At 39.5% G+C, this 144,179-nt stretch overlaps 7 protein-coding genes, 1 long non-coding RNA gene and 4 pseudogenes across 16 annotated transcripts; 3 read left to right on the top strand and 9 right to left on the bottom strand.

Annotated features, from left to right (window-relative positions):
* Window positions 1-9,380: 9,380 nt before the first annotated feature.
* LOC143887316 (dehydration-responsive element-binding protein 1A-like) lies at window positions 9,381-10,045 on the bottom strand. Its single transcript, XM_077391424.1, has one exon. The coding sequence runs from the start codon at window positions 9,934-9,936 to the stop codon at window positions 9,436-9,438; it is 501 nt and encodes a 166-aa protein (XP_077247539.1). The 5' UTR covers window positions 9,937-10,045; the 3' UTR covers window positions 9,381-9,435.
* Window positions 10,046-16,563: 6,518 nt separating this feature from the next.
* LOC143888790 (dehydration-responsive element-binding protein 1B pseudogene) lies at window positions 16,564-17,217 on the bottom strand (annotated as a pseudogene).
* A 10,324-nt stretch (window positions 17,218-27,541) lies between these two features.
* LOC143887315 (dehydration-responsive element-binding protein 1B pseudogene) lies at window positions 27,542-28,364 on the bottom strand (annotated as a pseudogene).
* A 3,728-nt stretch (window positions 28,365-32,092) lies between these two features.
* On the bottom strand, window positions 32,093-42,762 carry LOC143888154 (dehydration-responsive element-binding protein 1B pseudogene; annotated as a pseudogene). Of its 2 annotated transcripts, none has more exons than XR_013254490.1 (2): window positions 42,679-42,762; window positions 32,093-32,900 (listed from the first exon to the last, which is right to left on the bottom strand). The product of XR_013254490.1 is annotated as a dehydration-responsive element-binding protein 1B pseudogene, transcript variant X2 (transcript). The 2 variants fall into 2 exon arrangements; XR_013254489.1 differs by having other exon boundaries at window positions 32,093-32,952; window positions 42,725-42,753.
* A 12,986-nt stretch (window positions 42,763-55,748) lies between these two features.
* LOC143887314 (ethylene-responsive transcription factor ERF027-like) lies at window positions 55,749-56,746 on the bottom strand. Its single transcript, XM_077391422.1, has one exon. The coding sequence runs from the start codon at window positions 56,721-56,723 to the stop codon at window positions 56,010-56,012; it is 714 nt and encodes a 237-aa protein (XP_077247537.1). The 5' UTR covers window positions 56,724-56,746; the 3' UTR covers window positions 55,749-56,009.
* Window positions 56,747-66,260: 9,514 nt separating this feature from the next.
* Window positions 66,261-70,240, top strand: LOC143888153 (uncharacterized). The gene is made up of 2 exons (XR_013254488.1): window positions 66,261-66,982; window positions 69,864-70,240. It is a non-coding gene; the product is annotated as an uncharacterized LOC143888153 (long non-coding RNA).
* A 1,725-nt stretch (window positions 70,241-71,965) lies between these two features.
* On the top strand, window positions 71,966-74,042 carry LOC143887313 (uncharacterized). The gene is made up of 5 exons (XM_077391421.1): window positions 71,966-72,855; window positions 72,934-73,017; window positions 73,102-73,344; window positions 73,429-73,523; window positions 73,622-74,042. Exons 1-5 carry the CDS (start codon window positions 72,778-72,780, stop codon window positions 73,743-73,745), a joined length of 624 nt encoding a protein of 207 aa, XP_077247536.1. The 5' UTR covers window positions 71,966-72,777; the 3' UTR covers window positions 73,746-74,042.
* Window positions 74,043-76,155: 2,113 nt separating this feature from the next.
* Window positions 76,156-76,848, bottom strand: LOC143888787 (uncharacterized). Its single transcript, XM_077393191.1, has one exon. It carries the CDS (start codon window positions 76,846-76,848, stop codon window positions 76,156-76,158), a length of 693 nt encoding a protein of 230 aa, XP_077249306.1.
* Window positions 76,849-80,532: 3,684 nt separating this feature from the next.
* On the bottom strand, window positions 80,533-90,542 carry PFC1 (Ribosomal RNA adenine dimethylase family protein). Of its 4 annotated transcripts, none has more exons than XM_077392488.1 (10): window positions 89,873-90,542; window positions 88,730-88,879; window positions 87,190-87,246; window positions 86,803-86,901; window positions 85,966-86,061; window positions 84,788-84,872; window positions 83,558-83,610; window positions 83,387-83,470; window positions 81,281-81,373; window positions 80,533-81,170 (listed from the first exon to the last, which is right to left on the bottom strand). In XM_077392488.1, the coding sequence occupies exons 1-10, from the start codon at window positions 90,065-90,067 to the stop codon at window positions 81,105-81,107; spliced, it is 978 nt and encodes a 325-aa protein (XP_077248603.1). In that variant the 5' UTR covers window positions 90,068-90,542; the 3' UTR covers window positions 80,533-81,104. The 4 variants fall into 4 exon arrangements, with proteins under 4 accessions (XP_077248603.1, XP_077248605.1, XP_077248602.1 ...); XM_077392490.1 differs by having other exon boundaries at window positions 83,417-83,470; XM_077392487.1 differs by having other exon boundaries at window positions 81,263-81,373; window positions 89,873-90,533.
* Window positions 90,543-92,366: 1,824 nt separating this feature from the next.
* On the top strand, window positions 92,367-94,307 carry LOC143888786 (pentatricopeptide repeat-containing protein At1g08070, chloroplastic pseudogene; annotated as a pseudogene).
* Window positions 94,308-96,264: 1,957 nt separating this feature from the next.
* On the bottom strand, window positions 96,265-101,064 carry LOC143888151 (RING-H2 finger protein ATL39-like). Of its 3 annotated transcripts, none has more exons than XM_077392486.1 (4): window positions 100,685-101,064; window positions 97,733-97,827; window positions 97,158-97,549; window positions 96,265-96,480 (listed from the first exon to the last, which is right to left on the bottom strand). In XM_077392486.1, the coding sequence occupies exons 1-3, from the start codon at window positions 100,832-100,834 to the stop codon at window positions 97,198-97,200; spliced, it is 597 nt and encodes a 198-aa protein (XP_077248601.1). In that variant the 5' UTR covers window positions 100,835-101,064; the 3' UTR covers window positions 96,265-96,480; window positions 97,158-97,197. The 3 variants fall into 3 exon arrangements, with proteins under 3 accessions (XP_077248601.1, XP_077248600.1, XP_077248599.1); XM_077392485.1 differs by lacking the exon at window positions 96,265-96,480 and adding an exon at window positions 96,727-97,017; XM_077392484.1 differs by lacking the exon at window positions 96,265-96,480 and having other exon boundaries at window positions 96,727-97,549; window positions 100,685-101,063.
* Window positions 101,065-107,782: 6,718 nt separating this feature from the next.
* On the bottom strand, window positions 107,783-128,137 carry LOC143888150 (suppressor of mec-8 and unc-52 protein homolog 1-like). Of its 2 annotated transcripts, XM_077392482.1 has the most exons (16): window positions 127,982-128,137; window positions 127,044-127,254; window positions 126,203-126,355; window positions 125,893-125,941; window positions 120,643-120,726; window positions 120,435-120,538; window positions 119,446-119,529; window positions 119,315-119,368; window positions 118,581-118,676; window positions 117,578-117,705; window positions 116,594-116,720; window positions 116,059-116,118; window positions 115,817-115,924; window positions 111,755-111,855; window positions 108,559-108,610; window positions 107,783-108,020 (listed from the first exon to the last, which is right to left on the bottom strand). In XM_077392482.1, exons 1-16 carry the CDS (start codon window positions 128,008-128,010, stop codon window positions 107,922-107,924), a joined length of 1,539 nt encoding a protein of 512 aa, XP_077248597.1. In that variant the 5' UTR covers window positions 128,011-128,137; the 3' UTR covers window positions 107,783-107,921. The 2 variants fall into 2 exon arrangements, with proteins under 2 accessions (XP_077248597.1, XP_077248598.1); XM_077392483.1 differs by lacking the exons at window positions 107,783-108,020; window positions 108,559-108,610 and adding an exon at window positions 108,648-110,731.
* Window positions 128,138-144,179: the final 16,042 nt, after the last annotated feature.

Here is a 144,179-nt window from a genome sequence, read left to right as displayed (position 1 = left end):
ACCGATTTGCCCAATCTCTGGAAAAACGATTTGCCGATGGAGATCGATGGCTCTCATTGGTCGAAAATTTCAAAATCAGTATTTCTATGGAAATATTAGGCTTAAATGAAAGATAAAAAATCAGGGATTCCAAAGGCGAAAGAATTATCGGAATCGGATGCCAACATCTCCGGAAAACGACATTTTTTTCATTTTCAAGAGAGCTCTCCCTCCTCACCCTCTCTCTCCTCTCACCACACGTTTTCCCAAGCTTGGGAAAACGTGGCTTGTTTCCTTCTCCCCTTTTGTTTAAAATTTTTGAAATAAGTTTGGGTTAATTTTACAACTTTGGAAAAGATACATGTATAGCAAGATTTTTGGTTAAAAGATTCACTTGAGGTTGAAAAGGACACATGTCCCCATTTAATTGGAATGATTTGTTGCATTAGGCTAACTTAGACGTTTTATATTGTTGCCCAAATCATCCCCAATGTATAAAAGGTAGTGAGGGACACATGCCACCTTTTCTTTTCCACCTTTAAATCTTCCCAAATCAAAACTTGCTTGATTTTTCTCCAAGAATACACGTTTTGGATTATGCAAAAAGAATGTTGCCAAATTTCCCAAGATTCCTCCTACCCACTTGCTTTTCTCTTTCTCACCCTAAAATTGCTAATATTCTCATATCTCTCATATTTTGAGCAACATGTTAAGTGCCATCATCCCAACCATCCAAAACCTCCTAATTATTCCAAATCCAATCACAACCCTACACCTCTTCCCAAACACATTGGTAACTTTTGCCATCCCATTCTCCTATAAATACCCTCTCATCCCACCATCCCAAAAAAACAACTCAAGAACCCCTCTCTTAGAAAATTCGTCCCTCTCCCTCATCTCTTCAAGGGTTCGGCCATCCTTGCCGGATCGGGTGATTTTATACGTTGGGTGGTAGATATATATCAAAAGCGGTCATTATCAAGCAAGGAATCATCTTCAAGGAATTAACATCAAAGAAAAATCAAACACAAAGTGGGTCTTCAAAAAGGTAGGCATTTATTTAAATTCTATGTAGGGTCTGTTTTCATGCATATCTTTTATTTTAAAAGAAAAACCATGTTAGGGAGCATCTACGATTAATCTTTAATCATATTCTTTTTTATGGTAGACTTTGAAGTTATGCATGTTTCCCTCTTCTCTTAACCCATCTTCTCTTCATTTTTATTTTTCCCTAATGGTCAACATCTATTCCCTCTCAATCCTAGCCCCAACAGACCCAATGCTTAGCCAACTAAACCCAACTCAACCCATTTCAACCGGACCTATTTTCCACCCTTACCCAACCCAACAGACCCCATGCTTAGCCAACTAAACCCAACTCAACCCATTTCAACCGGACCAATTTTCCACCCTTACCCAACCCAACAGCACCCATGCAGCCACCTACACCATGGAGTTTACTCTCACACATTTCACCCATAGCCATCACATTACCTATGGCCATCAGCCCTTTTATCCCATGACCCATGTCCCATAGTTCCAATCAGTCACAAATTTGTACCCCATCAGCCCACAACACCCATGTCATGACTTCATAACCATTGCCAACCTTTATAACCCACCTACCCTCATCCTCACATCCACCGACCATCCCATAACCCATCCCTATCAACAGACTTCAGCCCATTCATTTAACTTAAACCCTTAAACCGGTTCAACCCCAACTCGGACCCACAACCCGACCCCAACCCAGTTCAGCCCCGAATCGGTTCAACCCAGCCCAACCCGGTTCAGCCTTAAACCCAACCCGGTTCAGCCCCAACTCAGACCCACAACCCGACTCCAACCCGGACCTACACCGAAAGCCGCATCCCAAACCCAAGTCGCAGGCCCAACCCCAAGCCACACGCCCAACCTAGTTCGCCTCACCCAAGCCTCAAGCCGCACCCCAATCCGCACTCAACCCGAACTACCCGATTTAGCCTAATCCAAGCTTACCCGACCCCAACCCGGTTCAGCCCCGAATCGGTTCAACCCAGCCCAACCCAGTTCAGCCTTAAACCCTTAAACCGGTTCAGCCCCAACTCCTAACCCATATCCGAACCACAAACCTATTGCGCCTAAACCTGTTGATAATACAGTGCAACCAATTTGATATGTACACATGCTATAATCGGTCCAAATTTCTTGTGTGTACAGTACATATACATGCAACCAATTCACAATGTATTGATCCCATTATGCGTGCTGTTCACATGCATGCCACATATCCAATACAAGTGAATGTGTTACACTGTATGCATAATTTGGGCCCAAGTTTTAAATCCACATGGGTTCCACTTCAACCTGACACCAAAGCTAATATGGGTTCCGACCCAAAGTTCAAAGTCCCGATCCACGTGTGTCGTGCACATGTGTAGCCTATCTAAAATTGGTCCAAACCTGAGGTAATTCAGGTCGAACCCGCACCAAGCCTCGGTCTAACCCGCGTCTCAGCCCAACCCAAATCTGGACCCAAACACCTAGCCTTTTAATCCTTGCCCGTAGCATCAAAAGCCTACTCTGCCTAACCCAAATTCCCCTCACCTTACCAACCCCCAATCCGAGCCCTACACAGACCATAATCCGAGCAAACCCCCAAGCCGCACCTAAACCCACCGTCAATTTGGCCTCGACCCAAACCCCTGGTCCATTCGGTCTTAACCTGCAACACGTACCTAAACCGCAATTAGAGCTCAACCTGGTCCAAATCGGACCTAACTCTACTTGACCTAACCCAAGCCTAACCCGAGTCCAACTCGAACTCGCATCGTAACCCGAGTCCAACTCAAACCCGAGTCAACCTGATCCAACTCAACCCGAGTTGAACCCAAATCTAACCCGAGTTGACCTGCCCAATCAACCCTTCCTAATTGAGTTACCTCTTCTTTAACCCAACCGAGTTGCATCCTTATGTCCAAATCCATTAGCCAAAACTTCATCCCTTTTTTTATTTACTCATTGATGATTCCTCTGCAATTAGCTCCTTCGAGGCTCGTTCCCAATTCAAAAATTCTTTTCAAAAATCTCATTCCCGAACCTGATTCCCAATTCCCAATTCCCAATCCCAATCATGATCCAAACTCCAGTGGAACTACGTATGGCTTGATCCCCACGACGGGGTACGTAGGCAACTTGGCAAAACCAAGTTCAGCCGCACCTTTCTCCATCCTTCCTGTTCTCTCACACCCTTCTCCGTCTCTACCACCCCTCTTTCTATCCCTTCTCCCATTCTCAAATCATTGATTGCATGTTTAGTTCTTTGGTCATTTTGCATGATTAGTTACTTTGCTTCCTATGTTTAGTTTCTTTACATGTTTCATCATTTAAAAAATGTCATGTTAATTGTCTTTGGTAGAAATTGCATGTTTAGTTATTTTGTTTGAATTTGGAACTCTTTGGAATTTGAAAGCCTTAAAGAACCTAAGAACTTTCACCCAATTGGAAAATCACAATTCAAGATCAATTGTAAAAATGTTTTAGGTTCTAAACTTAGAGGTTGCATTTTAGGTTCCCCAATAGAATCTTAGAGCCAAAACTTCTCAAATATACTGAAAATGCAACTTAGGTCCATTGCATTAGATCTAGGTTCATATAGCATAGGTCATTTTAAGTCAAACCAATTAATCAAATTCAACTTAAACTAAATCTCATCAAATCTCATAAAATGTCAAGTAACTCATATAGGCATCTAAGCATTCTAGCTAGGCATTTAGGATCATCACTCCTTGCCCGCATGAGTTTAAACTGTGAACGGCTAAAAAATTAGAATGCATCTAGGTTAATAAAGTTCACATTCACCCCCTTTGTTAAACCTAAATAATTAAAGCTTTCAAAAGTTAGGCAAGGTCGGTGCTGTACACTTCGTGCGGTACACCTTCCGACTTCGTAACCAGGTAACTTACCCAGAACTTAAAGCGTAGACCAAATTAACAGAGTTAATCATGGGTCCTAGATCCCTAATCTAGGTGGCGACTCTAGTCAGTTGCTTCTTTTCTTGAAGTTAGGACTTTTACCCTAAATTTATGAAAAAAAGCAACCATATTCAAATCCAATGGACAAAGGCGCTATCATCATAAAAGAAAACACACCTTCGTGGGACCACCCCCCTCCGGGACGGGATCCACAATTAATGTTGTTTATTATTTTATGATTGCTACAGGTTGTGCACTCTTTAGTTATAGATCATATTTTGCTGATATTTGATTTGTTTTTATAATAATTGATTGAAAATTTGAGATTATCTGGTATCCTTTTCCCTCTCTTCGGGTAGACTAGCACAGTCTTTTGGGTTTCTGATTAGATTTCTTTAGACACTATAACCTATACTAGGAGACATACTCTGTCTCGTTAGGCAATCATCTTTTGGAGGCACGTCTCGCTTTTAGCTTGACCTCAAGGAGGTTGCTTTGATTTTGATAAATGGTGTACCCATAGGAGGCATGCCTTGCCTCATTTAGAGGGCCTTTGAATCATTCGTTTGTGTGATGATGTTATTAGGGGAGTCTTTGACTCATTTGATCTTTATTGATGTTATTAGGGAGTCATCTGTCTTGGCTTTTTTTAAGTAATTAGCCTTTAGAAGGCCTGCTTGGCCTTATTTGTAGAATCCTCTCAATTAGTTGTCTTAGCCTTGCTTCCCCCTTTGCAAGAGCAATGATAAGATTACTTGGAGCCCATCTTTGTGTGTGTTTGGGAGACCCGCCCGGTCTCATTCTCTCGTTAGTCCTCCTCTCTGTGCATCGTTTGGTTTTGGGAGAATACCCTACTCGGCTTGGCAACATACCCCTATCCTTATGGGTATTGGGTTGCACATTTGTTGCAATCTAGGGCTAGGTAGCTGTCCGGCCCGGCTGGGTGTTTTACCTCTGCCAAATGTGCAAATTCGTGTTTCCTTTTCTTTTAGAGAGTCTTTGACTCATATATCCTTTAGTTGGTGTTAGTGGAGTCTTTGACTCGTGTTTCCTTTTCTCTTTTAGAGAGTCTTTGACTCGTCTATCCTTTAGTTGTTGTCAGTGGAGTCTTTGACTCGTGTTTTCATCTCTTAGAAAGTATTTGACTCGTATATCCTTTAGTTGTTGTCAGTGGAGTCTTTGACTCGTGTTTTCGTCTTTCTTAGAGAGTCTTTGAATCGTATTTCCATTTCTTTCAGAGAATCTTTGGCTCATTTATTTCTTTGGTGATGTTATTAGAGAGTCTTTGACTCATTTATCTCTTTCACAGTTTTCTTAGAGAGTCTTTGACTCATTTGTACTTTCAGTTAGATTTATTAGAGAGTCTTTGACTCGCCTTTCCTTTTGCAGTCATTAGAGAGTCTTTGACTCCGTTATCTGATTTTTCAGTGTTATCAGTTACTCTTATTAGAGAGTCTTTGACTCATTTGCTCTTATAATGGTATTATTAGAGCCTAGTTTCTCCTTTTAGCTCTAGGGTTCGTCCCTAGTGTGTTGTTTGGTATATTCCCTCCGGTCTTTGACCAAAAGGGTGAAAACATCAGAAATTTTAAAATCTATAAGCATTGAAATCATTAAAAATCTCAAAAACATTAGAAACTTAAAACATAAAAAAATAGTTGGTTTGCTGTAAGTGTTTGATAGGTAGAGAGTTCGTTTCGAACTACGTTGGCTTGATCCTCTTTCAAGAGGTACGTAGTGCAGCTTGTGATCCACATCCTAGGTCCAGCCAAACCTTTAAAAATAAAATTTGTCAAACCTTCCAAAAATGCAAAAACTTCTTCAAAACCCTTTTCAAAGAGATCTTCCTCTAGAGTTAGGAGTCTGTCCTAGCCGTTTGGTTTGTTTTAAAGTTAGGAGTCTGTCCTGATTTGTTTGATATGGTGTGTCCTGTCGTGTGAGTGTCCCTAGAGTTAGGAGGCCTCGAGTCGATCGGTTAGACATTTAGTCGAACCGATGGCTAGACTAGGAAGCATATAGTCAGCCCGTGGTTTTCTTTATGATGCACAGCCTAGTTACACATAGGATGTAGGGCCCACCCGCATTAGTTTAAGGCTAACCAACTTGCATTAGTTAGGGCATATAGGGAGTCCTAAAAATTACAATTCACCTGAATTTAAACAATCGTTCAAAAAGCTTTAAAAATCAATCGAGTCTAGTGGATCGAGTCTAGGATAGCGGTTCTAGATGGTTAGGCATCATAGTTTAGAATAGGTCATTCGAACTACGTTGACTCCGATTCTTCCCGAGGCCGGGATACGTAGAGCAGCTGGGATGGACGGCCATCTTGGTCCGAGTCAAGTCGCATTAGAGTTAGGACTTGTCTTGTCCTGTCATATATAGGTTTGACTTGTGTTTTATGTTTTGATGTGTTTTCTTACTTTCTTGTACTGATACTATACCTTTAGCTGTAGCTTGCATGTGTATGTCTACCAGAACTTAGACACCCATTAGACATGTCACTCATAACTTAGCTTTGCTTAGGTGACACATTTTTCATTTCATTTTGTATGCTTATTTCTTTATCCTCAGGAAATGCATGCTTAGGTAGACGATTCCTGAGGATTGTTCCAATTTCACATGATTTTTGCCCGAAACTCTTTAAATTTAATAATAAATGGCATAAGAGACCAAGTGCTTGCACTCGGACGAATTGGGGGTGCTCTCAGACCTTCTCCATTCGTAATCAGGCACGAACCCATATATATTTCTGGTTATCCATGGTATACAGAGCATATTTTTGTTTAAAGGATCCATGGCCGTATACCGTGGATGGCGACTCTGAGTTTGTTTAGGTACGTTTCGAATCCGGACTTGTTCCCGAATCGAAAGGTATCTCTTTTATATCGCCACTCGTGCTATGCTATAAAGGTGGCATCCGTTTCGAGAGTTCCCTGGTAGAGCTCTCCTTCACACGTGGATGATCCAGAAGGTGTTAGGGACCCGTTCCCTTGTCGCCTATCTCGGATCGGGGTCCACAGCGGTTCGGCTCAGGGCTTGACCGGTGGGATGAAAAGTCGCATTAGGTGCCATTTCTGTAAGAAACTTGGTCACATAAAGAAAGAGTGCTCCAAGTATGAAGAGTGGCTGCGTAAGAAAGGTAATAATTCAGTTTTTGTTTGTCATGAATCTTTCCTTGTAGATGCACCTAGAAATACCTGGTGGATAGATACAGGTTCAACTATTCACATCTCGAATTTCTTGCAGGGATTTCAAGAGAGACGGAGACTCAGGAAAGGGGAGCGAACCATTAAGATGGGAAATGGAGTAGAAGCAGACGTCAAGGCTATTGGCACTTTTCGTCTTGTATTAGATAGTGGCTTCATTATGTATTTGGAAGACACATTTTATGTATCTGCCATGAGCAGAAACCTTATATCTGTATCCAGACTTGATTCCTCTGGATTTGAATTTAAGTTTGGGAATAAAGGTTTTACATTACTCCATGATTCCAATGTTGTTGGTTCTGGTCTTCTTGTGGGCAATCTATATATGATTAATTTAGATAGCTCGTTTGCACATTCTCTGTTATCCATGCATGTGAATGAGGAAATCAGTTACCGTGGCAATAAACGGGGTCGAGTTGATGAAAACTCTTCCAGTTTGTGGCATAAGCGTTTAGGCCACATTTCCATTAGTCGTATGGAAAGACTGATGAAGGATGGAGTTCTTCCTCCTCTTGATTTTTCTGATTTCGGGATTTGTAGGCAGTGTCTTAAGGGTAAACAAACCAAAACTAGTAAGAAGGGCACCACTAGGAGTACCGGCCTGTTAGAAGTTATTCACACTGATATATGTGGGCCATTTTCTACTCCTGCCCTAAGTGGCGAGAGATATTTCATTACCTTTATCGATGACTTTTCACGTTTTAGCTACGTCTATCTCATCAAAGAAAAGTCGGAAGCACTGGATACCTTTAAGATCAATAAGGCTGAGATTGAGTTACAACTTGACCGGAAGATTAAGGTTGTGAGGTCCGATAGAGGTGGGGAGTACTATGGCAGATATTCCGATACGGGCCGCAGTCCAGGTGCGTTCGCACTTTGCCTACAGAAGAACGGTATTGTCGCTCAGTACACGATGCCTGGTACACCTGAGCAAAATGGTGTTGCTGAGAGACGAAACCGTACTCTTATGGATATGGTGAGGAGCATGATTTGCAATTCACCATTGCCTGAGTCCTTGTGGGGAGAAGCATTGAAAACAGCCGTTCATATCCTAAACCGTGTACCGAGTAAAGTTGTGGCTAAGGCCCCTTATGAGTTATGGGCCGGTAAAAAGCCTAAGCTAGGATATTTGCATGTTTGGGACTGTATGGCTGAAGCCAAAATATATAACCCACAGTTGAGAAAGTTAGACGCTAGGACCATCTCTTGTTACTTCATAGGTTACCCTGAACGGTCTGAGGGATATAGGTTCTATAGTTCTACTCATAGCACCCGGATTGTAGAGACTAGATACGCTGTATTCTTAGCGGATGGTGATCTCAGTAGGAGTTCTGTGCCTAGGTCACTTACTTTTGAGGAGAACCAGATATTTGTTCCAATACCGGTAATCCAAGAAAGAGTAGTGTCGATTCCTCCACCTGAGGATATTGATGCACCAGGTGGCACATTGGAGGTTTCGGCCCACATTCTTGATGCTCCAGCAACGATTGTCGCTGAGCAATCTGTGCGTAGGTCAGAGAGAGAGAGGAGGTCAGCCATCTCTGATGACTATGTTGTCTATCTAAACGAGTGTGACTACGACGATGAAATGGATAATGATCCACTTTCATTTGGTCAGGCCATAAATAGCAACCGATCAGCTCAGTGGCTTGAAGCCATGAATGATGAGTTGCTCTCGATGGAAAAGAACCGTGTCTGGGAACTCACCGAGTTACCTAAAGGGGTCAAGCCTGTAGGCTGTAAATGGGTCTTCAAGACCAAAAGAGACTCTAAGGGCGGTATTGAAAGATATAAGGCCAGACTAGTCGCTAAGGGGTTCACTCAGAAAGAGGGAATAGACTTCAAAGAGACTTTCTCTCCAGTATCAAGGAAAGACTCTTTGAGGATAGTCATGGCTTTGGTGACTCATTATAACTTAGAGTTACATCAGATGGATGTGAAGACTGCATTTTTAAATGATGATCTTCATGAGGATGTCTATACGATTCAGCCTAAAGGTTTTAAGGCTGAGAGCGAAGAGCACCTAGGATGTAGGCTTAAAAAGTCCATTTACGGACTTAAGCAGGCTTCTAGGCAGTGGTATCTGAAATTTCATGAGGTAATGTCTAGTTTTGGGTTCAAGGAAAATATTGTAGATCAATGCATATATCTTAAGGTTATTGAGAGTCGATTCATCATCCTAATGTTATATGTTGATGATATACTACTTGCCAGTAGTAACCTAGGCATGCTGAAAGAAACAAAACAATTCCTCTCAAGGAATTTTGATATGAAAGATCTTGGTGTAGCTTCCTATGTTATAGGAATAGAGATTCCGGCTTCCCAAAAATCGATTTCTCGTCCATATAAAAATGCTTTTCCGTGGATATAGTTAGTTTCCCCTCTCTGTTTTCTGATTGAGAATCCCCAGAAACAATATCGGATTGGTCTGGCCGAAAGGCTTCCGCAGCCTCAGCGGCAGCCTTCTGAACGTCCTTGGCGTCGCCGGAATCCGGAATCGGCAAAAGCCAAGGGGAGTCGGAGAAATTTAAGCAGGCAGATCGACCTCTGAGGGCCATGGCGGCCACGTCATGAGCACGTGCAGCCATCTCAGCCGTTGGATAGGTGCCCAGCCAAATCCGAGATTTCTTGTTGGGTTCTCGCACTTCGCAGACCCATTTCCCGCCGTTTCGTTTTCTGATTCCTCTGTAGACAGGGTGACGAGTCTCCCGGAATTTCTTTCTTCCCGCACGCCGTTTTGGATTGTTGTATGCCATGTTTGGGAAAAGATCGTCTTCGGAAAAAGATGAATTTTCCATGGGGAAGCGAGTGAGTGAGAGTACAGTACTATATAGTGTTTGATGAGTATATAAAAGAAGGTGAAGTGGTGGGTTTGTGTGTTTTTGCCTTTTGGAGAGTTTAATTCCGTTTTTTTTTAGAAAGGAAGGGTGGGAAAGCTATATATATATAGTGGGGGCGCGTACAACGGCTCGAACGCGCACACGGAGATGACGGTATGGAAGCCAAGGGTCTTAACACGTTGTCTCTTTTTTATGACGTGGCTGCTGGACTGCACTTGTTTTTAAGAAAATGAATGTGTTGGAAATATGTGGGGACGTTTGATTCTATAGTTTCTTGTCTGGTATATGATATGTTGCACGATAAAAGTTAGGCTTTACTTGAGGCATAGTTATCCTTGATAAGTCTTCACTCTTACAAAAATGTGGAATTGCACTTATAATAGCATTCTTGAGGCATGATATTCGTGTAAAATAAGGACCCACCCTCTGCGTGGTTTTCAGCGGAGATCCTACGACCCAACTTTAAAAATTTTCGGTCGGGTTGAAAAGTTCAACCCAAACCCGCCCAAAAAATCAGGTAGAACCCGTCGGGATCAGGTTGACCCGACCCAACGGGTTCAACCCGATTTTTTGTGTACTCATTCGTGGTTACTTAAGAGTTAAAACTAGAAAATTAAAAGGCGTATTTTGTGGAAAGTCCAGTTCTAAATCCAGCTTGGATAATTTTATCTCGAATAAAAACTTCGAATTGACTACCTTATATTGTATACTCTTACGTATGGATTCAAAGGGCCACTAATGCGATTCAGGTGTATTTCGGTTTTGATGATGTGGCATATATGATCCCCATTGGATTTGGGGGTCGCTTTTTATATCATTTTCATCAGTATTGTAGGCGAATCTCATGGGTCCCATTGAAGGTATGATGGGGACGGTTTTGATGTGAAGTTACACGGGTGATCGCCCGGTAAATTTTATATATGATCCAATGATAGCCCCCAATATATCAGAACGTGCAAATTAACACCTTATAAAATCTCTGGTTTTATCTTTCCAGTTTGTCTCAACGTTTGAGTATTGAGAAGGATGGCGTGTGGTGTGTTTGAGTAGTGAGTGGGCTAATAAAGTTGTTCAGAGATGAGAACCACCGCCTCAATAAGTGTTAAAAATAAACTTCGATGGTGCTTGCTTTGGGAATCCTAGTCTAGCCAGGTGTGGACCCCGATCCGGAGAGGACGAGTGCGGCGAGGGACGCGAGGTCCCCACAGCAATCCTCTAAGATCTCCACAATGTGAAGGAGAGCTCTGCCAAGGAACTCTCGAAACGGATGCCACCCTCACAGCATAGCACGAGTGGCGATACAAAACGAATGAGATACATCCTGATCAGGAGCCAGGGCTCGAAACCGAGATGTACCTAAAAAGAACTCAGAGTCGCCATCCATGGATAGGCCATGGAACCCTAAAATCAAATCCTCTGTGCAATGGATAACCAGAAATATATATGGGTTCGTGCCTGGTTACGAATGGGGAAGGTCTGAGAGCACCCCCAATTCGCCCGAGTGCAAGCACTTGGTCTCTTATGCCATTTTCATTAACTCCAAAGAAGTTTGGGTAAAAATCATATGAAATGGGAACAATCCTCAGGAATCGTCTACCTAAGCATGCATTTCCTGAGAATGAAGAAATAAACACATAAAATGAAAATGTGTCACCTAAGCAAAGCTAGGTTATGGGTGACATGCCTAACTCTAATGCAAGACTGGACTCGGACCAGAATGGCCATCCATCCTAGCTGCACTACGTATCCCGGCCTCGGGAAGAATCGGAGCCCACGTAGTTCGATGCCCTATTCAAAATTATGATGCCTAAGACACCTAGACCTCTATCCTAGACTCGATCTAAAAGACCGGACTAGTTATTAAAGCTTCTTGAACTATTATTTAAATTCCAATGAATGGTGGATTTTAGGACATCCTATATGCCCTAACTAAATGCAGATTGATTAGCCTTAAGCTAATGCAGGTGGTTCCTACAATCCTATGTGTAACTAGGCCGTGCAACCTAATGAAAACCACGGGATGACTATATGCCTAGTCTAGCCATCGGTTCGACTAAATGTCTAACCGATCGACTCGAGGCCTCCTAACTCTAGGGACACTCACACGACAGGACATACCATATCAATACAAATCAAGACAAACTCCTAACTCTAGAACACAACCTAAACAGCTAGGACATACTCCTAACTCTAGAGGAAGATCTTTTTGAAAATGGTTTGAATATTTTTGTAACTTTGAAAGATTTAAAATTTTTATTTTTAAAGGTTTGGCTGGACTTGGGATGTGGATCCCAAGCTGCACTACGTACCTCGTGGAAGAGGATCAAGCCAACGTAGTTCGAAACGAACTCTCTACCTATCAAACACTTACGGCAAATCAACTATGCTCTAATAATACTATTATAAGAGCAAATGAGTCAAAGACTCTCTAATGACAGTAACTGGAGAATAAATGAGTCAAAGACTCTCTAATAAAAGCGACTAAAGGATAAACGAGTCAAAGATTCTCTAATAAGAGCAACTGATAACACTGAAATGAGATAACGAAGTCAAAGACTCTCTAATAATACTGCAAATAAAACAGATGAGTCAAAGACTCTCTAAAAACGGAAACACGAGTCAAAGACTCCAATGACACCAACTAAAAGATAAATGAGTCAAAGACTCTCTAAAGGAAAAGAAATACGAGTCAAAGACTCCACTAACATTAACTAAAGGATTAATGAGTAAAGACTCTCTAAAAGAGATGAAAAACACGAGTGAAAGACTCCACTAACACCAACTAAAGGATATATGAGTCAAAGACTCTCTAAAGGAAAAGAAATACGAGTCAAAGACTCCACTAACACCAACTAAAGGATAAATGAGTCAAAGACTCTCTAAAAGAGATGAAAATACGAGTCAAAGACTCCACTAACACCAACTAAAGGATATATGAGTCAAAGACTCTCTAAAGGAAAAGAAATACGAGTCAAAGATTCCACTAACACCAACTAAAGGAATAAATGAGTCAAAGACTCTCTAAAAGAGATGAAAACACGAGTCAAATCAGATAATATAAGATTGAAAATCTGTGATCAAGATGAAATGAGATAGCATAAGATTGCTTTCAACGGATGGATCATGAATGACTAATCCTATGAGATCTTTGGAAATGAATGGGATTTACATCCTAACCCCAAAGGAAAAGTTTTTTAATCTTCGCACATTTTATCAGTGTTACCTGAAGGTATCAACCCTAACCATAATCTAGCGGAGTGGAGAGAGGATCTCGACTCATGACTTTGTTTGTGTACCTAGGACCGATCGTAGCCATTGGAAGATGGACTACGACCTAATCTAGACACAAATGGGTAGGATATCCTAAACTAGGCTCACACACGTGATGCACATGTGTTCGTATACTACATGCATGTGTGGGTTAATCTAGGGGTAAGGCCAAGAGTTCCCTTAGCGCGAATCCATGTTCGATATACTGTACCAGTGTCCGGCGTATCAGTACGTGAACAAGAGATCCGTTTACGTACCATAAAGGTACTAGGCTAAGGGTGGAATGCTTCTCTAGCACAGAGGCACCAGGTGATGAAATCCCAGTCAACCATGCTAGATAACACTCCGGGTTCCTAAAATTGGACGTGTGTGCATGTGAGATGCAGGGGTTTAGATGAAAGTGATGTAAGTGTGTGCAATAAGTTCGCGCAATCTATGATGCCTTCAGGTTTTGTTAGATTAAGTTTGAGTAAATGTGATTTTATCAATGGATTTTATCAATTTTAATTTCGAATTTCGAATGTTGAAAATCACTTGGTAGTAATTAATTTCGAATTTTCAATGGATTGTATCAATTTTAAGCATATGAATGATTTTACAAGTGAAATTATTGCAAACGAATTCGAAATGAGTTGAAATTTCTATAGCAGCAAGATGGGAATGTATGTAGCTTAATAGATGAGTTTTGCAGATTTTTACATTAAATTCATATTTAATCTTGATTTAACAATTAAATGACCAGATTGCCAAATTAACACAGAAACTACAACAAATAGACATATAAATTCTATGAAATTTCTACAGAAATAAGATATCAATAAAATGAGCATGTGGTGAGAATTTCATAAATTATAAAGACTATTTACTACCGATTTCGGATTTTACAAGTTTCAGACCAGATTAAGAATTAACACTACATCCCATACGAAAACAGATCCAAATCACTCGAAAATTTTACAGTAACAAGAAATATGGAAGATAAGACTACTGTAAAAAGTTTAAGAATTTTAAGGGTGATTTGATGTCAGTAACAAGTCTCACAAAATCTGATAATTTTCAAAGAAAGCATTAAATAATATACCAAATAAAGTCCAAAAATCCTTAAAAATTCATGGTAAAATGAATCAGTACCATATTAATTTCTCACGAAATTTCATTAAATTTGGAATCTGTTTGGTATATAATTTAATTTTTCTTTGTCAAAAGATGTTTTTTTGAAGAGTTTTCTATTTTTAAAACACAATTTGCGGAAAAAATCAGAAAAATTCGGAAAAATACAGAAATATTTTGAGAAAAATGCACCTACCTGTGGTGAAGATCTTGCCGCCGCCGATCCGATCCGCCGTCTTTCGCTTTCTCTTAGAGGGAAGGATTGGGAGGTGATTGGGAGAGATAATGGAAGAAGAATATAGGGAAAGGGATTTGAGGGAGTGATTGGAAGAGATAATGGAAGAGAAAGAGATAATGGAAGGTAAATCTCCTTTTTTTCTCCTCTCTTTTATGGATGGGAAGGAAGATATATATAGGGAGAGAAAGAGAGAGAGAGAGATGTGTTGGTGGAGAGCTCATCATGTTGTCCCTCTTAGTGGAGAATCCATCATCATTCTTCTTAGTGGAGGGCCCATCATGTTTCTTAGTGGAGAATCCATCATCATTCTTCTTAGTGGAGGGCCCATCATGTTTCTTAGTGGAGAATCCATCATTATTGTTCTTAGTGGAGGGCCCATCATGTTTCTTTAGTGGAGAATCCATTATTATTGTTCTTCATAAGAGGCCTCACAAGAGGCCCTACTGAGGCCCCACAATGTGGGCCCCACAACGCGGGCCCCACAACGTGGGCCCCACAATGTGGGCCCTCGGTTGATTCGAATTTTAAACAAATGTTCAATGCGGGCCCACCAAACGGGTCCAAATTCTCCCTCGCTCGGATTCTTATGAATAATCTCTCTCAACCTCTCAACACTAAACGGAAAAATGCGAAACATGGCGGAAATGATCGGATGGGGTTTCTCCCAAGCATAGCGAACTTGGGTCCGGTCAAAATGGGGTGTCTACACCAGGGTGTGAGGTTTATGCCGTGATGATGCAGGCAAGGTTCTTTGGAATTCTTGGGGCCCTTTAGGTGTGACTGACGCTACGGAGGCGGAAGGGTGTAATTGTTGAAGGAGATTCGTGTAATGTTATCCGATGGCTTTCCAAAAAATTCCTGCAATTTCCCACAATAGCCTAAAGAAAAATGTCAGCATGTGTATGTTTGTTCCGTTCAGTCGCCCAAACTTTCAACTGTCACCACATTCTAACTTTTGAAGACGGTTGAAGGGTGAAGAGGGTCCGCGGAAGAGGCGCGTGGAGAGGAGAACTGAAAATCTGTTGTGGGCCCACTTCTCTTGTTTCTAATCGTGATGGGGCCCACTTAAATCCGTCATCAAACCAGGAGTCCACTAACACAGAGAAGTAAACGTTTTGCCAACCATGCGGGCCCGGAGAAAAGGAAATAGAATGGCAGACAAGATAAAGTGGACTATCTCGTCTCAGTTCTATTATGTAATTCAGTCTATTGTTGTGTTGCTTACATATATAGGAGAGACTGTGTGGGAGAAGAAACTTTCCTAACCTTTCTAAGTTTCAAGGGGTGACCCCAGAAACTTACTCGGATCTCTTCTGTTAGAAACTTTCCTAGCCTTTCTAAGTTTCAAGGGGTAACCCCAGAAACTTACTCGGATCTCTCCTATTTCATCTTGTTTGTCCGGATCCACGATAGGAAAAAACTGGCAATGAGGGATCGACACTGACTAGGGTGGCATATGAAGAAGAATGGTTTCAGTAGGGCATCACCACACTGTAATACAATAAGTCGCCCCCACAACGACATCTTTATTGGTTTAACCTTTGATTAATTGGAACCGTCTATTTAATGGGCGTAGAATTCTAACATCTAACGAAGTGTATGTTTTTCGTCGATTGCATATATTGTATGTTGTTTTTGACTATTTGTGATTAACAACATATCTTTGATAACTATAGAAGTATACACCGGGAGAGTGTAAATTTGCATCTCCAGGAAATTAAAAGTCCCAATGGTGTTTGGAGCTGAGGTAAGGGCAATTATAATTTAGCACCCCCTTAGGATAATTCGCACCCCTTGAAAGGAGGATATGTGGCAGACTTTAACGATTTTTTAACGTGAAAGGGTTGTGAATTATCCTACAGGGGGTTGCTAATTTATCATCGCCCTGAGGTATATGATTAACAACATATCTTTGATAACTATTGTGCGCCGTATGCGTGTTAGACATCCATTTGAAGTAAGAATCGATTATGTAATTGCCTCCATGTTATATCTAATAATGAATGAAATACGTTACAGGTAGTGTTACAAGGCACCGAAAATCTCGGGTCCGTACCTAGAGAGAAAAATCGGCACGTTAAAAATCCCCGAAACAAGAAAAAAAAACGTTACAGCTAAACTCAAATGGAATGACTCCATAGCAACAAGTCACCATCAGTTTCCACTTCATCCCACTGGAACCCACTTCCCAGAAATGAAAGCGGAGAAAGCAGCGGCCCCTCTGCCATGTTGGAAAGCAATTCCGGCATCCCAAAAATCGCTTCCTCGTCCATGTAGAATGGCTTTTCCGTCAAAATGGTAAGTTTCTTTCTTCTCTCCTCATCCCCTGAAGAAGCGATTTCTGATTGCGAATCAACAAAAACTATATCGGATTGTGCCGGCTGAAACATTTCCGCTGCCTCTGCGGCGGCCTTCTGAATGTCCTTGGCGTCTCCGGAATCGGGAATTGGCAAAAGCCACGGGGAGTCAGAGAAATTTAAGCAGGCAGATCGACCTCTGAGAGCCATGGCGGCCACGTCATGAGCACGTGCAGCCATCTCAGCCGTTGGATAAGTGCCGAGCCAAATCCGTGATTTCTTGTTTGGTTCTCTCACTTCGCAGACCCATTTCTGGTTATCCATGGTATACAGAGCATGTTTTGTTTAAGGATCCATGGCCGTATACCATGGATGGCGACTCTGAGTTTTGTTTTTGTTTCGAGAGTTCCTCGGTAGAGCTCTCCTTTACGTGTGGATGATCCAAGAGGCCGCTGGGGGGCTCGTCTTCCACCTCTCTCCCGGATCTGGGTCCACAATGGTGATCTCAGTGGGAGTTTTGTGCCTAGGTCACTTACTTTTGAGGAGAACCGGATATTTGTTCCAATACCGGTAATCCAAGAAAGAGTAGTGTTGATTCTTCCACCTGAGGATATTGATGCACCAGATGGCACGTTGGAGGTTTCGCCCCACATTCCTGATGCTCCAGCAACGATTGTCGCTGAGCAATCTGTGCGTAGGTCACAGAGAGAGAGGAGGTCAGCCATATCTGATGACTATGTTGTCTATCTAAACGAGTGTGACTACGACGGTGAAATGGATAATGATCCACTTTCATTTGGTCAGGCCATAAATAGCGACCGATCAGCTCAGTGGCTTGAAGCCATGAATGATGGGTTGCTCTCGATGAAAAAGAACCGTGTCTGGGAACTCACCGAGTACCTAAAGGGCTCAAGCCTGTAAGCTGTAAATGGGTCTTCAAGACCAAAAGAGACTCTAAGGGCGGTATTGAAAGATATAAAGCCAGACTAGTCGCTAAGGGGTTCACTCAGAAAGAGGGAATAGACTTCAAAGAGACTTTCTCTCCAGTATCGAGGAAAGACTCTTTGAGGATAGTCATGGCTTTGGTGACTCATTATAACTTAGAGTTACACCAGATGGATCTGAAGACTGCATTTTTAAATGGTGATCTTATGAGGATGTCTATATGATTCAGCCTGAAGGTTTTAAGGCAGAGAGCGAAGAGCACCTAGGCTGTGTTGGAAAATTTGTTGAGGGTACTGTTGATGATAGAAAACAGAAACTTGTTGCTTCAAGGCGTGATATCACTTTCCTTAAGACAAGATTCGCCCCCACTAGTAGTGTGCAAAGGGGATCCGCGAATTGCCTCCAAGATACAATGAAGCCTAGTAGGGAAGCCCTACTAATGTTTGATGACGCGTAGCACTAGCGGAATCAAACCCGAAATGCCCTTCCAAAATTTCAAGCCTTAGAGAAATCTCTAGATTCTGTTTCTGTAGAAAAACAGTATCTAGAACAGTAAAGAAAAGAAAAACAGTATGTAGAAATACTTGGGGATTTTTGTAGGAGTGTAGAAGAGAGTGTAAAATCAGTCAGAATTGCCAATTCGATTTCTATCTGAAATGACTGAAGTTTGCACATTTTTATAGACCATCTGGTGTCTTTTCAGTGTGAAAAACACCTCTACAGGGCACCTTTCCAGAATGTTTGAAATCTGACCGTTAGATCGCACCCATTGATATTGAACGGTCCTGATCGATCCTAGATGTGACTGTTGGCTTGAGTAAAACCTCTCTCCAACCCAGTCATCGTTAGATCAACCATCTATGGTGTGGATCGCACCCCCTTGGCACATGACCGTTGGGGAAAGGGACACAACCCATTTGATCACACCCTTTGACCGTTGGAGAGTCATGGGTCCGTTGGGCCGACCGTTAGGCCCGAACCGAAACGGGCCCACCGTTAGGCCCGAACCGAAGCCCAACCCAACTGAACCATTCGGCTTGATGGGCCTGCGAACCATTTGACCCACCCATCCGACCGGTCCACCTTCATCTTGATCCAACGGTGCAGATCAAATCTGGAAAAATTAAAGGCTCCAATCGCTCCTCGCGACGTTGCGTACGTGCGAAGTGCAAAGTGCGCCTAAAAAAGCGCCACTATGCGCCCTATAGCCCATTGCCCACGCCGCGCGCGCGCGTGTGCGAACGGTGCGTTGCACCGTCCCGCGGGTCCAACCATGGGTTCAACCCAATGTGCAATCAACAAGAGTTAGAAAAGGTAGTGCTTTATAAGCCCTTCTCTTTCTTTTCTCTCATCCGATGTGGGACTATCTTTTCAACTACACTTCTACATCCTTTTGTAAAAGCAAATATTTCCAAGAAAACATTTTCTTTTTCCCAAACGCTTTTGATAAAACATTTTCCAAAACACTAAAACATGTAATATACATGATTTTGAAAATGCAAAATCACTAACAATCCCCCACCATTTTCAAAATCAAAGAAAATTTTCTCATCAGGCTTGGAAATCTTATGCATAGATGAAGGTATCTCTCGATTTGAACCTTCACTTAGTGAGGACATATCAAAGTTAACCAGAATTGCATAGTAGACGTATCTTTGAACTAGCTATTCTATTTGGTTAACCGGATACGTCTCACACACAAGATTTCACCTCTTTGGGCAATTTCTAAAACCGACACATGTACTGGCCTTGTGTCTATATCTTGGTTTCATGAGCGCTCTAGAGACTAGCCAGGTCTCATAGGAAGCGGCACCACTTCCACACTCACATAGGTAGGCTTATCAAGAGTGCCCCTGTAACTAAGACACTCCAACATTATGTTATAAGCCTATTAAGAGTTTAAATACTCAGCCTTTACCTTGGGATGGCAAATAATACAGACTATAGTGCTTGCAATCACTCCAATGATGTACTTGGACTCATTGAACTCAAGACTTGATGTTTATTCAAGTGTTGAGTTGATGTTCCATCATTGGTGACTATTGGTTAATGGCTTTAACCCCATCCCTAATGATGTTTTACACACCAGATCTCTTGCAAGAGCTTTAGTGAATGGATCGGCCAAGTTTTGGCTCGATCTCACAAAATCAATAGTTACTACTCCATTAGTAAGTAACTCTCTTATAGCACTATGTCTAAGTCCTATATGTCTGGACTTACCATTATAAACATGATTATATGCCCTTGATAGTGTGGCCTGACTATCACAATGGACATAAATCGATGGCATTGGTTTAGACCATAACGGAATTTCCAATAACAAATTCCGAAGCCATTCCGCCTCTTTACAGCATGCTGCCAGAACTATAAACTCTGCTTCCATAGTTGAAGTTGTTATGCATGTCTGTTTCTTAGAGGCCCAGGAGACTGCTCCCCCACCAAGGGTGAAAATCCACCCACTGGTTGATAAATGGTCTATACGCTCAGTTATCCAACTAGCATCAGAGTATCCTTCTATTACAGTTGGATACCCACTATAACATAAACCATAGTCTATAGTTTTCTTTAAATATTTTAAAACTCTATAGACTGCATTCCAATGAGAAAAACTAGGATTACTGGTAAACCTACTAAGTTTACCTACAGCATATGCTATGTCTGGCCTAGTACAAGTCATAGCATACATAAGACTACCAATTACACTAGCATACCCTAGTTGAGAGATAGTCCTACCAGTATTAAGATACAATTTTATATTTGGGTCAAAAGGTGTTGAAATGGGTGAACATTCAAAATGGTTAAACTTTTTGAGAACTTTCTCAATATAATGTGATTGTGTTAGAATAAGACCATTATCCTGTCTTATGATTCTAATACCCAAAATCACATCAGCTTCACCCATATCTTTCATATCAAAGTTTTGAGAAAGATATGATTTAGTACATTGAATGCTTTCAATATCGGTACTAAAAATTAACATGTTATCAACATATAAACAAATAACAACACCTTTGCCACCCTTGAATTTACTGTATATACATTTATCTGACTCATGTATCTTATAACCATTTGACACTAAGACTTTATCAAATCTTTCATGCCATTGTTTAGGGGCTTGCTTAAGCCCATACAAAGATTTGATAAGCTTACATACTTTATGCTCTTGGCCTGGCAGAATAAATCCCTCAGGTTGTTCCATATACACTTCTTCATCAAGTTCACCATTTAAGAATGCGGTTTTAACATCCATCTGGTGAATGTGAAGTTTGTATATGGAAGCAAGGGCAATCAACACTCTAATGGTAGAAATCCTAGCAACAGGTGCATATGTATCAAAGTAATCAATACCGGGTTTTTGAGTAAACCCTTTGGCAACTAACCTTGCCTTAAACTTTTCTATGGTCCCATCTACTTTGATCTTCTTCTTGAAGATCCATTTACATCCTATAGGTTTAGACCCAGGTGGTAGATCAACCAAAATCCAAGTTTTATTACCCATGATAGAATCCATTTCGTCATTAATTGCTTCTTTCCAAAAAGCAGCATCTTGTGACTTTATGGCTTCTCCAGAGGTTTGAGGGTCACTTTCTATGCTAAAGTTTAACAAGACAGAACCTTGGAGTTTTTTCCTTGTCCCTTCTACCAGGTAGGTTACAAAGTCAGGGCCAAAACTCCTATCCCTTCTATCTCTTGAACTTCTTCTTATTTTTCTAGGTTGTACACTAGGTTCACCAACTTCTGTTTGTGATTCTAAATGATGATCTACAGAAGTTGTAGGTTCAATTTCTTTAGGAATTGAAGTGAACCTATTTTCATAGAAAAAGACATCTCTAGATTCAATTATGGTATTGACATCTATAAAATCATTGGGTTTTATAACTAAGAACCTATAGGCCTTACTGTGACTAGCATATCCCAAAAAGATACACTCAATACCCTTTTCACCTAATTTCCTTAACTTAGGTTTAGGGACTTTAACTATAGATCTACAACCTCAAACTTTAAGGTAACTTAAGTTTGGTTTCCTTTTCTTCCAATTTTCATAAGGGGTTATATTAGATTTCTTACTTGGTACCCTATTCAAAATGTGACAAGCTGTAAGTAAGGCTTCACCCCAAAAACTTTTATTTAAACCAGAATTAACAAGCATAGCATTAATCATTTCAGTAAGTGTCCTATTCTTCCTTTCTGCTACACCATTTTGTTGTGGTGTATAAGGGGCATAAGTTTCATGGACTATGCCTACTGATTCACAGAAATGAGGAAAGTGATATTCATCACCTCTATCTGATCTGAGACATTTAATGCTTGTTATACATTGGTTTTCTACTTCAGTTTTATAAATCTTAAATTTTTCTAAAACCTCATCTTTATGACTAAGTAGATAAACATAACAGTACTTAGAATAATCATCAATAAATGTAACAAAGTACTTTTTACCTCCCTTTGTGGGAACACTATGTATGTCACATACATCACTATGAATTAAATCTAACAAGTTAGAAGTTCTATCTACTTTAGGAAATGACTTAGTGATTATCTTGGTTTGCATGCATGTTTTACATCTATCTACTAAGTCATTTTCATATTTAGGAATTAAGGTTAACTTAACCATATCATTCATTTTCCTAGTATTTACATGTCCTAAACGATTATGCCATAAAGATAAAGAAGAATCCAAAACATAAGCAAAGACATTCACTTTATTGATATTAAGTTTGAACATCCCTTCATACATATATCCCTTCCCAACAAAAGTACCCCCCTTAGAAAGAATGAACTTGTCAGATTCAAATACAAGTTTGATGCCATTCTTGTTGAGAATGCTTCCAGACACTAAGTTCTTTCTAACTTCTGGTACATGGTAGACACCGGTTAGAGTGAGTCGCTTGCCGGATGTGAACTCAAGTTCCACCTTGCCCTTGCCTTTGACTTCTGCTGTCGACGAATTTCCCATGTATAACACGCTTCCATCTTCAACTGTTTCATAAGTTGAAAACAGGTTCCTGTCTTTACAGACATGCATCGTCGCACCAGAGTCAATCCACCAATCATTGCCATCTTCAAGCATATTTGCCTCTGAAATCATGGCGACAAACTTTTCTTTGTCTGTTGGTGCACCCGACTTCTTATCCTTAAGAAGTCGGCACTCACTCTTGTAATGGCCTGGTTTGCCACAGTTGAAACAAGCACCCTTTCTTTTCTTATTCTTATTAGTCTTCTTTTCAGGGTGTTTGTTTCTCTTCCAATTGCCTTTTCCTTGTTGGTTCGAATTCTTGACATTTTCCACCAAATGGATCTTAGAGGATACAGTTTCATTTTCTTTCTTGTCTCTGATTCTTGACTCTTCCTCAATCCTGAGGCATTGAGCCAAGTCTTCAATAGACATTTCCTCTTTCTTGTGTTTTAGACTTTTTCTAAAGTATTTCCAATTTGGTGGAAGTTTGTCAATAATTGACGGGACAATGAAGGAATCATCAAGAATGATGCCTTGCAAATGAATTTGATTAATTACATGTTGTATTTCATGTAATTGATCAATAACAGACTTATCATCTACCATTTTAAAATTTAAAAATTGACTCACAGTGAATTTCTTGCTACTGGCATCTTCCGCCAAGTATTTGGCTTCAAGTGCATTCCAGATTTCACTTGCTGATCCCATGCCTTGATATATGTCAAATAGTGTATCTGACATAGCATTTAGGATGTGCCCTTTGCAAATGTAGTCATCCTGTTCCCACTTCATCCTTGCACGAGCCTCCGCCAAAGTTTCATTTTCATTTGCTGACGGCTTTAGAGTAGTGAGAACATGGACCACTTTGAGTGATGTCAAAATGAAGTGCAACTTCTTCTGCCAGCGCTTGAAATTTCCTTTATCGAAACGTTCCAGTTTGACAAAGTCTTGGGTCATTTGACGAACTGAATAAAGTGCCATTGAAACAACAGTAGAAAAATCTTGTCTTAAGATTGTTGGAAAATTTGTTGAGGGTACTGTTGATGATAGAAAACAGAAACTTGTTGCTTCAAGGCGTGATATCACTTTCCTTAAGACAAGATTCGCCCCCACTAGTAGTGTGCAAAGGGGATCCGCGAATTGCCTCCAAGATACAATGAAGCTTAGTAGGGAAGCCCTACTAATGTTTGATGACGCGTAGCACTAGCGGAATCAAACCCGAAATGCCCTTCCGAAATTTCAAGCCTTAGAGAAATCTCTAGATTCTGTTTCTGCAGAAAAACAGTATCTAGAACAGTAAAGAAAAGAAAAACAGTATGTAGAAATACTTGGGGATTTTTGTAGGAGTGTAGAAGAGAGTGTAAAATCAGTCAGAATTGCCAATTCGATTTCTATCTGAAATGACTGAAGTTTGCATATTTTTATAGACCATCTGGTGTCTTTTCAGTGTGAAAAACACCTCTACAGGGCACCTTTCCAGAATGTTTGAAATCTGACCGTTAGATCGCACCCATTGATATTGAACGGTCCTGATCGATCCTAGATGTGACTGTTGGCTTGAGTAAAACCTCTCTCCAACCCAGTCATCGTTAGATCAACCATCTATGGTGTGGATCGCACCCCCTTGGCACATGACCGTTGGGGAAAGGGACACAACCCATTTGATCACACCCTTTGACCGTTGGAGTCATGGGTCCGTTGGGCCGACCGTTAGGCCCGAACCGAAACGGGCCCACCGTTAGGCCCGAACCGAAGCCCAACCCAACTGAACCATTCGGCTTGATGGGCCTGCGAACCATTTGACCCACCCATCCGACCGGTCCACCTTCATCTTGATCCAACGGTGCAGATCAAATTAAAGGCTCCAATCGCTCCTCGCGACGTTGCGTACGTGCAAAGTGCAAAGTGCGCCTAAAAAAGCGCCAATAAAGCGCCACTATGCGCACTATAGCCCATTGCCCACGCCGCGCGCGCGCGTGCGCGTGCGCATGTGCGAACGGTGCGTTGCACCGTCCCGCGGGTCCAACCATGGGTTCAACCCAATGTGCAATCAACAAGAGTTAGAAAAGGTAGTGCTTTATAAGCCCTTCTCTTTCTTTTCTCTCATCCGATGTGGGACTATCTTTTCAACTACACTTCTACATCCTTTTGTAAAAGCAAATATTTCCAAGAAAACATTTTCTTTTTCCCAAACGCTTTTGATAAAATATTTTCCAAAACACTAAAACATGTAATATACATGATTTTGAAAATGCAAAATCACTAACAGGCTGTAGGCTTAGAAAGTCCATTTACGGACTTAAGCAGGCTTCTAGGCAGTGGTATCTGAAATTTCATGAGGTAGTGTCTAGTTTTGGGTTCAAGAAAAATGTTGTAGATCAATGCATATATCTTAAGGTTATTGGGAGTCGATTCATCATCCTAGTGTTAGATGTTGATGATATACTACTTGCCAATAGTAACCTAGGCATGCTGAAAGAAACAAAACAATTCCTCTCAAGGAATTTTGATACGAAAGATCTTGGTGAAGCTTCCTATGTTATAGGAATAGAGATTCATCGAGATAGGACTCGAGGATTGCTGGGATTGTCTCATAAGACCTATATAGAAAAAGTCCTTAAGAGATTCAGCATGGAAATGTGCTCCCCTAGTCTTGCCCCTATAGTTAAGGGCGATGTATTCAGTCAGTTACAATGTCCCAGGAACGCACTGGAACGGGATGAGATGAGACATATTCCTTATGCTTCCGCTGTTGGTAGTCTCATGTATGCTCATGTCTGTACCCGTCCAGATATTTGATTTGCAGTTGGCATGCTTGGTAGATACCAAAGTGGCCCAGGTTTGGATCACTGGAAGGCAGCCAAAAAGGTTATGCGTTACCTGCGAGGGACTTCAGATTACATGCTCACATTTAGGAGATCGAATAGCCTTGAGGTGATTGGCTATTCTGATTCCGACTTCGCTGGTTGTCGGGACACCCATCGGTCCACTTCTGGTTATATTTTTATGCTTTCAGGAGGACCTATTTCTTGGAGAAGCGTCAAGCAGAGAATGACGGCTTCATCCACTATGGAGGCAGAGTTTATTTCATGTTTGGAGCCTTCGGCTGACGCCTTATGGCTGCGAAATTTTCTTTCAGGGCTTAATTTGATTGATTCTATTGAGAGGCCGCTGAAACTTCTCTGTGATAATTCCGCTGCGGTTTTCTTTTCCAAGAACAGCAAGTCTGGAGACGGCTCGAAGCATATAAATCTAAAGTATCTTGTTCTGAGGGAAAGAGTTTAGAATCAGCGTGTATCTGTGGAATACATAAGCACCGCACATATGTTGGCAGATCTCTTGACTAAAGGCATGTCACCAAAGCTCTTTAGAGAGCATGTAGCGCGCATGGGATTGGTTGACACTTTTGATAGCCTATGATAGTGGGAGTCTGCATTTGGTATTGAGATACACTGTTGTGATCACATTATATTTTATGATTCTGATATATATTATGATTATTTTCTACCGTTCCATTTTGTGCACATTATGTAAATGGATTGTTAATAAGAGGTAGAATATGTCTGTATGACTGTTTTGGACCATGTTTACATCTTATGCATGTATGCTTTTACATTCATGTTAGTAAGCATTACTAATAATATAATCATGGGGTAGGCTATTGGGTAGAGTTGGTGACCCAATGGTTACATGGTTTGTTGTTGGTAGTTTTTGCTAAACGAAATGTTGTGTTTATTATCTAACTAATTTAAAGTTAAGATCCTTATGTTTGGCTCAAAGATCTTGCTAGCCAAGTGGGAGAATGTTAGGAAATAATCATAACGGTGGATATGGCTGTTGCAAGATCGACGGTCAAGATCATTTGGTGTGAAAAGGTATAAATGTTTGAAAAAAGAGACGTTTGGGGAGAGGGATCGGCGCGATGAGGAGTCGCATATCTTCTCACAAACGCTTATAAAAGGAACTCTTGGGTCCTATTTGCTCACAACGAATTTGTTTCAATATTTGAGAATCCACGCTTGAAGAGAAAGAAACCGGTCCCCATCACCGACTATTGTGTAGCAAAGAGAAACCTTAAGAGAAAGAAAAACAACATTCATGGCTTCCGGTATGTCTTTTTCTCATTTCAATTTATTCAATATTGTTATCTGTGATTTTCTCAATGTTGAATTGCTAAGATCCGTTGCCGGTGTTCATATTGTATCGGACACTTACATTCAGATCTATCAAAAGTGGGAGCCAATATACTTCTATTTCAGTGGGAGTGTGTGAGTTAAATAGTAGTACAATTCAATTCAATTCAATTGAGGTGCTTCAATTCTTTTGAAGTGCATAATAAGTCAGTAACTACCATTTTCATGATGATAATAGGTACACAAAATTGAGCCAATGTGGTTTTCCGATTGAGGCTTATTCTCACCAATTAAAACTGTGGTCCATCAAGGCTGGAGGCCCATCCACACCAATTTGTTGCTTATCTTGCACTTTGAGAATTTTGGGTAGAGAAGATGGAAAAAATATAGAAAAGGGGTGGCCGGGCTGAGTTGAGGGGTGGAATAAATTATGAACAAGCAAAATTTCTAAGTATTGTTTTCATTTTTAAGTATTGTACCCAGTATGCGTAACTACTAGATGTCCAATTGAAGAAAGAAACGATTGTGTCTTATCTAATAACGAATTGAATAAGTTACTGACAGTGTTCCAGTGCACCAAAAATTTCTAAGTATTGTTTTCATTCTGAAGGATTGTGTCGTATCTAATAAAGAATTGAATAAGGAACAGACAGTGCACCCAAAATTGCGGGTCCGTACCAAGCTAAAAATGAGTACGGTAACAAATCCCCCGAAACAAAGAAAAAAAAAATCAAATGGAATGACTCCATAGCAACAAGTCACCATCAGTTTCCACATCATCCCAGTGGAACTCACTTCCAAGAAAGGAAAGCGGAGAAAGCAGTGGCCCCTCTGCCATGTTGGAAAGCAATTCCGGCTTCCCAAAAACCGATTCCTCGTCCATATAAAAATGCTTTTCCGTGGATATTGTTAGTTTCCCCTCTCTGTTTTCTGATTGAGAATCCCCAGGAACAATATCGGATTGCGCTGGCCGAAACGCTTCGGCGGCCTCTGCGGCAGCCTTCTGAATGTCCTCGGCGTCGCCGGAATCCGGAATCGGCAAAAGCCAAGGGGAGTCGGAGAAATTTAAGCAGGCAGATCGACCTCTGAGGGCCATGGCGGCCACGTCATGAGCACGTGCAGCCATCTCAGCCGTTGGATAGGTGCCCAGCCAAATCCGAGATTTCTTGTTGGGTTCTCGCACTTCGCAGACCCATTTCCCGCCGTTTCGTTTTCTGATTCCTCTGTAGACAGGATGACGTGTCTCCCGGAATTTCTTTCTTCCCGCACGCCGTTTTGGATTGTTGGATGCCATGTTTGAGAAAAGCTCTTCTTCTGAAAAAGATGAATTTTCCATGGGGAAGCGAGTGAGTGAGAGTACAGTACTATATAGTGTTTGATGAGGATATAAAAGAAGGTGAAGTGGTGGGTTTGTGTGTTTTTGCCTTTTGGAGAGTGTAATTCCGTTTTTTTAAGAAAGTGAGGGTGGGAAATCTATATATATAGTGGGGGCGCGTATTAGGGCTCGAATGCGCACACGGAGATGACGGTATGGAAGCCAAGGGGTTTCACTTTGTATGATGACTTGGCGCCCGTTGTATTGGCAGGAATTTAACACGTTGTCTCTTTTTTATGCATGACGTTGGACTGCACTTGTTTTTTAGAAAATGAATGTGTTGGAAAGATGTGGGGACGTTTGATTCTATAATTTCTTGTCTTGGATAAGGTGTGTTGAACGATACTTGGGGCATCGTTATCCTTGATAAGTTTTGACTCTTACAAAAATGTGGAATTGCACTTATAATAGCATTCTCGAGGCATGATATTCGTGTAAAATAAGGCCGCACCCTCTGCGTGGTTTTCAGCGGAGATCCTACGACCCAACTTTAAAAAATGAGATGATTTTCGGTCTGGTTGACATTTCCCAACCCGGACCCAGACCCGAACCCAACCCGGAAAAGTTCAACCCAACCCGCCCAAAAAATCGGGTTGAATCCGTCGGGTTCGGGTTGACCCGATCGGACGGGTTCAACCCGATTTTTTGTCTACTCATTCGTGGTTACTTAAGAGTTAAAACTAGAAAAATGATAATTTTATCTCGAATAAAAACTTTGAATTGACTACCTTATATTGTATACTCTTACGTATGGATTCAAAGCGCCACTAATGCGATTCAGGTGTATTTCGGTTTTGATGATGTGGCATATATGATCCCCATTGGATTTGGGGGTCGCTTTTTATATCATTTTCATCAGTATTGTAGGCGAATCTCATGGGTCCCATTGAAGGTATGACGGGGACGGTTTTGATGTGAAGTTACACGGGTGATCGCCCGGTAAATATGATATATGATCCAATGATAGCCCCCAACATATCAGAACGTGCAAGTTAACACCTTATAAAATCTCCGGTTTTATCTTTCCAGTTTGTCTCAGCATTTGAGCTTTGGGAAGGATGGCGTATGGTGTGTTTAAGTAGTGAGTGGGCTAACAAAGTTGTTCAGAGATGGGAACGACCGCCTCAATGAGTGTTAAAAATAAACTTCGATGGTGCTTGCTTTGGGAATCCTGGTCTAGCCGGGGTGGGAGGTTTATGTCGTGATGATGCCGGCAAGGTTCTTTGGACTTCTTGGGGCCCTTTAGGTGCGACTGACGCTACGGAGGCGGAAGTCCAAGCGGCTTTCAATGGCATAAAAAAGGTGAGTAGGGACCGTCTGAACAGTGTAATTGTTGAAGGGGATTTCTTGTAATGTTATCCGATGGCTGAGGGGTGGGGTGGCTCCGCCTTGGAGGTTTTTGGATCTTTTTGATGAAATGGAAGATATATTGGCGGAATCAGATAATGTGTTCATTCATGTTAGAAGGTCTGCTAACGAGAAGGCGGATGAGTTGGCAAGAAGAGGGGTGGTATGCAACTCGATGAATTGGTCTGATCAATTAACTACTTGATGTCCTATATATTGTGTAATTAGTTTTTTATTTTTTGTTCTGTTTCTTCGGGTACTCCATTTCGGGTGTCCCTTCTGATTCTTTTATAATATTTGCCATTTCAAAAAAAAATAAAAAATCTCCGGTTTTGATTGGGAGTTTTGTGTCTCTATTGTTCATTTATGGTGCCTTAATTGAAGTATAATGGTCCCACTTTCAATTGATCCAAACCGTCCATCTCAGAGGCCTTGCTTTGGTTTTAATCTATTATGTCCCAAAGGTGATCTTGACTACGTAGTGAACTTATCAATACGTACATGGGAACTTATGTCAATCAGGTTAGAAAAAAATTAGTAGCATAAAATGTCCTTTCGCAGTGTTCTGTCATAAAATAATTGGAAAATCTGAGGCTCCCTGCTTGTTTTGGATTTGTGATTTGATCTGATGCCCTGTTCCTTTTGGATTTTGAGATATGTTCTTCAGAAAATAATCAGTTTGGGACCTAAAATCAATTCTCAAAATCCAAAACGAAAAGGACATTATTGTTTTATTCCTATAGTTAGAGATAGATTGGTATATTGCACAAGGGATGTCTGAATATGGATTCCTCCCAACATAGCCTAAAGAAAAATGTCAGCACGTGTATGTTTGTTCCGTTCAGTCGCCCAAACTTTCAACTGTCACCAGATTCTAACTTTTGAAGACGGTTGAAGGGTGAAGAGGGTCCGCGGAAGAGGCGCGTGGAGAGGAGAACTGAAAATCTGTTGTGGGCCCACTTCTCTTGTTTCTAATCGTGTTGCCAAACGTAAGACTAAGAGCTTCGTGATGGGGCCCACTTAGAAAACTTAAGTTGGAATCCGTCATCAAACCAGGAGTCCACTAACACAAAGAAGTAAACGTTTTGCCAACCATGCGGGCCGGGAGAAAAGGAAATAGAATGGCAGACAAGATAAAGTGGACTATCTCGTCTCAGTTCTATTATGTAATTCACAGTCTATTGTCGTGTTGCTTACATATATAGGAGAGACTGTGTGGGAGAAGAAACTTTCCTAACCTTTCTAAGTTTCAAGGGGTGACCCCAGAAACTTACTCGGATCTCTTCTGTTAGAAACTTTCCTAGCCTTTCTAAGTTTCAAGGGGTGACCCCAGAAACTTACTCGGATCTCTCCTGTTTCATCTTGTTTGTCCGGATCCACGATAGGAAAAAACTGGCAATGAGGGAGAAGGGTTTCAGTAGGGCATCCTACAGGAGGTTGCTAATTTCTCATCATCCTGAGGTATATGATTAACAACATATCTTTGATAACTATTGTGTGCCGTATGCGTGTTAGACATCCATTTGAAGTAAGAATCGATTATGTAATTGCCTCTATGTTATATCTAATAATGAATTAAATACGTTACAGAGAGTGTTACAAGGCACCGAAAATCTCGGGTCCGTACCTAGAGAGAAAAATCGGCACGTTAAAAATCCCCGAAACAAGAAAAAAAAACGTTACAGCTAAACTCAAATGGAATGACTCCATAGCAACAAGTCACCATCAGCTAAACTCCTGTTAGAAACTTTCCTAACCTTTCTAAGTTTCAAGGGGTGACCCCAGAAACTTACTCGGATCTCTCCTGTTAGAAACTTTCCTAACCTTTCTAAGTTTCAAGGGGTGACCCCAGAAACTTACTCGGATCTCTCCTGTTTCATCTTGTTTGTCCGGATCCACGATAGGAAAAAACTGGCAGTGAGGGACACACAGACTAGCGTGGCATATGAAGAAGAATGGTTTCAGCAGGGCATTACCACACTGTAATACAATAATTCGCCTTGGTTTAACCTTTGATTAATTGGAACCGTCTATTTAATGGGCGGAGAATTCTAACATCTAACGAAGTGTATATTTTTCGTCGATTGCATATATTGTATGTTGTTTTTGACTATTTGTGATTAACAACATATCTTTGGTAGCTAAGTATAGAAGTATACACCGGGAGAGTGTAAATTTGCATCTCCAGGTAATTAAAAGTCCCAATGGTGTTTGGAACAGAGGTAAGGGCAATGATAATTTAGCACCCCCTTAGGATAATTCGCACCCCTTTAAAGGAGGATATGTGGCAGACTTTAACGATTTTTTAACGTGAAAGGGTTGTGAATTATCCTACAGGGGGTTGCTAATTTATCATCGCCCTGAGGTATATGATTAACAACATATCTTTGATAGCTATTGTGCGCCGTATGCGTGTTAGACATCCATTTGAAGTAAGAATCGATTATGTAATTGCCTCCATGTTATATCTAATAATGAATGAAATACGTTACAGGTAGTGTTACAAGGCACCGAAAATCTCGGGTCCGTACCTAGAGAGAAAAATCGGCACGTTAAAAATCCCCGAAACAAGAAAAAAAAACGTTACAGCTAAACTCAAATGGAATGACTCCATAGCAACAAGTCACCATCAGTTTCCACTTCATCCCACTGGAACCCACTTCCCAGAAATGAAAGCGGAGAAAGCAGCGGCCCCTCTGCCATGTTGGAAAGCAATTCCGGCATCCCAAAAATCGCTTGCTCGTCCATGTAGAATGGCTTTTCCGTCAAAATGGTAAGTTTCTTTCTTCTCTCCTCATCCCCTGAAGAAGCGATTTCTGATTGCGAATCAACAAAAACTATATCGGATTGTGCCGGCTGAAACATTTCTGCTGCCTCTGCGGCGGCCTTCTGAATGTCCTTGGCGTCGCCGGAATCGGGAATTGGCAAAAGCCACGGGGAGTCAGAGAAATTTAAGCAGGCAGATCGACCTCTGAGAGCCATGGCGGCCACGTCATGAGCACGTGCAGCCATCTCAGCCGTTGGATAAGTGCCGAGCCAAATCCGCGATTTCTTATTTGGTTCTCTCACTTCGCAGACCCATTTCCCTCCGTTGCGTTTTCTGATTCCTCTGTAGACAGGGTGACGTGTCTCCCGGAATTTCTTTCTCCCCGCACGCCGTTTTGGATTGTTGGATGCCATGTTTGAGAAAAGCTCTTCTTCTGAAAAAGTTGAAGGGGTAGTGATGTACGATGGGGATGAATTTTCCATGGGTGAGGGTGAGTCTGAGTGAGTGAGGAGTAGTGTTTGATGAGTATAAGAAGGTGAAGTTGTGGCCTTGTGGGTTCGAGTATTTTTGCCTTTGGGAGATTGTATTGTCTATGGTTGGAAAGAGAGTTATATATAGTACGTGGAGGCGTTGTATTACGGCTTGAACGCGCACACGGAAATGACAGCATGGAAGCTAAGGGGCCAGCTGTATTTCAAAATTGAGGCAGGAGTTTAACACGTTGTCTGCTTTTGATGACTTGGGGTTTGTGTGACCACTCTTTTTATGGAAAATGAATACATTGTAAAGATGTGGGGACGGTTTGTTTATAGAATATAATGTCTTGGATAAGATATATTGCTTCATATAAAAGTTACCCTTTATTTGTATTGTAGCTTCGTTATCTTCAATAAAATTGACTCGTGCCAAAATGTGGAATTGCACTTATCTTTGTTTTGCCGAAGATGTTATGTTCTGGGGAATGATATCGGCACGGCCTTGTTTGTTTTAATAATTGCACTAACATATCTTGTCTTTTATTATTTTAAGTGCTGTCAAAGATTATTAGGCTTCCCAAAAAGCTCTCACAAGCCAATTAGAAAGGAAAAGACAAGTTGAGTTTGAGCAATTATTACAACATAGTTGCGCAGATATCATTTCCCTATATTTCTATGGGATTTGCTAGGGACCATGGCAGATTACAACCGGATTAAGCACTAGCCGACAAATTGCAACCCCTTTATTATATCTTCTTTACCAAGACTGTAAATAAAACAAAGTGAGTAGTGTCATTATCAAAATATGTTCGTGCCGTTATCGATATCTTTTCCTATTATTTTTTATTGCTTTCCAATAAATTGTTTGATACCTTTTTCCCGGTATCAAAGATAACTATACAAAGTAAAACTAACAATAGAAAACAAGCTACGAGGACCTCTGAGCCTCATGAGCAACAAGACGATCAAAGAATTTCCTCAGGCAAAGGAGCCTGGGGTCTCGTCTTTTGATGAGGACATATGTTATAGCTCCTAACTTTGCCAGCCTATTTGTGATAACATTCCAATCTTGACACTTGTGCTTAAGGGTTCACTGTTTTGACTGTCTGAATTTTGTTAGATTTTGATTTTCAAAATCTTATTTTTTGGTCAAAAGAAACTGTTTGGAAAATATTTTCTAAATGTGTTTTGGAAAAGGGAAAACTTTTCTTATTTTTTGTTCAAAAGAAACTGTTTGGAAAATGTTTTCTAAGTGTGTTCTGGAAAATGAAAAACTTTTCTTTGGAAAGATTTGCTTTTTGCAAGAGAAAGAGAAGAGTGCAAAAGTAGTGTGAAAAAAATAGTCTCGTACCAACTCATAAGAAAAGAAAAATTGGGTTTATAAAGCTTTACTCTTTTCTCTTCTTTATTATGGTGCACAACGGGTATTAGCCATGGGTTGAACCGCGGGACGATGCAACGCACACGCACGCGTGGCTTGGGAAATGGGCAATGGGCTAGGGTGCATAGTGGCGCTTTATTGGCATTTTTTTAGGAGCACTTTGCACCCTAGCAAGGAGCAATTGGAGCCTTTTATTTTTTCCGATTTGATCCGGACCGTTAGATCAAGATCGACTTGGATCGGTCAAGTGGGTAGACCAAATGGTTTGGTTAGGTTGGGCCTGAGTTCGGGCCCAACGATTGGCCCAGCAAGCCTAGGGGCTCCAATGGATAGTGCGTGAGTGAGTGCGATCCGAACTGTCGGATCGTGGTGTAACAGCTAGTGGATGATGACCATTGGATTGTGTCTCTTCTACACAACGGCCAAGTCCCTAAAGGGTGCAATCTGCACCGTGGATGGGAGATCCAGAGGTTACGGAGTTGGAAGGATTTTTACATAAGCCAACGGTCACTCCAGGATTGATCTGAACCGTAGAGTCGCGATTAGACACGATCTAACGATTCAAACCCGCTGAAAGGATGCGCAGAAAGGGTGTTTTCCAACGGGAAAAGCCACCACAAACTCTCTAGAAACAGTAGAAATTGTCCATTCTAACATAATTCGGATTTCTACTTTGGTTTACCCAAAATTGTTATTTCCAGCACAATTCTCTCTCTCTAATCCCCTACAAAGTTTCTGTTTTACTGTTTTAGAAGTTTTGTTCAAGTGTTCTGTTTTCTGCAGAAATAGACACTTGTGTCTCAAATACTTGCAAAATTCAAAGGTGATTCAGGGCTTGATTCTGTTCAGTGCAGAACGTCGTCAAGCAATCGGTTTGGAACCGGGCTTCATTGTATCTTGGAGGCGAGTTCGTGGTCCCCTTTGCACACTACTGGTGGGGGCAAATATCGTCTTAAGGAGAGCGTTTACGCGCCTTGAAGCATCTTCCTATCTTCTTATCTTCTTCTCAACCACTTCATGGATTTTCTCCAACAAACTTAACCTTGCATTCTGCTTTCATATACTCTATCTAACCTTGTAGTTTTTATCCAGTATCTCCAAGACTGTCTTAGCATCTCTTACATTTGCAATCATGCAGCAGAAGTCTTCTCAAGAGGGATTGATTGTGCTGGAAGACATCCAGCTTTGGCTTCCTTAGGCATTTCGCTTTGGAATTTTAGACCCGAGTGTGTGTCCAAAACCTATTAGGAATTTTAGTCCAATAATAAGTTTTTGACTTGCAATCGGTTCTCAAAATCGAAAACAGACTGGGCCTAAACATCAATGTTTTGCCCCTTCAAAATTGATATTAGTCAAATCTTGAGGGGCGAATCGACAAGATGGGTTGAAACCTGAATGGAGGAACTAACACCCCAATTCTCTGGTGTGAAGTCTAAGAATTCTTAAATTTCAATCTGGGTGTACTCTTAAAAGATAAATTTCCCTAATATTTGTCACTAGAATGAACCTCAATGCATGTTTATATAAAACATTCGAAAGGATAAACATAGCAAAATTAATGATATAACTAACACCTCAGTAATATAGTCTCGTGTCCAAAACTAACACTCAGTCGATTCAATAGCGAGATTTTGTGATCTCATCCAAAGGTGAGATCTCATATTCTCTAACATATACATCCATATGGATATAACTAGTACTTGTTTCTAGATTGGTGTACTCTTAAGAAAATACGTTTCACTAGTCTTTGTTATTAGAATTAACCCAATGCTTAGTTATATAGTCTCACCAAGAGGACAAGCCTAGCTAACTAATTGACCTAAACCAATACCCCAGAAGCCCCAGAGCCATTAGAATGCGTTAAGCTAAGCCTTTTAAACTTATCCCCTATCATTTTGGATCCCACCTAGTCTCATACCTAAGTAGATCCCTATTTAGGACCGTAACATTCCCCCACGCTTCAGCATCCATCATTCTTGGTGGCCCACTCTGTGGCGGATTTCACTATAGTCTTTTTATAGGAAGCCCTTTGCACAGGTCGGTCCTTCTGTGAGGCCCACATTTTGGTAACTTCACTCTTTTGGCTTTCACATTGGTTTTTCTTACTAGGTAATCCTTTTTAGGTAGTCCTCTCTATAGGTTGGCCCTTGCATGACTCGAACATGTGACATAGTGGCTGCTCTGATACTAAATGTTAGGTAATACGCGAAAAGCCCTACAGCAGATGAAAGAACGCTTTAAGCTAAGCCCTTTAAACATGTGCCATACCGGGTTGGATCCCAACGAGTCCCATACCTCGGCAAACTTCCATTTAGGACCATAAAATAAACATGGCAAAATAATGATAAATATGAAAATGGGCAGTGATAAATCGACCCCATATATCTTAAATCGACCCCTTTTAACGTAAAACGTAAGTGTGTGTGAATAAAGTTTACATCTGCCATTAAATACCGTACAAGTGTACAAGTCACACGCCCTAACATTTTAAGTTAAAAGGGGCCGATTTAAGATATATGGGGGTCGATTTATCACTCCCCTGTGAAAATATATAAAGGTATAAGAGAAATCCTAATTTAACTTGGCTATCTAATCTAATCAAGTATCGCAAACATACATCCAATCAATTCAGTGGTGGGATTATGATCTCATCCAACGGTGAGATCTCATATTATCTAACATATACATCCAAATGGATAAAACTACCCGTTTCCTAAGCCAGATTATGTATATACTTTGGGACCGTCGATCATGCCTTGGATAGAACAAGAATGGCTATGTCTCAATTAACATGTGGCACATGTTTATTATGAGCGAGACCGTTCATCAGATCCGCTATCATTACCGATCAACCCAATTGGTCAGCAAGAATGAAATGTTTTAGGAATCGATGGATTAGTGACATCTTTTCATCAGCAGACTGGACTTAAGGAAACAAGATTCACCGACCTGATTAACAAATGTTGGTGGGCCAGAGTGGGCTCAGCCCTTTAAGGAGTTAGGCCCAGCTAATGCCTATTATGATGGGCCTGCAAAGTTAACCCTAACCTTCTCACATCAAACTATAAAACATGGTAACCCGGACGGGTGTGGGTCCTTGGGTTAAAGTCATGGGTATGCTCCCCAATGGCACGAGTTCGAATCCCTCCTTAGCAAGTAGCAACCCGATGCACATGGGTCACGGGTGATCTCAGGCATCTATAGGGACTAGTCCCGTCCTAAAATGGGTTGGGGATACCCTATGTCATAAATAAAACTATAAAACAAGGTGAATATCCCATACATTGTACCCATCACTAATACCAAAACCCCAAAATTGGGACTTGATATATTCGCCCCTTTTTCTTCCCTTGCCCACCCCTCTAGTGTAAAAGGAGTAGTCGTACATATACTAGAGGGGGTGTGGCTGATGAAAGAAAGGAGAGGAATATACCAGTTCCCTTTTCTATCTCTCTCTCTCTCTCTCATGCACACGCGCACACATACATACAGAACAATCTAAGGTGGGTCTTCCTAGTAAAATCCGGGAATCCCTTTTACATAGGTACAGGGGAACGTTACTTCCTAAAAGACATTTGTTGGCCCTACAATAGTCTCATTGATGGGAGATAAGACCTCCCAAATATGTCATTCATTTATTCCCGTAATCCCAAACATTATACAAAGACTATCACTAATCAAGGGTTTATCTGTTTCCTTCTCAAACACACTCTTTCAGTCTCATCATTAATCCTCTTTTGCATAAATGGCAATGCACTTACTTCATCGAATCACTGTTTTTACCTAAAAGGGAAGATATCCTGTCTACTTGTCCCCTTTCGCGGCGTAAAATAATCATTTACTTGCTATTTTTTTAATTTTTGCTTTAGCTTCGGAATTGGGCAACGTTCAAACCATATGGTGTAATGTCTCTCCAATCCCATTACAAAATTCAACATTCTCAGTGTCAACTAGAGAATTTTTAATATTATTTTTTACTTACCCTGCCCCTTTAAAATGGAAATATTTTGTTTTGATGATCTTCATAGAATATAATAAGTTTCTATAGTTATACAAAGATTAATTTCTTTTGCAGGTGCCAAACCCCGGATGGGTTGAATGTGGTGCAGGAGATATCCAAATGGGCTTGGGTGGAAATTGCGGGACTCACCGATCATGAAAACGTGTGTGAAATGGTGGGCCATACCTTATGCATGGGATTGGGGAAATGGAGGCCCCACCCTACAAAAAAATGTAAAAATTAGGCTTAAAATGCTGGGTCCTACCTTATGCATGGGTTTGAGTCGAAAAGGTTTTCCAGATAAAATTTTCTTGGAAAGAAAAACGACTGATAATATAAATCAACGCTTTAGATTGTCAGGATGTAGGATCATCAGATCTAGGTGGGGCCAATGATAATAGGCCATACTTTTGTACATCAGCCCAGTCAACGTTATTGATGCATCTAGTAGCACATGTGGGACCTACTGTAAACATTAAGAATTAAAAGGGAGATGATATATTTGCCCCCCATTCTTCCGACAAGCATCCCATCGATTGGATTATTTACCGGTTGTGTGTGTTGCTTGCAATGAGGAGAGATACCTTATGATGTGTACTCTTACGCCTATGATTGGCTCATCCTGTATTGACTACCTTATGATGTGTACTCTTACGCCTTAAGTTTGAATTCTTGGGAGGCATGACTCTCGTGCGTCTCCCATTTTGTTTGACTCATCCAAGCCATTCATTCTATAGAAGCTGACATAGATATATGTTGTTCCTAAGAGACCATCTTCCTCGGATCCTCCTAACCGTCCGACCTGTAAAGGCACAAAATGGATCATTTTGTAGACGTCCATTTTAAACCTCCACAAATCAACGTTAGGTCCTAAAATATCAATATCTAACATAACCCAAACAAATAACAACATAGTCATAGACCCTATTTAAAAACTTTACCTCAGAAATTCTATCTAAGCTGGAGCTCAGAAACTATTTACTAAATTTATTTTTCCCTTAAAATTTAAATCTATTTCTCTTTTCTTTTCTTTTTTCCTTTTTGAGCCAACCCACCACCATTTGGTGGTGAGATTTTGTTGTGGCCCCACTTCTCTTGTTTCAAACAAGAAGTACTCGTGTTGCCACCCGAAGGGTCATCAGCCTTGGACTTCATCCTAAGACTAAGAGCTTCGCGATGGGGCATCAAGGGAATTCACTTACTTTGAACACTCCTTTAGAAAATTTAAGCGTTGAAGAAGTCAAGAAGCATCTCTGACTGAAATTCCGAAATTTTCTTGGGCCCCAATAGTTTATTATTAAAAAGAAGAAGTAATCGTGTTGCCAACCATGTGGGCCCAGAGAAAAGGAAAGGGAATTGAATAAGATATAAATGTAAGGTGGACTATCTCGTCTCGTCTGAACTGTTTGTGTTTCACAGTATGTATGTTGTCGTGTTGCTTACATAGGAGACACCGTGTTGGAAGACGAAATTTTACTAACCTTTCTAAGGTTCAAGGGGCGGCCATAGGAACTAAAGTGGGAGCCAATATACTTGTATTTTAGTGGGAGTGTGTGAGTTAAATAGTAGTACAAATCAATTCAATTCAATTGAGGTGCTTCAATTCTTTTGAAGTGCATAATAAGTCAGTATCTACCATTTTCATGATGATAATAGGTACACAAAATTGAGCCAAGGTGGTTTTCCGATTGAGGCTTATTCTCACCAATTAAAACTGTGGTCCATCAAGGCTCGAGGCCCATCCACACCAGTTTGTTGCTTATCTTGCACTTTGAGAATTTTGGGTAGAGAAGATGGAAAAAATATAGAAAAGGGGTGGCCGGGCTGAGTTGAGGGGTGGAATAAATTATGAACAAGAAAAATTTCTAAGCATTGTTTTCATTTTTAAGTATTGTACCCAGTATGCGTACTAGATGTCCAATTGAAGAAAGAAACGATTGTGTCTTATCTAATAACGAATTGAATAAGTTACAGACAGTGTTCCAGTGCACCAAAAATTGCGGGTCCGTACCAAGCTAAAATTGGGTACGGTAACAAATCCCCCAAAACAAAGGAAAAAAAAAAGAGGCCAATTCAGCATTGCTGATACCTTACTGTTCTCTGCGCCTTTGGCCGACACAATGCGGCCCAAATATTCGATGGATGGTTGGCCGAATGAGCACTTGGAGCGTTTAGCATAGAGGGTGTGGGCTCGCAATGTTTGTAAGACCTCTTTGAGGTGAGATAAGTGAGTTTCCCAGGTTCGGCTATATACGAGAAGATCATTGAAGAAAACAAGGACAAATTTTCATAAAAAAGGGCGGAATACCGTGTTCATTGTGGCCTGAAATGTCGAAGGAGCGTTTGTGAGGCCAAATGGCATGACGAGAAATTCAAAATGGCCATCATGGGCGCGGAAAGCTGTTTTAGGAACATCCTCTGGTCGAATTCTAATTTGATGGTAACCTGATCGTAGGTCCAATTTGGAAAAGAATTGGGCGCCGTTGAGTCCATCCAAAACTTCATCCACCGTGGGAATATGGAAACGGTCTTAGACAGTGATGGCATTGAGATCTCTGTAGTCCATACAAAACCGCCATGTTCCATCCTTTTTTTTAACAAGAAAGACCGGAGAAGAGAAGGGACTGGTGCTAGGTCTGATAATTCCTTCCTGTAACATTTCTGCCACGAGCTTTTCAATTTCAGACTTTTGAAAATGAGGGTAACGATATGGTTTGACGTTGACTGGTTGGGAGCCAGGTAAAAGATGAATGTAGTGGTCCTGAGCTCGGGGTTGAGGTAAGCCTTGAGGAACAACAAACAGGTCATCAAACAATTGAAGAAGTTCATGAAGGTTAGTATCAGTACAAACAGAGGCAGTGGTGGAGAGATTCTGAAATTCAATGTGGAAAAAGGCTGCGACGGAATCCGTCTGAGTAAGGCGACGCAGATTGTTATATTGCAATGGAGAAGGCAGGCGTTGATGCTCCCCGCACAATTGGACTCGAGTATCGCCATCCATGAATTCCAATGAAGGTTTACTGTAATCAAATAAAACAGGGCCTAATTGAGCGAGCCATTGCACACCGAGAACTATATCAGCACCGAAAAGTGGAAGCACAAACAAATCAACAATAACATGGTGATCAAGAAGCTTAACTTTCAGTTGTGTGATAACACCTTCACTGGAAAGACGATCACCGTTACCGACGAGGACTGTGATCTGTGGACCGGCTTCCACCGCTAACCCCAAATCCTTTGCGATCCGGCTTTGCACAAAATTATGTGTACTGCCACCATCGATCAAAACTTGGACCGGAGATCTGGCAATGTAGCCTGTAAACCAAAGTGTAGTAGGGGAAATTTGACCCGCCAGGGCATGGTATGAGAGTTCGGATTGAATAATTGGATCTGATGACGAATCTGTTGCTGTAGCAAGAGGAAGAACCTCTTCGGTTTCATCATCGACGCCACCGTCGTCATATTCTAACAAAATGAGTTGACGATTTTTGCAGCGATGGCCCGGAGCGAATTTCTCATCCCAATTATAACAGAGTCCCTTGTCTCGTCGTAATTGCATCTCTGTAGGTGAAAGGCGTTTGACCGGAATAGTGGGGTTGGGGGGCCGGATCAGAGATTGGGGAGGGGTTTTCGGGAAAGGAAACAGAGGTTCTCGATTCCCAAAGGTTCGCTGAAGGAAACGTTTGGAGGCTAGAATTTTTTATTCATGGAGACGGGCCAGGCCAACAGCCTGTGCCATAGATGTAGGTTTGAAAGCCATAACTTCTTTACGAATGTCCCACCGAAGTCTAGAAATGAAGCAGCTGATGAGAAAAGAAGTGGAGATGTTCGTAGTGCGATTTGCAAGGGCTTCAAACTCCGATTGGTAATCGGAGACGGAAGAGGTTGTTGTAATTTGGAGAGGGTGCCCTGAAAATTTTCAAACTCTGAGGGACCAAAACTGATTTCTAGGGCCCGTGTGAAGGTTGGCCAAGTACCAAATTGATCATTGCGGTACATCCATTGGAACCATTGCAGGGCCTTGCCGTCCATGTGAAAGGAAGAGATCATAATTCTTTGATCATCGGCGGTGTTGTGATAATCAAAGAAACGTTCGGCCTTGAAGATCCATCCCAAGGGATCGATTCCGTCAAAGCGAGGGAAGTCCAGACGGATGGTTTGAGCTTGGATGGAGGTAGTGGAGGAATTAATCTGAGATCCCGAATTCGGGGAGTTCAATGAGGTGTGTACCGGTAAGTCGGGTGACAGAGAGGGGGTGGTGAGGCGAAGGGCTTGTTCCAATCGGCCATCCATCGCCGTTAGTCGGAGAACCAGTTCAAACATGGCTTTCTGTTGATCGGTGATGATCGATTGAATGGGGTACTGATGTACGATGGGGATGGATTTTCCATGGGTGAGGGTGAGTCTGAGTCTGAGTGAGTGAGGAGTAGTGTTTGATGAGTATAAGAAGGTGAAGTTGTGGGTTCGAGTATTTTTGCCTTTGGGAGATTGTATTGTCTATGGTTGGAAAGAGAGTTATATATAGTAGGGCTGCAACTCGAGCCGGGTTTTACCCGACCCGCATCGACTCGACCCGAAAATAACCTGGGTCAGGTTCAGGTTTCATGGGTTTCGGGTCGAGCCGGGTTGAGCATTCAAAAGCCCGCATGAATCTCGGGTTGAGCCGGGTTTGAAGGGGCCCGACCCGACCCGACCCGAGTTACATAAGTTATAGTATGTTCATTTTTTCTATTGTTAGTTAGAAGTTAAAAGTGGAAACCCACGCACCCACTGTTATTGTATGTGAGTGTAATTTCTGCTTCTATGAGTTGAGTTGATTTAAGCGTTTCATTCAGCATTGTTTGATTGTAATTACAGCATTGTTTGATTACGGCATTGTTTGATTCAAGTGTAGTGTGAGTGTAATTACATCATTGTTTGATTCAAGTGTAATGTGAGTGTAATTTCTACTTCTATGAGTTGAGTTGCCTTGCCAAACAAGAATTTTCCTTAAAAAATTGCGTCAACGTGAAAAAACCCGACCCGACCCGAGATTTATCATGGGTAGGGCCGGGTTTGGGAATCGTGGGTTTTCCGAAAAAAAAACCCGACCCGGCCCGACCCGACCCGACCTGAGATATTTCTCGGGTAGGGTTGGGTTCTCCAAAACCCGACCCGCCCGACCCGAGTTGCAGCCCTAATATATAGTACGTGGAGGCGTTGTATAACGGCTTGAACGCGCACACGGAAATGACAGCATGGAAGCTAAGGGGCCAGCTGTATTTCAAAATTGAGGCAGGAATTTAACACGTTGTCTGCTTTTGATGACTTGGGGTGTGTGTGACCACACTTTTTATGGAAAATGAATACATTGTAAAGATGTGGGGACTTTTGATTCTAGAATATAATGTCTTGGATAAGATATATTGCTTCATATAAAAGTCACCCTTTATTTGTATTGTAGCTTCGTTATCTTCAATAAAATTGACTCGTGCGAAAATGTGGAATTGCACTTTGATATCTTCTTTGAGATCACGGTGATGGGTAACTCGAGTTGTTTGGTGCTCCTCTTCAATGACTTTTAAGAACGCATTGAACGCCTCTTCCGCCTCCCCCCTGCTCTTATAGGACTTGTGGCATGCTCCACTGTACCCGTCAACTTGCATATGGCATTACGGCCAAGTGTCAAAAAACGCCTACCTGCCTTCCCTTAAAAACGGCATAAAACTTCTTCCTAGCCATTAAACCTGATGAAAACATTGAAAAGTCCAAAAATGGCTATAAGCCTATAAGCCTATAACTTGATTAGGTGCTAAAGTTAAAAGATCATATAAGAGAATTAGTCAATTACATACCACATTTACGTAAATGATACAAAGATGAAAGTTACAAACCATAGTCCATACAATGATACAAACACAAAACCCATGACAACATAAAAGAAAGTGCATCTGACGAAGTCCATTGGAATCCATGACAACATATAAATATATAATCCATTCTCCATACCAACATAAAATCTAAACTAAGTAAAATAACAACCACAGAAGAACCAACTCATAATCCATTCCACCACCACCACCATAACCGAAAGTCCAAAACCACCTCGAAAGACCAAAGTCCATATAAATCCAGTAATCCACCACCATAGAAATCCACCTCCAAATCCAATCACAACTGAGAAGTGAAGTGACAAACCAAGTTGATGCAAGTGAGTAGCATATGTTAAAAAAACAAAAAGAAAGAGCAATAACTTACAAAGCCAATCTTGAAATGAAGCAAACAAACCCCAATATTTCACTAAAATGAAGCAAACAAATCTCAATCGTTCATTCTTCAAAGATCAATATTGTAAGAAACATCTCCAATATTGGAAAGTTATGAAAAAGAATAGAAAAAGAGAAAAATGACAATCAAGTTTCAAGTGAAAAAATATACAAGTAGAACACTAGAAAATAATTAGATAAATTTAAAAGAGTACAAATATTACCATTTTCAACCACCTCAAGCTCTTCTATTACGGCTTGAACGCGCACACGGAAATGACAGCATGGAAGCTAAGGGGCCAGCTGTATTTCAAAATTGAGGCAGGAGTTTAACACGTTGTCTGCTTTTGATGACTTGGGGTGTGTGTGACCATACTTTAATGGAAAATGAATACATTGTAAAGATGTGGGGACGTTTGTTTATAGAATATAATGTCTTGGATAAGATATATTGCTTCATATAAAAGTCACCCTTTATTTGTATTGTAGCTTATCTTCAATAAAATTGGCTCGTGCCAAAAGGTGGAATTGCACTTTTTTTTGTTTTGCCGAAGATGTTATATTTTGGGGAATGATATCGGCACGGCCTTGTTTGTTTTAATAATTGCACTAATATATCTTGTCTTTTATTATTTTAAGTGCTGTCAAAGATTATTAGGCTTCCCAAAAAGCTCTCACAAGCTAATTAGAAAGTAAAAGACAAGTTGAGTTTGAGCGATTATTAAAACATAGTTGCGCATATATCATTTCCCTATATTTTTAGGGGATTTGCTAGGGACCATGGCAGAAAGGCTTTTCGCGGCCTTATATTTCATGTGAGAGAAGCCACACTGGCTTACTTTTCAACAGATTTTGTCATATTCATTTAATTCAGACGGCATGGCTGCTCTCCCATGCTGGCATGAAAATGCCTTTCTGCCATGGTCCCTAGCAAATCCCTATTTTTAGTGATAAAAATCATATCCAAATGGGCTTGGGTGGAAATTGCGGGACTCACCGATCATGAAAACGTGTGTGAAATGGTGGGCCATACCTTATGCATGGGATTGGGGAAATGGCGGCCCCACGCCATCATTAAAAATAAATAAATAAAAGGCTTAAAATGCGGGGCCCTACCCTATGCATGGGTTTGAGTCGAAAAGGTTTTCCAGTTAAAATTTTCTTGGAAAGAAAAACGACTGATAATAGAAATCAACGCTTTAGATTGTCAGGATTTAGGATCATCGGATCTAGGTGGGGCCAATGATAATAGGCCATACTTTTGTACATCGGCCTTATGTTGTACACAATTAAAGCTTACGGTTAGAGGAGGAGGAGGAGAGAGAGAGAGAGTCATCAAACCTGTAGAAAATTTGGACGACTAAAAACAGATCTGATCATGTGCTTAATAAAAAGGAAAAAACCACGAAGATGCACACACTGAGATTTCAGGTGGTTCGGCGAGAAAAACATACTCTACCATAAGAAATAAATAAAAGGATTACAACAGGATTAAGCTCTAGCCGACAAATTGCAACCCCTTTATTTTATCTTCTTTACCAAGACTGTAAATAAAACAATGTGAGTAGTGTCATTACCAAAATATGTTCGTGCCGTTATCAATATCTTTTCCTATTGTTTTTTATTGCTTTCCAATAAATTGTTTGATACCTTTTTTCCCGGTATGATAACTACAATGTAAAACTAGTAATAGAAAACAAGCTATGAGGACCTCTGAGCCTCATGAGCAACAAGATGATCAAAGTGTTCGAAAATTGTAATATTCTGCTACAGCAGAAACAGAGATACAGATTGGAAAGAGAAAAAAAAAACAGACAGCTTTTACTATTGCTGAAAAAAGCAAATACAAATGGCATACATACTGACTCATATTGACTGCCTTTTAAGAAGAAAAGATGCACTATGTGGGCTCATAGATGTAGAGTTAGTTTCCACTTTGTATGCCCATTATAAAATCAAACACTAAACTACTAAACCACTATCCTATGACAACTCAACCACTGACACTACTTTGACCACAAACAGTTTCCACTAACCCAAACAGTTTTGACTCATTCGACCTTTGCACAAAATTAGGAATTGTGCATCACACTTCATCACTCCCCCTTGATGCAAATCCGGATACACCAAGATGAAATCTGAATCTCGCAAACTTTGGATATGAAAGCGCTTTAGTAAAGCCATCAGCAACTTGCTCATTGGTTGAACAATTCTTCATTGTGATCATGCCTTCAGCAACAATGACTCTGATAAAATGATGACAAAGTTCAATGTGCTTGGTCCTCCCATGGCAGACAGAGTTCTTTGTCATTGAGATCGTTGCCTTGTTGTCACAATAAATATCTGTCGCGTGCCCTTGTACTTGTTGCAAGTCTTCCAAAATTCTCCTCATCCAAACAGCTTGATAAATAGTTGATATTGCGGCAATATATTCAGCTTCAGATGATGACAACACCGTAGTAGCTTGTTTCTTAGAAAACCATGAGACAGCACTTGAACCGAGATTGAAAATATATCCACTTGTGCTTTTCCTGTCATCTACAAAACCAACCCAATCCCTGTCAGTAGAACTAACTAATTGAAAATTATGAACTGGTTCAAACCAAATCCCATATTTGCTCGTTCCTCGGATGTATCGAAGAATCCGTTTGGTTGCACCAAGATGATGCAATGAAGGATTATGCATGAATCTTGAGACTAAGCTTACAGGAAACATGATATCTGGACGAGTGTTAGTTAAATACATCAACCCACCAATAATACTTCTAAATAGCTTTTAATTAGCCTTTGTCGTTCCCTCATCCATGGTCAACTTCTCATTTGTGTTCATGGGAGTAGAAGCAACCATACAATTCAGCATATTATACTTCTTAAGCAAGTCTAAAGCATACTTTCCTTATGAAATAAAAATACCATTATCTGTTTGCTGAATTTGAAGACCAAGAAAATAATGCAACAACCCCAAATCTGTCATATCAAATTCACGCATCATGTTGTCCTTGAATTCTCTAATAAGACTATTAGAGGAACCTGTGTATACAATATCATTCACATAAATGCAAACAATGAGCACATCATTACCTTTCACTTTTACATATAAGGTGGGATCACTTCCGCTCCAGTGAAAATTATTTTGATGGAGGTAGGAGTCAAGTCTACTGTACCATGCTCTCGGTGCTTGCTTGAGACCGTAAAGAGCCTTCTTCAACTTGTAGACTTTCTCCTCTTTGCCATTGACAACAAATCCTTGCGGCTGATCAACATATACATCTTCATCCAAAGAACCATTTAAAAATGCAGACTTAACATCAAAGTGGAAGATATTCAATCTCATTTGAGCTGCTAAAATTAGGAATTGTGCATCACAAACAGTTTCCACTAACCCAAACAGTTTTGAATCATTCAACCTATGAACAAAATTAGGAATTGTGGATCACACTTCTTCACAAAGAATTTCCTCAGGCAAAGGAGCCTGGGGTCTGGTCTTTTGATGAGGACATATGCTATAGCTTCTAACTTTGCCAGCCTATTTGTGATAACATTCCAATCTTGATAATTGTGCTTAAGGGTTCACTATTCTGACTGTCTGAACATAACCTTGCATTCTGCTTTCATATACTCTGTCTATCCTTGTAGTTTTTATCCATTATCAGTTTTTATCCATTATCTCCAAGACTGTCTTAGCATCTCTTACATTTGCAATCATGCAGCAGAAGTCTTCTCAATAGGGATTGATTGAGCTGGAAGACATCCAGCTTTGGCTTCCTTAGGCATTTGGCTTTGGAATTTTAGACCCGAGTGTGTGTCCAAAACCTATTAGGCATTTGAGTCCAATAATAAGTTTTCGACTTGCAATCGGTTCTCAAAATCCAAAACAAACTGGGCCTAAACATCAATGTTTTGCCCCTTCAAAATTGATATTAGTCAAATCTTGAGGGGCGAATCGACAAGATGGGTTGAAACCTGAGTGGAGGAACTAACACCCCAATTCTCTGATGTGAAGTCTAAGAATTCTTAAATTTCAATCTGGGTGTACTCTTAAAAGATAAATTTCCCTAATATTTGTCACTAGAATGAACCTCAATGCATGTTTATATAAAACATTCGAAAGGATAAACATAGCAAAATTTATGATGTAACTAACACCTCAGTAATATAGTCTCGTATCCAAAACTAACACTCAGTCGATTCAATAGCGGGATTTTGTGATCTCATCCAAAGGTGAGATCTCATATTCTCTAACATATACATCCGTATGGATATAACTAGTACTTGTTTGCAGATTGGTGTACTCTTAAAAAATACGTTTCACTAGTCTTTGTTATTAGAATTAACCCAATGCTTAGTTATATAGTCTCACCAAAAGGATAAGCCTAGCTAACTAATTGACCTAACCAATACCCCAAAAGCCCTAGAGCCATTAGAATGCATTAAGCTAAGCCTTTTAAACGTATCCCCTACCATTTTGGATCCCACCTAGTCACATACCTAAGCAAATCCCCATTTAGGACTGTAACATTCCCCCACACTTCAGTGTCCGTCATTCTTGGTGGCCCACTTTGTGGCGGATTTCACTGTAGTCTTTTTATTGGAAGCCCTTTGCACAGGTCGGTCCTTCTGTGAGGCCCACATTTTGGTAACTTCACTCTTATGGCTTCCACATTAGTTTTTCTTACTAGGTAATCCTTTTTAGGTAGTCCTCTTTATAGGTTGGCCCTTCCATGACTCGAACATGTGACATAGTGGCTGCTCTGATACTAAATGTTAGGTAATATACCAAGCCCTTTAAGCATGTGCCATACCGGGTTGGATCTCTTCGAGTCTCATACCTCAGCAAACTTCCATATAGGACCATAAAATAAACATGGCAAAATAATGATAAATATGAAAATGGGCACTGATAAATCGACCCCATATATCTTAAATCGACCCCTTTTAACGTAAAATGTTAGGGCGTGTGAATAAAGTTTTCACCTGCCGTTAAATACCGTACAAGTGTACAAGTCACAGGCCCTAACATTTTACGTTAAAAGGGGTCGATTTAAGATATATGGGGGTCGCTTTTTCACTCCCCTGTGAAAATATATAAAGATATAAGAATAATCCTAATTTAACTTGGCTATCTAATCTAATCAAGTATCCCAAACATACATCCAATCAATTCGGTGGTGGGATTATGATCTCATCCAACGGTGGGATCTCATATTATCTAACATATACATCCAAATGGATAAAACTACTCGTTTCCTAAGCCAAATTATGTATCTACTTTGGGATCCGACGATCAAGCCTTGGATAGAACAAGAATGGCAATGTCTCACTTAACATGTGGCACATGTTTATTATGAGCGAGACCGTTCATCAGATCCGACATCATCACCGATCAACCCAATTGGTCAGCAAGAATGAAATGTTTTAGGAATAGATGATTAATTTAGTGGCATCTTTTTCATCAGCCGACTGGACTTAGGAAACACGATTCACCGGCCTGATTAACAAATGTTGGTGGGCCTATGTGGTACATTGTACCGTTGGCTGTTATGAAAATAGTAAAAAGGGATTTCATGTGATATATCTTTCGTGATTATAGGGATCAATGAGTTTAACTGTAGGGAGTGCAAGGTTTGCTTGGGTGGGCCAGAGTGGGCTCAGCCCTTTAAGAAGTTAAGCCCAGCTAATGCCTATTATGATGGGCCTGCAAAGTTTACCTCAACCTTCTCACATCAAACTACAAAACAAGGTAACCCGGACGGGTGTGGCTCCTTGGGTTAAAGTCATGGGTATGCTCCCCAATGACGTGTGTTCAAATTCCCCCTTAGTAACCCGATGTGCATGGTTTACGTGTGATTGCAGGCATCCATAGGGACTAGTCCCATCCTAAAATGGGGTGGGGATACCCTATGTCATAAATAAAACTATAAAACAACGTGAATATCCCATACATTGTACCCATCACTAATACCAAAACCCCAAAATTGGGACTTGATATATTCGCCCCTTTTTCTTCACTGGCCCACCCCCTCTAGTGTAAAAAGAGCAGTCGTACATACACTAGAGGGGGTGTGGCTGATGAAAGAAAGGAGAGGAATAGACCAGTTCCCTTTTCTCTCTCTCCCTCCCTCTCTCTCTCTCTCTCATGCACACACACGCGCACACATACATACAGAACAATCTAAGGTGGGTCTTCCTAGTAAAATCCGGGCATCCCTTTTACATAGGTACAGGGGAAATGTTGAAAGTCACTTTTACGTTCCTTCCTAAAAGACATTTATTGGGCCCTACAATAGTCTCATTGATGAGAGATAAGGCCTCCCAAATGCTGTTGAGAACACCTTGATCGGATGATCCTAGGCCCTATATCCATCAAGTCATGTTTAAGGTTATGCCGTGATGGGGTTGAGCCTTAGCTCATTGGTAAAAGACTTTGTCCCTCAACCAAGAGGTCCAAGGTTCGATCCTAGCTTACCTACCAAAAAAAGAGGTTTGGCCATGAAATGCTAAAGTATTATGTTCTAAAAGATCAATGGTCGTTGATTTCAAACACACCATCGATCGTAGAAGTGACTTTTCTACCTAGTAGTTTCTTAAGTACGGAAATCCCTAAATGGGTACTCTATGTCATTCATTTATTTACCTAATCCCAAATATTATACAAAGATTATCACTAATCAAGGGTTTAACTGTTTCCTTCTCAAACACACTCTTTCAGTCTCATCATTAATCCTCTTTTGCATAAATGGCAATGCACTTACTTCATCGAATCACTGTTTTTACCTAAAAGGGAAGATATCCTGTCTACTTGTCCCCTTTCGTGGCGTAAAATAATCATTTACTTGCTTTTTTTTAATTTTTGCTTTAGCTTCGGAATTGGGCAACGTTCAAACCACCCGGTGTAATGTCTCTCCAATCCCATTACAAAATTCAACATTCTCAGTGTCGACTAGAGAATTTTTAATATTTTGTTTTGATGATCTTCATAGAATATAATAAGTTTCTATAGTTATACGTGTTTTGGAAAAAAACCAAAGATTAATTTCTTTTGCAGGTGCCAAACCCCGGATGGGTTGAATGTGGTGCAGGAGATATCCAAGTTATAAAATAAAGATTTTTTTTTTGTATCATATGACGTGGCCGTTTTAGCATCTCATGTGCCGGCAACTTGGGTAAAGCTAGTAAGCTACTATAAAAACCACCCACCCATGTTTAATTGGGACACCATGTTTAAGTGGCTTTACGATTATATTTGTGAGCAAGTTATAGAGAGTGAGCACACCATATGGACCTGTTCGCTTCTACCATTTGAAAGATTTTACAGTTTTTACTAGTGGTTTACGAGTAAACTTGGTTGTCGATCATGCTATATTTAGTTGAAAAAAATGGGTCAAACCCGTAGAAGATTACTTGCCCACTATTCTACTTGTTAGTTTTTGGGTATTAGATGTGCTCGATTGCATCAATAACCGGGATGGTGTGGGGTTTCGCTTGGCATTTGGATTCCACGTCAGCAAGATCCCTTGCTTTATAGCATTGAAATTCTTGGAGACAACTAGGGATGTCTGTTTAGTAATTGCATGTTTGCTGATGTGTCCCCTGTCTCGTTCCAAAGAAATCCAAGCCAACTCACGTTGAAATTTGATTGGATTTCTTGGGAATGATCCTCTCTCTCTCTCTCTCTCTCTCTCTCTCTCTCTCTCCTATGTTGGTAATGACACTCCCAACCACTACTATACGAGGTTTACAACTAAACAATACTTAATTACGACTATTCTACAAGATAAGTTCCAGGTAAATCCTAGGGTTGTCCCCTCAATGTTGACTACTTATACTACTACTCTAGAAGGTAAATGCCTGCTACCAACCAGAGGGATTTATGACTCTCTCTCTCTCTCTCTCTCTCTCTCTCTCTCTCTCTCTCTCTCTCTCTGTATATTAAAGAGGGAGACCACTAGGAGACTACTAATCCGCCCATATGACAACCAAAGAGACTGGGGTTCAACCACTATACCACAAGACTACAATCCTATTCTCTCCGCCTCTACTAGTTTACTACTTACTATTTTACCAAGGACACGGGGGTACATCCAAACAAACCCGTGTTTCATGCAAAAGGATATTTGTGTGATTCATGGAAAAGAATAAATGGACTCGGAAACACCATATTGAGCGGTAATGTAAGGGATGATAAAGATTCACAATGATTTACAAGCAAGTATTAACTCAAAGGTAAAATTCTTAGCAATTGACATCAGTACAAGATGATCTAACGATTGAAATTGGTCACAATCATAGAAAGAACTGAAAGACGCGAGGAAAAGTAATTCACATTTTTGATAAGTTGATAAGCAAAACAGACAGATCGCGGTGGCCGAGGGCAGTGCCAATATGGATGACCCTAATAGTAACAAGGCAGAAATTCTGAAGCCCTCTCTCTCCCTCGGTTAAGATATGTTGGATCAGATATGGTAAAATCTAACTGTTGGATCATCTAGGAATATATGAGATCATGAGAGGTAGTTTGTTTAGCTAATTAGGCAAGTAGTTTGGATTAGGTTTATATTTCATAATCTTATCTTTATCTCTTTCTATGTTTATCTGTAAGCTAGGATTGAACCTTGGTCTCATTCTTGAACACAGTCTTTACCGATTGAGCTAAGGCTCCGCCTCTCTTTTAAAATTCCCAATACACCTTTAGAATATTTTTCTTCCAAAAATACCCTTTTAACTCTGTGAATGTCCCATCTCGTTCCAGATGCATTTAATGTACCATAGACAACAATCTTGAAAACTTTATACTGCCTTGGACCTTAGTTGCTTCGTCAAGAGTCAAGACCAAGTGGCATTTGTAATGAGACAGATAAAAAGGAATGATGAAGATGAAATGGCTTAAAAAAAGCAGAAAAATTAACCAACACATTCATACATAAGATCAATGAGATGACATCATAATATTGACCTCAGATCGATTTTTATCATCTAGTTTTCATATTTCCCTTGGTTGAAATGACCAAGGTACCCCCACATGCAAAGCAATTAAGTTTACATGTAATCATTTTTTTATTTCTCCTTCATTAGATGATCTACATTTATTTAAATGGACAGATTCATGAAATTTCTCATCTCAAGTCATGAGTTTGTCGTCCTAATTCTCAGCCCTTGATCAATGGTTAAACATGAATCAAGGAAAATGACAAATATACCTGTAGGATTAACTAATCTCCAAAAGTCAAGGTTAAAATCATGAAGAAGCAAGGGTATTTTACCCCTAACTACAATTATTTAAGAGCACCAGCTACTCATTTAGCGGGCTTTGGGATAATTAGAGAAATCTTAAAAAAATGAAGTCATTTCCCATGGTACAATCTCAATAAATAAGCATATATTTTGTTCAGAAAATGCATAGAGGTGATATTAAGCTCCTTCCCAGTAGCTACCTATTGGGGCCCACTTGTGTGGCGTGTTTGTGAATGGATCATTAGATTCAGACGAAAACCGAATGCTTGGCAAAAAGACTCCTTTTTTATGACATAAGGTATCCCCAACCCAATTTTTAGGGCAGGACTATTCCCTATGGATGCCTGTAATCACCCGTAAACCAGATTCAGACGAAACCGAATGCTTGGCAAAAAGACTCCTTTTTTATGACATAAAGTATCCCCAACCCAATTTTTTAGGGCATGACTATTCCCTACGGATGCCTGTAAACACCCGTAAACCACGAACATCGGATTAGCCCCGGGGGAGTTGAACTCGCATCAAAGGGGAGCATACCTTCATGACTGTAAGCCAACGAGCCACACCCGTACGGTACAAGAGGACACCTTGATCAGGTGTTTCTCAGCCCCTCATCCATCATACCTTATTTAGGGTTCTGCAAAGAGAAGTCAAACCATTGAAATTTTGTAGTCTTTTATTTTACACATGGGATGCCCGTTCGGCATAGGACCTAGGCCATGTGATTCCGCCCCATGTTGCTTTACAAGATGATGGCACAGTGTGGGACCCAAAAATTGTTTATTGGGGCAGTGATTCGCCTCCTTGATCTCATTTTTTATTTCTATCGATGGGTGTTTGACAATATCTATCCTGATTTGTCGATACGGAGTATTCCAAGATTGAGATTACAAACTCTGCCATTTTTTTATCTAGAAAGACTCCTGGTTTTACCTTTTTCTTATAGAATAAGCCCTATGCCGAAAGTCACTTTTATGATATATAGTAAAAATCATTTTTTTTTGAGGTCCTATTAAGGAGCATAGGGGGCCATGTATGTGAAATCAAGACCATCGATCTTGGAGGTAACCCAAATTATCTCTCTTCCTTCGTGGACATATTATGTGTAGATCAAAAGATGACAAAATCAACGGCAAACCTTTTTGGGATTTGCTGCCTTTTGTCTCCATTCACGAGGTGGCTGGTCTGACATGCGACAGACCGGCCGCGAAATGCCTTCTGCGATGGACTCTAGCAATTCCCTAACTTTTCTCTGCAAAACCCAAAACGAGACTTGATGGATGAAGGGCCTGGGATCATCTGATCAAGGTTTTCTCAAGGCAAAAGTGGGGGCCAATAAGCATTATTTTAGAAAGAAGCGTAAAATTGATTTTCATTTTAGAATTTTCCTTTTCTCACCAGACGGTTGACTGCCTCCATCTCAGATTCTTCGAATAATTCTAAGCATTGTTTAAAAAAGCCAGGAATCGAGGATTGTTAAAAATTACACTTTTTTAATCAAGGTGATGATATAGTCGGTAGGATCATGATCAGCCCTCCCTATTACGCAATTATTAAGAAGGTTGTTTAAGACTACTCTCATAGGGTCGGGTCCTCGTATTATTCTATCGACAGTCATCTTAGAATTCTACTGTGAAAAGTGAGCTTTCCGGCGTTTAATTGGCTAACTCCTTTTTCATGCAATTTTTTTTTCAAAAATTGAAAATTTCCTGATTTTTAAGAACAATTGCTACCCCACTGGGCACCCAATTTTTTCCCTCTATGGGCCTGTTTGGATTGCAAGAATTTTTATTTTTTTTTTGTAAAGAAACCTTTTTTCAGGAATTTTTTTTCTTTTTACAATTTAGTGTGAAAGATATAATTATCGCTTATTTAGAGGGATATCATTATAAACTTACTGTCCCTCTAATTAAAACTTGAACTGCCGTTGTTCAAATTACTCTTGTGGGTGTGTGTGTGTGTGTGAGAGAGAGAGAGAGAGACTGATGGCAAAAGCTATACCCAATACCAAAACCGAGTGTATCATTCATGCAGTAGAGTGAGTGTATCATACATGAAGTAGAGGAATCAGTGAGTAGAATTCAAGCATTCTCATTTTCTCTTTTACGCACACCTTCTCTATCGTTTGACTACAACTACTATTGTCTCACTTATTGTATTTTATTGACTCTTACCTTTTTCTAAAGTCTCTCTCTTGTTTTTTCCATCTCTTTTCGTTTATGTATGGTGGGAGGGAGACACACAAATGGCCGCCTTTGATTAAGTGTAGCTCCACAAACTTTCTCCGTCCGAATTATCCGGCGAGTCGTCAGACTCCGGCGACCCCAACCACGGCGGACTAACCAGCATACCCTCCGCCATATTCGCAAGCAGTTTCGGCATATCATACAATGCTTCCTCGTCCATAAATCCCGTGTCGTCATTTCCCGGCTGCCGGAGAATTGAAGTACTCTCTTCATTTTCCGGCTTAGTGGGGATTCTTGAGGCAGCGGCCTCGGCCGCTGCCGCTCGGATATCGGACGGAGAAGTGGTGGGTGGTGCACGGTGTGAATGAACGGTGTCCGGAAAATTGAGAACGGCGTCGGCTCCTTTGAGAGCTAGAGCTGCCACGTCATACGCCGTGGCTGCCATCTCAGCCGTTGGATACGTGCCGAGCCAGATACGTGTCGTCTTACGTGGCTCTCGGATTTCGGACACCCATTTCCCGCTCCGGCAGCGGATTCCCCGGTAAACCGGGTGTTTTCCGGTAGCTGTAGGAACTGTTGCTGGTGGTTGGTTTTGTGGGGATTGGGGTTGGCACGTGCTGTGTGGGGATGGGAGGGGTTGTTGATCTGTTTGTCCATAGTTATAGGGTGGGGCCAGGGGTAGTTGGTTTTGTTGTGGCACGTGAGAAGGAAAGTCGTCCATGTTTTGAAAGTAGGAAGTAGAGAAGTGAGAAGAGAAAGGAAATGAAGTGGAATTGGGGAAATTCATAATAATGGAATGAGAATAGTGAGGGGGGTTGGGTGTATTTAAGGGACGGTCAAACCGTGGGGGTTCCGTGGATTGCTGTCTTTGAATACCAGTTGCTAAGATTATGAGGGCCACACGCTTTTGGGCGCTCGCTACCAATTAGCTGTTCCCCAAACATAAAAATATCTCTCTCTCTCTCTGGCAACACGTGCCAATAAGCCCCTTAATTTATCTGCTTTTAGTGCTGAGTGACTGCTGATTTAAGCAACATAGTCGTTATGCGCCCTTTAACTACCTTTTATCACTAATCTGAACATGGTTAGGACCCTAAGTTTGTACCTCCTTTGACACTGACTAATTTGAGTAAGGAAAAACTACCAAGAAAACCCTAATCCAAGTTTGTGGGAGTGTTATGTTAAAAGTATAAAAGATTAAATAATGCCATCTCAACTGCTTAAGCTTTTGGAGTAATTGGTTGTTTCACATGTTAGGCAAACTGGGAGAATCAGAATCTCGTCGTGTAGCTTTGAAAAATCGGATTCTTTACTTCCTTTTTTTTTTTTGTGTTTAAGAAATGGGCATCGGGTCAGGTTTGATGAATCGATTCCTTTCAGTTTTATTCATTCTTCGTAGTAAAAAAAAAAAAAAAAGGCACATTAACACCTTAAGGCTCTATTCACTTGTTTTCCAGGGAAAGGAAAAAAAAATCTTTCCCGAGAATCTGAAGTGGCATTAGGAAAAGAAATCCAGGGAATCTATGCAGGAAAAGGTTTCCCTGGACTGTTTCTAGACTGTTCACTTGCGCAGGAAAATGTTTCCAGGGAAACTGCTTGCCCTTCTTTTTGCACTAGTTTTCCAAAGAAACGAAATCCGTGTGTTTTTTGTTAGAAATGAAATCCCTAAAGGGTGGGAAAATGGGCTTTTCCATGTCATTTTTTTGCTTTTTTGTAAATATTCCACATGTGTAATTCTATTTTCCCTGGAAAGCAAGTGAACACCAGAATTCTGTCTTGTCAAGGTCTTGTCAAGGAAAAAAAATATTGTTTTCCAGGGATTTGCTTTCCAGGGAACGCAAGTGAACAGAGCCTAAGTGAATTAAATCCGTATAACCCTATCGTCGTCACCTAACTTCACCAAAAATATTGTTATTTCTCTTAAATGTTTTCTCCTTCAAGCTTGTCCTTGATTTTATCAATTCCAATCAATATTTTTCTCATATAATTTATTCTCATAATATTTTAGTACCAAACATCCCAACCGTCGAACAAATATCTCAATTCAAGGTTTGAGGCATGAGGGGCTAGGACCATTCAGTGAGGGTGGGACCAGGGACTATTGGTAATGGGCCGAACCCATGATCGATAGCAAGGTTCACAGACCCAAATTTGTACCATGGAGGTGGATATCCATGCCCTATAAACTCGATCTTCTCCTTTGCAAAAACGACCATCGTTTTTAAAAGGTATTTTTTCTTCATAATATCTAATATATGTACACGCGTGTGTGTGGGTTAAATAAGGATCACAAATCATACTGACCCACCATTTGCATGGCACTGTCCTTGGTGATCAAGGCTATTCATTTATATGGTCACCACTAGAGCAAGTATAGGGAAGTTTGTCCCCACACTATTATTGTACGAATCTACAACTATCAAGGGTCCTTTCTAAGAAATTTTGAAAAAACTTTGAACATTGGTATTTATACGCCTTGATCAATCCCATCATGTGGTCCTATGTTGGATGTACCATTAGGTAATGAATTCATTTAAACAAAGTAAATAAAAAAATGTGTCTGAATTTTCAGATGGCTAATATTTTCAACTCTATTGATCTTGGAGGGCCGACATACCATCCAAAAGACCACTTTGCCACTCCAGGGCCCTCTAATTTTTTTTCAGTTTTTCCATCTCAATCTTAAATAAAACTCCTAGTATTCCATTCTATATCAGTCCCTTTCACTTAAAGAGAACTCTTCCCCATTGTCCATCAAAAATATAAAATGACTGTTTCCCACTCAATAATCATTTACTACTAAAAGGGAAAACCATGTGAAAGTTCGTATGCTCCTTTTGTTAAAATTCCCTGCCCTTGCTTTGTTAATCTTCCCATCAGGTACAATATTGAAGGGGCATTTGCGTCATTTCACGCCTCTCGAGTTATGTGCAAAAATCTCGCCACCTGTATTGCTTTACCATGCCATGCGTTTTCATGCAAGGGAAGCGTTTCGTCTCAGTTTTTGACCTTTTAGCTCTTGTTTCTCCTTCCTCCCTCTCTCAGAAATCAGAAAGGTTCCAAAGGGTTTTATCCTGTCTGTTTGATAAAGCGGAGAAGAAGGGTTTTCGGGATTTCACTTTCCTTTGAGATATGTGATGCCGCATGGCTTGCGGAAGCCCCCTTGCAAGTCTATTTCTTATTGCAGGGTGCTTTCTACGATGATGACTTATGCCCTCAATGGCACAACTCAGATTGCTATCTTGATAAATAATTATAATGGATTTTATATGTTGTATTGTTTATTGTCCTCTATGTTTCAGTTGTCATGTTTTTTTTTTTTTTTGTTATTCCTTAATTGATTCTCCCGCCTCGGTTTCGAACTTACCACTCAAAGGAATTTGAAACAAGAATCAAAAGCAGCGATGCATCAATTGATGACTTTGTTTCACTATACAACTGTGAGTATTTCACCTATTACTAATTGACAAATGCTTTTCTTTCTATTTATAACATTAATGTGTACTATTGTGCCATGATGTATTGCATCTGCATCCATTATCAATTTAAAGAATCATTATCACTTCTTTCACATTCGTAGCATTCGCATAGTTTGATTGTCCTTTTTTTATTGTCTTTTTCTTTTTGAAGACTGATTTTTGCAGCCTTAATGTTGTCATATGTACTCATGGTATAGTTCCTGCGAACAAAAGACCTTCAGAATGTAAGTTTTGTATACTTTGTATTGATATGTATCCCTCTTCTAAAACACAAACAATGGAAAATTTATACATTAATTTAGAGAAATTGGCAAGTTCTGTTGGGGTTCCACACGAAAGCAAATAGTTCAAATCAGAAGAATGAATGGGATGTGGATGGGTTATAAGGGAATGGGCACCCCCCCTCTAAAGGCTAGCTTTTAGGGGCGAGTTCTACCTGGTTAGATTCCCTACAAGTTTGGCCCCTGTCCATTTTTATATTGACAAATGCTACTCAGATAAATTGTCAATGTCTTCATACTCAATGATTAGACAGTTTTGGAAGACCTACTCCATGTCTTTTAGTAGAAATATCGCATATATATTCCATGAATTCTTCAATTCATGGAATGGAGACAGATGGGAAGTGAACTATCAGGTTTTACATTGATATTCTGGTTTTAGTTCTGAAAATATTTTGGTTTGCCTATCTTGGGTAAAAATTATCAACCAAGTCGGATTTTTTATTATCTTACGCACATTGCTGTGAGGAATGCTAATATCATAGTCCATGCATCCTTCTCATTCTTCTGGATCAACTGAACAGTGTGGTGATCAAGGATCTTCATCTTCTCAGCCACGGTCCTTCACCACAACAGGCGTATATTCTATATGTTTGATCTGCATATTTCAATAACTAAACTTTCTGGAATAATGCCTGAGAAAGCCTTTCTTTTGTTGAAGGGCTAGGATCATATGCATCATTTGTAGACCATAAGGTTTGAATATAACAGCTGGATCCAATCCATGTCCATTGGATCCCAATCCTAATGTGCGAAATTATTTTGTACCGTGTCCCACGCACAGCCACAAAAATTTATAGAGCATCCTAGATTTGAGTGAATGATGTCAATGTACGGAAATACGCTTTAAATTTCCGTTTATTTTTGGCTATTTTCATAATATTTAAAAATCTTACCCCCTAACACCAAACAACATTTTATTTTCCTTCTATTCGTTAAGGAGGAATCCTATAAATACCCCGATAATTTCCTATGCCCTGTGGATTCTAACATGGTGGATTCAATTTTTTTTCCATTACATTTTAAACCGTCATCCCAACAAATTTTAGGATACATAACCAATTTCCAGGGGGTCAAGACTCAAGACATCCTTATTTTGTGTCATCGTGGCAGCCATCAATGTTCTTAACTTTTGTGTTTTTATCTTTTATGTAACTTTCACAGGCTTTTCCCTTTTAGTAGTAAAGCATTTGACAATAATATTTATCATGTTCATTAATAAATTCATTTGGAAATTGCATTAAGTTCATCCGTTGCCATTTTTTTTTTATGGTAGGATGAAAATGTGGCAGAATTGCTACAGGAAATGGCGATAGGAGGATATTTCATCAATTTGGATTCTCTTCATCATTACCTCCACCTCCATTGCCAATCTTCGTAAGCTTCTTTACGTAAGCTTCTTTATTGTTTTTACTATTTTATCTTGGGAAAATTGCAATATTTTAAATGGTTTAGGAGAAAGCTCAACTTCCCATTACTTTGGGTCACTTAGCAATATTTATTTGCCAATATTAGTAGACATTGAATTATGACAGATCGATCCTTTAGGGTTCACATAAAATACTTATGTGCTCAATATATGGCTGTTTAATAGAGACTTTACAATTGATTGAACTTTTCTAAGAGAAACTTTACCAGTCAAAAAGTTTTTTTTTAATATCCAATTGGGATAAAAGACTGTTATTTCTTTGATATGTTGCAAACACCATCAACATGAAAGGTGGCAAGCCAGGATCGAAGGGGTAGAATGGAATTGTAATAATCTTGGATTCAATGTGATGCAAAAAATGCAGTCACTTTTTAGGTCCGGTTTGTTTTGGATTTTGATAACAGATTGTGAGTCGAAAACTGATTATTGGATTCAATGTGAAGCCATCGGTATACTGACTGTTGGGGGATTAAGGCATGCTTCCAAAGCCTTTGTATGTAGGCAAGAGGCCCCATTGTGTCCCATTAAAAGAAAAGTGTCATCTGTCATGCCCTCTTCATATTTCCTAAATTTTATTTTTGAGTTTCTAAAAATTAGAACTGCTGTCTCTTGAGACAGAAGTAGCTCAGGTAATAAAAATCTGAAAAAAAATAAGTGTAATTTGTAAACCTCATACTTTTCTGCAAGATTTTATACTACAGCCCTTGATATTTCATCCAACAGCAGCGCACTTTTTAAGATTCTGCTGTTCGATCAGATATCAAGGGCGGTACCTCTGTCGTACCATGAATACTGACTTAAATGCACATTCACCATATAATTTCTCCTCTTCTGCTTGCTGCTCTTTATGCTTTAATCTATTATCCATTCATCATCATAAGTACTCTTCCATCTATTTTAAGGATCAAACTTCCATTACATCTCTGGGTAATGAGAAACTCTAATTTATCAGCTAATTAGATTCCCCTCGGAGTTTGGGAATCCAATTGTGTTCTGTGTAACTTCAAGTTGGAGAATCATTCCAAGTTTTCTTGTAGATCTTGATTTGACAAAGAACAAATAACGAGCTATTGTTATCCTCCATTTTTTATAGGCACTTGATTTCGTTCCTACATAACACAGCTCTGAGTGGTCTCCCATATTCCTTGGCAGCTATGATGACACTTGACTTTTCTGGGCAAGCTCTATCACTGCCCATTGGGTGGCTTGCATGATTTGGTAAAGCATGTTCCTTCATCTTGATGTACCTTTCTCATTGTTCTGGCTGATTGGTTTTTCGAAATGCTATAAGAGGTTCCAAATGACGAAAAAATGCTATATTTTTATTTCATATTCACAAGAAATATGAAATTGAAGTATCAGAACTAATTGGGTTAAGTTTTCAATTTTTTTTTTAATACATTTTGATGGCCACGATTAATGTAATTGGCTCTTTTCTGCCTGCTAATCAGTTACCAAACTCATCTAATTCCAAAACCCTTCGGCGTGGGAGTTCAAGTGTTTTATGTTTGGTGGTTATCTTTTACTGAATACCTGTTGCTAATATGTCATTTTAATTGCTCTGCAAATACCCAAGTAAGTTTATCTCTAAGTTGCAACCACCAACATACTTTCCAGATGCTCCAAACCCCAAAATCCATATGTTCTTGTGTTATAATAGTTCTAACCGGGACTATTCCTTTTGTTTCTCATATTTTGTTCTCGCCCAAGGGATTTAAGTCTCATTTTAAATGCTTTTCTGCAACCAAAGTATGTTCATCCCTAACTTGCAACCACCAACCCCTACTAACCATTCTATTTGTACTGACATGATTTTCCCTCTCTTTATAACTTGATTTTTACAACCCAGAAGTGTTCTCCTTGCAAACCCTTCTATAGTTTGGTTGGATCTGCATATATCCTTTTTTAGGTGAATTTAGCAGGGCTTTCGTCTATGGTTCGACTTCCTCTTAGTCAAGGTGTTTTCGAGCCCTTCTGAAGCAGATAGCAGGCTGCACTGGCCATAAATCCGGTTACATGAGGCCTATCTCGGAGCATGTTTACCAGATACTGGACCACCAACGACCAATCCCCATCTGAAGCTAACAACATCCACGCACGTCATCCATTCGGTATTGATGAGTCGTAAATGGCACACTCATTTGTGCAGAATCATATGGTATTATTGGTTACTATAGGAAAAAGCTATGGATCGAAAATAAGATATTATCCTTTTCCAAAAAATTTCACTGCATGGAATTCTATGTTGATTAATGTAAACTGGCCAACTAGGAAGACATTGAGATATGAATGATCCTGGCTAGCAAAATGAGTGAAACTACCATTCAAAAAAAAAGGTTCTGAAACTGGTTGCATGATCATATCATATTTGTTGTACCGTCTGATACCTTACACCCTTTAATTCTACACAAGCTATCTATAGTAAGCAGGAAACATTAATTGATAAATCTATGTGATCTATGGCTGATGGAACGCATATAAAAAAATCCATGTAAAAAAAACCTTTCTGCAAATGCACATATTGTGCTTAATTCTTGAAACCAACACAACTAGGAGCTCTCTGTCTCTCTCTCAAAATTTCCACAAAGCGAGTCTCTCCCAACTTTACGAAATTATGTTATTATAACACACTAGGGGATTTGCTAGGGACCACCCCAGAAGGCATTTCGCCCAGCATCCGTTGCATGGTAGAAGCCACATAGGCTCTGATTGGATTTAATTCGTTTGAGGTGGCTGCTCTGCATGCAACAGTCGCTTCGCAAAATGCCTTATGGGATGGTCCCAAGCAACACTTTAGATATAACACTTTAGTTGCACGTGCATCCTTTACTAGTTTATACAATACAGCTAGAATGACGGTTAGATTAGGTGATTAAGGATTTGGATACCACCAAAATCAGTTATTCTTTGTAGATAAGATTATTCTAAGTTAATCTTACTTATAATTAGGGTATTGAGATCATTTTGGGAATTTTTATTTAAGATAAGTACAGTACTATTTATAACCATTATTTGAAATAGGCAAATAGCATTATATACAAAATAAGACTGTACGCACAAAAAAAAAAAAAAAAAAAGGGTTGCGTGGGGGTATCATAAGAAGCCCTAAATCTCGTTTACATATGGGAAATGTTATCAGCACTACTGTATTTTGATGAGGGCACTCCTCACTTTATTAAAAGTACGGTATGGCCCTCACCATAGGATGATCCAAACCATCCATTAGATGGGCCAACCTAATCGACGATAGGGATCAACCCTCTAACAGTCATATCGGAGGGTTAGGATCAACCTATGGAAATTATTTTTTAGGCACAACCTATTTAGGCGTTGGCCCATCTAATGGACGGTTTGATCATCCTAATGGACGGTTTGATCATCCTATGGTGCGGGTTACAGATTTACATATGTTGCTATCCATATATTTCTTACGGTCTCCCTCAAACCATTGGACCGGTGGTGGAAACAATAGTTTTAATCTAAGCCTTTGAAATAAGATGTTGAAAGACCTTTGGTGAAGAGACCCAACTATCTAATCAGCCCGGAACATAAAAATTGTAAAGGTGCTGAAAGGATACCTTCTCGTAGAGAAAGTGATAGCCAATCTCAATATGGTCAGAGCGAGTATATAGTACTGGATTTGTAGTCACGTATATTGCACCACCGACATCGCTGAAAGCAGAAACTGTGTGTTAGCCCTTTATTATGATTAATCACTGATTTATATTATATTATAATTACAATTAGAATTAGATTAGGAGGCAGGCAAAGTGCCTCTTTGAATGCCACTAAAAGATATTTGCATATATATGGGAATCCTTTATGCAAATGGTTTTGAAATTAAATATGATTATTTTTAATAATTTCATAGAAATTGTATAGTTAGTGACTTCCAAAGAGGGCTTAATGACCCACATGCAAATAAGATAAAAATAAATAATTTTATTCATAATTAAGAATTAATTTTAGTGGCATGGAAAGAGGCACGTACTCACATATATCCCTTTACAGATATAGTTCAGACACACTCGCACCTCGTTATTGTTTGAACCAAAGATAATGCATAGCTGTAATGTTAGATAGGACACCCCTTTCCTATTTTGATAGTGAGATTCCAACTTCCCATCACTCCTCCGCTACATGTGGTCAGAGATATGCAACGATTCGAAAACCTTTATTTTTTGGTAGGGCAAACCGTGTTGGATACTTGAGAGAGAGAGATTTTCATATGACATTCGCAACATGTGATTAAATGTTTAGCCAGATGCATGAAATTAAATACCTTGTTTTTGGGTAGGAGTGCAACCCTTTTGGCATTGTGATAGCGAGATTGTAGCTTTCCATGACCGCCTATTTAATAAACGTAGATGGTTCACATGATAAAAGAGTACGTTCTGGAGTCTCAGAAGATCTTACGAATAGTGTCGTGTGGGTATACAGCGAGGGATTGAATTCCCCTACAAAACAATATTTTTGTTTTTAGCGATAGATATATCAGTTGATATTGCTTGATATATAGCTACATATATTTAACTTTCACAAAATATCTGTCACTATAACCGTTCATGTTTGGTTGCACAAAAGCGAGGATGACTAAGGAATTTTGCTTGGCATTAGGGTGCCACATTAGCAAAACTCTGTTTGGTCGCCAATTATAGACTGTATAGTATTGAAATCCCTCGAGAGTACTAGGGATGTCTCCTGGATAATCATTGCATGTCTACATGTGTCGTTTTTGTCCCCTCCCTCTGAAATCCAAACCAAACCATTCATTTGTTGGGCCACAATGTAAATAAGTTGTGCCCCAAAAGTTATTTCCATTATTCCATAGGATGATCCTAACCGTCTACAGATGTAGATGTACGGAGGTTTCCATAGATTCTATAGAGGGTTAGGATCATCGTATGGAAATGATTTTTTGGGCACAACCTATTTATGATGTGGCAAAACAAATGAACGGTTTGGATCATCTCAAATGCAGATTTTGCGATCATACAAAGTCAGAACTGAGAAGACCTTTTTGCTCTTTCTCTGTCGGCATCTAACCTCTAGCCTCCAAGTTGAAGAACAAGAGGCTCAGCCCCTTCTTTTTTTTTTCTCCTGGTCGGCCGCCCACTCTTAAAATGATCAGACCTTGTCATAGTTTCTCATTGATTTCTTTTTCTTGACTACGGAGAGGCGAAGCATTTCAAACTTCTAACACTACCAAATCGGACCTCCTTTTTGTAAGCCCATTTTGCCCCTTTCGTTGTCTTTTAACACTAACGCAGCTCACGCCCTCAAGAAAGTGATAAAAAAATGTTGGAAGACGCGTCGTAGATGGGAGGGTGTGGTGGCCCGCCACCTAAAAGGTTAGAGACAGCCGCCTATAGCCTATCCGCCCTTTTCTACTGCCCCACACGGCCACACCCAACTTTTTGGTGAAGGCAGAAATATTTCCAACGTCACTGAATCTGAAGCTGAAGAAAGGGCAGCTGATATTTACAACCCCCCCCCCCCCCTTGGTTTCGTTAAACACACCCTTTTCTAGAGGTGTAAAATGAATCTCAGCTTGATTCAATAAACAGAGTTCGAGGATGGGGGCGTCTTATTTCCCTCTTTTTTCCCTCCAGAGTTACCCTAATTTCCACCGTTGCTTCTTCCTCAGATCTCCTCAAAATCCCTCGATAATTAAAACTATCTAGATTCTAGGGCTATCTCTGAAACCTCCTCCGGAATTTGATTACAGATCGGAGGTCATCGAGGATCGAGATGCATAGGGGACCGTTGGATTTGGTCGAGGACGGGACCTTAGTTCTGATCTAGAAGTGGCGTTTTGGTCTGGTGGAGCTTTGCCCAACCACGCGCGTTTAATTCGGTATACCTTTTACTTTTAATAAGTTCATATTGCTGGAGAAATTGCGAATCCTGGATGCTAAACCGGATTTTGCTCATTTCTTTCAGAAGAACCACTTTGAAACTGATGAAAGATTGATTTTGAGGATGGAATTTTTCATAAATTTTGTTAAAAAAGATGTAAGGGCCCGTTTGGATGTCGACAAGATTTTGATTTGGAATTCTCACATTTGCAGCCCTTTTGGTGTTTACATTTGGATCCCCATCAAATCCTTGAATTTCCAAATAAGCATCTGGCAGTTTCATTCACCCTCTTGTCTCCTCAACCTCTCCCCTGCAGCAGGAATTACCCCCTTCCCTCTCAGTCTCCCTCAACATGAGCTGGCACATCTATTCATTTTGTACTTAAAAACTCAATTCCAAATCCAAATACAAAATCTGAGGTATCCAAACGGGCCCTAACAGATGTTATGTCCTCAGTTTTTAGAATCAGACTCTAGAGCATGCCAACATATTAAAGGAATGAAATTTGCTTCATAACGAAAATGAAATTCATGTCTTTATAGCATCAAGTTATAATATTTCTAGAAGCTCCTAAAGCAGTTCCAATGTGTAGATTCACTGTTAGAAATAAATTTTCTTATTTAGATGCTTTCCTTATGGGAGATGATATTTTCACTCCCCCTACGCATTCGTACCCCTTATAACGTGAACAGTGTGCAACTTTATGTCAAATCACGTCAATAGGGGCGCGAATGCGTACTGTAGAGGGAGTGAAAATTTCATCGCCCTTTCTTATTTATGTTATTGCCATCTTATATTAGGTTTGCTTATTTTCTTTTCTGGTCATTTCTATTTCCTTGTTTTGCTTCCACTAATTTCTATATAATGTAAGCAAGGAATAATCAACTTTAGTGCAGTTAGCATATTAGAGGCCGAGTTTTCTCGAATGAACTCATTAGAAGCCTGAGTTTTCTCGAATTAACTCACTCTTTTCTTCTTGATTTTCTTTTCTGATAGAACGGTGTTCTATCATTCACTCGGTAGATGGAGTTTAGATTTGGGTCTTATCTGGTTTCTCTAACTGCTATACCACTAGTTTCTCGCGTACCTAGAAATGGTCACAGGAATGAGTTGCTTTCCGCAAAAGAGTCAATTATAATGTAGATCTGTAATAATGTACGCTTCCAATAATGAGGCCCTCCCATTTATAAGGTCAAACATGTTCTCCTTGAGTAGGGTGGGATTTTTGCGTGCAGTTGATCGCAACATTAATTTGGGTAGGTTATAAGTTTTTGCCCATGTGAAAGAAAGCTTGTAAAGCTCATATGGCTTTGTCAATCTTTTGGTTCTTATATATCTTCAATGGACACAAAAAAGTTCCCTCAGTTGACATTATACATATATTAACTTTTCTCACTTCATTAACTTTTCATTTTATTATGTATTAAGGAAGATGTCATCATTCTTTTGTCTAACATGAGGTAATTATAAATCTGAAGCTTGACTTGAGCTATATCAGTTGCATTCCTTGATTTTCTCTGCTCAGGGTGGTAAGTGATCTATAAAGAGGATCTCTTCTCTTCCAGTTCCCGATCGAGCTAGCAAATCAGCCTCCGAATTTACTAATATCCAAACAATATTTCCAATCGTATTATTTCTTTTGTCTAACATACGCAGTTTCATGCTGCTAGTAAAGCATCTGTAGTAAGTTGGAGCTCACAGTGTTGGGGGATCGGCCAATTGTACGGATATAGCTTTTGAGCCATTGAGATTCAAAATCCAGCAAGTTGCTCCATTGGTTCATTATGTTGCTGTTTTCCATTCTCTTGATTTGTCGGTTGATGTGTTTATTGATTTTTTTTTTTCTGAATAGTTGACGTGTTTATTGTTTCGTAGATAATCTTTGCTTTAGCTGGAGGGGCTTGGGGCTATTTTAGATGGAGTGAGAAAATAAGTTTAGTTGTTTTACCTCCTTAGTCCTTGGCATAAATTCCTTCTCTTTGGATGCGTCTGCATGCAATTTAAAGGTCACTCTTTTACGGGAGTCATTTATTAGCTGGCCATGCCAAAATTTGTTACTTGCATATCTACTTTCATGAGAGGCAATTACCTGTTTCTCTAACAATGTAGTATTAGATCTTTTGTTTTACTGTATGAGATGTACATAAATCGCTCGCCTCTTCAGTTGGCTATCCAAATTTTTGATGGATTTCTGCACCTTTGCATACTATCTTGGTTGGGCTGCTATTTGAATTAGTGAGTCTGTTTCAGATTTTCATTGATTGGAAGAACTACTTCACATTGTAAAACCTCTGTTTTGTGTTCTTAGACTTGTGAGTAATTATGTTGATTTCAGAATGCAATAACAAATCTGATGAGCCTCCATGCCATATGTAGCTTCCATTGCATCTCCTTAATTTGATTCCATATCTTCTTTTGATGAAGGACCAGAAATAAAAGGTAAATTGAGCTCATTCTACACATTGGGATAAAGTAGCTTCATTTCCCATGTCCTTTCTTTCGTTCTTTTTTCCTTTATTTTTGGAAAAATACACTTAGACCCCCTTTGGTTTCTGACACATTCAACTTGACCCCAAAAGTTTAAAAAGTTACAAGTAGACCCCCTGTGGTTTCACTGGGTTTTTTTAACTGGACGGGCTGACGGCGTGGGGGAAAAGACCAAAATGTCCTCGTCTTCCCCAACTGAATATTAGGATTTTCATACTCGAAAACTAAAAATTGGGGTTTGATTCATACCCTTGTTGATTTATCAACATAAACCCTCCATTTAGGCGGTTTATTTGTCTTCATTCACATCATGCATAAAAACCCTAATATTTTAGGGCTTTATTTTTTTGTTTATATAAAAGTTTTTTTCTTGAAATGTGGGTTTGATGTAGCCATGGAGTGGGGTTCGATTGTCTGTGGTGGAGGTGACGGCGGTGGCCGGAGATGGCGACGGCAGAGATGGCTGATGGTGGCGACGAAGGGCGCTGGCGGCGGTGGGAAATGGTGTAACCCTAATCCCTCTGCAAATGAGGGTATTTCTGTCCTCAAAATATTAACCATGGTTAACCTGACAGACAGTTGACGGAGGGGGTGTACTTGTCACGTTCTGAAACCACGGGGGGGTCTACTTGTAACTTTTTAAACTTTTGGGGTCAAGTTGAATGTGTCATAAACCACAGGGAGTCAAGTGTATTTTCCCCTTTTTTTTCTTTTTTTTATGTTGGAACAGAAAATAGATACCATCTTCTTCTTTTGATCTTGTTTTACATATTGGGATAGAGTAATTAATTTGTTGTTTTACATATTCGGATCCTACATCCTGTGTCTTGGTCAGATCCATTTAATATTGGACGTCCATCAGTGTCCTACACTCCTAACTTATATTGTGGACAGTTAAAATTTGTAGAATAGGTCGAGGGCAAGCGGTAGCGGCGAGGGCAGCAGGGTGACACTGTGAGTTAGGGGGTTAGGGTCAATGGTTAGAGAAGGAAGACAATTGGTTGGCTCAAGACCGGAGAGATGAATGACAAAAAATGGTCGGATTTCGACTGTCCCACGGGTTTTTGTTAGTTATCTGGATACAATCCGAAATAATTTAGGATCCTATTATTGGGATCCAAAATGTGTCTAGATGATCCTGTCCGTTCCAGTTTGGATTCAGATGGCCCATCTAACCATTGGGGTCCATTGTCACTCATACACATGGGTGGTGTTTTTGTTAATTAATCAACTTTTTATTTTAGGAAGCCATTAAAAACCCACGAAGCTCAATAAGTCCCTGTTTGTTTTGGATTTTGAAAACTGATTATGAGTACAAAACTGATTACCGAACACATAATCTTAAAACCAAATGGCCCCCTATAATCTTAAAATGCTTCCGTATATGGAATTAGGCACAAGAATCAGCATCCTATTCTGATTACACCCGATTTCAGCATTTGGTTCAAATATAATGAATGGAATCAAAGAGTTAAAATGACACCCGGGTGGACTCAACGGTGGAAAAAATGCCAGAATATGCTTCCAAGTTCCATCATGGTATTATGAGAATTTCTTGAAGGAAAAATTGTCAACTGGTGACAGAAAAATAGGAAAATAGTGAATGGGTGACACCCTTTTGAAAGTTTGTGAACGGAGGTCGAAATACGTTTTCTGACATGCCATTTTACGTAAATACCCTTAAGAACGAAAAACCCATTGTACAAAGGGTTTTTTTTTAAACTGTAGAGAGGCTTTTTGTCTCTTCGTTTTTAACTGTAGAGAGGGTTTTTTTTTTCACTTTTACTCCATTTTAACCACCTGAAACCCATCTTCTCCGGCGTGAGGTGTGACCGGCGTGAAGACTCTCATTTTTCTCTGGAGTGGTGCGGTTTCCTGCATTATTCCGAACCTCTCTCCTCTGTTATCAAGTTTATTCCGGCGAGGGGTTCATTTATCTCCGGCGAGGGCTTCATTTTTCCGGCGAGGGGTTCATTTTTCTCCGGCGAGGGGTTCATTTTTCCGGCGAGGGCTTCATTTTTCTGACGAGGGATTCATTTTTTCCGGCGTGGGCTTTATTTTTCCCCCATCCCCATCGTGCAGGTATGTTAGGGTGTCGTATTTCATATTTTTTTACTTTTTTTTTTCGTTCTATTAAGCTACCTTTGTGCTTTGTGGTGTAACATTATCAGTATTTGGAAGTCTTTACATGTCTAGGATTTAAATTTTTTTTTTGTTCCCTATTTTCTTTGATTTTGACTGTGGAGAACCCCCTTTTGATAATCTCTCATTCTCGGTGTTGAGAATCTCCTTTTGAGATTCATAATATCCCTTTTTCAGTGTTGAGAACCCATTTCCAATGTTGGTACCCCCCTTTTCCAGTGTTGGGATGCTTTATATCCAGTGTTGGGACCCCCTTTTGAGGTTCATAATCCATCAATTTAAGTGTTGAGGACCCCCTCCAGGTAGATTGATAATCCCCTCATTTCCAGTGTTAGTAACCCTCTCTAGGATGTTGATAATCCCCCATTGCCAGTGTTGAGAACCCCCTCTAGGTAGTTCATAATGTCCCATTTGCAGTGTTGGGAACCCCTTTTCAGGCTGATAATCCCTCACTTTCAGTGTTGAGAATCCTTTCTAGGTACATTGATAATCCCCCTTCTCCACTGTTAAAAACCCCCTTTTGAGGTTGATAATCCTCCATCTCCAGTGTTGAAAACCCCTGAAGGGAGGTTGATAATCCCTATTGCCAGTGTTGGGAACCCCCTGTTGAGGTTGATAATCCCCATTCTCGTGTGTTGAGAACCCCCTGTGGTTGATAATCCCCCTTCTCTTCTGTTGAGAACCCCCTGTTGAGGTTGATAATCCTCATTGTCCAGTGTTGATAACCCCCTCCTGAGGTTGATAATCCCCCTTCTCCAGTGTTGAAAACCCCCTCAAGGGAGGTTGATAATCCCCATTTCCTGTGTTGAGAACCCCCTGTTGAGGTTGATAATCCCCTACTCCAGTGTTAAAACTCCCTATTGAGGTTGATAATCCCCCTTCTCTAGTGTTGAAAACCCCCTCAGGGAGCATTGAGAGGAGAGTGAAAAATCAGAGAAGGGATAGAAAACCAAGCTACGCCAAGAGTAGCCCCTATACAGTACCCCCAGTGACAAAGAAAAAAAGTGAGAGGGCAACGAAGAAAGTAACACGGAGGCGAACTGATCTCATTGAGAAGTTGAAAAAACAAGAGCAAAGGCAAGTACACTTGTTTTCAATTAACCATTATTCAAAGTTAGATACTTGGTTCCTCTAACCTTTGTATATTTTTGCAGTCGTATTGTCATGACCGTTGACGGGGTAAAAGTCTTGGCCGAGGATCTCGAAACGTTGTGGAACCTTAAAGGAGTCCTCAGTGGCCAAGTAAGTGTCATTTTTTAAATTAAGTGTTGTCTTCAGTACCCATTGTTGAGGTAATTAAGAAATTTTTTTGAGTTGTAGGTGTTGGATGTATATGGGAAGTATTTGTGCGCCTCCAGCAATGCCTTGACTGGACGGATTGTATATATTCCTTCGTCAGTATATGTAAGAGGCTTTTTTGTAGCTATACATGTTACTTTACAACTTATCCATGATTTAGTTTTCCACAAAATTCATTTCATTGTACAGGGATATAAGACTTCAGGGCGTGATTTAATGGATGACAAACATAAGTTGGAGTCCGATCGGTTGGCGAACGAGCTATTGCATCGTACAGTTGACCATATCCCGTCAGAAGATATTGGGATGATTTTAATCCCATGCTGTCAAGACTTTCATCGGGCTCTTGTGCTTGTTGATATGGTGAATAAAAAGATGGTCGAGTTCAACTCAATGGAAGGGGACTCATTTCAGGAGCGAGCATCTCCCACTGTAAGTAAATTAACATCTTCCGTAACATTTAAAGTTACTTCCATATGTATGACACTCAATATTCCTTCGTTGTCTTAAATTCAGGTAGCATTAATGAAGGAATATTTGAAGGGCCGGGGTTGCAACATTGATGACTTTCCATATTCACAGATGGATGGCTTCCGAAAGCAGAACAATGGGTGGGTTCAAACTTAAAACTTTTGAATTTTTGTTAGTATTCCTATCTCATTCGTAGTTAGCTTAAAAGTAACTCTATTCAATGCATGCTTTTATACAGGGTTGATTGCGGCGCTTTTGTCCTAAAAGCGATTGAGCATCTCTACCATGGTCAACCACTGAACTTTGGGCCGACAGACATTCCTGAATTTCGGCTACAACTCTGTGAGAGATTTTTACGATGAGAGTTTGGGGACTGCACACTTATATAGGAACACCTTCTAATGTTGATGGATGTTTATTTTTTCTGATGATCAAACTTTATTTTTTAATGGAGATTGGCAGGGGATTTGTTAAATGGCAAGGGAAGTTGGCAGGGGGTCTGTGTTTTTCTTTGTGAATGGGTGGAGAGGTTGTAAATTGAAATAGGTTTAATGGAAGTGTATTTGTGTTTGTGAATGGGTGGAGAACTTGGTTGGTGAAACAGGGAATTGTGAACTTGTTTATAAATGTGGAGAAGTTGTAAATGTAAGCAGGTTTTATGGAAGTGTATTTGTGTTTGTGTTTCAATTTGAATGTTGGAACTTGTAAATTTAAACAGGTTTTAGACATGTGTGTTTCTGTTTCTGAATGAGTAGGGAAGTTATAAATTAAAACATAATATGATGTGTGTTTGTGTTTGTGAACAGAATATTAAGTGTGTTTGTGTTTGTGTTTATACAGGTTTTAGACATTTTCAATTCCAGGAGCTTTACTCGGCTGGAAAAAAGGTTGCTGGCCCATTTTCTGGGTTGGTAACCCACATTCCAAGGTTAATAACCCAAATTTTTCTGGGTTGGTAACCTTCAGTTCCAAGTCCAGCAGCTTCACTCGCTCGAAAAAAGGTTGGTGACCCATTTTCTAGGTTGATAACCCACATTCCAAGGTTGATAACCCAAAAAAAGGGACGTTGGTAACCTTAAGTTCCAATTCCAGCAGCTTTACTCGGCTGGAGAAATGGTTGGTGACCCTCTTTCTGGGTTGATAACCCACATTCGAAGGTTAATAACCCACAAAAGGGAGGTTGGTAACCTTAAGTTCCAATTCCAGCAGCTTTACTCGGCTGGAGAAATGGTTGGTGACCCTCTTTCTGGGTTGATAACCCACACTCGAAGGTTAATAACCCACAAAAGGGAGGTTGGTAACCTTAAGTTCCAATTCCAGCAGCTTTACTCGGCTGGAGAAATGGTTGGTGACCCTCTTTCTGGGTTGATAACCCACACTCGAAGGTTAATAACCCAAAAAAGGGAGGTTGGTAACCTTAAGTTCCAATTCCAGCAGCTTTACTCGGCTGGAAAAATGGTTACCAACCTCCCTTTCTTGGGTTATTAACCTTCGAGTGTGGGTTATCAACCCAGAAAGAGGGTCACCAACCATTTCTCCAGCCGAATAAAGCTGCTGGAATTGGAACTTAAGGTTACCAACCTCCCTTTTTTGGGTTATTAACCTTCGAGTGTGGGTTATCAACCCAGAAAGAGGGTCACCAACCATTTCTCCAGCCGAGTAAAGCTGCTGGAATTGGAACTTAAGGTTACCAACCTCCCTTTTTTGGGTTATTAACCTTCGAATGTGGGTTATCAACCCAGAAAAAGGGTCACCGACCATTTTTCCAGCCGAGTAAAGTGGTTGGTGACCCTCTTTCTGGGTTGATAACCCACATTCCAAGGTCAATGACCCAACAAATGGGAGGTTGGTAACCTTAATTTTCAAGTCCAGCAGCTTCACTCCTCGGACGGAAAAATGGTTGGTGACCCTTTTTCTGGGTTGGTAACCCACATTCCAAGGTCAATGACCCAAAAAATGGGAGGTTGGTAACCTTTATTTTCAAGTCCACCAGCTTCACTCGGACGGAAAAATGGTTGGTGACCCTTTTTCTGGGTTGGTAACCCACATTCCAAGGTCAATGACCCAAAAAATGGGAGGTTGGTAACCTTTATTTTCAAGTCCACCAGCTTCACTCGGACGGAAAAATGGTTGGTGACCCTTTTTCTGGGTTGGTAACCCACATTCCAAGGTCAATGACCCAAAAAATGGGAGGTTGGTAACCTTAATTTTTCGGTCGATCACCCACTTTCGAATGTTGGTAACCTCGTTTTGAGGAAGTCGATAACCTGGATTTTGAATTCTAGTAGCTTTATCAACCAAGGGAATGGGTTGATGATCCAATTTTGAGTGTTGATAACCTCACTTCTGATTGGTTGATGACCTATTTTGGGGGACTCGATAACCTAGATTTTGGTTGATAACCTAGGGAATTGGTTGATAATCCTATTGATTGTGCCGGTAATCCAAATCTGACTGTTGATAAGTCCCTTTTCATGGTTTAGATGTAGGAGAGCAACAACTAAATAGAGAACAAATAGCATATCTATATCCAAAAAAATTGTTTATGTATTGATGTTCTAATTACAACCATTCTTTACAAAATAACAAAAAAGAAGTCATCACAATATCTGAGAACATTCAAAAAATTCAATTACACCCTTACACAAAGAAGGGAGCTTGACAAGGTACGCCCGACCTACTGAGTATGGGTGCAGAAGGCCCAATAGCAGTTTGGTCAACTTGTTGTCTTACCACGGGTGGTTCTTTGCAACTTCTTCTATTGTGGCCAAGTTATCGACATCGGGTGCATTTGTAATGTAATCCACCTTTCAATTCGCGATCAGTTCTTCTCGTACGCGGCCTTCCCGGTGGTCGCTTTGCAATCGGCGGTAATATTGTCATCAAGGATTCGGGATTTAATTCCCATTGGGTCCTGTCTAGTGTCGGGTGCAAAACTTCAGCGTACGTATCCCGATATCTCTCTACATGAAACCATTTCTCGCAGTAATCGTATGCATCAAAATCTGTGATGTCAATGGCTGCCATGGCATGTCCACACGGGAGTCCAAATGTTTGGAATGCACGACAACTGCACGTGCGAAGTTCCAAGTTTACGCCATCTGTATGTTCAAGGGACCGTACTTCATATTCATGAACCCCAACTCGATAAGTTGTATACTGGCGGCTCTCTTCCCTCGCTAATGTTATACGTTCTTCTGCGTAATGAGTCAACTTTGTTTGCCAACTATGACCCAATTTCTGACGCTTTTGAATGAAGTCTGTAGTCTGATGTCTACTGTGCTCTACCAATGATGCAATCGGCAATCTTCTCGCATCCTTCAGGACAGCATTGAAACACTCCGATCTATTTGTAGTCAATACATCATACCTATTCCCCTTAAAATAAAAACTAGCCCAGTGTTCGTTCGCAATGTCACTTATCCACTTGTGTGCACGTTCATTCCTCACCTTAATCTTCTCCATTGTTTCTCTGAACACACTCTCTCAAAGTCCGTGCGGCTTTCCAAAACAATCTCTCAAGTAGAACATCTTTGAACTCGGATCGCAAATTGGCGGCGAGGTGACGCATGCAATAACTATGATGAGAATTGGGAAATATATTAGGCACTGCCTGCAACAACCCCTTCTGTCTATCAGAGCATATGGTGAATATGTTCATCTCCGCTGCCAATACGTACTGCCTCAGCAACATAAAAAATCACCTCCAACTATCTTCGTTCTCCGTCTCAACAACCCCAAATGCTAATGGATATAAACCGTTGTTACCATCGACCCCGATTGCAATCAATAAGATTCCTAAATACTTCCCTCGCAGATGTGTCCCATCAACCAAAATTATAGGCCTGAGTGTTCGATGAAAAGACCGTATGCTAGGACCAAATGTCCAAAATAAGCGAACAAATCTATCATCTCCCCTAGGTCGTAAATCTCTGGCTCTGAAAACACGCATATAGCTGCCGGGATTTCTTCTCATCATCTGAACTGTAAGTGCAGGCAATATTCGATAAGAGTCCTCCACATTCCCACACTTAATCTCAAGTATGATGTTCATCGCGTTGTACGCCTTCCAATAGCTTATAGTTATACCCCAATGCATCTTGATATATTCTCGTATGAACCTCGTCCTCACATCATCTGGGCAAGCAAATAAGCGTAAACATGTCTGAGCAACCCAAGCTGCTGTGACAAGAGGGTGATCATTGCCCCTTAATTTAGTTCTACACGTATGGTCGGGGACAAACGACTTCACTAACACATAGGTCATATGATTAGTACCCGTTATACGCCATTTGCAACCCTCTACCTTGCATCGAACGGCATACTTCTTCGGTGTTGACTTTGACCTCACGAACATAAACCTCTGCTGAATAGCGTACTCTTTGACAACCTTTTTGAAGTATTGCATATTAGAAAATATTGCCCCAACCGTTAACTGCTCAAACTGAAGATTATTAGTATCTACATCATGGGCTCCAACAAACATCCCATCTGCTTTCATTGGCCGATTACTGTTAGTCGGAACCGGTTGAGATCCCTCTTTGATAGGAGAACCTCCTTTGATAGGAGAATCCGCACTGAAAGGCTGAGCGCATGGACTAACACCGATATTTTCATAATCGTCATCATCATCATCCTCCTCCTCCTCCTCCACCTCATTATCATCATTATCACTACCATCGTCATTATCATCATCATTTCTTTCTTCTTCTAAATCTAAACCCCTCACACAGAAACCGTCTTCAATAACATTACTGAAGTCATCAATGCCTCCACTAACATGGTTGCCATACAAATCACTTGCCAATGTTTCATTTAAGTCAATTTTAGACCTGCATAGTTCGGCAATATATAATCAAGTTGGATCCATATGAATTATAAATTAAAATATGGAAGTATTCAAACATTGCCAAAGAACTACAATACCTTATGACAGGTTCTGTTGGAGCACCTCTAATATCTTCACTTACATATCTCCCGTCAAATTCACTTTCGTAGTCTTTTTGCAAGTACACTTCAAAACGAAGACGTTTTTGGGACAGAATCGAAGTAGAAGGAATGCTACGATTAAGAGAGGGTCTCCTAGTGCAGAGTTTGTTTGGGGGAAGCATTGACGAATTTAAGGAATTAATACATTTGTCATTTATGCTCTTAGTTATGTATATCATCACAGAATTGAACATGTATCTGTCAAACATCCTTAACATTGTTTGGAGGACATCATCATCATCGACGTCGATTAAAGTGACTATATATGGATCCACAACATATCGACATTTTATCGATAGTAAAACCTGCCTTTCTATAACACCAATCCTTCTTCGGATTGCAGCTTGAAATTCGTCGAAATTGATTCCGCGGCTGACAGATAACAATGTCTTCTTCCCTCCGACGTATTTCCAAGAAACATCATCCGTCAAATCTCCATCATAGTGTAAAAGAAGAGAAACCATTGTTTCGGACATTTTTATAAAATCCTAAATAGGGGTTCTAAACAGAGTTGTTGCTAAAATGGGATCTTCATATCTTCTTGAGGGGTATTCAAGTGTACACAATGGGTTACCAAGTTCATAAGTGGGGTTATGGACTCTAAAGGGGGTTTTGCTACCTCAATGAGGATTTGAAAGTCAGTCCACAAGGTGTTCTAAGAGATTATCAGCTACCTAATGAGGGATTCAAGTCCGTACGGAGGCTTCTGTAAAGGGTAATCAAGTTGCAAATTAGGGGTTTTCAACTCTCTACACAAGGGGGTTTTCAAGTTTCTAAAGGGATTACCAAGTACATAGAAGGGGAGTTACCAACAGTGTACAAGGGCTTTTCAACATTCTCCAAGGGGGTTACTAAGCCTCTCCGGGGGTGTACCAAGTGTTTATCTGGTAAATAAATGGGTTATAAAGCAGGGTTACAGAGATACTTGAAGCAGAAGCCCTAACTAACCATTTTGAAAGGGTTATAAGACAGGGTTATCAAGCAAAATAAATACAAGGTTATTACCCACAATAATGACATGGTTCAAACACATTAATACAACCACAAATCCTAAGAGAGTAGATAAGCTACTCACATTTATTACCCTTCCTCAGTTTCAGACGTTAATGGAGAAACCTGGAAGAGGTTGACGGTCATTTTTGGTAGGTGAAAAGTAAGAGAGAGAAATTTCTACTGTAAGTTGTTTTTTTTGCCTTGAGGGTATTTATGTAAAAGGCCATGTCAGAAAAGGTAAAATGGCCTCTGTTCACAAAATATCAAAAGGGTGTCACCCATTCACTATTTTGGCATTTTTGTGTCACCAGTTGACAATTCTTCCTTTCTTGAATTAAATTTGGGCTACTGATATTTGCATTACCGTGTTTTGATAGTGGTAAACACATCTTGTGTATCATTAGAATTCGCAAAAGGGAACTGATATATTCGTCCCCTTTTCTTCCCGGGGCCTCCCCACTCGTGTATTCATGACTCTCTTTTACATTACAAGGGGTGGCTGGGGGGAGAAAAGGGGGCGAGGACATCATTTTCCTTCCCAAAAAGCTCTCACAAGTCAATTAAAAAGGAAATACTAGGTGGGTTCGCCCCATTATTAAAAGTTTAAGACATGGGAGTGCCAATGAGGAGCCCAAATTTTTTTTAAAAAATTTTCCATTCTGTTTACAGAGGAATCATAATAGGAATAAAAACAGGATGCCAATTTAGACTCCTGAATAAAATAGTTATTAGGCCTCCAAAGAAAGGCCCAAGAAGAACTCTTCATTTACAGACTGAGATTGTGAAATGCAGCATCACCATCAGAGTGTAAATGTAACATAGTTATCTGTTAGTAGGCCTTGATTTTTTTTTTCTTACACCCAAACAGGTCAGCTCCAAAATCCTCCAACAGTTCCACCAGTACCCACATCCAAGATCTTGAGGACATTCAGACACGGCCTATATCCATTACACGTGTCAAGGAAAACAGTCAGAATTCCCTCTTTTTTCTACATTCCATTGTAATCTAAATAATCACCATTTTTTTTTTAATGGTAAATAATCACCATTTTAAACAGTTTAAAATCTGTATATCAAAGCAATTACATAGAAGATAAGAATTGCAGTGATAAGAACCCAAGCAAATATTGTACCGAAATTGACAATCATCTTATAAATACATCCATTCCCCTGGCATCTGTATATCAGGAATTTGTTAAACATGTGTAAATATATGGAGCATTGCCTTTGTTTTCTTATTAAAAACTGTCTACAGAAGCAAACACATCATGTTCTTCATATTCTCAAAGGACCCATTGCTCATGTACATGGGTTGCTTGAGCTTAAACTGTAACATGAATGTCTAAACCACAAGGGATCATATGGGTAATCAAGCGTCAAATGACCATAAGAGGTCTCAAAATACATACCAAATGGCAATGCATTTAACAGCCTCTGTAATTGATCTGCACATAAGCGTTATATTTCTTTCTTTGACATTTTTGGATTGCATTATGTAATAGCAAATGAATGGATCTAGTGGTGGTTGAATCATCTATACAAGTGGCCTTAATCAAATAATAATAGCAATTACACCTACAATAATGCACACACACACCCCCAAATCTTACAAATGGCGTTAATCGAACATTGGTGATTGCACTCCACCATTAGATTTGATGAGGAAGCCGGCCGATGACCTCAGAAATCTGTCATATAGGGTGTTGGAAGAACTTTTTTTTGTAAGGAGGCCCAGAATACTACACTTTTGCAATTAAATTATGCAATCTCACAAAATCGTCTAATGTAAGCTCCCCTGGCCTTGACTGCAGGTAATCATGGGCATTAACAAAATGAAAAAGTAAATCTCTATATCTGTGGTTCAAGAAAACAAACAAATATACACTATACTACTTACTGTAACTGGAAGGCCTACATTCTGAAGAGCCTTTTCAACCTCAAGGGGCGTGCAGACATGCTGAAGTGATCTTCGCAGCATCTTACGTTTTCCATTAAAGGCAGAATTTACCTAAATTCAGTAGTTAGGAACTTTCATGAGAACATAAACAAATACGAGGTTCTCAAATGATATGCGTCCCAACTAAAGTACTATGACAAAAAAATAATTATAAATAAGTAGATCTTTTTGTCAAATGCACACAACAGAACTTGTAAGACCCCAAATCTTGGTTCAGCTCTTTATATAATCAACAATAACTTTCTAAATGTTGTCGTCCCTAGTTTTTGGAGATTTTTTTATTTTTTTTAAATGGGGTTCTTGGAGAAGTTACTTGTATAACTTTTATTAAATGATATATTCTTTGCATTTCAAGAAAGATTTCAGATTAAATGATATATTCTTCGCATTTTAGGAAATTAAAAGTTTAATCTTTTTAACACAGATTCTTCGATTTTCTCCGAATTTAGCGGTTTTTTGTCATTGATTAAGAGTTTACTATACTTGTTTCTACCTATCAAGGAAAAACCTCTCAAACTGTTGTCCCTCTCCCTCTCCCTGCCTATACCATTGAGACTTAACAACAGTAACCAAGACCACGATGAAGATTAGAGCTAACAGGAAGCTTATCTAACTGGGTTAAGACAACGACCACATAACTTTACCATAGCAGTCTTGGAAATTCTTCTATACATTTTCTTCCCTAAAATCGTATTTGGGATTTTTAGAGCTTTTTTTCTACAATTTTGTTCCTATTTACATGTATATCGTGTGTGCTAAGTGCAAACTGCAGGATTTGCTTATCAACAAGACCATAAAGTGGAAAAGAATTTAATATGGAGTTTTATTGCTGGGTGGTTTAGCATTGGATCTTTCTTAACTTGCAGCGGCAAAGTTGAAATCAACAAAGTTCAATTGAATCCACGGTGATGGGCGACCATCCTCCACAAATCCAAATATGGTGATGGGAGCCATCACTAATGCTTTAGGTTTTTTCTGTTGTTCGTAAGGATAAGTGTCTTTTATTTTAATTTTGTTAGAATTGGGATGGGATAGTGTTTTAAGTTCACATGACACTATTCACGTCACCAATAAATATTTATGTCACTATTCACCACACTACTCATATCATGTTCTAGTTTTTATTTTCATTGGGTTTAACCTCTAGAGTTAAGGTTTTAAGTTAAAGGAGCCCAACATGTCTTATGTTTGAGTTGTAAGAAGTGGCTGGAATCAAATGGGGAGGTGTATATATTGTAAAGGAACAAACTCACAGAAGAGTTTGTCTCCTCAGCATGAACATCATTGTCAGACCGTATGAATTTATTGTTGGCTCACGGCAGGTATTTGAAGAGTTTTGTATTTTCTCCTGGCAGGTGTTTGAAGGAGGTTCTTATTGTTCCGCCAATATGCAATAGTAATTGATATCACATTCTTTCTTCTATTTTTCCCCCAACCTTTTGATAAGCATTTACCTAGAAGTGTCTCTGTTTTTCCTATATTTAATATTTGAATTAGAGTTCAGTGAGGCTTTTGTTCCCAATTACAGAGTGTCTCTATTGATATTATTATTTGACTTTTCTTTTTTTCTTTTTTTTGAAAATGTATTATTTGACTTAAAAAATACATTTCAAAAAAAAAGAAAAAAGGCTGAGTTAGTTGAGTTGTGTATTATTTGACTTATCTTCATTATATATATTTTTTTATATTTCGTTGTTGTTTCCAAGGAAGTTTGTGACAAAGAATTTAAGTGTTAGAGGATTTGCAAAATTTTGTACATCATATTTTTTTTGAATGGTTGTAGATCATAATGAGATTTATGACATGATTCTTTGTGGTAAACTATTAAAAACATATTAGTTTTGTCTTTTTAATTTTAATAACCACAAATTTTCTTTACTTGATTTGCCTTATTTCCTTTCATTACATAAGGATTGGAGAAAACTCTGAAGGATAAATAAAACTTCGTAAAGATACAAGTAATGGAGGGAAATGTATGGGGAAAGGAATATCCATTTACAAATTTTATCTTTTTTTTTTAAATTAACACATCTGCACTCAGAGATGAAAAGAAGCAAGAATTACCATTGAAAAAAAGCTTTTAGTAGAGGAAACCTGTGGATACTCTGCAGCTTGCTTCAGTTTGAATGTAACAATGGCTGCATCTACCTATAAGGGGGCGGGCATCAAGGTCAAACGCATTCTCAAAAAAATGTGATTTACTTCGTTAAACATCTAAATAAGAAAATTACTCACATTTGGTTGGGGAAAAAAATTTGTCCTTGGGACCTTAAACTTGTATTCAGGATCTGAATAAATAACAAGGAAATTTCAAATCAAATATATAGTTTTTAGTAGAATCACACCATAATTAAAGTGTTCAGTAATATCTTTTTTTAACGATGTGTTCACTAATATCGCGCACAATATATTTCATAAATTATGACTTGAAATGCTTGATAATGGCTAGTGAAATTAAAAAATATCGCGCTTGAATAACAATTTAGACTATGAAAATACAGATGAATAAACAAATAACTTTCAAATAAGTGTGCTGGAAATCACCCATGTATGAGAACAATTACATAGGAAAAAGTTCTGAAAAATACAAAGTACAAATTCACTATGTTAACCTACTACATACACGCATCTATCATTGCGATAAAAAAACCTCTAATTAATAGCTTCCTTGATTTAAGGCCATCTTGAATTCTCTCCAGGTTATGTATCCTTGGCATGAAGACAATTGCAAACCCAGTGCTAAGATAACCCATTCACCTCCTTATCCCTTGAATTTTATTTTATTTTTTTGAAGGGGCAAAATAAGATTAAATAAATAAGGGAAGACCGAGAAAGTCCAATTGCAAACCCAGTGCTAAGATAACCCATTCACCTCCTGATCCCTTGAATTTTTTATTTTTTTTTGAAGGGGCAAAATAAGATTCAATAAATAAGGGCAGACAGAGAAAGTCCACCAAAATAATACAAGGAACAAAAGAAACTAGTAAATTTATTGAATTTTATTGAAAAGTAACTGATAAAAATAATTATGACAAGCAACTGATAAATTTATTGAAAAATAAAAATAATTAAAAAAGGAGCAGCGCTTGCTCTATCAGCGAACTCTATCTAAACACGCTCTCTCAACAAATTATCAGTCATTTCATTAGCTATCCTTAAAATATGCAAGATTGAAACATCAATTCCTACCCAAATCTAAGATAAAATCGAGTATGTGAGATATCATCCATAGACGAGATCACTAGAAATAGGTTACATTTTCTCAGCTTAGTTACAATAGTTCCAGGGGTCAGCAGCATACTACAGTTTGACTATAAAGACTTGTGACTATTGAGAAAGGAACATGATTTTTTATTTTTTTTTGAATTGTAAGGAACATGAAAATTACAATCACATATGCTTTCGTACATACACCCAATGCATACTATAGATGACATGTTTATGTTTCAAAAGGAAATCCCATACCTGAGTAAAAGTTCACAAAAATATTAATGGGCCGGTACTCGGATGTTCCCAACGAAGCATCTACCAAGCGTAAAGCTGCCTCATCCTAAAAGAAACAAGCCACTTGAGTGGTAACTAACAAATTCATTTTCGTGATATGTGTTTCCAAAACTCAAAGACAGTGTTTGAACAAGAAATGATTTCATCTCTTGCGAATGTCATATAGAGAGAGATAGTAGAATACGTGCACAAAACAGAATTGTATATGGAAGGTATTCCTATCACAGATGTACTCAGACTCAAAAGGCAGCTGTTCTTGAAACATGAAAAATTAAAAACTGTTCTTGAAATTTATGGTTATTGTCGTTGTTTCAAAACCAAAACACATACGGCTCAAGTACAAGTAGAAACTAATTAAGCACTATAAGCTGGTGGCTTGAACAGAGAGGTGGAAAGTGGCAATTTTTACAAAGTCAGGAGTCGGGTCCTCCAACCGAATTTTTTTAATAGTAAATTGAAAACATTTTATAGTGAGCCTAACGTTATAAGCATATTTCATCCATGACAGTAATGTTCTTGTAAATTAATAAATAATATTTTATTAATTTAGATGAATATTTTAGTATGAAATATTATTTACAACTAATTATGTGTGTATCATGCTCTAATGGTCTGGCGCTGCTCTGTCATGCATGAAGGGTAGCATGATTTCAGAATTCTTGGCTAGTCTCCTCGTCTTTTACCTCCATAAAGACTTGTAGACTCACCGACTATCTCATAAAGCCATCTTGACGATTAATGAAGAAAGCAAAATTTTCGTATTTCTTGTACTACAAGTTCAAAACATTTCTACATAGTATTGATTGACATGAATCAAAAAAGAAAAATCATACAAATTTGCTAATAATATTTGTGGAGTAATCTACTGTAATCTACCTGAAGCCCACATCATTCAGATCTGTTAAATTTCTATCACAAGTTAAATACAGTTGTAAAATCACTTCCCAAGACATGCCCTTCAGAGAAAATTGAAAGCAATGCCCAATTGGTAAATCAGAACATGAAGCAAATGCTAAATATTGTGGACCAGACATGGATATCCAAATTACTTGGTCATCAAAATTATGAAACTAGGCTCCAGAGATATAACATATCAATAACACCAACAATGAGGAAGCTAAAAAAACAACACTCCAAACCTGCAGTAGAAGGACGACTATGGAAAAGATGTCACCCATCGGAAGAAGTTGCTTCACGACATCAGTGCTTATATTGAAAGGTATATTGGAGACTACCTGCAAACAAGTGTCAAGTAGATAAGAGATGATTCAATCAGTATACGCAAGAGTCACATATTTCCTTTAATGATATACTACAGATTAATCTAATTCCATCGTAAATTCTTAAAATATAGCAAAATCATGATCAACCAATCATAAATGGAAAGTGTTTAGCTATAAATGTTGAGGAAAAAATCAGAACATGAGGTTTATTTTGTAACGTGTCTGCTGTGACCTGAAAAATCCAAACCCTCTGTAATGACTTCAAACATAAGATACTGTTCACCACAATATAGAAATCATTCACAAGGTACTTGCATTAGACAGTACAGAATGAAGGAAACATGTGAAATGAGAAAGAACGCACAAAGATTGGTGCTTGAAGCATGGAGCAGAAGCATCTCATGAATTATAATTAATTAATTACTTATAAGTTGGAACAAAGAGCAACAGTAACATTAGCAAAATCATAAACTAATTATACTTTCTAAATGACCAAATCATTTTGGTCAATCAGCCACAAAATTTCTGTATCAAACCACTTCATCAGTACAAACAAGCATACTCAGAAATCCATATGGTAATTGATAAGTAGAAACACACCACTTGTCCTAAGTCTAATAACAAGACCATTTGTCAATGGCTCGCAAATATGAATGATTTGATCCGGGCTATAAGATTAATAAGTCACAAAAAGCAAGCAGTAACCAACTTCAAGAGGATAGTGCATATTTGGAAAGGGTCTACAGCTCTTACTTTTGCATATTTTGAGTCTTTTCCTGCCGACTTTCTACTTTCCAACAAGGAGCTCAAATGGGCACGAATGTGACACTTTGTGAAGTCCTCTTGCAAAACCTACACAGATTAGTAGGTTCCATTTGGCACAGTTTTGATCAAAACAGTAACAACAAGGAAATGGTCAACAGTAACATGCAATGACCACATGTACCAAAAGTCAGACAAGGAATTGCGTGATTCCAGTCAAGATCCCAAAACATGAAACAGTAAAACATCAACTTGAACATTATATCGTTGTATTTTTTAGAAATCGGTCATATATAAACATAAAAACTTTTATAAAACATTCATAAGTTTTCAAAGTAAGATTACAAATGTAATGCAATATAAAATAATAACGATTACCATGAGTTGCTCCATTCCCCCAAATCGGTCCCTAACATGCATGGCCATGTGTGGGTCCTGACAATCACACATAACTGTACAGCATTAGCGAGATTCATGGAGACAAACTGGTAGATGCACTTCATAACTACCAATTCAAGGCTTACTCATTAAAAACTTTTCCCTTTCTCTTAAGTGACTAATGCATGCATGACACAAGGACATGGATAGAAATGGACTTCCAAATATGAAATTAACTGATGTTAATTTGCATTTCATAAGACAAGGTGGGAAAAAGAAGTATTTGATTTTTAATTCATAAAAAAGGAATTCATATAGACACAAGAAAATGCAAAACTATTAGTAAAAACCTAACACTTTCCAAGCATGCTCAGTTGCTCACTTCACTATCAGCACTATGATTAGTCACCATGAATATGAGAGACTGCAGAAACATGGACCAGGAAGAAAATATCATAAACCTCTCACAAAACCGATATTGTTCTAAACAAGGAGTCAATGCCTTATTTCCCCACTAGATGGCATTGGTCCCCTTCAATTATCTCTAGTGCATCATATTCTGAAGAATATCGTATTTTGGGAGAGATGAATTACTTAACTCAAAATTAGTTTTAGACATACCTTTACAATGATTTAGTAACTGAAGATAAGAGCATTTGGTTAGCCCATGGTTACAGGATCACACAATAAATAAAAAGATTACAACGATTGAAGTTCGTATTGAATATTAAATTTGAACTGATTTTCTATACTTCAGTTTCCCATATAGCACTTGGTGCTTGAGACACAGTCATTCATTTGCAATATCAGATTCTAGATAGCATGACACGGAAATGATACTTACACTGAACACTTTCATTAAATTTCTTATTTCTCACTAAGCAGATAGGAATTGCACATCGTTTCAAAATATCCTGCATTAATCATTGACTCTTCAAAGTCAACTCCCTTTAAGATTGGCCAAGTTCTTGTTCTAGTCTGTGTTTTGCCCTACCATGTCAGTCAAAACTCTTTTAATGCTCCTAAGTTATGATCACGTCATTCGAGTACTTAACCGCCCCATGCCAAGTCGACTAAGATTGCATTGGCCATGTTCTGTCCCGCATCCGCGTTTTGAAACACTGAAATTACATGTTTTTGTGTATATCTTTGTTATTGATTGTATATATCTCAGTTAAATAAATCAAACACCAAATGCTTCTTTGAGAGTGTTCACTTCCTATAATTATTGGTTCTATGTCTTCCTTTGGCTTCAGAATCTTCTGCAACATTTGTTTTTTGGTAGGTAAGCTGGGATCGAACGTGCGATCTGAAGGTTGAGAATCAAAGCCTCAACCATTGAGCTACAGGCCTAACCCGAATCTTTTGCAGCATTGTGACTATCTCGTACAACAAAACTTACTCTTCCCCACGTATCATATGGGATAACAACACATTTTTCAGCAAGCAGTATAAATGATTCAAATGCTAAAGAACAAAAAAGACAAATGATCTTGCCATAAAAAACACCAAGTAGGGTATAGATAAAAGATGCACACACCTTTTCAACTGCAACAACAGTTGCACCAGCATTTATAAGAACATTAGTCAAAGAACCTGTTCCAGGCCCAATTTCTAGGATCACATCTCCATCCTCAACTTCGGCAATGTTAGCAAGCTGCTCATTAATGGAAGAATTCAACATGTAATGCTGCAGTTACACATAATAAGCAGACATCAGTTCCTAATGGTGAAAGAAAATTATGCCTTATTGGACTAAACCGTTAAAATCAATATATAAAACAATGATCGACAAAAGGGCAATTATATTTAACCACAATTTTCTTATGTGGTCTAACGTAACATGTAATGGTGGGTGTGTTGGAATACATTATTAATGAAGTGCTCATTCGCAGCAAAGGTTGAGTAGGTCTAGTCTCATGGGCCTCTGCACAGAAGCAGCAACAGACCTCTCAAGTAGTTAAACACACCAATGTACCATGTACCATCTGACCCAGGAATGCCTCTAGCACAAGCATCAAAATCAAGCTCAATAACGCCCCCCAGGAAGTAGGGCCCAACAGTTAGGAGACTTCTAGGGCAACTTGAAGGTCCTTCAAACCTGTGCAGATAAAGTACAATGACCCTCATACAACAAGAGAGGGCAGATGTATTCTCTCACTAACTTCTTATCTGGTGTAGGGGTCCCTGCTAAACCCCAGCTTACCCATTCAAAAAAAAAAAAAAAAAAAAGAAAAAAGAAAAAAACTTCTTATGATCTTATCTAGTGTAATAACTAGTAAGAGAATTATAATTAGAGGAAAACAGTTTGGAGATCCCAGAATTCAACTCAAGCCAGCCAGTGCATGTCCTACTGTAGGCTACATTTGAGTCTACATTTTATGCAATTTGGGCCTTTCTTGTTTTTAGATTTCATCAAAAACCGCATTTGGAAAGGCCAAAATTGCAATTTGGGTGTAGAGTTGCAGTTCTCTACTAGTCATAGAAAACCCATAAATACCAGCATTTCCATCCATTTCATGAAGTATCATAGGAAATCATTTAAAGCGGGCACATTTTTTGGGAGTTGAATGTTTAGACCCTATAATAAAATTTTCAGTGAATTCTAAAAGGTATATTGAATATATATGGAGATTAGGTTGCTATTTTAATCGCCCAAAATGTATAAAGAAAGCAAAGATACCTGGCCCAGAGACTTTCTGGGGGTGCGTCCTCTGGAATTGAGAGCTTTGAGAGTGGCATGATAGTCATCATTGCTTCTATTACTAGCCACGCAAAATTTTCTGGGTTTTGGCCTTGAAGGTGAGTCGAGCCAAGCTCTCCATCTCGTGGTGGGAAAGGAGGGAGATGGAGAAATGGATTGCACAAGGAAAAGCATTTAGTTGTAGTTATGGGTTGTTATAGTTACAGAAGGTGAGGAGAAAATCGTTCAGTAAGTGGGTTCGTTTTCAGAAACCTTATCATTTCTAGTTTTCCACCAGGAAGAGAGGGTTTTAGCTGGACAAAGAAACAAACCCCTGTTTGAGAAATGAATCAATGGATCTAGATGGTCCGATGGATCGTCCGTCCGAATCCGAACGTTAATGAATGGGATCTAAACATATGAATAGGGTCCATGGGCATATTTCGGATCATCAAATCTGGGATCTGAAAAGTTTTGGATGGTGTATGGGCATGCCACAGATCCCAAAAAGCGTTGCTCGGGTCGGTCGGGTTGGAACTCGGGTCGGGTTGAGTAAATGGTTGCTCAGGTCGGGTTAGGGTTGGCCTCAACCCGAACCTGACCCGCCCGAGTTGAACCCCTAGTAACTACTAGTAAGGAACCCTGGTTTTGAACTTTTGATAGTGGCACACAAGATTCGCTATTTCCACCTCATATTTGTTTTTTTGGATGGGCTAAAAGAACAAATTACAAACCGCTATAAAAGGAAAACATCAATGCCAATTCATGAGATTACTATGTTTGACTTTCCACTTCTCATTTATAGTTTCGACTTTGGACTTCGATTTCCACCTCCTATATGTTTAAGCCCTGTTTGTTTGTTAGATTTTGAGATCCAATTAGTCCAAAACTTTTCCTTGGACTCTTAGGGGCCGTTTGGATATGCGGATTTTAGAATCCTGAATTTCCTCAAAATTGTAGTTGGGAGACATGAGAAGAAATAGAGCAGCCGGTCATTTTCTGATTTCTAGCCATTCTTTCCGACAGTAAGAGAGCTGGTGATCATCCCATGTTTCCAGGTTTTAAAAATCTCAGGATGGGGAAGAGATTTCTAAAACCTGGATTTCTTACTTAAAATCCAAGAAATGTTGTCAGCATATAAACCTCGCAAACGGATGGGCCGGGCCGGGTCAACCCGCAGGTGATGCGGGTGCGGGTCACACGGGTCGGGTCAGGAAATGACCGCCATTTTTGCAAGTCAGAAATTAGGTGACCCGCGCGGCCCACGCGTGGGCCGGGTCAACCCGCGAGTCACCCGCAAATTCAAACAGTCGTTTATTTTTGGGAAATGTTATCACTGGATTTTGATGAGGGCAGTATGGCCGGCACCGTGGGATGATCCAAACCGTCCATTAGATGGCCCACAGCCTAAATAGGTTGTGCCCCAAAAATCATTTCAATAGGTTGATCCTAACCCTCTGATCTATAGAGGGTTAGGATCAAGTGATCAACCCCCTAACATTTAGATCAGAGGGTTGGGATCGACCTATGGTGCCAACCATAAGCTATTCAGGCATCAAACCCTTAAAAAATAGATTAGCATGACAAAATCATCATCCTTTGCATTAGAAAAGAAAAGCCATCTAACTAGATTAGCATGACAAAATCACCACACTTAAAAAAGCCAAATGACCCGCGGGTGCCCGCGGGTGGACCCGACCCGACCCCTATTTTTGCAGGTTAGGTCACCTGCTGGTCAATTTTGACGGGTCACTAAAACTCAGATCCGTGCCCGCAAATTTGTGGGTGGGTCGACCCGTGGGCACGGGTCGTATTTGCCAAGTCTATCAGCATAGCATACAACAGCTTGATCATGAACCCTCTTTTACACTGTTTTCAAACTACAACCTGGATTTTAAAATATGTGCATCCAAACGGCCCTGGATACGTGGATTTATGTGGATTTTAGAATGCAGGTTTTTAGGTTGAAAACAATGTAAAAGGGGGTTCATGATCAAGTTGTTTTTAGGTTGAAAACAGTGTAAAAGAGGGTTCATGATCAAGTTGTTGTATGTTGTCCTGACAGTGTTTTTTGGATTTTAAGTGAGAAATCTAGGTTTTAAAAATCTTTCCCGCATTCTGAGATTTCTAAAACCTGAAAACATGAGATGGTCTCCTGATCTCTTGCTTGCTGACGGAAAGAAGGGCGAGAAGTCAGAAAACGGCTGGTCCGCTTCTTCTCGTGTCTATCCAGGAAGAAAAAAAAAAAAAAAACCACACCTCGGAGAACTCTGTCTTTATTCTCATCTAGACCTCTCATTGCTTCTTCCTATGTTTCAGATCCTTCTCTCTCTCTCTCCGTTTCTCTCTCTTTTTTGTAATTTTTTTTTAACGCTCCACCTAACGGTTTTCTTATGGATTTTAAATTCAAACAGTTTGGACGAACCCATCTTTCTTTCTCCCTCGGCAGTAGCATCGTCTTCTATTTGAAGCTTTTGATAGTGTCAATGGCCTAATGATATTCCCGCCCTCGAAATGGATCGAACGTCTCTCCACGGACTGGTTGAAGAAGCACTGCATTACCATCAACAAATCAAAGCAAGCCCACGCCTTCCTTCTCAGATACAATCTCTTCCATCACAATCATGCTGTCAGCAAACTCATCTCCTTTCTCGCCCTCTCCGAATCCGGAGACCTCAATTACGCCCGCAAAATATTCACCCAAATCCACCAACCCGACATGTTCATTTGGAACACTATGATCAGAGGCTACGCAAAAAGCGAAAATCCATCCCAAGCAGTATCTTTCTACCATCTCATGATTCAATCCGGCATTGCACCCGATCATTTCACTTACCCTTTTCTATTGACTGCCTGTGCTCGATCGCCCGCGTTGGATTTAGGAAGGAGATTTCAGGGTGAGACCGTGAAGATGGGTCTCGAATTGGACGTGTTTGTACTCAATTCATTGATTCAGTTGTATGCTAATTGTGGCATTTTTGAGGATGCCCGAAAACTGTTTGATGGAAATCCTCTACGAGATGTGGTGTCGTGGAATGTCATGATCGCTGGGTACGTTCGTGGAGGTTTTTATCAGCAAGCGTTTCATTGGTTCGAAGAAATGATGGGAATGGATAGTATTCAGCCAGATACGGTGACCTTGATTAGTTTGATTTCGGCCTCTACTCAGTTGGGTGATTTGAATCGAGGACGATTACTTCATTCTTACTTGAAAGAGATTGGTTTGGAGATGAACCTTCGCTTGGGTAACACAATCCTTGATATGTATTGCAAATGTGGGGATTTGGTATCTGCACAACAGATGTTTGATGAAATGTGCGAAAGAGATGTGTTCACATGGACAAGCATGATATCGGGTTTGGCTAACTCAGGTTATTTTAGAGAAGCGTTGGTTTTGTTCGGGAAGATGCAGTGCGAGAATATCCGGCCTGATGAGGTTGCGCTTGTTTGTGTGCTCTCTGCTTGTGCTGAGACAGGAGCCTTGGACCAGGGCAAGTATATCCATCTCATAATGGAGAGATACAAAGTAAACAAGGATGTCGTGCTTATGACCGCTCTTGTTGATATGTACGCTAAATGTGGAGGCTTAGATTTAGCTCTCCAAGTATTCCACAAGATGAGTATAAGGAATGTTTTCTCATGGAATGCGATGATTGACGGGTTAGCCATGCATGGGCATGGCCAACATGCCATGGTGCTTTTCGAGCAGATGAAGCTTGAGGGGATGATGCCTGACGATGTGACGTTCATTGGAGTATTATCTGCATGCAGCCATGCTGGGTTAGTTGATGAGGGTTTGAAAATTTTTAGTGAGATGAAAGAGACTTATAATGTCGAACCGAGAATGGAACATTATGGATGTATGGTTGATTTGCTATGCAGAGCTGGACTTGTGGATGATGCGTTGGCATTCATGGAAAACATGCCCATCAGGCCTAATGTGGTCTTGTGGGCTACTCTTCTTGGAGCTTATAGGATTCACGGAAATTTCGCCCTTGCAGAAAAGATTGGTAAACAAGTAATTGAGTTGGAACCCGGCTCTTGTGGACGCTATGTGCTGGTATCGAATCTCTATGCTAGGGCCCAAAGGTGGAATGATGCTTTAAAGATCAGGAATCAGATGAAATTGAAAGGAGTAGAGAAAATTGCAGGCTCCAGTTGGATTGAGGTGAATGGCATGGTTCACACATTCGTTGCAGGTGACAAATCACACTGTCAAACAGAGCAAATCTACATGATGGTGGAAGAAATGTGCCAAAGGGTCAAGTTGGCTGGTCATATTTCAGCTACTACAGAAGTCCTGTTTGATATTGAAGAGGAAGAGAAAGAACATTCACTATTCTTACACAGTGAAAAGCTGGCAATTGCATTTGGGTTGATGAGCAGTTCTCCTGGTTCACGGAGGGTGTTTGTAATGATTGCCATTCTTTTTTGAAGGTTATCTCCAAGGTTTTCAATCGTGAGATAATTGCGAGGGACCGGAGTCGCTTCCATCATTTCAAAGAAGGGTTATGTTCATGCATGGACTTCTGGTAATTATTGGGACATGGGATCATTGATTAGACGGCCTCTTAGAGTTGTTTTCATTTGAGTGGAAAGAGAGAAAACACCATACTGATTGTACCAAAGTCGATAAGGGCACAAACCCAAGTAGAGCCATCAGTAAAACTCACTGACACGCATATACCTCCTAGTCAATAAGAAACGAAAGCCCAAAAACAATTTGTTTTTTTGGACTTAAGTGGACCCTCCAAGGGTCTATTAAGTCGATCATCCTCGATTGGAGCGCAGGGCCATTTGGTGACGTTGGTAGAGCCCTGTGGAAACTTGTTCCCATCGCTTTGATTTGGCACTTATGGAAGGAAAGAAATAATTGCATATTTAGAGGTGTACATCGTAGTTGGGAAAGTATTACTTTTGAAGTCAAAGCGGATATCATAGCGTGGAGTGGTATTGGGAAGGACGGTCCAAGTTACAGTTTAGGGGATGTTTTAAGAAAAAAACATTCTTAATAAAATTGTTTTCTTTACCAAAAAAGGTAAAAAAAACATTCATGTCACTGCCTGAAGAAATTTTGGTGGTCTTGCAAACCATCCTTTCACTCTATGCATTTGTGTTGTTGTGATTATATTTTATGGAAATCTTCAACATAATGCAGAGCCTTATACCTCTATTGCAAAATGAGGGGCCGTTTGGATACTCGGATTTTAGAATCCAGGTTTTAGTTTAAAAACAGTGTAAAAGAGGCTTCATGATCAAGCTGCTGGCTACTGTCGTGACAGCGTTTCTTGGATTTTAAGTAAGAAATCCAGGTTTTAGAAATCTCTCCCACATCCTGGGATTTCTAAAACCTGGAAACATGGGATGATAAACTACTCTCTTGCTGTTGGAAATAAGGGCGAGAAATCGGAAAACGACGGAAGGTCTCTTTCTTCTCTCGTCTCTCATCTACAATTTTGAAGAAATCAAGGATTCTAAAATCCGCGTATCCAAACGGCTCCTGAGGTGAGGTGCTGACAGAATATTGATTTTGGCCACCCGAATTACAGAAGTGCTGCCCATATATTTGTGTGGTTATTGTCACAGAAATCAAGGTGGATTTAGTAGCTTGGGGTAGGCGAGGTAACATGCTAACATCTTATAGCATGGGAGACATTTTGCAGACTTGGAAAATGGTCATTTTGGAAAAGGGAATGAAGAATGTTACTGCACCCAAGTGGCAGCCCCCTCCATTGGGTTGGGTGAAGTTAAACTTTTATGGTAGTTCGAAAGGAAAGCATGGAAAGGTGGGGATTTGTGGCATTTTTTATGACTACAGTGGAGGTACATTTCAAATTTTTTTTAGTCCAGTCAGGATTTGTGACTCCAACAGGGCAGAAGCCAAAGCTCTTCTTTGCGGTTTCAAATGGTTCTCACAATCTAGGTCCGAACCATTAATCATTGAAGGAGATTGTCTCAACGATCTTATCTTTGTTTGAACATGCAGCCGAAGTTTAGCCTCATGAAGAGGTCAGGGACCAGCAAATGATGTAGCCGACAGGCTGGCTAAATATGGAATAGAGAAATGGGCTGCCTCTTTTTCTGGTCCGGCTTGGGAGTAACTTCACAGAAGCTTAGGCTGGAGTTTTAATTGCTGTGCGGGTAGGTTGGGAGCAATGGGGTTCGATAGTGTCCGGGACATCTTGTTCCCTGTTTTTGTATATTTGTGTTGTTATGTGACTGGGACCAGTTGATACTTTTTGTTATGAACATGAGACTGTTAGGTGAATCTGTGGGGTCTGCGCTCTTATTGGCATGCGTATGAAGACTTTGTCTAGATGAGTTGATCATTCAAGAGATGCCCCTATTCTTTTACTTCTCAAAACATGAAAGAAAATTCATTAAAAAAAAAATTTTATTTACTTACGGTGCATTGGTAAACCAATCATCTCTAACTGCTTAGAGGCATAACATTCCAACTCTTGAATTGATACGTTGGAGCCTATGACTAGAGATTCCTGAACCTTCAAAATCAGAACTGTTTAGACACCATTCTGCTAAGTTGTTCATCATAAGCCATTTGGGCTATGTAAGATCCAAGGTGGGCCCACCAGATGAGCGATGACCACCTACGCATTACAGGCACATATTATATTTAGCACATGCCTTAGAGGTTCATTCCTCCAATTTTAAGTAGCAAATATATTTAAAGGATAGCCATTATACTTGGCAGTATTACTTGAAGCATATGATTTTGGAAGTACAATAGGCATTTAATTCTCCTCTTTTCTTCTCACTGGCGATATTTATCTAAAGATTTGAAACAGGGATGATTCTGATTCTATTTGAGTAAGCACCATGAAAATGACTTCAAATATCAAAAGCAAAACTTTTTTAAGCCAAATTACAACATCTTACAACATGCTGAATTTTTCTGTTACAATAGACAATTTGACAAAGTGTGTTTCTTAATTTACACTTACAGTACAGAAATTTCCTGTTCAAACTTGGTCCCTCAAGAATCTAAACTAATCTATACACTATAGAACCAAACAATCTCTGGCATGCTATTTGAAATACATATGCTGCAACAACTGTGCATCAACTTAAGCATCCTTAAAGCATTTAAATTCTCACCCAAGCACAATACCCCATGGAGTTTTTCCCTACGCAAAAACCAGATGTGCATTCACTATTCTCATTCTTCACCAACACTACAATAATAATAAGTCATCTAATCCATTGACATGTTATGTTTCTGGATACGGAAATTCTGCTAAAAGAGAGAAGCAAGGTGAGAACATACTGCTTTCAAATGTCGGTGGCAATGCATTTCCTTGCTTTAATTATCTACCGGTTTCTGCTCCAGCATGTGATGATTCCAAATCCCTGGGTACAGACCCACCGTGCCCTTGGTTACTTTCACTTCCTGCTGAAAACTCATGGCTAGGCAGTAGCCATTGATATGAGTGATCACTGCCAAACTCAGAACTGTCCCCTGATTGAAGGATCGTTGTGAACATGGGCGATCTCAGATGTTTGGCTTCCACTGAATCATGCAATGATAAACGACAAACAGGACATGTTGATTGTTTTTGAAGCCATACGTCTATGCAGGTGACATGAAAAATGTGACCACATTTGGGCATCATTCGCAATATTTCTTTATCTTGATACTCCCCAAGACATATTGAACACCTGTAGGGGAAAACAACAAAGAATTATATGCAAATGAGAATACAAATGTCAGGTTTTTGCATTACTGGTATTATTTCTTTATGATCAAACAAAGGTATTGAGAGTTCTACATAAAGCCAAAGAGGAATAAAACCAAGAAATGTGGAGAGGAAGGCGCAGTGCTAGATATGGAGAAGTACTCACTGGGCATCTTCTGTTGAGCGGAAAGCCTCTCTGTTGAACTTCATTGTGGGAAATGCCGCAACAACAACTGGTTCCAGGCCATTGATTGTATGCTCCTGCCATTGACAAAATAAAGAAACTTGAACAGAAATACTCGGCATTCATAGTTTGCACACAATGATCAATGGCATTTTTGTTATTACTATTGAGACGCACACATGTATTTTCCTCTTTTTTATCCTTGGAGGGGAATGGTTACTTGTTTTCACTTTGCTAGGATAGTGATGTATTTCTATATTGCTCTATTTGGTTCTCCTATTTTGAGAAAAATAGCAAGGAATGTAATTCTACTAATTCCCCGAAGGGTATTTGGTAGGGAATTTTACAAAATTAGGGAGTTTGACTGCCGGGGATGTCGGGCGCTTGTCGGTGACGTGGAGCCCACAAAATTCGCTCAAAATTTGCTGGATGAATTTCTCCGAATCGAAGAAAAAAAAAATGGAAGAAATTCTAAAGGCAAATGCTTTTTTCTCGTAATTGTCATTACTTATTAACTTTGATTGTAGTTTTTTGGGTAATTGTCATATGTTTGTACCCCATGTTGGTATTTTTTTCATAATTGTCATACTTTGCTTCAATTTTTCCGTAATATTTCATTTAAAACTTACCACTTCTCCACAAATGATTACTATTTTTTTTATGTATTGCTAGCCACCTTTGCCCGGTGTTACTTTGCCAATCTTTGCATCAAAGAATGGGCTTGTTGCCTCGGAGAAGGTGGCTAGCAAATTCCTATAAAAAAAAAAGGAAAATGTTATCAGCACTACTGTATTTTGACGAGGGCACTCCTCACTTTATTAAATGTTATCAGCACTACTGTATAGATCGGAGGGTTAGGATCAACCTATGGAAATAATTTTTGGGACACTACCTATTTAGGTTGTGGTCCTTCTAATGGACGGTTTGGGTCATCTTATGGTGTGGGCCATACAGTACTTTTAATAAAGTGGGGAGTGCCCTCATCAAAATACAGTAGTGCTGATAACATTTCCCCCAAAAAAAAATACTCCAAAAAACCTCCTTCACCTAACGCAACCAAACAACTTAGGGGAGATTTGCTCTCAATCTCCCCGTTGACTAATTTGCTTTTAATTCCCCTTTAATTCCCCCTTTGACTACTTCTTCTCTAGATCTCCCACCCATCTACAAGCAACCAAACAGAGCATATGGGGACTGCTTGTCCCTCTGCTGTACTTTTATCTCTCTTGAAATCAATGCATTTTTGTTCCCTTTCTTTGCTACATAAGCAAGAAATCAGGTCAAAATTATGACAAAATAACATATTATTAACATCTGAACTCTGGACATTGCACATTGGTCATTGGTCATTGCACATTGGTCACATACAGTTTCCTGTTGTGTGAAACAAGGATCCACATGTGGGGTTCAACAAAATTTAATGAAATATGGTGCTTTGCCAAATGTAAATTGTTTCAGTTTAAAGTGCGAACTAAGGCTACTCGTACTTCCAGAGATTAAAAAAACAACTTTTACATGGGAAGAAAACCTATAGAAGTCTTAGTATCATGATCCTGGGAACTACGCACTTTCCTATAACTTCACTAATCATTCCTAAGAGAGTCATAAGTACTAATGAGCATTACAAGAAGGGAGGCTTCTACCTCTCTCGCCTGATTCTCATTTTGCTACTACGAACTCCATCACGGCTCCATTTTCATTAAGGCTTCGTTTCTTTCAATGTAAAATGCACGCAAAACAAATTCTACTCCCAGTTTTAAGTTGTAAAACTGGGAGTAGATTTTTACGTCAAAAGAAAGAGCCTAAGTGAATTTGTATTCACAACCAGTTACTTCTATTCAGGGGAGCAACCAATTTTCCCAAATTATCATTATCCAACACAATTGGCTTGATTTCTAAGGCATATACTCATAGAAATTTTTTATTTTTTTTGAATTGTTGCAAATTTCATTAAAAACAAAGGAAAGACGGAGATGGTCAGTCCAAGCATTACAAGAGGGAACCTATTCATAGAAATATTTGATACTCAGAGAAATATTTTACTATCAAATGAAATGCTGTGTTTTGTTAACAAGTAAATGAAACTTATAAGGTTGTTCAGTTGCTGAACTGGATCTTTCTAACTTAAGTTTTAATGAAATTTGACTTTACCACTTGTTAGATCAGCAGAATTCCCAATTCCTGCTTCTTGGTTCTTGCTCCCTGAAATCTGCTCTGTTCTTTAAGAGCAGAAGAAGAAAAGGACAGGTGACCTTTTCTCCAGTGCGTTTTGCATACTAGACAAAGAGGAAATAAGCAGAAGCATCACCTTAAACAACAAAATAGGGACACACTTCCATCCAGAAAATCTAAGTTATTCACTAATCACTCATGTTAGAGAATGTTGTACAAGATCCTATGCATGTAATGGACTAAAGAATAGTAGTAATTCCAGAGCTTCATCCCAAATCTACTACTCAAATCTCCCTCAGTTCAGAACTGGAATCAAAACTATCCTAGACTAGATCAACTTTGAAGTTCATTGATGAAAAGGCAATAATTGGATGTCAGGGATTTCCCTCGTTCTTTAAATTCTAAGAGAAATCTAGGAGATGAAATGGTTAGGACTATGAAGGACAAGGAAACTTCCAGGAAGAATCCCAGGAGAAATCTAAGAGACAAAATGATTTGACAATTTTCAAATCATAAGCTCATTTATCTATAGTTTTCATGTTCCACTATTTGTATAACGATTGATAGCAACTCATACAGACAAGTTCCAAACAATGCTATGAACACCATGTTTTCCCCGAAATTTACCCAAAAACCATATCATCTCATCGAAACAGAGTCAAAATACATTAAAAAAAAAATTCACCAATTGCAAATATAAAATCCAAAGACTTAAATGGAGACATCTATAAAGAAAAGTAAGGAGGACTGAATTTGACAAACCTCGGATCTCATCTCTGTATCAAAGACAGGTCTAGAATCGGGAGCTCGGATCCTCCCACAGAAGAGTCTGGTGCAAACAAAGATGATAAAAGTGACACTCATTCCAAATCCGATCACAGTCGTAACCAAGTTTATTCCAGAAGCCAACATGGCTAATTCACCCACCTTTAATTCTCTCCTCAAGAAGAATATAAATTTAGACTATAACAGCAAAAACCAACCACCAGCTTAGGGAGAATTCATCATAATCTAAATACCCATTTGGAAACAGAATCGTTTTGGATGGATCGAAGGCTGAAAAATTGGGGCCTTGTGAAGAGATATGGATGAAATGGGAGGAGAGCAGAAACGGCAACCAAAAAAAAACAAAATGCTATGAAATGATACGGGCACACCCTCTTCTTTGAATCTCATTCAAATTGTCTCTATCACATGGGACCCTTTGCCGCTTCGGATTTTGTTTCGAGGCGATGCATAGAGATCCGCGCGGCAGCTTTTACAAGATTCTATCTACACTGAATTCCATTACACCTTTCTTTCTTTTTATGGGTGTGGCCCACATGACCCACCATTTATGTTCCAAAGAAGTTGGGGCCTTTCTGATGATTTGGATTGGATCCCATCATCCTAGACCCCAAGTGATGATTCTACCACTCCGAAACAAATATATATCGTTTGGTTGCCAATAAAAATTTTATTTTATCCTAGGGAGTTTTTAATCTAAACTTGCTAGGTTTTTTTTTTCCTACAATTCCTAAAATTCCCGCCAAAATTTTGGGTGTCATTACCAAGTATGGGAAGGGAGGAGAGAGAGGGAAGAGAGAGAAAGAGAGAGGACATCATTTCCTAGGAAAGAAAAATAGGAGACAAGGAGTCCATGTCACCACAGAATCAATCATTACAAGAGTAAGATTAAAAAAATTCTAGTGCTAAAAGGCAATCAAACATGGGATGGCAAGGGACGAAAATTTTATTAAAAACTTCCTAGGACAAAAAATTTACTGGCAACCAAACGGAGCTTCGTATCTCTTGCATTTTCTTGGACAGGTGAAAAGTAGTTCACATGCCCCTTGAGTGATATAGCTAATGGTATTCGCCCAACAGTCACCTTTGTGTCCTTGGCCAGTGGCAGTGAGAAAAATGCGGCCAAATCAAATCTTACTTGACTCGGGCCAACACGATTGAGTACTCATTTAGCAAGGCCAAGTACTCGGTTGATGTGCGAAGGACTTTTGCTTGACTCCATGGGACAAAGTATGGACTTCGAATGCGGCCAATGTAAAAGGGAGTCATCTCAGAGGAGTTGGAATATGCTCACCTTTACCCTAAGTATGCAGCTGTCCAACAACAAGGTCTAAGCTCAATTTTGATGTTGCCTTGAACGCAACAGCAGTGGAGGTGGGCAATATTTTAGAACTAACAAAGTTTTTTTTGTTTGGCCCTGAACCAAAGACGGAAGGAGGTGAAAACTCACCTTCTTCTTAGACATATATATAGATGGAGAAGGATTTATAATGTTACTTTTCCTGCAATTTAGTCCTTCATCTTACACATGGACCATATAAGACTTTGTGATAATGGGACGACTCAATTTGTTTTACAGCTTCTCTGATTGACTGGTAAGACCTTTTTGACTCTGTTCACTCTCGTTCCCTGGAAAGCAAATCCCTGGAAAACTGCTTATTTTTTCCCTGACAAGACCTTGATAAGACAGAATTCTGGTATTCACTTGCTTTCCATGGAAAATAGAATTACACATGTGGAATATTTGGCAAAAAGCAAAAAATAACATGGAAAAGCCGATTTTCCCACTCTTTAGGGATTTCATTTCCGACCAAAAACACACGGATTTCGTTTCCCTGAAAAACTAGTGCAAAAAGAAAGGCAAACAGTTTCCCTAGAAACCTTTTCCAGCGCAAGTGAACAGTCTAGGGAAACTTTTTCCTGCGCATATTTCCTGGATTTCTTTGCCTAATGCCACGTCAGATTCCCGGGAAATATTTTCTTTTCCTTTCCTGGAAAAACAAGTGAACAGAGCCTTTGGGAATTGTAATAACGTGTGGGCCGTGTGGCAGCTAATTTAGAAATATAAAACAAGGTGAGTTCATCCCAATATTAAAACATGGATGTATATCAGTCCCTTATATGTATACTTCTCTAAAGAGAACCTGCTAGGAAGAACATTGCCGTTTGAGAAGGTCAAGGAGTTCTTACAAGTTACAACCCTCCAATATTGCATGTTCAACATTACATTAAAAAACGACTTCTTCATGATAATAGCACACCCCCTTACTTTTTGTAAAATGACAAACACATCCCCACTTTGTTACACGTGAAGACGAAATTAGGGTGGCCGTTTATGCTGTCTTTGTAACATTTTCCTTTTCAAAATAAGAATAGAACGAAGATTAAATACATTTATTTGCTTGATTAGGTAAATCTTGAATTTAGTATCTTAACACCTTTGTCAACTTTTTTGTCTTCTTCCCATTTTTGTTACGTACTGAAGCCTGTTTCCTCTCTTCCTGAAACAAAAAAAAAAAAAAAAACAGAAGGGCAAATGATTAAAAAAATGCAAAGTTTTATGGAAATTGTTAATAAAGGGTAGTGATTTGAAAATTATAAAATAAGGGGTGTGAGGTGAGAGAAAATGTGTTTGAAGACAAATATACCCCTCCTACCTCTTTTTTCCCTCCACTATTTCACCTATCCCTATACACTATTACCTTCTCACCTACCGCCTTCTTCTTCAAGGCATTTCTAACTTGGAAAACTCCATGAGAGGGTTTTGAAGGTTGCCATTTACCTACCACCTTCTTCTTCCTCAAGGCTTCATGGAAGGTTTTTGAAGGTTGCCATTGCCATTTTAGTTTTGGAAAAAAACTTCATTGCCAATGTTTCCAAGCTCCATTGCCAATGTTTCCAAGCTCTATTACCATTGTAGTGTTGAAAAAAAAACTCCATTTACAACGTGATAAAGGTCCATTGCCATTGTAGTTTTGAAAAAAAGCCCATTGCCAACGTGATATAGCTCCATTGCCACTGTAGATTGGAAAAAAAATCTCTATTGCTTATTTGGGTACTAAACATAGCTTCGGTTAGGTTTAACATCTTCTCTTCATGTTTTCATATTTTTTGTACTTTGGTTTTTTCACCATATTTATGAGACTCTTTGTTTGGTTGCAATGTTTATCTTGACCTCTCTCTATCTCTCTCTATGCATACAATCATGTTTGGTTACATGTTAGAATCTAGTGATTCCGGGGTAGAAAATGTAGTTCCCTAGTGGTTCCGAGGTATAAAATGTGGTTCCGTAGTGGTTTCAGGGTAGAAAATCTGGTTCCCTAGTGGTTCCGGGGTATAAAATGTGGTTCCCTAGAGGTTCCGAGGTATAAATTGTGGTTCTCTAGTGGTTCCGGGGTATAAAATGTGGTTCCCTAGTGGTTCCGGGGTAGAAAATGTGGTTCCGTAGTGGTTGCGGGTTATAAAATATGGTTTCCTAGTGGTTTCGGAGTAGAAAATGTGGTTCTGTAGTGGTTTCGAGGTATAAAATGTGGTTCCGTAGTGGTTCCGGGGTAGAAATGTGGTTCCCTAGTAGTTTCAGGGTATAAAATGTGGTTCCCTAGTGGTTCCGGGATATAAAATGTGGTTCCCTAGTGGTTCCGGGGTATAAAATGTGGTTCCCTACTGGTTCCGGAGTAGAAAATGTGGTTCCCTAGTGGTTTCGGGTTATAAAATGTGGTTCCCTAGTAGTTCCGGAGTAGAAAATGTGGTTCCCTAGTGGTTTTGGGGTATAAAATGTGGTTCCCTAGTGGTTCCGAGGTATAAAATGTGGTTCCGTAGTGATTCCGGGGTATAAAATGTGGTTCCGTAGTGGTTCCGGGGTAGAAAATGTGGTTCCCTAGTGGTTCCGGGGTATAAAATGTGGTTCCCTAGTGGTTCCGGGGTATAAAATGTGGTTCCCTACTGGTTCCGGAGTAGAAAATGTGGTTCCCTAGTGGTTTTGGGGTATAAAATGTGGTTCCCTAGTGGTTCTGAGGTATAAAATGTGGTTCCGTAGTGGTTCTGGAGTATAAAATGTGGTTCCATAGTGGTTCCGGTGTATAAAATGTGGTTTCGTAATGGTTCTGGGGTATAAAATGTGGTTCCCTAGTGGTTCCGGGGTGTAAAATGTGGTTCCCTAGTGGTTCCGGGGTATAAAATGTGGTTCCCTACTGGTTCCAGAGTATAAAATGTGGTTCCCTAGTGGTTTCGGGGTATAAAATGTGGTTCCTTAGTGGTTCTGGAGTAGAAAATGTGGTTCCCTAGTGGTTTTGGGGTATAAAATGTGGTTCCCTAGTGGTTCCGAGGTATAAAATGTGGTTCCGTAGTGGTTCCGGTGTATAAAATGTGGTTCCATAGTGGTTCCGGGGTAGAAAATGTGGTTCCCTAGTGTTTCCGGTGTATAAAATATGGTTCCTTAGTGGTTCTGAGGTATAAAATGTGTTTCCCTAGTGGTTCTGAGGTATAAAATGTGTTTCCCTAGTCGTTCCGGTGTAGAAAATGTGGTTCCCTAGTGGTTCCGAGGCATAAAATGTGGTTCGGTAGTGGTTCGAGGGTATAAAATGTGGTTCCCTAGTGGTTTCGAGGTATAAAATGTGGTTCCGTAGTGGTTCCGAGGTATAAAATGTGGTTCCGTAATGGTTCTGGGGTATAAAATGTGGTTCCGGAGTATAGAATGTGTTTCCGTAGTGGTTCCGAGATATAAAATGTGGTTCCCTAGTGGTTCCGGGGTATAAAATGTGGTTCCCTAGTGGTTCTGGAGTAGAAATGTGGTTCCCTAGTGGTTCCGGAGTAGAAAATGTGGTTCCTTAGTGGTTCCGAAGTAGAAAATGTGGTTCCTTAGTGGTTCCGAGGTATAAAATGTGTTTCCTTAGTGGTTCCGGGGTAGAAAATGTGGTTCCCTAGTGGTTCTGAGGCATAAAATGTGGTTCGGTAGTGGTTCGAGGGTGTAAAATGTGGTTCCCTAGTGGTTTCGAGGTATAAAATGTGGTTCCGTAGTGGTTCCGAGGTATAAAATGTGGTTCCGTAATGGTTCTGGGGTATAAAATGTGGTTCCGTAGTGGTTCTGAGGTATAAAATGTGGTTCCCTAGTGGTTCTGGGGTATAAAATGTGGTTCCCTAGTGGTTCCGAGGTATAAAATTTGGTTCCCTAATGATTCCGGGGTAGAAAATGTGGTTCTCACGTCAGGCCCGTACGGGCTGGGTCGACCCGCGTGTTACCCGGATTTTTGCCGTATTTTTTAAGATGTTTTTGGGAAATGTTATCCGCACTACCGACACTCCTCACTTTATTAAAAGTACGGTATGGCCCGCACCATAGGATGATCCAAACCGTCCATTAGATGGGCCACAGCCTTAATAGGTTGTGCCCCAAAAGGCATTTCCGTAGGTTTATCCTAACCCTCTGATTAGAATGTTAGAGGGTTGATCCTAACCCTCTATAGATCGGAGGGTTAGGATCAACCTATGGAAATGATTTTTGGGACACAACCAATTTAGGCTGTGGCCCATCTAATTGACGCTTTGGATCATCCTATGGGAGGCCATACCATACTTTTAATTAAATGAGGAGTGCCCTCATCAAAATACAGTAGTGTGGATAACATTTCCCTTTTTTGTATGGGAATTTGCTAGCCACCTTTGCCGAGGCAACTTCTCGACTTGTGGCCCATCCTTTGATGCAAAGATATGCAGAAGTAATATGGGTGCAAAGGTGGCTAGCAAAAGCATAATTGCAAAAAATAGTAATCATTACTTGCAAAAAATAGTAATCATTACAGATTTGTGGCTCAAGTGCTAAGTTTTAAATGAAAAATTACGAAAAAAATGGAAGCAAAGTATTAAAATTACAAAAAAAATATCAAAAGGATACACTAATATATGACAATTACCGAACTACAAAGTTTGACTGTCTTCCGTCAGAAGTCCGAACGTTTGTTCGGACTTCCTTCGGACTTCCGAATGGAATCAATATTTTGGTTATGTATACTGGCTTCCATTCGGAAGTCCGAAGTTTTGTTCGAACTTCCAACGGAAACCAGTAGAATAGGGATAATTCCAAAGATTTTTATTTTCAAATTGAGTAAAAATTCGAAGGATAATAGGGATATACATTGTGATCTTAGTGTCATGCAGGGAACCATAAATTGAAGCTTGATTTTGATGTTTTAGAATAAAAAAATGCAAAGAAAATTGATTTATCTTGAAAATGGGGAAAACAACAAAATTCAATTTTAAGCTCAAAATTCATTTTCTTTGCATTTTGTAACACTCCTTCGATAAGTTTATCATGAATAAACCCTCATGATTACCAAACCCTGTTGTAAAAGGCAACCTTCAAAACCCTTCCATGGAGTTTTCCACGTTAGAAAAGTCTTGAGGAATTCCATGGAGTTTTCCACGTTAGAAAAGTCTTGAGGAAGAAGAAGGTGGTAGGTGAAAAGGTAATAAGTGCATAGGGATAAGTGCAAAAAGGTGGAGAGAAAAAAGAGGTAGGAGGGGTATATTTGTCCTAAAAGCCTTCTTCTCTCACTTGACAACACCTTTTTTATAAATTTTAATTCACTACCCTTTATTCACAATTTAGCAAAAACTTTGCATTTTTTTAATCATTTGCCCAAAACAGAATATATATCCAGGAATTTTTTTTCCATGATAAATCGGTATCTAAAAATCAGGAAACTAGTGTCTCCGAGTGATGAGAAGTGTAAAAATCAAAAAACCAAAAACTCTACTCAAAATCGGATTGTCTTATTCCTGTTTTTTAGCCTCTAGGGCTCATCTCAACCATGCCCTCTCAAATCTCTCTCCTCCCACTGCCCTACCCCTCTCTCACCACCCTGAGACACAGAGTTATCATGAAAAAAAATGGGAAGTGATATATCCGCCCCTTTTGATTACTAGGAACACCCCATGTCAGTGTTTGTGGCAATCAGGGGGCATTGAATTCTTCTGACATAAGTACAACAGCCCCTCTTTAGCCATTGATACACTGACAGGGGTGTTCTGGTGATTAAAAGGGGCGGATATATCATTTCCCCATGTTGCAAATAAATATTGAAGGTAATGAATCCTCAAGTTTCAATAATGAATTTCCTGAATCACACGGATCATAAGAAATTTTACAAAAACAAATAATAATAACATATAAAGTTTATATGTGTACATATGCATGAAAGCGTGAAGCAGGGAAAATTCAAGGCTTCCATGTTTTCATAGTGGAATCCATTCCACAAGTCGCAACCAAATTCCTGTGAGGATGATGAATGACAGCAAGCACATCCTTATCATGAACCTGCAACAGCAAAAAAAAAAAATTTAAAAAAATAAAATCTAATAGGTGAAACATGGGAAGATCAACTCATCTAACATTTGGCAAAAGCTAATACTAAGCTGTTAAATCTGCATCAAGATTAACAAGCCAACTGAAAATTTTTGGTTTCTTTTTAAAATCACTAGTCAAGATGTTCTAGAACTCTAAACAATGGTTTACCAATATAACAAAGTATTGAGCAAACACGAACGGTTGTATCTGCCAAACTGGCAATAAAAAAGTGTATCAATCTCTATGCCAGTCCAATCACGGTACTCGTTTAGTCGTTTGAACTAATCAAATATCGGTCTATATCTAAACCCCGCTTACTTATCGATTTGGAAAGAACATGCATGAAAAATGAGAACAGTATATGTCAATGATGAAAGACCAAGTAACATGCAGTGGACAAGGGCATGGAAGAAGTCAGCATAGCAGCAGAAATTGATGAATAATGGATATGGCCCAAGTATTAAAATGTTGACACCATACCCAATATAAAGTAACAAAGAATCCTTACCTTCATTAGATGCTCAAGTTTACCCGATTGGTGGCTAAAGCAATACATATTCCTGCAAAGCATTAAAAGGACAGGAGTAAATGTGTACTTTACACGAGATAACATAAGAGCATGTAAACCAACCATAAAATGTACAAACATGAGTTCGTGAAAGGAAAATAGAATACCAAAATAAATCATAATGAGAAAACCATTATATTTACTAGGTTAAAAAAACAACCCCCAAAATATCGCAGATAGAATATTTGGTCCCAAAAGTGTTGGTAAAAAGTAGCAATAAATGTCTCTAGCCAAGTCAGCTCAAGGGGTGCACTACCTTGGATCCTTGACAAACGAAAAAGGAGCCAATGTAGAGGATACATGAACCAAGATAGGGAAAATGTTAAAAATGGACAAACAAGAACAAAAGCAATTCAAGCTATGTTGCAAAACAGGTATTGTCAGATTCGTCTAACCTTTAAAAAAGGATTCATGGATTCAGTTAATTATATTATTTTACATGATAATATGATTATATATTAAAAAAATTCATAGGCAAAGTAAGGTAATGTTTTATTTTCATATAAAAAAACTTATTATTAGGATAGATAAAACTCAAAGCATGTGATAAATGTAAATTTGTACTAGGAGAAAAAAAAATAGATTAAAAGGATCTAGAAGTGATGTTGAGAATCCTAAAGTATTGGAATCTGACACGTGTCCGACATGGTACTTGCACCGATTCAGAAAGATCCGTTTAACGTAGAATTCAAAAGTTGAAGCTTTGGGTAAGAAAATAAGCTTGAGGGTCTATCCCAAGTCTTTTTACGAGTGTTATTGTGACAAGTCCCACACCAATAAAAACAAATTTTGTATTCCCAACTCTCCACCACAATTACCAATCTATAACTTCATAATCATATTGCAAACTAGAAGGATAAGCACTGAAGTAAGTAGGTAATTGACTAGACTTGTGAAAACATAGGTATGCAACAATCTTGAGAGAGCCCTTTTAAGATATAGGTAATGGGTAGCCAGTGAAAATCTAAAGGCCCAATCTCATATGGATGAACTTACGGAGGGTATTCAGGACGAGGGGTCGTGGTGTATGTTATTTGCAGATGACATAGTATTAAGTGACAAAACCAAAGCAGGAGTTAATGCTAAGTTGAGTTATGGAGAACTACTTTGGAATCCAAAGGTTTTAGACTTAGCAAGACTAAGACAGACTATATGGAGTGCAACTTTAGTAATGTAAGGAGGCAGGGCGAGGATGTAATAAATATGATGGATCAGAAGGTACCTAAGAGGGATATCTTTCGCTATCTTGGTTCAATCCTACGTAAGGAATGAGAGATTGAAGAGGATGTTAACCACAAAATAAGAGCAGGTTGGTTGAAGTGGAAGCATGCTCCAAGAGTTCTGTGCTCCCGTAAAATGCCTACCAAGTTGAAGGGAAAGTTTTATAAGAAAGTTGTGAGGCCAGCCATGCTGTACGGCCCAGAATGTTGGGCCACCAAGAAGCAGCATGTGCATGAGATGTGCGGCCACACAAGGTTAGATAGAATTAAAAATGAAGACATCAGTAAAAAGGAGGGGTGGCACCAATTGAGGAGAAGATGAGAGAGCACAACTTAAGATGGTTTGGGCATTATCCAACGTAGGCCTTTGGATGCTCCAGTGATAAGAAATGACTCGTGCCAAGTTGATGGAGTAAAAAGAGGTAGGGGCGGACTGAAAACAACTTGGGTAGAAACAGTGAGGAAAGACTTGATGGCTAGGAAGATAACAAGAACATGACCTTGGATAGGAGAATGGAAGCAAATGATCCATGTAGCCGAACCCAACTAGTGTCAGGATTAGACTAAGTCAATTTGAGCCAGGTAGATTCTTTCACCTTCTTCATGAAAATTTTCTAAAGGATTCATTAGCCGACCCCAACTAGTTTGGGACAAAGGCTTAGTTGAGCTGAGTTGAGTTGAGTTGAGTTGAGTTTATGAAGATGACTATAGCAGGGTACTTCCATTATACTAAATGATGCAAAGAGGATTAGCAAAGAGTGCACAAGAGAAGAGCAAAGAAAATAAGCAAGAGTCTATGCATTTCAATCATCGAAACTGGAGTAACATACAACAAAACCTTAAAAACAAAAATTGACCTTGTTTCACCATGATGAAGCAAGCCAAAAGCACACCTAGAAGCCATGCAACAAGAATAGGCTGTAAGAACAAATTTTCCACATTTGGACTGCATTACTATATTCAATCTAGAGAACTCCATCATGAACCTCGAACCCTACCACCTAAAATCATGGGTAAAAATACCCTTGAACAAGACAAAAGCCATTTCCAAGAATATATAGCACACTTTGCAAAGCATTATACTTAATTTTCCTACACATGAACTTGGACCCTTAGTTTAATTCAAAAAAGGATTCGCATTCATCTAATCCAAAAGTTCCACCCACATATTAGCATCCATCTAATTCAAAAGTGCATGGGAAGCATGCTTCCCCTAAATTTGGGAAGCGAGAAGAACATAGCTTCCAAAATTACTTTCCGGGGAATCGAGTTTCCCATCCACAACTAGGATGTTTCTGGTGACCATGGTTGAGACTCTAGGCAGGCATTTTGTGCAAAGGCTCAGCTCCTTAATCACCAATAATGTTGCTGTAGTTTGAGGGTTTGAAAGTTTGACCATCTTTCAAATTGAAAAAAACTCCCCATGGGGAGTAGCAGCACAGCCTTCACGCCATCTTCGATCTTTCACACTATCTTGTCATCCATCACTTGGGAACTCCCCCTTTGGAAGATCTCATGAAGAATAGGCATGATAATTAATTATTCAGAGGCTGATGTAGGAACAGTAACAGCCTTCACCAGAAAGGTAAGATTATTAAAAAAAGAGAGAGATGAGCAAATCAGACACAATGAAGTTTTTTTCTAAGAGTAGGAATTCACAATTCCTATTTCCAGTTTCAGTTTCTAGGAAATGATGTCCACGATATTCAAAACCACTATCAGGAATAAACTAAACAGACAGTAAATGATCTCCCAATGTTCTTAGCTAAGCACCAAAACTACCAAAGACTGTCCCTACATATATCAAAATGGAGCTGATGGGAAGTAACATGCACAGCACCGCATAATGGATTAAAAAGCTGCCAGTAGACCTATTTTATCATAGCAAGAAGAAAATAGATTGAAGAATGAAGTACCTATCTTCACCAACGCAGTAAATCCATTCTCCTTTAGGAGAAACACAGGCTGCAACGAAATCTCCACCTTCTCTCTTACCGGAGGAAAAGCTCTTTACAACCTGCAAAAAAAAAGACAATTGGGATACCGTTCTAAAAATGAACTTAAAAGAGCCTCAACTTCTACAAACAATCAATGATTTACGAAAAAGAAAAAACTCAACCACATAAAAATTTGGAACAATATTGGGAGGACTAAGAGAAAGATCTCCAAATAAGAGCAAACAGCAACCAATTAAACACAGCAAGTTTGATGAGGATCACTATGAACAATACAAAACCCCTAACAAGAAACTATTTGCATCTCACGAAACTCGATTATAATGTCAAATGGATGGGTGTGTCATTTTAAATGAATGCATGAATTTCCAAAAAAAAAAATGACAGAACACGATTGGTATTAAAGTCCCTCCCATAAACAATGGAGATTATAATGTCAAATGGGTGGGTGTGTACTATTAAATGAATGCATGAATTTCCAAAAAAAAGAAGACAAAACACGATTGGTATTAAAGTCCCTCCCATTAACAATGGAGGAATCCATCTTAGTAGCTTTGATCCTGTTTAATTATTACCAAATTATTGTTTGGATTCTTGAATTGTTTGGGCCATTTTCTGCCACAAGGACTCACAGAAAGGATCCAAAACAGACAGTAGCAATAGAGATGCCGAAAATTCCCACCAAGAATCATCTGGCATAGGATCTTCTCGCATTCCATACTAAATGATACAACCCAGCTAACGCGATAGCTGCAAGAGCAGCCAACTCCAGGTCTCTCTCTCTCCCCCAGATCTGAGAAATGATCCTTAGTTTAATATTGCATCTTCAATTCTGATAAGATAGCCCTTTTTTCTCCCCAGCCCCTAAACCACACTACATTGGAGTCCTCCCCGTCAATGACTGGGCTCCGACATTCAAATCGCATCCCGATCTCACATCAGCCTCACATTCATAGAAAAGATCGAAAAACAACAACATCACAAGTACATCTGGAAAATTCTAAAGAGATATGAATCTGCACTACCTCTGCATACCCATCCAAGCATCTTTTCTCTTCAAGTAGCCTTTTCAAGCTTGTTCTTGATGAGATAGTAACGCAGTTAGATGAATCTCTGAAATATCTGTCAATCCTTCTTATATGTCGTGCACTCCTGACCTTTGTTGATTAACATGATTTGTTTGAAGTCGAGGTCGCCACTTGCCACGTCTTCGATGGTATTTGATAATTGAGTTATTGCTTGATGTTTTCTCCACTGTGGATTGAAACCTGTGGGTCTCTATTCACAGGAAAGGGATTTATTTGGTTGGAGGACAAACACAGTGTTATGAGGTGTTTTACTTCCAACACTGCCCTACATTATCTGCACTCCTTCCTTCTCCAACATCTCCTGTTGTTTTACTCTCTGTTAATTTTTTTCAAAATCTCTTCTAGCTCATTGACGCAGCACAAGCACGAGTACAATTCTGGGCAGATATTGTGTACCAGAAGTAACAAAGAAAAAACAAGAGAAAATTAGTAGAAAGTTGAGAAGGAAAAGCATGACGGTGATGATGCTGTTCACACAGCTTCTTGAGAGGGAAAAAACTCTTCTTCAATTCTAAGATCTGTAGTAGCGAGCGAATAAACAACAACCCCCCCCCCCCCCAAAAAAAAAAAAAAAACAAAAAAAACCACCACACACACACAACAATAATGTTGACAAAAGCTAAAAAGCAAACTGAGTTATTGATACTTAACTAATATGAGCCATACAAGTTCCTTCTTTAAAAAATAACTTAAAATGATAGCCGCCACCACTTAAAAACTTATTTAAGGCTCACTTAAGATGTAAAGTAATGACTTAAGTGGATGGCCCACGCCATTTTAAGTCACTAAAACCCCAAAAACGAACTAAAAAAAAAAACTTTTCCCACCATGTCTTTTCAATCATTTTTCCAAAATGTGTTTTTACCCAAATCTGATTCTCATCCAACCCATTCTTTATGATAACCCCACTTAAAATGTGCACCGACACTGTAACTGTAAGGTCCCGATTTTATCGCTCGAATCCTTCTCAACACCGTCCATTGCTATTTATTTTCCACCAAAATGGGGGTAGGTGGGGCCGGCTATTATCCAATGCGGCTAGATCTTAAGATGACCATTGGATGTAGACTCTGGCCCCACTAACTCCCCCACCATTTCCAGCCCAGCCTATCTAAACAAACCCCACCAAACCGTGAAACTGATCCTACTGTCATCCCTAACCTCCAACCGTTAGCAAGAGTTTCTTGGCCACTGTTTTCCAATACCATATCCTTACCTTTCCCAATCACCACCTTTCTGCAAAATCACCCACCTACAGAGTGTTATCGACTCCAACCTCTTCCATCTTTGAATGCCATGGAGGTCATCCTTCGAAAGATCTTCCAAGAACAAAATCTTCTCTGAGTCGTTATCCTAACCAGTGTTTAAAAACTTGTTGACTCGACTCAGAACTCGCCCGAGTCGGCTCCCTTTTACCTTGGCTCCGTTCCGCAATGCACCGTATCCGCATTCCGCATTTTGCCATACAGAGTCAATAAAAACTCCTTTGACTCTCCCGAGTTATGACAAGTTAAACCGCGTTCCGCGTTACATCCACGTTTTTAAACACCGATCCTAACACCTTACGCTAATCGGGAACAAATGAACCAATACCCTCAATGTCAAGGAGAGTGGAGGAGGACCCAATCTAATATTAGAACTCTAGCCTTTGTGATCTCTAGTGATTTAGAACTCTTGGCGTGCGCGCGCGCACACACACACTTGTAAGCTATTTTTGCAGAATCACAGAAATATTAGGTCTAATTACTTCTCGTTGCCTGTTGATAACATTAGTGTTATAAAGATGTCTCATTTGTGTAAGTGATGACCGTACCATGTGATTGAAGAAAATCCATATTTATGAGCATAACATGTGCACTACTTTACGTTTGAAAGATAAATTTTTATATAAACATCGGTTCATGAAAATAAATATATATAGAAACATCTGTATATAAATAGAAATCATGTCCGAGAGAAAACAAGTTCAAGAGAAATAATTAATACATAATTACATAAGAAAATGGAAGACAAAATGTAGTCTTAAAGGTGTGGAGACAAATGTCCCGTGTGTGTGCAGGAGCCATTTTTTGGAAAAAAGTATCCTTAAAAGAAACTTAGGTCTCTAGAACATCTAGTCCCCATGCTAATCCAATAAAGAGGAACTGACGTTGTGTTAATAATTTAGGTCCTGCAGATACTCATACAAGAAATATTCCTAGATCTGGCACATTGGCTGTTAGATCTTCAAGCTAATCTTTTCACCAAAGATGATCAGTAACAGTAAAACTTGCCTGAAGAATGTGGCAAAGGGAGAGTCCACAAACTATATGTCAAACGAAAACCTCATGACTATCTTGCAAAACAGAAGACAATCCTTGAAGGAGCAATTTTGCCCATTACACAGCAAAGGCCGCTTAAACGGCAGCCCATGAAAGAATTTATAAATCAAAGTAACAATGATGGGCAAAAGGTAAATGCTTTCTTTTTCAACCAGGGTGGATGGACCCATACACCACTAAAAAAATAGCATAAGCAATTAGCTTAAAGTGAATCAACTTTAATTATTAAACTTTAAGAAAACTACCAGCCATTCAAATAAAAAAGGAACCTGTCAAGACAACTACACTAACCCCCCACGGTTGAGATGGTTGACCGAATGATACCAAGATACCAATAAAACAACGGTTGAGATAGAATCAATGGAATACAAAGAAAGGGGTCAGAATGCATGAATAAGCAAACTAATGCGACATTAACATTTTAAATCTGATAAGATGCCCCCATGATCATTCATATTACAAAGCACTGATTGCTCATAAAATAAACTATACAGTTCCACAAATACGAAACGATTTAACAATATTAAGCCTAAGATAAGAAACCACTTATTGCATGCAAATAGTGTTCTGAAGTGACCACAACCAACCTATCCCAGTTTAAGAGCAAAAAATACCTGTCCTTGGAGTGTCATGAGGTAGATTGATGATGTCTTGTTACAAACGATTATGTGATCTGTATTTTTGGGGAACAAATGGACGGAGTACACAGTTGCATCACCTCCCTAATATTCCATAGAGAAACATTTATTCAATCACGCTGGAGACTTCAGACACAATAGAGATGAAATAAAATTGCATATGGACAAAAGATGCCCTGATGGAGAGGGCAAGACATAAGTTGCTGCCCAATAAATACCCTTAAAGGAGGTGGCGGCTTGAATGTCTGCAAACAATCTGTAGTTTTCATATCCCAGACCTGCAATAAGTAGAAAAGTTAACCACAAGATGAAATTACTACAAAGTAACGCAAGAAAAAAAAAACCCTTTTTGGTTGCACAAACGCTCGAAATAATTGGAATTTCAAATGCCAATGAATGCCTCCTTGTTTGGTTGCCAATATTGCAATGAAATTCCACTTGCCTACTCAACATGTTTGAGACATCATTATTGCTTTTCCCCCATGCAGCTCTAATGTTCCCCTACTCATCTTCCAACCAAATTCTACCAAAATGATGAAATTTTGGTAGAAAAATAGTGGAAAAGGTCCATTCAAAAAAAGAATAGTGGAAAAGGTCTTCTCTTTTCTCTCTCTCCCTCTTCGCTATCTCTCTCTATTGGTAATGACACCCCTACTTTTTCCTCTACTCTCTGAGCCACCCTCACGCAACTAAACATAGCCTTAGATATCAAGACGAACAGAAAGTAAAGGGCACATGCAGAATGTAACTGACCTTTACAGTGCAATCGCTGGAGGCAGTAATCACACGACCACCATCATTTGTAAAAATTGCATTATTCACAGCGGATGTGTGGCCGCGAAATTCTTTCAACAACTTCCCAGACTTGAGGCCATGGATTCTGCCATTAGTGATCACTGATCAGTAAAATTATCATGAAAATGAGATAAATCCAAGTGATATTTCCAGTCAAATGATAATTGCTTAGGCCCGGTTAGTTTTGGATTTTGAGAAGTAATGACCCCGTTATACACAATGGTAGTCCTGTTGGTAAGAACCTTAGGGCCCGTTTGGATACCTCATATTTGTGTTCGGATTTGGAATTGAATTTTGAATACAAAATGAATAGATCCGCCAGCTCATGCTGAGGGAGAAAGAGAGGGAAGGGGAACTTACTAGTGGAGTGGAGAGGTTGAGGAGCAAAGAGGGTGAAGGAAACTGCCAGATATGTGGATTTCCAATTACTTATTTAGTTATTTCCACAGCATATTTGGAAATCTGAATTTTTCACTGTCAGCCGCTGATTTGGAAATCCAAGGATTTGATCCGGATCCAAAGCACAATGCAAAAAGGGCTGCAAATGTCAGAAATTCAAATCAAAATATTCTTGGCATCCAAACGGGCCCTTAATGCTGAGTTTGTTTTGGATTTTTTAGAACCGATTGCGAGTCCAAAACTGATTATTGGAGTCAAAATTAAACGTAAATATGAGACCAAGGGGTGGTGGAGGAGAATGTCAAGATCGTCAATGCATACGATGAAGAAGCAGTAACACGGTAAAAGAAAAGGGGGCTTAGTATGGCACATATTGTCCCCCGTATGTGCTACCTTTGATTCAATAAAATCATTAATTGAAAAAAAAAAACATGTGGGTCATGATTTACTTCAAAAATAATTAATAGCTCTGCAGTTTTAATGGAAGCTCAAAATTAGTAAAATATTATAGGTCAGGAAAATGCCCTTGATCTTTAAGAAAACCTTGCAGTACTGTCAAGGGATGTACTTAGTAGCTGGCTTCCATCTCGAGAGAATATAACGCTGACGACAGCCTGTGAATGTGCACGCTCAAGACGTCGGAAGCATTGTCCTGTCCTCAAACGCCACACCTGGAAAAAATTAAATCAACGCAACATGAAGTGATGGTAAACAGAAAAAGGCAGTTTACCATGTCGAGAAGTTACAAATAATTTTTTTATCAACAAAAGAGATTTGCATCAACCTTATCTTGAGACATCACTTATCATGGGTTCACAAAATAAGCAACACAAACCATCTACAATTACTGCTAGAAGTATCACTTATATTTAATTAAACTAATATAAAGAAACCTATTTACCAGAAGTCTAGATTTAGTAGCCCAACTCAAAGAGAATCTAGCAGCCCAGAGAAATGTCTTTGGAACCATATGGAATTTTAAGATGAACCAAAGACAGGTAGATGTTTTCCAAACATAGGTAGCTAATGGTGTTGATAAGTAAGTTGGTAGGAAATCATGTGGAGATGAGATGAGCAAAAAATTGTACTTATCAGGTGATTCCAAATATATACATATATATAGGGATAAGTCAACTAATGATATTAAATGGTCTGAAAGAATAACAATCAAATAAGTGAATAACCACATTTTTTTCTTGTATGGTAAGGCATATATGATTAAATGCAAAATTGTCAAGAAAAGAAACAGGCACCGCAACCAGTGACTCTGAAACACGAACACGTGGGTCAAGAAACTTCACTACGTGGATTCCCTCGCTAGATCTGGCGTTCTCAAAGAGGGGCTGGAGTGGTTCGACTTCCTTCCCCCGTGAAAAGTGTGTGCTGTATTTTCCATTGTGTTTTGTTGCTATTTCTGTTTTCTCTCTTTGTATCTCTGGTGGACCACCTTGGCTCCCTTTTCAATATATTACCATTTCAAAAAAAAAAAAAAAACTTCACTATATTTTACAAACCATTTAGTTGAAGATTACATGTTGAGATTCACCTTAATCTTTCCATCCTTTGACCCAGATGCAAGCATCTCAGAATCTCTACTAAAATCAACACAGAGAGCAACATCCTCATGCATCATAAAAACCTCCTGCATTGCTCCAGCATGTTAGTAATTTCACAACCACAACTTTGAAGTGGAGAAACCGCAAACTTAGAAATAATTAAACATTGGCACAAGCTTAAACCATGCTGTAACAGGAACAAACATCTGATTAAAAGAAAACAGTCAATACACTGAAAAACTGTTTCGTTAATTAGTGCTGATGCATTACGTGCAAGGCGGGAAGCCAATAATAAAATAAAGGAAGATGCACATGACACATTTGTCTCAGATATGACCAACTCAAGAGAACCATAGTTTTAAATTTCGGCCGAAATTTCAGATTTCGGCCGAAATATTTCGGTTTTGGTTTGGACCGAAGCCGAAATTACATTGAATCGGATTTTCACATGATTTCCCATAAATTTCCCCGAAATTTTGGCCGAAATTTTAACCGAAATTTTGTTTTTCACCCTTATTTACAAAATTTCTACCGAAATGTAAAGATTTCCACCGAAATTACCGAAATTTCCACTGAAATGGCCGAAATTTTGTACTTTTCGGTGGAAATTTTAAGGAAACCAAAATTTTTGTCAAATTTTTACATGATTTCGGCCGAAATTTCCACACCGTTGTGGCTGAAACCGACACCAAAACCGACATTTAAAACCTTGAAAAGAACTCACATCAGTCTGATATTGAAGATCCTTCTTGAGTTTCCCGCTTATATAGTCCCAAACCTGGAAAGGCTCCAAAGTCAAGTGACAATCCACTATAAAAACAGCCAAACAGTAACAATGTTTCTCGGTCATCATACCTCAACAAATCCATCATTTGAGCATGAAACAAGGCACTGGCCATCTGGTGAGAAACGAGCACACTCTGGAAAAGTTTTTCCAAACTGCAAAGGTCCATTTGAAATGGAATGAATGGATAAGAGAAAATTATAGCAATGCTGAATGAATAAAGATCTTTCAATCATAAATAGGAACCACTGATTTTAACAACACAATAAAAGATTGAGCAATTTCAATGGATTCAAAGAACCATGCATCAAGAATTAATAAAGAGGTAGTATTTAGAACAAATTCATGCACTAGATAAGAACAAGTGTTACATATTGCAAACCCTGAAATCAAGCATAGAAGTGGATAAGCACAAAAAAACAATGAACCTTCATTTACCAGTATAATATACAGCAAGCATTTTAGAGCACCTTTTACTTTGCAAGTGGTTACCATTAAACAAAAAACACAAGAGAAATGTCACTGCAAGGAATTTTGTTGGTAGGTAAGCTGAGACCCAACCCGCAACCACAGGGTCATGTAAAGAAGCACCACCCAATTGAGCTATAGGCTTAACACTATGTCGACGAAATGGATTAAACCAGTGAGTGTTCTCTGAAATTTGTTCCACTTTACACATCAATCATGTCATATACAAGAAGCAATAGTGTGAATGCAACCATGGGTGACACCAATATTAAGGGCTCACAAGTCCTAGCAACAATTTGATGGAATGGACAACAGATAATGCATGCAGAACACCAGAAGAATTTTACCAATGTCATTGAGTGGTAAGGCAAGCTATAGACATACAAAAGCAAAGCTTTAAAAGGAAGTTAATATTATTAACACTTTCTTTATTGTTTGATCCCGTAAATAACTAATCACGCATAGCATGACAAATGACAGATAAACTAATGTTTGGGGGCTCTGAATGCATGTCAGAACTCGCATTGAACAAGTACAGGCACACTATAAGTGAGCGCTTCTCAGTTGAAGAAAGAAAATACTTTTAAGCTACCTTAATTGTGTGCCCAAGAGTTGTTGGGTACATATCATCTTCATCTTGCTTCATTGCAGCAGTTCCTCGGAAGAGGTCAAACTGTGTACCTGGGGGCAGCAGTCCTGGTACAGAAAATTGGGATGCTTCAACAACATGGATCGATTAACATTTATCACCTTAACATCACAAAATGCTAGTCCGCGAAGGAATAAAAAAAAATAGTAACCTTGGTGTTGCTGCCACTTCAGAGCCTGACCGATCAGAGACATCAAACGTGATGGTGGCACCACATTAACTTCAGCAGCCAGAGCTGGAGCATCCAAAACCAAAATATTATATACAGTGAGATATCAGGAGGGGAAATTGCAAAGGCAAGGAAGAGAACATAAGGAGATATCTTTATGACCACTATAAAAGTATAAATACATTTTTTTTTTTTGAAAATTAGTATAAATACATCAATACATGATATGTTGATATGTATTAATATTGCCTTGGAAGCAAATCTTGTTCGTTTGTTCTGGCCCCACCATGGTACATGTGGCACATGTTAGAGGACAAGAAGCTTACCAACGAATGGGCCCCTGAACGGATTGCTCGTGGTCCAAAAGTATGAGCAGTTAGATGATGCTACCCATCTAGTATGGCATTTAATGTAAACCACTGGCAACTTTCATTACAGCCATCGTTCTGTTTACTATTGATAGGATGATGCATTGTCCAGGTGTTGTGATTTGTGGACTATGGACCATACACGGTGGAGCTTGTGTGTTGCCTATCCATCATTGACATCCCGATTCCTCCTACATGAGCCCCATGCATGAGGGTGGAGTCAGCCAAGACCCTATCAAGAGATTTGGTCCAGGGACCATGATATTACAACCATATCAATCAATCTATCCATCTATCTAGAATGTCCGTAATCCATATACATGCATATGTGTATAGACTAATGTGCTCTTTGCACTGAGGGGGAGAGACAGTGGATCATCTACTTGTATATTACAGAGTGGCTAGAGAAGTTTGGGGTAGACTCTTGAATAGATTTGGTATTGCTTGGGTCTTCCCCAAAAAATTCTTGGAGGTATTTGAAAGTTGGACGACAGCCCCTTTTTTTTTTGAATGATCACCAATTTTATTGAAACAAAAAGACCGAGATGGTTAAAGTACAAAGAGGGAGAAGAACATTAGAAAGAGCTGAGAACAAAAAGGAAACATTAAGGAGGTAAAGAATCAAAAAGGGCCAATGCTTCTTTCGACACGCCCAATCTAGCCAAGTTATCCGCCACCTCGTTAGCCGATCTCCAAATATGCGTAAAGGATAAAGACAGATATTTGGAGCAATCCAAGATCTCATCAAAGTAACTGTCGAACTTCCCCTGGAAGAGAAAAGGGAGAATATTGTGGCAAGTTTTCTTCCTAGCTACTATTTGGGCAAAATGAAAGGGAAGAAATGTTAGGATATTCAAGGGCTTTACAAAGGGGGCGCAGTTTATCATCAATAAAGTTATTGCTTTAACTATATCTTGGGTGAAAACATTCCCAAGCTTCAGACTTGTATCTGCATATGATCTATGGCATGATTACAGAGAGATATGTGAGGGAGCGGCTAATGAACCCAAAGTGATTGAAGCTTGGGTGCCTCCAACTCACGGAATTCTAAAGCTGAATCTTGACAAATCAAGTACGGGAAATCCTGGACCATCGGGTACTGCCGTATTGGAGGCCTGTTGAGGAATGAAGAGAGGGAGGTGATTTGGGCCTATAGAGGCCCCATTGGTGTAGCAGACACAAACGAGGCGGAGGTACGCGCCATCCATCAAGGCATCAAGATGCTTTGTAATGTTGATATGAACAAGGTGGTGGTGGCAGTGTTTAAAAAAAAAACGCGATGACTCGGCCCGGACCTCGGCCGAGTCGACTCGGTTTCGTGGTGACCGCGTTTGAGTTGCGGACTCAGCGAGTCTGGACTGAGTCAAGCAATATCACTCATCTATGAAATGATACATTCGGCCCTTTCATACTGGGACAGCCCCCTCTAAGAAAAGATAGTTATAAACACACTAAGGTGGCTTTTCCAAGTAAAAAATGGGGGTGCATATATCACTACCCATAATTAAAAAAAGAAAACTTTTTTCAAAATTGCTTTGACAGACTTCAATAGGACATTCTGTCTATGATGGTGACTCAATGCTGCCCTCTTTATTTCCTTTCTTCTTTCATTTATTTCCAGGTGTACTAGGCAGCTAAAGTAGACCCATTTTTCCATGCAAATGTTGAAAAAATTGGGCTGCAATTGAAATTTGAACGTTGGATGATCCAAACCGTTGAATGATCCCATGTCATATCTATTTGTAATTGGTTGGATCATCCAGGCCATCCATTTGATAGGTAATAACACAAGTAGGTTGCACTCAAAAATTCATTTCAATAAGATGATCCCAGCCCTACGATCCAAAGTGGAACTACATGGAAACCTCTGTAGATCATAGGGTTGGGATCATCCAATGAAAATGATATTTGGGGCAAACATATTTACAATCTGGCTCATCAAATGGACGACCCATCTGCCTTGGCCGCGACAACCGCGTTCGCGTCGACAAGGATTTTCTTCGGCCGCGTTCAGCGTCAAAACCGCGTTTTTAAACACTAGGTGGTGGAAGGGGACTCTCTCAAAGTCATTAGATGGCCTCGAGGTGCAAAGGCCGTGGCTCGGAGATTTGCCGCCTTTTTTATGAAATACAGGACAGAATTGGGGCGACATCGGTCTCTTTTATGCACGTGAGGCGGTCTATCAATGGCGAAGCTGATAAATTAGCACGTGAAGGGGTGTTTCCAAAGAAACTGTCGAGTTCTTCGGCTTTCTTCCTCCCTATTGTTTTTTTATGTATATTGGCTTCTGTTTCTTGATTGTACTTCGATAGCTTGTTCCGAGACCTCCTCAGTCTCAGTTCTTATTTAATGAAATATATTTTGCCATTCAAAAAAAAAACATGCATGCGCGAACACGTGCGTGCGTGTGTGTGTGGATAGATATAAACAAATGCAGAAGTATGATAGGAAGATGCAATGTGCCTCCCATAACAAAGATCGAGGGAGCTCCACAATGGGACGAGGAAGAGATGGTGAAAGATTTGCATCCTCCCACAATGGAGAATGACCTTCTCCCTGCTTCTAAGTTCTAACCCATAAAACGCCATTTGCTTCTCCACGGACTATATTTGTATTCATAAATAGATGCAATGTGTCTCCCCCGACCATAACACAGATCGAGGGAGCTCCGCAGCGGGAAGGAAGATGAAGAGTAAGATTGGCATCCTCCCGCGATGGACAATAGGAGCCCTTCTCCCCGCTTCAAACCCCTAATACACTCCTAGCTGCTCTATGGACCATACCCTCTGCATCAATTGGTTCACACCACTGTCGCCCAACAGCCATACCATCAACTTACACCATCAAATTCCTTCAATGAAGAGATTGCATTGTGTGGCAATTGCAACTTAGCGTGAGAAAGTATGACATGTTCCTTCAGAGATTCCAAAAAGGGAAGTCAACATGGAGGAACTTGTCATTTTGTCAATCTAGGAATACACAAGTACTTTTAGGGATCTCATGATTGATTCAGGGAATGATGGGTTCTTTCGCAATATTAGGTTTCTTCTTATATCTCATTCTTTGTATGTTCTTTAGGGCTTGAATAATATTCTAAGAATTTCATGATTTTTTATCAGTTTTTTTTCATGATGACCGGAAGCAGTCCTATTTGGAGATTTTTAAGAGATTAGAAAGAAAAAGTAATCTGAAATTTGTTTAGAGAGACAACAGAATTTCTTAGCAAGATGGTATTTGTCCTTTAATTTCATGTCACAAAGTCTTCTTTCTTAATTTCCGATACCATGAGCTGATAAAGTTGTGCTTTGTTATCTTTTATTTTAGATGATCATCATGGATGTGATCGTTGGAAGGTCATAGATATACACAATATGTCCCCTCCCTCCTTCCCTCCCTCTCAAATCAAAACCCGTAAAAAAACACAAGAGAATAGCAGTTCTGGATTGCTTTTTGTACAAAAATAATAGACAATCCAATACTAACCAAATCTGCAGGATTGTTCTTCCTCACCCTCATGTTCCTTCTCCCTCTACTTTCTCTCAGCACAAATCTTTCCTTTTCTAACAGAAAAGTTTTCAAAAGGGAAGTTTGGATGCACTTCTTTTAAAAAAATACAAAAGTTTTATCTTAATGCAAAGAATAGACGACCAACCTCTCAAGTCTTTACATTGCTACAGTTTCTTCATTACTCACATAGCAGCCTTTGGGACCCCGATCCCATGTTATATGTTGGACAATTGGGGCCAGAGTCAGGCCATAGTAGCCGGGAACTGCTTGGACGGGTGGGAAACTCGTTTCCCCTAAAACACGTTTAGGAAAAGTTTCCGAAAGGTGATGAAAAAAATAGGGGAAACGTTTCTGAAATGCATGGGAAACATATGAGAAACATATGTGAAACATGTGTGAAACATGTGTGAAACGTGTGAGAGACGAATGGAAAACTTAGAGAAAATGTATTGAAATGTGTGGGAAACATGTGTGAAACTTATGAAAATCGTTTTGGAAAAAAAAAACATAAAATTGTGGAATAGGTATTAAAAAGGAAAACAATATATACATGATATTAACAAATTTAAAATCTACAAAACGATATATTTCTTGTTTTTCTTGTCTTTCATATGTTTTCATTAATGTTTCTCTGTTGTTTCTGAAATGTTTCTAATATGTTTTCCAAATGCGTTTCTCATTCGATTTTCAATCGTTTTTTTGTTTCTCGTTTGCCCTTTATTTTTTCCCTGTGTTTCCCATTTCCGTTTCACGTTTCGCTTCCTAAATTTGTTTCCCACCTTGGTAACTATGGGTCTGACACACCAGGCACATAATACATGCACACACAAAGATGGAGAAAGAGCACATACCATGACTTCAACAAAAAATCATGTTACTATAGAACATGATATATATAAAACAATTCGCATCTTCATAAAGGTGTACCATGTAAGCATTATTCAGCTTTTAAATAATTGATGGTTAAGGAAAATATTGGTCAGTTCAAATCTGTTTTTTTTTTATGGTAGAAGATAAATTGATGAAAAGGGGGACCTACATAGTCAGTTCAAATCTGCCATTGGCAGAATCCTTGAAATATTTAGAATGGAAGTGAACTATATTCCTTTAACATGCAGAACAATGAGCATATATGTATTTCGGATTTGCTTCAGTTTTTCTTGTCTTTAATCTTTTTCTAACTTTAAAAAAAAAAATAAACTTCTTAAAGTTTAAGAAAATTAGAAAAAAACGAAATGTCCATTGTTATGCAATTGCCAACTATGGTCCAAAGCAATGGCAGCAATAATCAGGAAGTCTGAAGACAGCTACTATCAGAAGAAGGGGAAAGCATTGCAGCGAAATAGCAAAATAAAACCTTGAGCAATTTGTGCACGTCTCTTCTCCTTGGATGCTTCTTGATATGCCTGCCACAAAAGTCATGACGGTCAATACTCTAAAAAAAGCAACATAAGGATCATTTTACAATTGCTAATGGTGATAAAAGAAAGACTATACAAATAATAACCAAAGGGACGATTGTACAAAAACTATAGAAGTCTGTCAATGCAGCCACCACGCTGACGCCAACCAAAAGAAACTCAAGTTTACACAATTTAAGTCAAAATTTAATAAAGTAAACACAGAAGACGAAATAGGAAATAACTACACAAAATCAAAAGGCAAACCTCATGGGGGTCAAAGTACGTCCGGACCAGTAGACGTTCAAGACGCAAATATCTTTCAGGCTGCTCCTGTTTCATGACACCCATGGACTGAGTTTGTCTCAAAATAGCTCGTGCAGTATCCAACTCACGAAGCTCGATCATTTCTAAGACAATCTGTAAATCAGAAAAGGGTGGACATAAACACCTGAGCTATTTTAAATAAAGCCTGTCTATAAACACCTTTGTTACTTCTCACTAAAAAAATCTTGGCCACTTCAAATAAATATGATAGAAGTACAATGAAATCAAAACAGGTACGGATATTATCAATTGAAGATGAAAATGAAAGGAAAACAAATAAGGTTCAAATTTGAATGCCACCATACTGCAAAACAATCAAAGCACGAGATAATAGAACTCTTATTTTCTTGCGAAAAATATTCATGTACAAGCCAATAAACCAAAACTGGGACAATGCAATATTTCTTGAAAATGGCGTAGGTCCTTCTTAAGTGAGGAGGATAAAACCAACAATGAAAATCAGAGAATCATTAAAGGATAAATATTCCAGGTTTTATTCTGAAAGATTTATTTTTTCCGATCCCCCCAGCTTGGTAAATCTCAAAACCCAACATATGATTTCTCCCCTGGCTATGAAATATGCTCTATCTATTCCCAACACAAAGCACAGTTCTCACCTTTCACAGGGCAGCTTGTTAAATTTTAAATTCAATATGGTCTTAGAAATTTTTCTCGAAGGAGGATATACTAATTTGTCTATAGAATTAATATCCAAGTGATTGAAACAAACATGCAACTAATGACAAATGAACAAATAAAAGGGGGGCAAATGTACAAAAACCTGCTCATACAAATCCTCCAACTTCTTTCTAGGAAGCTTAAGCTGTGCTACTTGAGGCAATATGGCATCCCACCTTCCACTATTGATGTCTGCAACAAATGTTTCAAGGCTGTCCACAGTGTTCAGAGATACCTGGCACTCGCTCTGCAATATCTGAAATGTTTGGTGCAAAGAATTTTCTTTGCAAAACTGAAGAACAATCTTAATAACACTGCAAGTGGGGAAAAGTAACAGATTTAGATCACCTTATCCTGCCCTGGAAGACACAACCATAAGAACAATTATTCGTCATGCGTGAAAAAAAAAATAAAGAAATTGAGATACGCACTAACAACTCCAATATTCCAGCAAATTTCGAGGCAAAATTGACTTAAACAGGAAGATTCAACGATCCGCAAGACAAATACAAACGCAAGCTCCAAAATCAATTAAAGTGAGACGAGAGCAACTCAATTCAGAGATAATAATAATAATAATAACTAATAAATAAGGCCTAGTAATATCCGCACGACAATGTTTTGATAATGGAGCGACTCACACTGTTTTACACTTCCCTGATTGGCAGCTGAGAGCATTTTGGGAATTCTAATAGCCTTTAAAAGTTGGTTAAACGATGTAAAACTGAGAACCATGTCATAAACCCTAGAAAACTGCAAAATCCAAACTTGTCCCCATCCAAAATCTCTTACTGGTACATTGCCACGCGCATACGTATTTCTCAACAAATTCGGTATGTTATTTCATGCAGAGCAAACATAATAGCATTATCATCAGCTCTTCTCTACGAAAGCATCCATAATTTAACAGATATAACTAAACAATACGAAATATAAACCCTTCGACTCCAAAACCATGGATTTAAAGATGAGAAATCCGTGCGGAATTCCAGGAAAGATGAAAAGAAGGAAAGAATAAAAAAGTCTTGAGGGTAAACTTACTCTCGAGCTTCAATTTCTAGGGTAGACATGGTAGTTGTTTGTTACGGGAAAAGGCGAGCTCTTTGGGCGCTCGTTAATCTCTCGCTTTCTCCAGGAACATACATCGAACAAACCCTACTATGTAGGAAACTAGGAAATAAAGAAAACGAGATTTCGCGCGCCCTAAGAAGCCAGTTGTGTTGAAGGGCATTTTCGTATTTTGGGATCCCGAAACGCCCAAACCAAGGGCCGCTGAAACGCCCCAAAACGTAGTGGGTGATCGAGACCGTTGATCTGATGGGCCACTATTTGGTGAGATAATTGGTCCAAAGCCCATACCGGAGTGAGATCTCAACCGTAGGATCAAACGTGGAGAAAAAATCAACAATTTAAGTTTATATAAAACAATGAGCAGATTTCACCTCGCCCAAAATCAGCCCATTCATTTTTTGTGAGCTTTTCGCTCATCAAGACTCAAGAAACAAATGGAGCACCAATCCGTATATTTCATCACTAGTGTGTTCTGTTTGCAAACGAGAATGACTTTTGATACCTGTAAACTGTTAGGTTTTAGCTGAAGAAAACTCACTTAAGATTACGTGCGGATTAAATAATTAGATAGTCAAGAGAGTAATCAAACAAAAGAACACAAAAGATTTACGTGGAAAACCCATAGGGCAAATCCGACGAAATATCCACTAATCAAAATAAGTAATATAATGTCTCTCTCAAGTTTTCACCCAAAACTTGAGTAACTACAAGAAATAAGAGAGATAAAAGAGTTACCCTCACTGCGAACAGCAAAACCCACTTTCTCACTAAAAAATACCCACTTCGATCTTCAAGTCAAAGAAACCCAAATCCTCATAAAGCCTCCGTGCAACGAGAGGATCCAACGACGCGGTGATGAAAATCTCTAAGGAGAATGCTCCAAATCTTAGGTTTTGATTCCACACGAAAACCCGCAAAAGAGCACCTAAGACAAACCCTATTTTTCTTTTCTTCTTCTTATTCTCCCCCTTTCTTTCTCTTTCTTTCTTTTTTTCCCTTTCTCTCTCTCTCTTTTCTTCTCACATTTCTTTTCTTTTCACATTTTTTTTTCTTTTTAACGTTTCACTCAAAACGTCAGCACACTCACCCACCCACCGACTCACCTTTTCCTTGTTAAAGAAGGAATCTTCTTTTCCTATTCAAATAGGATTTCTAAGTGTGTGGGTGTGGGCCAGTCATGGGTCTGGACCCGCAACAATCCCCCCCTCCAGACCCATGAAGAAGGAACACTAACCTTGCCTGTCACTTGGAGTCCAAACGAGCTATATCTGGGCATAGCTCAAACTTTATTTTGGAAACAACCTTAGCCATCATATCTGCAAATTCCTATCGGTATGATTCTTCTTCAACTACACTAACCGTGTCTCGATCACATCACAGATCCATCAGTTCTTGAAAACCAATTCCACTATTGCCCAGTGTTCGTTACCTTTATGAGATTGTACCTTTTGAAAACTTTATTGCACCCTCTCATCAGTAACCAGGGTATTATCTGAGATAGGGTGTCTCGACGATGGTCGATGCTCTCTAGTAGATCTTCTAACTTAAGATTCTACTATCTCTGGCTGTGGGGGTTGCTCCCCTGCTCATGCTCTACCACATCATCGTGATCCACCTGCATCTAATCCATGATCATTATCATCTTCTTCATGCAGTTCTCCCTCATGCTCGATTGGAGAACGAATGGATGTAAGATCATGATTAGGGTCTTCAACCCTCTCAAAATCTTTAAGAATTTGGTTCTCATGGAACACAACATCTCTACTTCTAACTATTTTCTTTTTTTCAAAATCCCATAGTCTGTAACCAAATTCTTCATTTCCATAGCCTACAAATATGCATGGAGTAGCTTTATCATCAAGCTTTAACCTTTGCTCTATGGGCACATGAACAAAAGCTTTACATGCAGACACTTTCAAATGAGAGTAGGAAACATCTTTTCATTTCCATACTCTTTCAGGGATATAAAAATCTAATGGGGCTGAAAGGGACCTGTTAATTAAGTAGTAAGCAGTGCGAATTGCTTCACCCCAAAATGACTTTGGCAACTTAGCAATTTTTATCATGCATCTGACTCTCTCAGTAATAGTGCAGTTCATCCTCTCTACCACTCCATTATGATGTGGAGTACATAGACTATCTTCTCATGCCTTATGCCATGTTTAGAACAATAACCTGCAAACTCTTTTGATATATACTCTCCCTCATTATTAAACCGCAGGCACTTCAAAGGTTTTCCCATCTCTCTTTCTACCATGACATGAAAGCGTAGAAAACATTGGAGCACTTGGTGTTTTGTTCTCAATGAGTAGACCCACACTTTCATGAATGCATCACCAATAAAAGTGACAAAATATCGATTGTCACCAAGGAATTCCACCTCAAGGGTCAAGATGCGTACCTTTGGCAAATGGAATAAGTGCCTTCTTTGCCAAAATTTGCAACCCCTTCTCATTTACGTGAGCAAGTCTCTTATGCCACAAGCTATGAGAATTGTCTTCGGTAACATTTACCACATCCCTGCACACCTTTGCATAAGTCTTATATAGTGTACAACAAATCTTCCCCTTTGCAACAACGAGTGAACCTCTGGTAAGCTTCAATGTCCCCTTACCAATGTAGCTTTCATATCCTTCCCTATCCATAGTTATCCCAGAAATCAGATTAAGGTGCATATCAGGAATATGCCGTATATCCTTCAGAGTCAATGTGCACCCAACATTAGTTTCTACGCACATATCATCGATTCCCACAATCTTTAAGAGACTAGTGTTGCCCATCTTCACCATACCAAAGTCCCTTGTTTTATATGAAGCGAAGAACACTCTGTTGAGAGTAGCATAGTAAGAAGCAGCCGTATCAACAACTCACTCAACACCCTGATCTACAACATGTAAACACTCTTCTTTTTCAAAAGAGAGTGTCACTACCTCTTCATCAGACACAGTAGCCGTAGTGTCCTTATCATCATCACCATTTTCTGATTTTCTTTCTCCTTTTGTTCTCTTTTGTAAACCCAACAATTCCTCCTTATGTGACCCTCTTTACCACAATGATAGCATTTTTTCTTTTCTCTTGAATTGCACATTTCTCTAGATTTGTCATGATTTTGTGGCCCTCTGCTTTTACTTCTACCTGATGCAGCACCGTGAAGGGAATAGAAGAAAGGAGAGAGAAATAGACGAAAGGGGAGAGAAGAAGAAGAAGAAGAGAGTAGAATGAGAAGGATAGAAGAAGAATAGGGGTAGAAGAAGAATAAGAAGAGAAGAAGAGACGAAATTAAGGGAGAAGAGAAGAATATGAGAAGAGGAGAAGAAGAAAAAAACGATAGAGGGGAGAATCAATCTTTATTAATCAATCCAAGTTAATAATCTCTACTACATAAGGCCTATATATAGGCAATTAGGAGTCCTTAAAATAAGGAAACTGCCTAATTTAAGAATCCCTAAAAAGTAAATATTGAAACAAAATTCCTAGAAACTAAAATAACATGGAAAATACATTCCTAAACTAAATAACATGGAAATATAAATCCTAATAGGCAAATATGCCACTTATTGGCCTATTATCTTCATCATTCTCCTCTGGTTGAAAAGAACTCGCCCTCGAGTTCTAGTCCGCCTGGGTCAAATATGAAAATAATCCAATGAAGCATAATGAGGCGCAATCCGTCTGAAGGAATCTTGATGGCTAAGGCTCGAGACAGCAGCGATCTGAAAGGCTGGCGGCGGAATATGGAAGAAACCACCCATACAAAATCATCAAAATACAAGCCTTTCGTAAGAATCAGGGAAGATGGCAATGTACTCGTCTTGGATCGGCGTGATTGGCAAAATAGCTATGGATGATACCAATCGGGGAACATCCTCCACATTATCAACATCAAGTGGTAGCTCAGTAGGCACAGGAGAATTTATATTGAAGTCATCCGCTATTATCCCATCAGGCTTAGTAGAATCAATGATAAAATCAGAGTCTAGAACTGAAGCTTGGGCAGTGATGTCAGGCTGATGGACCGCATGATCAATCTGCGGAACAAGTTCATCTGTGTCGGCACAAGTCTCGGCAATCTGATCAATCTGCGCAAATATAGGGCACTCCTCTGTAATATGCTCGCGATCATCTGTCTCAGGTAATGGCTCAACAGTCATGTCGCTCGGCTCTGACTCAGGACGATGCTTGATCAACTCTGTCAAGGGAAAGACCTCACATGGATCTGCCACAATATTTACCTTAGAAGTGTGAAGCTGTCTCTGCTCACGTATACGACGCACTGAATTTTCAGCTATAATTTTAGCTTCGCATAAATAATGACGGTCTTCTTTTAGTTGTTCAAGGAGGGCTTCGACTTTACTTTCAACACTACACAACACTCTATATTCTCGCTCACGATTCAATCTCTGTTGATTCAAATAGTCGAGCGCATAAATATTCATAAACGCATCACGAACATCCTCACAACGACAGATTGGCTGGTCACGTCTTCTACGACGGTTCGTTTCAATGTGGCTGCATGAGCATCGAGCTTGTCGTCACACAGTTTCTTTAGCCCAGTAGATAGTCTGGCGGTGATCATGGCCATTGTACTCATGGTATGCGTCTAGAGCATCAATCCAACGTAAACATGCATCCTCATAATAGCTAAAGGGTGTGCGGCCATTCCAATAGCTTTCGTCGTACCCATAAAAAAATGGAATAAATGGTGGAGTCATAGAGATCGATGACGAAAACTGAAATCAACCGTCTGATCTATATGGCATGTTGAAAGAAACACACTGTCTGTCACGGATCTAAAATCGGATAAGTGAAAGCTGATGATCGAAAGAAGGGGCTTGATCAACGGCTGAGATGGCTCCTGAAACTGTGCTGAAGACTGCTGGCCGCTGCGGACAATATGCTGGATACGCTCTAAAAGTTGTCAGGAACAACTTTCGTTTTAAGGTCGAGGGCCAATTTTGAGCATAAATAGCCCAAACAAGGAGAGAGAGAAACTAACAGAAAGAGGAGAGAGGAGAGAAAAAGAAACTCCATTTCTGTTTTTTTTTTTTTTTTTTGGGGGGGGGGGGGGTGGTAGTGCTAATATTATAGTGTGTCTTAAGGAATATGGGGGGTGTGAGAAGAAGCCTTTCTTTCTTTCTTTTTATGTTGGAATTGGTCACGTGAACCACTCAAGCCCCAAACAGAAAGTATAACTTAAAGAAAGAAGAGGATTACCTTTTTACTTCTATAACAGCTGGCAGCTGCTAATAATAAGGGCTTACTTTCTGCACACTTTATTCCTTCTACGTTGCTTCCACAAGAAGGAAACTCTCCTTTTGCTAAAAGTGACTTGTACTTGCCTTTCTTGAATACAATATACTGTGCAAGTTACTTTTTGTACAAGCTTCCTTATTTGAGATGACAATTTGGGCTATTCTTTATAGTTGACAGAACTTTCTATTTTAGCCAGTATTTTACTTTCTAGTTTTTCCTCTTGATTAATAGCCACTGCCACTCTCTAATTACCACTTTTGAATTTCTAACAGATTCCGCTTTCCAATATCACTTTCCACTTTCCTCTTTTTGTTAAACAAACAAACAAAGATAAGAAATATTGCTATCTTGGAAATTGGAAACCTACTAGGTAGGTCAAATGTTTTTCTTCTCCTCCAAGTAAGGTGGGGTATGCTTGTACTGTTATTAATTTACATACGGCTATTCTTTAGGAAACTTGAAGCTGGCTACTCTAAAAAAAGGTGGATGAAAGGTAGGGAATAAGTGTAACGTCCCGGATTTTTGGAAATACCAACTCGGTGCGTAGAAGAATATTACATCATCTTTCTCAAAAACTTTCATTATTCTCAAGATCTCAAATACAACAACTACGTTTAGAGGGTTTACAGAAATTAGGTCTAACTTATTATATCTTAATTCAAGACATAGTTGATACATATTTAAAACATATTTGTCCTTTAGAACAGTTCTACATTTAACTCTAGCATTCCTCATCTTTCATCTATACTTCACCTGGGGGTTGGAACAATAAAACAAGAAAAAGAAAGGGGTGAGCTCAAATAGCCCAGTAGGGTATAAACAACAAGTGATGTAGAATTGTCAAGCTCATAAGAACATGATATTTTGCAGATAGAACATCTCACATTATAAACATAGAAAGAAAGAATAAGCACAACATACTTTCCAAACGTATAGAGAAAACTTACAGAACTTGATATCAAGAATTATATATATAGACTTCATTAAGCATAGATGCTTTCATTCATAGCCATATCTCGGCCCATTCATAGCCATACCTCGGCTCATAATCCTCTAGATTTACACTCTCTAGAGTCGTCTTTACCCACGTGCACATGGAGGACTATAACGCGTCCACCCGTCATCATATCATAACTCAGTCCATATTTAGAATTAGGGTATCACAAGATAAACTCTAAACATAAACATATCTCACGGAAACAAGTTTCGAGGATACAAAATAGAATTATAGCTTTATCAGTAAAATCATTTATCTGAAAGGAATGTGGTCTAAAAGAAAGGATCCCCCTTGGATTCTCATCAGTTGTGGATCTTAGAAGGATAGAAACTCTTATAGCAATTGCGTATAAAGAGAATCAAAGAATATGAAATATTCACATCCAGTATATCAAAAGAGAATCAATGGAGAAAACTCTTACATATAGCAAAAGAGAATCAATGGAAGAAAACCCTTACATATAGCAAAAGAGAATCAATGAAAGAAAACCCTTACATATAGCAAAAGAGAATCAATGGAAGAAAACCCTTACATATAGTTTTCTGGTCACAGGTTTGTTTGAGCTTACACCTTCGAGTGGATAACCTGTAAATATATTCTAATTTAATCAAATTCATGTTTTAAGGCAGTGTCCTTTCTGTCCAGGTAATGTCCATCTATGTCCAAAATAATGTTCCCTGTGTTCAGTGTTCTTTCTATTAAATTTTTAAGATCATGGGGCCCAACATGCACTATTCATATGGACCCCACATGTTACTATTCATGTGGACCCCACAGGTTACTATGCTCAGCAGTTCACCATTCTTTGATTTAATTTATTTTTTGGCTACTATGCTCAGCAGTTCGCCTTTCTTTGATTAAAGTTTACTTTACGGTTACTATGTTAGCATTTCACCGTTCAGATAAGATGGGCTACTATGCTCAGCAGTTCGCCTTTCTTTGATTAAAGTTTACTTTACGGTTACTATGCTAGCATTTCACCGTTCAAATAAGATGGGCTACTATGCTCAGCAGTTCGCCTTTATTTGATTAAAGTTTACTTTACGGTTACTATGCTAGCATTTCACCGTTCAAATAAGATGATAAAACCTGCATAATCTATAGCGAGTTATCGCCTCTTATGCATGCTTTATCCTAATATTTACATAGGTGGTAGAACCAATCATATTACCCATAATAAATACTTTAACTATCTATATGAAAGACTTACCTTGGTAGTGATGAAGTGGATTTCCTTTTCCTTCTCCTCTCTCTCTTTTTCCCTCTCTCTCTTACTCTTTCTTCTCTCTCGTTCTCTTTTTTTTTTCTTCTTCTCTTCCTCTATTTATAGGTATTTTTTTCAACTACAGTCCTAAATTCACAACTACTCTCTTAAATGCTTTTACAAAAATATAGGAATAGTAAAGGTATAAATAAATGAATAGTAAAGACTGCTTGAATAATAACAGGATGATTAATATTATTTAATTATTATTTTCGTCGGTGAAGCGCAACTACTCATTAATGATAGTGGTTGTGGAGTGACCCGCTTAACCAATGAGTTAATGAAAGTGGTTGGGTGTGTCCTTCTGGTAGTGGTTCCCACTAGTGATGGGTCCCGCTGGCGTTGGGTCCCGCTATTTGTGGGTCCTGCTTGTTGTGGGTCCCACTGGTGGTAGGACCCGCTTGTGTGGGGCCCGCTGATGTGGGACCCGCTTGTGAATAGTACTCGGTGGGTCCTACTGTGAATAGTAATTTTGAATAGTTTATCTCAATAGTGAACTTGCATAGTATTTCTGCATAGTAATCTTGCGTAGTATTTCTGCATAGTATTCTTGAATAGTGACTATTGTGAATAGTAATTATGAATAGTGACTATTGGTAATTTTTAATATGTGTAAGTATCTACTCATTTTTAGTTGACATCTGGGGCGGTGGTTTAGTGTTAGGAAGCCGTTCAATCATCGCTCAGCGTTGGGTTCGAATCGCGTACGCCCCATTATGCCAGATGTTCTCATGCCCGATTAACTCGGGGAAAAATGAGTAATGGCCGATGATTACCCACCTATGAGGCCATTTTTATTTATTTGTATATATATATATATTTTACCGGTTATTACATTCTACCCCCCTTAAAAAAAAATTCGTCCTCGAAATTTTACGTACCTTAAGAAGTAAATAGATGAGGATACTTTTATTTCATCTCCTCCTCCGGTTCCCATGTTGCTTCCTCGGTGGCTTGGCTCCTCCACAGAATCTTCACCAGTGATATTCTTTTTGTCCGAAGAATTTGTTCCTTTCGATCAAGGATTTGTACTGGTTGCTCTTCATAAGACAAATCTTGTTCCAACTGCATTGGTTCTGTTTGCAGTACATGTGATGGGTCCGCCAAGTATTTTCTTAAAAGTGAGACGTGAAACACATTGTGAAGATGTGACAAGGCTGGTGGCAAAGCTACACGGTATGCTACTGGTCCAATTCGTTTAAGTATTTCGTATGGTCCAATATATCTGGGACTGAGCTTCCCTTTCTTTCCGAACCTTATCACACCCTTCCAAGGTGATACTTTTAAGAATACACGGTCACCCACTGCAAACTCCAGGTCTCGACGTCGATGATCGGCGTAGCTCTTCTGTCTGCTTTGAGCCGTCCTCATATGTTGTTGGATCATACGTACTTTGTCAGTAGTTTCTTGTACTAACTCTGGGCCTAGAAGTTTTCTTTCTCAGACCTCATCCCAACACGTCGGTGTTCTACACCTCTTACCATAGAGAGCTTCATAGGGTGCACTCTCTATACTAGAGTGATAACTGTTATTATAAGAAAATTCAACCAATGGTAAGTGTTGGTCCCAATTACCTTGGAAGTCTATTATGCAAGCTCTAAGCATATCCTCCAGTGTTTGAAGCATATCCTCCAGTGTTCGAATCGGTAATCTAAATTATCGCCAACAACTCAGCCTCGATTGCAAAAATCTATTCCTGATTCTCCGCCATCTTCATATCATAGTATCACATTAGTAATCTAAATTATAACTCATATTTAAAAGCATTTATATACAGAAGTATCACAGAAGTCATAAATAGCACATAAGTTCTATATTAACCAACGACTAGCGGTATAGTTAACATATTCGAACTTAACATTTAGATAGGGTAAATTCTAATCCTATCTTTTTGAATCCTAATTTCCAAAACCGACTAAACTTCGCTCTGATACCAAATGTAACGCCCCGGATTTTTGGAAATACCAACTCGGTGCGTAGAAGAATATTATATCATCTTTCTCAAAAACTTTCATTATTCCCAAGATCTCAAATACAACAACTACGTTTAGAAGGTATATAGAAATTAGGTCTAACTTATTACATCTTAATTCAAGACATAGTTGATACATATTTAAAACATATTTGTCCTTTAGAACAATTCTGCATTTAACTCTAGCATTCCTCATCTTTCATCTATACTTCACCTGGGGGTTGGAACAATAAAACAAGAAAAAGAAAGGGGTGAGCTCAAATAGCCCAGTAGGGTATAAACAACAAGTGATGTAGAATTGTCAAGCTCATAAGAACATGATATTTTGCAGATAGAACATCTTACATTATAAACATGGAAAGAAAGAATAAGCACAACATACATTCCAAACGTATAGAGAAAACTTACAGAACTTGATATCAAGAATTATATATATAGACTTCATTAAGCATAGATGCTTTCATTCATAGCCATATCTCGGCTCATAATCCTATAGATTTACACTCTCTAGAGTCGTCTTTACCCACGTGCACATGGAGAACTATAACGCGTCCACCCGTCATCATATCATAACTCAGTCCATATTTAGAATTAGGGTATCACAAGATAAACTCTAAACATAAACATATCTCACGGAAACAAGTTTCGAGGATACAAAATAGAATTATAGCTTTATCAGTAAAATCATTTATCTGAAAGGAATGGGGTCTGAAAGAAAGGATCCCCCTTGAATTCTCATTAGTTGTGGATCTTAGAAGGATAGAAACTCTTATAGTAATTGCGTATAAAGAGAATCAAAGAATATGAAATATTCACATCCAGTATATCAAAAGAGAATCAATGGAGAAAATTCTTACATATAGCAAAAGAGAATCAATGGAAGAAAACCCTTACATATAGCAAAAGAGAATCAATGGAAGAAAACCCTTACATATAGCAAAAAAGAATCAACGGTAGAAAACCCTTACATATAGCAAAAGAGAATCAATGAAAGAAAACCCTTACAACCCTTACATATAGTTTTCCGGTCACAAGTTTGTTTGAGCTTACACCTTGGAGTGGCTAACCTGTAAATATATTCTAATTTAATCAAATTCATGTTTTAAGGCAATGTCCTTTCTGTCCAGGTAATGTTCATCTATGTCCAAAATAATGTTCCCTGTGTTCAGTGTTCTTTCTATTAAATTTTTAAGATCATTGGGCCCAGCATGCACTATTCATATGGACCCCACATGTTACTATTCATGTGGACCCCACAGGTTACTATGCTCAGCAGTTCACCATTCTTTGATTTAGTTTATTTCTTGGCTATTATGCTCAGCAGTTCGCCTTTCTTTGATTAAAGTTTACTTTACGGTTACTATGCTAGCATTTCACCGTTCAAATAAGATGGCTACCATGCTCAGCAGTTCGCCTTTCTTTGATTAAAGTTTACTTTACGGTTACTATGCTAGCATTTCACCGTTCAAATAAGATGGGCTACTATACTCAGCAGTTCGCCTTTATTTGATTAAAGTTTACTTTACGGTTACTATGCTAGCATTTCACCGTTCAAATAAGATGATAAAACCTGCATAATCTATAGCGAGTTATCGCCTCTTATGCATGCTTTATCCTAATATTTACATAGGTGGTAGAACCAACCATATTACCCATAATAAATACTTTAACTATCTATATGAAAGACTTACCTTGGTAGTGATGAAGTGGATTTCCTTTTCCTTCTCCTCTCTCTCTTTTTCCCTCTCTCTCTTACTCTTTCTTCTCTCTCGTTCTCTTTTTTTTTCTTCTTCTCTTCCTCTATTTATAAGTATTTTTTTCAACTACAGTCCTAAATTCACAACTACTCTCTTAAATGCTTTTACAAAAATATAGGAATAGTAAAGGTATAAATAAATGAATAGTAAAGGCTGCTTGAATAGTAACAGGATGATTAATATTATTTAATTATTATTTTCGTCGGTGAAGCGCAACTACTCATTAATGATAGTGGTTGTGGAGTGACCCGCTTAACCAATGAGTTAATGAAAGTGGTTGGGTGTGTCCTTCTGGTAGTGGTTCCCACTAGTGATGGGTCCCGCTGTGTAGACACCCTCATTTTGCTACACATTAACCAACAATAGTCTAAAATATTGATCCGTGGAATTTTCTCTCTAAATCTCTCAATCTCCCTCCTAATGTCCGAAATGTCCGAAATGTCCAAAATGTGGCCCGAAAAATTGGAAAAATACCTTGTTTAGTGGCCCGAGTATAGTGAATATTGTAAGAGACCCTCTCTTATGTATTTATATACTTGAAGTTGCCGAAACCCTAATCCAACCCAACGGATCGTCAATCGGGGTTAAATTAGGTAGGGTCGCTTCACAGGCCGAACCCTAATTCTGCTCCGAGATCCAATTTTTATCGAATCATCAAATCAAGGGTTGAGATTAATTTGGGTGTTTTCTCAATAAATTAAGATCATTTGGTCAAAATTAAATTAATCGGGGTCAGCCTTAATCCCGATCGGACATTAAGTAACTCAATTGAGGAAAAACATACGAAAACCCACGGATCAATACGAAAAAATGAGAGCCGTAGAAATTATTCAATCCTATGATCAACAACAGATTTTAAACTCATTAATTGGTGGTTTAACGGCTGGGATCATCGATCTAAAGCTGATCGAGTTGGTTGGTCCAATCGAATCGACAATTTGATCAAACGGTGGAAAAATGATCCGCCGTTAAAAACCGACGGCTCTCATTGGATGAAAATTTTAAATTTGTAATTTGTATGGCAATATTGGGCTTAAATGAAAGAGGAGAAATCAAGGATCCCAAAGGCGAAAAAATTATCGAAATCGGACGTCGAAATCTTCAGAAAATGACTTTTTTTAAGTTTCTTTCCGCACTTTCTCTCTCCCCTCCCACACGTTTTCCCATGCTTGGGAAAACGTTCCATGATGTCCACGTTCCTATTTTGAAGGCTTTGGGTTGATATTTTAAAAGATTTTGTATATTGAGAGGAGATGTGTGGTTCAAGCATATTGGCCAAAAGAATTGCCTAAAGCTAAAAAGGGGCATTTGTCTTTTTCCAATTGAGTACAAATCTTGCTAAAATTCCAACTTTCACTCCTCATTTGGACGTTCCCAATTATTCTTGATTTGCAAAATTTTGTTGAAACACTTGTCATTATCCTAATTGCTTTCCTAGTTTTGCAAAGAAATCCCATTCATTCAAAGCTCTTTCCATTCCACTCACATGCACGTCCAATATGGGAGTTTCCAATTGATCTCTTTTTCTTTCTCAATTTATAAAAAAAAAAGGGAAAATGTGGCACAAGTGGCACAATCTCATTCATTGGAGTTGTTTCTAAATTTTGGCAATTCATCTCTACCATTGAAAGACATTCCATTGGTCACAAAGAGAAGATTTTGGACGTTTTTCTCTTGCCTTGAAAAACACTCCCAAGATTGGAAAGAGAATATTACGGTTCTTTGGATCCCCACCATTGCACTATTGCTAATTTCCAATCTTTCAATCATGACCCTTGTTTTTCCTTAACTCCATCTTTAGCAATCCAAGCATTCTCTTCCCTATAAATACCCCCTCTCCCCCTCTTCATTAGACACATTTTTTTTCAGCCCTCTCTCCCCCTCTAAATTCCGCCCCAAATTTCCCCTACCCCTCTCTCATTTCTTCTTACCACCGTTCAGTGGTGGTGGAAACGCTAAGGAATCGAGTCATCTCCAAGGAATCGTCTTCATCACCTGGAGCAAGGAACGACATCAAGCCTTGGGAGAGGTAGGCCATCATTTTATTCTTCATTTTTGACCCATTTTAATGAACCAAATCTTTTGAAGTCACACACCATTCCTGAATCTAATGAATTGTATATGCAAATGCATTGCCTATGCATGCATCCGTACATCATGTACATGTGCTATGCATAGACCCTTTGTTGCATATAACTAAGTGTATCATGGTCAATTATCGAAATACAGTGTGTGTAAATGATACAGTGTGTGTAAATGTGGAGAATAAGCCCACGAACATAAGCTCAAAGAAACAAATCTGCATGCTATAAAAGTTAATGTTCTGTGTGGACCCAATAGCTCTTAGCTTCCCTCTAAAAAAAGAAGTCGTCCCTCTTTCCCTTCCCTGGCCACTTGGCCATTAAAGCCTAACCCCCATCTCCTTAGCCACGTCCCCATCCTATTAAACCTATGTATCTTAATCCATCAGAAATACCATCAAACCCTTTCATCCCATTAGATCCGTAGTACATACCATACATCCGAGCCACCACCCAATTAGCATCAAACTTCATAGCCCGCACTCCATACCTATATTCCTTACTACCCCACCCCAATCCAACCGACTCAACCCAACCCAATCTGATCCACGCCCCCCCCCCCCCCAACAGACCCGCACCACCCAATTCAACCCAAACCCAAACCTATATTCCTTACTACCCACCCCAATCCAACCGACTCAACCTAACCCAATCTGATCCATATCCCCCCAACAGACCCCACACTCAACCCAATTAAACCCAAACCCAACCTATATTCCTTACTACCCCACCCCAATCCAACCGACTCAACCCAACCCAATCTGATCCATGCCCCCCAACAGACCCCACACTCAACCCAATTAAACCCAAACCCAACCTATATTCCTTACTACCCCACCCCAATCCAACCGACTCAACCCAACCCAATCTGATCCATGCCCCCCAACAGACCCCACACTCAACCCAATTAAACCCAACCCAACCTATATTCCTTACTACCCCACCCCAATCCAACCGACCCAACCCAACCCAATCTGATCCATGCCCCCCCAACAGACCCCACACTCAACCCAATTAAACCCAACCCAACCTATATTCCTTACTACCCCACCCCAATCCAACCGACCCAACCCAACCCAATCTGATCCATACCCCCCAACAGGGCCCCACACTCAACCCAATTAAATCCAACCCAACCTATATTCCTTACTACCCACCCCATCCCAACCGAACCTTGTCCCCTCCCCATTAAATTTATATCATATCTCACATGATCCATAACATACCCATACATCATGTTCTTGCATCACAATAGGATAACCCCATAACCTAACAGCATGTATGCCATCACAACAATTCTATGCCCATCAGACACAGCACTCACTTCTATAGCCACATACCTATTTTATAGCCATGGTCACATGCTCCATTTCCATAGCTACATACCCCATCTCCATCAACACCTCCCATGGCCCATCATGTCATATCAAAACCCCTACCTAGAATCCTCTCTCTTAAAGCAAACCCACTACCTGATACTATCTTGGCCGAACCATTCATTCCTTCACCAAAACCTGCAACCTGGGCCTAACCAAGATGCAACCCGGACCTCAACTTGGGGTCAATCCAAATTAACCCAACTTAATCTAATCTGAGCCCAACCCCAACCCGTTTCTAACCTGAGTCCCATCCTAGACCTAACTTGAATTGGAAACCCAAAACCGGCCCTGCAAATGAACCCGACTTGAGTCAACCTGTACCCAACCAAATATAACCCAACCCGATCCAAGTGGATCAGCCCAAACTAACCCATTCCAAGCCCATGGCCCACCTAATCCATAAATTCCTGATCCGCGCCCAACCTGACCCTAACTCAATCCAACTTGATCCAACCCAATTCAACCCAACCCAACCCAGCCGCACAACTTAACCCAACCCCTAACCCGAGCCCCAACCCCGAACCGCTAACCCGAACCCTGAGTCTAACTTGGAACAAAACCCGCAACCTGGACCTAAACCCATCCGAATTACAACTCAAGCCAACACGGGTCTAACCCGGTCTAACCCACTCACTTAGTCCCACCAAACCCAATCCGACTCCATGGGCCTACTCGGCCTAGCCCTAACACTCCCAAACCCAAGCCGTTCCCTACATCATAAACCCTACTCAACAAAACCCAATCTTTCCACCTTAAACCAACCGGACCCCAATCTGGCTCAACCTAAGCTAAATCAACCCGAGTTATTCCAATCCTAACCCGAGTTGCGCCCCTTGACTCACTCGAGTCATATGCCTAATTCAGCCACACCTACCGTTGTCCAACCGGGTTGCACCCCTAGACCCCAACCGAGTTGTATTCCTATGCCTGAATCTAAAGTCCATCTCTTTTGATGACCTTGTCATTCAATCCTTCGGAGCTAATCCCAAGTTTCCAATTCAAAATTCCTCATCCAAGTCTCTAATTCTCAAATCCTAGTTTCCGAAGCTAATTCAAATCCCAATCCCAATTCTCAATCTCAACCACCAATTGGAACTACGTATGGCTTGATCCCCACGACGGGGTACGTAGGCAACTTGGCAAAATCAAGTTCAGCCGCCCCCCCTCTCCATCCTTCCTGTTCTCTCACACCCTTCCCCATCTCTTCCACCTTTCTCTCTATCCCTTCTCCCACTCTCAAATCATTGATTGCATGTTTAGTTCTTTGGTCATTTTGCATGATTAGTTACTTGGCTTTCCATGTTTAGTTTCTTTACATGTTTCATCATTTAAAATGTCATGTTAATTGTCTTCGGTAGAAATTGCATGTTTAGATTTTTTGTTTGAATTTGGAACTCTTTGGAATTTGAAAGCCTTAAAGAACCTAAGAACTTTCACATAATTGAAAAATCACAATTCAAGATCA

Source organism: Tasmannia lanceolata, unplaced genomic scaffold (assembly GCF_043159265.1).
Source record: "Tasmannia lanceolata isolate RefF3 unplaced genomic scaffold, GAP_Taslan_0.1 ptg000012l, whole genome shotgun sequence".
NCBI lineage: Eukaryota > Viridiplantae > Streptophyta > Magnoliopsida > Canellales > Winteraceae > Tasmannia > Tasmannia lanceolata.
Note: the sequence above shows the minus strand (reverse complement) of the source record. Positions and strands in the feature narration are given on the sequence as shown.

Coding starts and splice junctions, on each gene's coding strand:
- LOC143888150 (XM_077392482.1), bottom strand. CDS start 128,010: ATGTCTACCCTAGAAATTGAAGCTCGAGA. Junction 120,539..120,642: donor GAAGTGGCAGCAACACCAAG/GTTACTATTTTT, acceptor TTTCTGTACCAG/GACTGCTGCCCCCAGGTACA. Junction 111,856..115,816: donor TCATGACACTCCAAGGACAG/GTATTTTTTGCT, acceptor TTTTTTTTGCAG/GTTGTAAAGAGCTTTTCCTC.
- PFC1 (XM_077392487.1), bottom strand. CDS start 90,067: ATGCTTTTCCTTGTGCAATCCATTTCTCCATCTCCCTCCTTTCCCACC. Junction 87,247..88,729: donor CTGTTGTTGCAGTTGAAAAG/GTGTGTGCATCT, acceptor TGTGATTGTCAG/GACCCACACATGGCCATGCA. Junction 83,611..84,787: donor TTTTGTGAACTTTTACTCAG/GTATGGGATTTC, acceptor TTATTTATTCAG/ATCCTGAATACAAGTTTAAG.
- LOC143888787 (XM_077393191.1), bottom strand. CDS start 76,848: ATGGAGAAGATTAAGGTGAGGAATGAACGTGCACACAAGTGGATAAGT.
- LOC143888151 (XM_077392486.1), bottom strand. CDS start 100,834: ATGTTGGCTTCTGGAATAAACTTGGTTACGACTGTGATCGGATTTGGA. Junction 97,828..100,684: donor ATACAGAGATGAGATCCGAG/GTTTGTCAAATT, acceptor TGTCAATGGCAG/GAGCATACAATCAATGGCCT. Junction 97,550..97,732: donor CGCTCAACAGAAGATGCCCA/GTGAGTACTTCT, acceptor TTTCCCCTACAG/GTGTTCAATATGTCTTGGGG.
- LOC143887313 (XM_077391421.1), top strand. CDS start 72,778: ATGACCGTTGACGGGGTAAAAGTCTTGGCCGAGGATCTCGAAACGTTG. Junction 72,856..72,933: donor AAGGAGTCCTCAGTGGCCAA/GTAAGTGTCATT, acceptor TTTGAGTTGTAG/GTGTTGGATGTATATGGGAA. Junction 73,018..73,101: donor ATATTCCTTCGTCAGTATAT/GTAAGAGGCTTT, acceptor TTCATTGTACAG/GGATATAAGACTTCAGGGCG.
- LOC143887314 (XM_077391422.1), bottom strand. CDS start 56,723: ATGAATTTCCCCAATTCCACTTCATTTCCTTTCTCTTCTCACTTCTCT.
- LOC143887316 (XM_077391424.1), bottom strand. CDS start 9,936: ATGGAAAATTCATCTTTTTCCGAAGACGATCTTTTCCCAAACATGGCA.